Source organism: Danio rerio, chromosome 5, assembly GCF_052040795.2.
Source record: "Danio rerio strain M-AB ecotype USA chromosome 5, GRCz13ab, whole genome shotgun sequence".
NCBI lineage: Eukaryota > Metazoa > Chordata > Actinopteri > Cypriniformes > Danionidae > Danio > Danio rerio.
In genome coordinates, this window is record NC_141025.1 from 57,311,529 (window position 1) to 57,455,707 (window position 144,179).

Genomic DNA, 144,179 nt, shown 5'->3' on the forward strand with positions numbered 1-144,179 from the left:
TCTTTGTCAACTGTGCCAAGACGCGCGGCCAAAGGCCTTTGGGAAACGGTTGCTCTCGCTCGGGTATACAGCCTGGCCAAAGACCCCCTGGTTCGTTGGACCGCACTTTCGCCAAAAACTAAGTCCACGAATTCACGCCTTCCCCGAAATTCCGATGGCAGGTCAGAGGGCATTGACATCGGGCTTGTACCTCCAGGCCCAGAACATCCTGACTAGTAAGCTGGGAAGGGTGGTCTCCCTTCAGCAATGGCCTGGTGGGCAAACTCACCTGACCTAGAACTCAAATAATCTATAATAAACAGAAAGATGAGACACCAGACCCAACAACACAGAAGAGCTGAAGATCAACCTGGGATTCATAAAGCCTCAGCAGTGCCATAAACAGACTTCATCCATGTCATGTCATGTCATATTACTGAAGTAAATCATAAAAACAACAAGAACTGATTGCTGTACATGTTCATACCTTTCAGTAGTCCAACATTTGTGTTAGAAATCCTTTTTTATTGGTCTTAGGTAATATTGAAAGTTTCACTTTTTTAATTTAATTACTGAGAGTAATCATCTTTTCAATGTCATTCTAATTTATTGAGATGCACCTGTATATTACCTGTGATCAAATGTTCTAAAGAGATGTCTAGATTTGCAGTGTAGAGTACCATTACAACTAAACTAACACTAGAAATGACTAAGTATTAAGACAAGTGACATTTTATGTTTATGTGAAAACAACTTTTAAAACAGTTTACCTAGTTCATTAGTTAATTGACTCACTCTCAGACCATCCAAGGTGTAGTTGATTGATTTGGCTTTGACTTTCCAAGAAATACTGACCATCAATTTGTATCGTATGAATCCCGAAGAACCATAGGTACATATATTTTTTACTGTCCCACTGGAGTACAAGGTAAACTACAGCTTGTGGCCTAAGGATGAATAAATTAACAGCACATTTTCATTGTTGGATGAACTGTCAATTTCATCTGAAATTAGCCAAAACAGCTACACAACTTGGATTTAATTTTAAAGCAAAACAATTATTCATTCTCTTTTTGGCTTAGTCCCTTTATTAATCTGGGGTCGCCATAAGTGGAATGAACCACCAACTTATCAAGCACATGTTTTATGTAGCGGATGCCATTCTAGCCACAACCCAACACTGGGGAGCACCCATACATGCTCTTGCACACAATCACATACACTACGGCCAATGTAGTTCAACTTAGTTGATTTTAGTTTATTCAATTCCCTTAAAGCAAATGTCTTTGGACTGTGGGGGAAACCGGAGCAGCTGGAGGAAACCTTGCTGTAAGATGATTGTGCTACCCACTGCGCCACCGTGCTGCCCTAAAGTAAAAAAAAAAAAATGTAAAAGTTTAATTGTGCGTGGTTTTATCAAATATTTGGCAACTAACCATTCGCATGAAAACACAACACAATTGGTAACTTTTTGATTTAGTGGCTAATTCGTATGAATTCATTTGTCTAATTTGTACAATTTAGTACGATTTGCTCATCCCCTAATGACGGTTGGGTTTATGGGTGGGGTTAGGTGCCACGCCTCCTTTTTAAAATCGTACAATTTCGTACAACTCAACTCGTACGAGTTCATACGAATTAGCCACTAAACTGGCAAAACGTAAAATACTTACTTTTTCTCATGAGATCAGGCTGGAAAAACACCATACCTTGACTCAGTAGTTTGTAGCGTGACATAAATTGAACTTGATGTCCAGCTCTCCTGGATTTTTATTTACAAACAAACAAGCGTTTATTTGTGAAATTGCTGTTAGAAAGATAACGAGTCACTGTACACCACTATAGTAAAAGGACAACAATTAAGAATCACACACACACAAAAAGGCCAACTACTCAAAAAAGGATTCAAGCTGTACATTTATTTTGCATAAATAATTAAAAAAAGAAAACTTATGTACTGCATACATGTTATGTGTTCACATCTGACAACAAATGAAGCAAGAAAGGAGCTGCAAACCGTCTCAGGCCTGATTGAAAACCCAATACAGAACCAACATACACTATACTTGAACATACTATAGCATATAATACATACCACCAATAGAACAGGAATCCACGCTGCTTTGCTGAACTTTTGGGTGAATTAGGTAGAAAGACTTTATGCTCTGGAATGTTGAAAGCAACTTAGAATCGGTGACTGAACCTGCACACTGGTAGTAAAGCCCAAATAGAAAATCATGAAATTGCACCTGTGCTAAAAAGATCTAGTTATTAAAACAAGATTTGTATATCTAAAATGATTATAAAGGGAAAAGACAAAAAACAATATTAATTATTTTCCTTTCCTTAAATCTATATTTTATGGTTCCTTTCCTCCAAAACTGCCCAAGGAAACACTGAAAGAGAAACACTTTAGTCTTGAGGCCAGGATGTGCAGATTAGCCAAAACCAAGGTCAATAGTTATTAAAGTACAATCAGTACACAATTTTATTCAGTATTAAATTATGAAATTATTAACTTAATATTGAATAAAAGGTGACAACGCAGTGGTGCTAGGTAGTGCTGTTGTTGTCTCACAGCAAGAAGGTTGCTGGGTCACTGGTTCGAACCTTGGCTCAGCTTTGTTGGCGTTTCTGTGTAGAGTTTGCATGTTCTCCCTGTGTTCGTGTGGGTTTCCTCCGGGTGCTCTTTCCCCTACAGTCCAAAGACATGTGGTACAGGTGAATTGGGTAGGCTAAACTGTCCATAGTGTATGAGTGTGTGAATGTTTTCCAGAGATGGGTTGCAGCTGGAAGGGCATCCGCTGCGTAGAAACATGCTTGATAAGTTGGCGGTTCATTCCGCTGTGGCGACCCCGGATTAATAAAAGGACTAAGCCGACAAGAGAATGAATGAATGAATAAAAGGTAGTACAGATATGAAATTAAAATCCCCCAGTTGGTGGCGGTATGACATTATCTTAAAGGTGCAGTAGGTGATCTGACAAAATGCTAAACGCTTAGCATATTATATCTTTGGACGACGATGTTTAGTCAGCGCGATGCAGGAATTACATTCATTACCTAGCCACACTTACATGCTATATCAGAGCAAATATTCAGAGTAGCATGGTAAAAAGTATAGGAAGGCTGTCATTGTTCAAAAATGACCCAATGTGAATATAAAAGCAACTTTAGCTCAATAAAGCAGGTTAGGTATTATCAATGCTGTAAAAGGACCCTATAAATCTGAAAATAATCACATCAATCTTTCACCGGGAGATTTCAGTGGCTGAACAACATGTCTGTGCATATAAGTCGACTCATCATTCATAACAGAACACAATCTAACATAAGCTTAGCCTGACTAAAATAGTTTTAAAACAGAACATTACCTGTCAAACAGTAATACTTCAGCCATGGTGTTGTCCTTCCTCCAGCGTGCTAAAGTAACTCTAATTTTAATTCAGTTTTTTAAAAGTTTCAATTCAGCATTTGATTTCTCTCGGTCTGTCTCGTGACCGTGCGGTGCTTCTGCACAAGGGCACACGCGAATAGCGGATCTGCGTGAACAGATGCGCAGAAGTCTGAATCTACATTTGCTGACAGACAGTCTGAGCTGCTTATCGGAAGGGAGATGTCGGTCCGACAATATTTAATTTAATGAACATTATTTAGTTTTATGCTTTACCCAGAATATAAAAATACATATAAACACATTTAGATCATGTAATCGTTACTATTGTATTGGACTGTGAAGAGACTTTCAACCAGCACAACAAAAAATGATTCTGACATTTTTTGTTGAGATGGGATGCGGCTGGAAGGGCATACGCTGCGTGAAAAAAAAACTTGCATGATAAGTTGGCGGTTCATTCTGCTGTGGCAACCCCAGATTAATAAAAGGACTAAGCCGACAAGAAAATGAATTAATAAACTGAATCAATAAGTGAAAAGGCTGAAAATATTTATGTAATTGATAAACAATAGTTTACTCATATTCCACTTAAACAATATTTTTCAAACTCAGAAATCAGTTCGGTATTAAAAAAAATATTTGGACACATGCCCAATAATTTAATAGTCTTAAAATCACAATATGCAACATTCATATTTTCAGTTGTAAAATTTCCCAAGTATCCCATTCATTCAAAGGTAAACTGGAACTAATACACTGACACTTACCAGTATATTCTTCCTTTAGAAGGAGTTAGTGTAAATAGCCTCTGCTCTGCCAACAAGGCGGGCTATTTACACTTATGGCAAATAGCCACTCGGTTTCAGTTGCCAATCCAATTATGCAAATATGAATCTAAGGGTATGTGTGTGTGCAACATTTTACTTAAAATAAACGTCACTCGCTTAGTTAAATTATATATTGCTGGTCACAAATTAGACTTAATTTTAATCTATTACATTTATCATTGTTCACTAACTTAATACAAATTATTGTAAATTGGTATCCTTTTGTGTCAAACAGTACAGCTTTAGTGTTTTAACTTGAGTAATGCAACGCTGCCTCCTGGTGGCAGTAAAGTGACACTTACTTGGCTAATGTTGACACTCCACAGACATTACTGTTTAAATATAGAACTACTTACTTTGGTTGGACAACGAAACTGAAACGCCTGGTTTTAGAGCACAATAATTCGTTAGTATGGTGTAGGGCCTCCTTTTGCGGCCAATAAAGCATTAAGTGGGATTAAGAGGGATTTAGGTCATTCTTCTTGCAGAATAGTGGCCAGGTCACTACATGATGGTGGTGGAGAAAAATGTTTCCTGACTTGCTACTTCAAAGTGATATGCCACAGCCATATCACCCTGCACATTCATAGGATACTGTCATGAGTTGTTTTTGTTCTCTAGTTATGGCCACAGCCATATCACCCTGCCTGCAGCCTAAGACCAGTTACTCACTGAAGCTTAGCAGCGCTGAGCCTGGTCAGTACCTGGATGGGAGACCACATGGGAAAAACTAGGTTGCTGTTGGAAGTGGTGTTAGAGAGTCCAGCAGGGGGTCCTCAACCTGTGGTCTGTGTGAGTCCTAATGCCCCAGTAAAAGTGAAGGGGACGCTATAATGTCAGTGGCCGCCATCTTTCAGATGAGATGTTAAGAGGTCTTGATCATTAAAAATCCCATGGCTAAAGAGTAGTTTAGTCCTGGCCAATCGGCCATTGCGATCAGGGCCTCCCAATCATCCTCATCCATTAAATTGGCTCTATCACTGTCTCTCCACTACACCAATAGCTGGTGTGTGGTGAGCGCATTGACACTGTTGTCCTGTGGCTGCCGTCGCATCATCCAAGTGGATGCTGCAGACTGGTGGTGGTGTGGAGAGACCCCCCATATGATTGTGAAGCGCTTTGGGTGTATGGCCATACACAATATATGCGCTATATAAATACGCATTAAATTACAATACAATACAAAAACACCTCAAAAGGGCTCAATATTTGTTACTGGTGACTGCGCAGGCGCAAGGGAGATTAACAGCTACACTTTCATGTTTAATAAACCACTCTGTCACCAGTTTTTTTGTGTGTATTGGTGCATTATCATCCTGATACATGGCACCACCTTCAGGAGACAATGTTTAAACCATTGGGTGCACATGCTCCTCCTGAATGGTTCTGTAGTCCTTGGCAGTGGTGTGCCCATCTAGCACAAGTATTGGGCCTATAACTTGAATGGGCATATAAGACCAAAAAGAACACTATGGCATAGCATAAAGTGAGGACTCGGCAAAATAAAGTGCTATTCGAACTATTAGGTATTTTCAAATCAAATTACTTTAGCTAATAAATTACTGTTTGCAGTTTAAGGAAGCAATTTTGACACTAACAAGCCTATAGCAAAGACTAAGTGAAAAATCTGTCAAGTGTATGTCTATATGCAAATTAAAATTAAAATAGCCCTTAACAAATTTGTAAAAATTTCATAACACTTTTTCATTTCCATCTGTTATGTAAAACATTTTTTTATTATTTTATTCCAAACATTATTCAGTGTAATAATATTCAGAGTCTTCAAGTATGATTTCATAATCATAAAGAATGATTATGATTTTGATATTGCAGTAATTAATAAGCAGTCTCCTTTTAACATTAGTTCTGAATGTGGCAAAGCTAGAGGCAAAGAAAAACACAAACGCAAAACCCTGTAAATTTTGGAACTGCATTGCTGTTGCTGAAACTCATTATCCAAGTTAACCCCCCAAAAAGCAAACACATCATGCATTATACCAGCCGCTACCCAGTTCAATTAAAACATAATCAAAAAAATGCAAAACAATAGAAAATTTGAAAAGTCTTGTGGAGTTTCTGTTGGTCTTATTTGAATATTTTAGTTGAGTCTTCACTGCAACCAAGTCCTCAAAGTCTCTAGATTTCTTTTGAGCCACACAATGTTCTTCTCCACATTTTCTGTGGCCACCTGTATGATACGCAGCTGAGATACCTGCTCTTGGATTGACTTGAAGAAACTCTCAACCTTACAACAAAAAAGTAAACACTGTAAAGGCACAGTCAAAACATAATGATATTTCCATGTAAATGGGAAAAAATCAACCCACCTCTCTCAGCTCCTCTGCGGATGAAAACTGAGTAACAGTGCCAACAATTATGTTTCTGATTCCGAAAGATCCCATTGGAAACCTTTTATAATGAGACATGAGTATATAGTCCTATGTAATTTCAGCATCTATGCTAAATAAAAAGCAGCAGATTACTTACTTTTCTACTAGTTCATTCCAGTGTTTCTTCACAAAATCCCAAGCTAGAAAGTGACCCACTGGATTTCTGGCCACCATGTATATAAGACTGGGTAAATTCTGTGTTTTTATTACAGTTCCTTCCATTCCAAGCTGCAATAGTCTACAGTAAAAACAGAGACATATACATATATATATGTCATCGCATGACATATTTTGATTTAAAATCACATAAACTGACCACATTTTGCATAACAATAGGACTGTTTACACTCTCAGATTCTCAGCTGTATTTAATAAAACATACTGTAAAACAGTACTCTGAATTACAATGAACTGTTTTCTATTTCGGAGGTTCATCCCGCTGTGGCGACCCCTGATAAATCAGGGACTTAGCTGATATTGTCTATTTATTTAAATTTATGTGATGCAAAAGCTGAATTTTGAGCCGTCATTACACACACTCTTTCAGAAATAATTATAACATTCTGACTTGGTGCTCGATGATAATTTTGTCATATTTAAAATGATTTTTCTTTTGTAAGATTATATCTTTACTGCTTGTTGATGCAAGTATCTCATGAGGCAATCACATGGCGGCAACTTGATTCATCTAGGCATTAAATTCATTTTAAAACCAAGCTTCAGAATGGGGATGAAAGGTGATTTTAAACATGGCATGGTTGTTGATTAAACCTTGAAGCAGATGAGCTACAGCGGCAAAAGAAGAGCACCCTGGTGACACTCCAGTCAGACATTGTTGGGTGCAAGTAGTTACAGAGAAAATAATTACTGATACTAAATAACTATTTTGCTGAAAAAGTAATGTAAGAGATTACTTTTCATTTTTAGGCCATTTAATTACAGTTACTTGTAATATACTTGTCTTAAATACTGTACATACAGTATATTCAACAGTTTTGTAGAAATCATTTAAGCAAAAAAAGAAAAAAAAATTGCTATTTATTATATTCTTCAGCTAAAAGATTGTGTTTTTCAAGATTGTTGCATAAGCATAATAAAAATAAGAACTGAGAAATTAGTTCATAACAAAATAAGATATTCAGAGAAGTATCATGATTGTACTGTACATAGTACATGTGTTTATCTTTTTTTATGCAAAGGTTAGATTGTCATGCTCAAAAAATAGACTAATTCACACAGACTTAACAAAACAGACCATGACAACAAAATAATGGATAAATGTTGACTGGTCCGACCACCATGCCATGTTCAAAGTCAATTAAATCACCTTTCTTCCCCATTCAACTGCAGTTGACCATGTCTATATGCCTTAATGCATTGAGTTGCTAGCCCACCTGAATATTAAGCCCCCTGTTTATTTTTTTCCCCAATTTCTGTTTAACAGAGAGACGTTTTTTTTAACACATTTCAAGTTTTAATAACTCTTCTTTAATAACTGATTTATTTTATCTTTGCCATGATGACAATAAATAATATTTGACTAGATATTTTTCAAGATACTTCTCAGCTTAAAGTGACATTTAAAGGCTAAACTAGGTTAGTTAGGTTAACTAGGCAGGTTAGGCTAATTAGGCAAGTTATAGTATAACGATGGTTTGTTCTGTAGAATATCGAAAAAATATTATCAGAAATACTGTGAAAATGTCCTTGCCCTGTTAAAGATCATTTAGAAAATATTTAAAAAAGAAAAAGAAATTTAAAGCTCCCTTGAATTATTAGCCCCCGTTTTCATTTTTTTTTTCTAATTTCTGTTTAATGGAGAGAAGATTTTTCCAACAGATTTCTAAACATAATAGTTTTAATAACTCATCTCCAATAACTCATTTATTTTAACTAGGTTAATTAGGTTAACTAGGCAGGTTAGGGTAATTAAACAAAAATTCAAAGGTGGGCTAATAATTTTGACTTCAACTATGTATATATATATGCTGTCAATCGATAAAAAAAAAATTTACTAATTAATCGCACCTTTTAAAAACAATTAATCGCAATTAATCGCGATTAATCGCATTTAAAATATTGAAACTTGTAATTTTGGCTATTTAAATGTAAAATTAAGTAAACGCAAGACAAAACATATTTAAATTAAAAATATAATTGTTTATTAGAATTTTTGTTTAACTTGTAAAGCAGATTTCTTCATGTAAACAACATACCCACAATAAACCATCAAGATCCTGGCTTGACAGCCATATTTATTACAGAAATTAAAACACAGGCATGTTAATGACATTTAAATTTTAAAACAATCAATGCCAATAAAGAAAACACTGATTTCCATGTTGGATTCTAAGTGGACTGCAAAAAAATACCAAAATACAGGAATTGCAGATATGGAAAATTAAAAATTATAATAATAAACTATTGAATACAAACTGTTGCACTCATTATAAAGTTTTTTTTTTGCTGTGAGTTGAGAACATTAGTTATAGAGCAGAAACAATTTTGCTTTATCCTCCCTTACATTCATCCAGTTGCTAAGACTAGGAGTATCCCGCAAGTGCACAGAGACTCCCAAATGCCCGCAAATGAATGATAATTTCTTGCAAACCGGTCGTTAAATACATTGCACACCCCTCTCGCCCCTACTCAGATACGTCGCTCACTCCACCCTGACACAAACACACAGACAGACACACACAAAACGCGCTGCAGACGTTTTGGCCCCAACGGCCTTCCATACTGGAGCGACTCCCCTCAGATTCAACACGCATGATCACGTTCATCAAATTTGCATAAACTAAGCGTCCTAAAGTATTACTGTATTTCACAAGGATTCTGACAAAACAACGGGAAGCATACGCTTTCGTTGCGTTTAATGAGGAAACACGCTAAACTTGGAGGGCTCATGCTGAAAGGCAGAGTAATGCCCTGTCTTTGACAGCTCGCGACTTCACCAGAGACGTTCTGAGTACATTCACATAAGACACCAATACTCAGATTTTAATATGATTAAGATTATACTCCTATAAAAATTCTACCGTGTGGCCCAGGGGTCACCAATCCTGGTCCTGGAGGGCCGGTGTCCCTGCCGGATTTAGCTCCAACTTGCCTCAACACACCTGCCAGGCTGTTTCAAGTATTCCAAGTAAGACCTTGATTAGCTTGTTCAGGTGTGTTTGATTAGGGTTGGAGCTAAAATCTGCAGGACACCGGCCCTCAAGGAACAAGTTTGGTGACCACTGGTGTAGCCTTAAAAGGAACCTTACCTTAAAGGAACACCGAGTCACGAAATGCGGAGGATTTTCTTTCTGTTCGCCATGCGGTATCAACTTACAACAGAAGTCGAAAGTTAAAAATGAAACACCCGAAATTGCATGAAACTCTGGAGAGCCTGGTGATGCGACTAATTGTTTTATACTGAAGCTTGCCTTCAAAAAGTGCTTCCTTGGTCTTATCCACATTTATTGCATGTTGAACACACGTTCACCCCAACAGGAAGTAAAAAAACCTGCAACTGCGTTAATTTTTTTAACGCGTTAATTATTTAAAATTAATCGCATGCGTTAACACGTTAATTTTGACATATATATATATATATATATATATATATATATATATATATATATATATATATATATATATACACACACACAGTTGAATTATTCATTTTTTTGTATATATTTCCCAAATGATGTTTAACAGAGCAACCCAACCCATTGTAACCCAATTTAGCCTACCCAATTCACCTGTACCGTATGTCTTTGGACTGTGGGGGAAACCGGAGCAACCGGAGGAAACCCACACGAATGGAGGGAGAACATGCAAACTACACACAGAAACGTCAACTGACCCTGCCGAGGCTCGAACCAGCAACTTTCTTGCTGTGAGGTGACAGCACTACCGACGGCGCCACTGCATCGCCTCATTGTTATATAATAATTTGCCTACTTACCCTATCCTGCCTAGTTAACCTAGTTAAACCTTTAAATGTCTCTTTAAGCTGTATAGAAGTGTCTTGAAAAATATCTAGTGAAATATTATTTACTGTCATCATGGCAAAGATAAAATTAATCTTGTTGTTGTTAGAAATGAGTTATTAAAACTATCATGTTTAGAAATGTGTTGTAAAAATCGTCTCTCCGTTTTAATAGAAATTGGGGAAAAAAACATGGGGGCTAATAATTCAGGGGGGCTAATAATTCTGTCTTCAACTGTATGCTGTCAAAATTTGTGCGTCAACGCATGTGATTAATTAGAAATTTTTTAATGCGTAAAAAAAATGTATGCAATTAACGCAGTTGCAGGTTTTTTTACTTCCTGTACAGCATTACGTTAGAAGCTTAGTTAAAGCAAATTTGATGAACGTGATCATGCATGTTAAATCTTAAGGGAGTTGCTCCAGTGCGTTGTGTGTGTCTGTCTGTGCGTGTGTCTGTGTCAGGCCAGTTGAGGGGTGTCAGGGGTTGAGTGAGGGACGTATCAGAGTAGGGTCATGTGCGTGCGAGACTTACCTGAAGAGCGGTGGGGGTGAGTTGCGCGCGACATACCTGAAGAGCTAGGAGGGATGCGGTGGAGATGGGTGTGCAACGTATTTGAGGACCGAGCGGGAGACGCGTGATTTCCGGGAGATTATCATTCATTTGCGTCTCTGTGCATTTGCGGGATACTCCTACTCTTAGCAACTGGATGAATGTAAAGAAGGACTGAGCAAAATTGTTTCTACTTTATAATTATTGTTCTCAACTCACAGCAATACAACTTAACAATGAGCATCTGTTTGTATTCAATAGTTTATTATTATAATAATAATAATAATAATTATTATTATTTTTATTTTCCAATTTCCATATCTGCAATGCCTTTATTTTGGCATTTTTTTGCAGTCCACTTAGAATCCAACTTGGAAATAATTTTTTTTCTTTATTGGTATCGATTATTTTTAAATTCAAATGGCATTAACATGCCTGTGTTTTAATTTCTGTAATAAATATGGCTGTCAAGCCAGGATCTTGATGGTTTATTGTGGGTATGTTGTTTACATGAAGAAATCTGTTTTACAAGTTTCAAAATTCTGTTACAAAAATTCTAATAAACAATTATATTTTGAATTTAAATAGTTTTTGTCTTGCGTTTACATTAATTTTACATTTGGATATATATATATATATATATATATATATATATATATATATATATATATAGAGAGAGAGAGAGAGAGAGAGAGAGAGTTTTATCTTCTATATTCTCTATATCTAAAGTTTAAAATATTTTTTATCTATTTTCTAAAGCTATAACTTTTATTTCTACATCTAAAAATCCTTTATGTTTACTTCTTATTACATTCCTAATTTAGATTCTTATTGATATTAATTTAGTTTTTTCAGGGGCAGTTGTATAAGCATTTCACTGCATATCTTACTGTGTATTTGGCAAATTAAATTTGAGTTTGACTTTCTAACCCCAAACTTCTGAATGGCAGTATAATTATATTCAATGTACCTTGACAGTTTTTCGGAATCCTTGCTGCTTGTTAAAGCTGAAAGAAATTTGCTCTTCTCTGTCTCACACATGGAGACGCCATACTGTCTGAGAAGGTAGACCCAACCGCTGTCATCCTGAGCTCCGACCATGTAAACTGTCTCAGACACATCAGTGGGTAGGCTGTGAGAACCAATGATCAAATGTTAAGAAATCATTTCAAGTTAGAATAATATAGGAAGTAGTGATTTGCACTAATTTGTATAATTTTGTTTTGATGTTTTATTCTACATTAGTCAGGAAACAGACTTTTCAGCGTTTCATTCGTCAGGAAACAGCGTTTCAGCTCAAAGCCTTCCTTGGTGTGTAGAGTAATTAACTCCCACCATCCTTTTTTTAAGATCACTCTCTTTTCGAATTCCATATTATTACTGTATAAAATAAATCTTGAGTTTACAGCGTGAAAAACAATGACTATATAAAGTGCTTTGCACAAATGCTCCCACTTAATATAGACAACACATTTTAGTTGATTTGAACAACGGTTTTATAAATGTTTTATTTATTAAACTAATAGTTTGGTCATATCTAGTTTAACATCCTAATGAATAGAAAGATAATTAATTTAAAATCAAATGGAGTTTTGCAAAATAAAAATAAATAAATAAATAAATAAAAAACAAAAATATACAAACTTCAAGATTTCAACAAAACTTTTTATTTATATTTATTTTTTTCCCTCTTTATTTCCTCTTTTCTAACTTGTTAATTTGGGTGTACTAATTTTTGGACCATGATCTTAATTTTTTTTAGATTAGTTCCAGTTTTGTCTTTGATACTGACCTGATCTAATGTATATGCACACACATATTTCTGCATATTTTTCCTATATAAAATATTTATTTAAATGGATGTATTATTCCATACAACAAAAAAAGTAAATTTTTGTCCAGTAATAATGTGGAAATTGTCCTGTAATATAATTGGAAGCAAAATAAGTATGTTTTTAATCATCGGAAATTGGCTAATTAATGATGACATTAGTATAATTAGTAATTTTATAAGAGGGTGAAGGGTGTAAATTACCCTACATACTGGGGAAGGCTTTGAGTCGTAGGGCCCTATTTTAACAATCTAAGCGCAAAGTCTAAGAGGCCTATCATACACGCCACGTTATAATACACCTATCATTTAGTTCTTCAAACTAGAAACATGCCAACAATGCACCCCAACACACCTACTCTTTAGACCAGCACGCCCATGAGTTCACAAAGTGGCGTAAATGGATTTGCTATTTAAACAACGTGGCACAAAAAAAGTTGTGCTGGTCTGAAAATAGCAACAAATCTAGCCATACGCAGGTGTATGATAGGGCCTGTAATGTTTATGTCTGTTTTCTGACAAAAGTCAAGAAAAATGTAAAACAAGAATATCTGTATGAGTGCGAAACACTACTTTCTGTATTAGTACGCACACCAAGTAAAAAACAGTAACGCAAGAGCAAAGTGCAAACTAACATTGAAGAAAAATATGACATGAAATGAAAGGGTATCAAAATTGTGATGTGTAATATAAGTCACCTGATTGTACCATTGGATTTCACCCAACTAACAAAGAGCCGTTCAGCCTTTTCCAAACAGGGTGGATAATCTAAATCACAAGCGAGAGAAAGAACGTCTTCACGCAATCTCCGGTCTGACACCATCCCGTCATCGCTCCACGACTGCTTGTCAATCACGTCTTTGAAATATTGCAAGATGTACGTCTGTAGGACAAAACCAGACATGAAGTGGCCTATATATGCACATAAAAGACAAAAAAATCCCAGACAAGAATGCTCAGAGGATCTCATTTGGGTGAGTCTTAACAAAAATGACTCTTTGTCAGATATGTGGAGGAATGAGGACAGCAAATTCAATTAGGCTCCAGGAAATGTTTGTGTCATACCTTCAGATTATGAGTAACATCAGCTATCTTTCTCTTCTCAATGAGTTTGTAAAATGATTGCAGATAGCCAAGGCCTTGCAGGAGAGGAACGTTGTGGGTCTCAGACTTCAGGTAAGCAATAAGATCTAAAGCTCTGTCTAGAGACAGTCGTCCAGCACTGAATCACAAAACACAGGAAATATCAAATAAATAGCAATAAAAATGAGCTCAGGTTAATACAATTATGCCCCTTTTGCTAGTTATGATAGAATTTCCTGTTTTGCATGTGAAAGAAGACTCACGTGACAAGCTGGAAGGCATTGTGAATGAGACTGGCTCTGTCCTTGAAGCTCAGGGCGGTGTGGTTCACTTTAAGCAGCTCTGTCAGTGCATTCCAGCCCTCCTCATCATAATGAACAATGTAATATCCATTCATGTCAGTGTTGAGCTTCACCCAGTCAACGTGTTCATCCAGCAGCAACACATCTGGGTTTGGGAGATTGGAAATAGAAAATGTATATCTTGTTTTAGAGTAACTTTTTTGTTTTGTTTTAGAATATCTTGCGCTTGTACTGTAAGTTAGTATAGTTTTTCTATAGTGCTATAGTGCTTTTACAATGTAGATTGTGACGATGCAGCTTGACATAGTTCTAGTATATTGAAATTGTGTCAGTCCAGTTTTCAGAGACGAAGTTCGGTTCAGTTTAGTTCAGTTCAGTGTGGTTTAATTTTCACTGCTGAAAGCCTAAACACTGAAGAGCAAACCCAATGATGCACAGCTCCACAAGTCCCAACCAAGCAAGGCAATTCAGCTAGCAGTCATGCTAACACTATTTTGATGGTTCCCCAACAGTTCTACTGATAATAACTAACTTTGCAAGTACATGCAAGTAGGATAATGAAATTAAATAAAGTGATTTAAAATAATGTCTAAATCTGCATTTTGAAAAAAAAAAAACATACATCGGTATGTTAAATAAACAAATGGAAACAGAACAAAGGAAACTAAATTAGTAACAATATGTCAGCTAGCAGTCATGCTAACACTTTATTTTGATGGTTCACCAACAATTCTGATATAAAGTAACTTTGCAAGTGCATGCAAGTTGGATAATGAAATTAAATAAAGTAATTTAAAATAATGTCTAAATCTGCATTTTGAAAAAAAAAAAAAAAACATACAACGTTACATTAAATACCCAGATGGAAACAGAACAAAGGAAACTAAATTATTAACAATAAGCCAGTTAGTAGTCATGCTAACACTTTATTTTAAAGGTTGCCCAACATTCTTACTGGCCATAAGTAACTTTGCAAGTACATGTAAGTTTGAACTTAATGGAAATGAAAATCTAAATAATTAAAAACAAAACTGAACTAAAGCTCATTAAAATGAATTTTAGCAAAAATAAAAAAGATAATTTTAAAATCCCAAGTCATTATTAAACATATTAATATGATAAAAGGCTAAACTAACAAAATTGACAAAATTCAGCTAAATGGTTTTGAAACACAAAGCACAAATGTAAATTGTAACATACAACTGTATCATACCGTTTTTATGTTTAAACGTTTACCCTGACAATGTTTAAAAAATTGTCGAAATCCTGCATTTTAAAAGCAACATACATAATTATGTTACATAATAAACAGAACAAAGGAAACTAAGTCAAGCTGAACATAGTAGGAACATAAGGAGCAGAACAAAAAGTCTATGACCGATATCTACAGTATGCATATGATCAATCTCATACCTGATTTTTTGTCCAATATGTGCTTGACTTCATGTTCAGAATGGCTTGTTTTATATGTCAAAGGGATGTGCCACAGGTAGCTATGACAATAATATATAAATAATATTAGTAGGGATGCTATTTCTGATATTAGGTTCCAAATCAAACACGTGTTAAGTAGTGTAGTTACCCGTCCTGAAGCGAATGCCATGAGGGATCATCAGGCAGCACTATCTTCAAGAAACGCTCTTGTCCGATATGAAGTTTCTTTCCCTGCCGCTTTACCGTGACCAGCGGTATGCCCTTTTGTAGAGTCCACGTATTCATCATTTTCTTCAGGTCGACATGCTCCCCAGCAAAACGATACTACAATGTAAACATTTATCCAGACTGTGAGGTATGACCTTAAAGTTATCATTCTGAAGACTGATATTCAAGTGAGAATTCTGTGATGTTACTCTAATCTAATAATCATTTATGATTTGGCATCTTTACCGCATTTTTAGTGGCTTGAGCACTGCTGTAACAGTATTCTCCTGCTGCAAAATCCTCCTCAGAACAGGTCTGTATACACAGCGCAAAAAGAGCATGAGTTATTGTTTTGTTAGTACTGAATTATAATGGTATAAGAAAATGCAGTACATTAAGAAATGTCATACTTTAATAAGGCTGTCCCACAGATCTTCATTTCTGGCATTGCAGTAGCTAAACCTCCGAAGATATCGAATTATTCCACTCTGAAAGCCTTCATCTGTCAGGAAATGCCTCAGCATATGGAGAATACATGCTCCCTAAAATATTCAGCAATAGTGTAAAATAACAGTTATTATTTTTTTGAAAAATAAACAATAATAATAATTCAGCAATGCCATTCACCTTCACCTGCAAATGTGAAAATGTTTTAAAGGGCAGCTATTTTACCCCTTTTTTCTAAATTTAAGTTAAGTAAACGGCAAATGTGACAGGATGCAGGTTAATATCCACTTCTGTATGGATATCCGTTTTGTAATGTACAAAATAACCTGATTTAACGTCTACAAACCAAAATTGAAGCATCCTCTTTTATAATTGTACTGGCATGCGGCTGTGGTGATGAATTATGTGCCAATTTAACTGCCTTTATTACAAACATTCACTGTTTTAAAAACAATTTAAACTTTTAAAACTCTTTCGTGCTCACATTTGATGATGATTAATGATCACAGAGAGCTGAACAGATCTTTTAATCCCAGTTGTTTTGCACACGTCCTGGCTTGTTGACTTGACTATGATCGTTACTACATAGGCATGTTAATATGTGGCTGTCTATTCGTTGGACGGGGAAAACCGCACTCCTACATCACATTGCGGTAAGCCTCAAAATGGGAGGGATTTGGATCCTATTTTAACATCAGAAAAATTTAAAAAAAGAGCCTTATTTTTTTCTTATCACTATACCTATACAAACAGTTCTTTCCAATCAGCTTCCAAAAGATGATTTTTAGGGTTCGTGGGAGTTTGGATTTTTGTGCTTTCGCCCTTTCTGCTTCTCCTTGTCTCCTCTCACTCTCTTTCTCCTTGTCTGTCATTGGCTCTTTGTCTCGCCCTATCACCTTTTGTTCTGCTATTTTTCTCTCTCTTAGGTACCTGCTGATTGGATCTCGAGCCTGTTACTCCTCATTAGGGCGTTTCCTCGTGGACCAATAGGGCTTCATTCCGCGGACTTTAAATTTGACGGGCTAAGTTGCGAGACAAACATTTTGCTCGTAGTTATTTAAATTGTTCAGAAACACTAGGTAAATGGGTGAGCACCGCTTTTTGTATTTTTGTTCACAATTTCAGGGAGTTTATGTTTTTGGCATCGCATACGCTGAAGATTTTTGTTTCTTTTTCACATTTTGATTTTCATTATTAAGTTTAGAGGGGATCTTGTGTTGTAGTTTAGGTGGTTTTGGTTTTGTTTAGTTCTTTCCTTTGGCGCCACTCTTGTTTCTTTTCCCTTGAAACTTTTGGTTAGATTATATTTCTGTTTGCTTTTTTTATGTTTATTTAATGCGTAATACAATGTGCACACATGTCTCTCTTTTGTTTGCTTTATCACTTTTTTTCCTCATAGAGGAATAAACTAATTAATTGTTAAGATTTTGTTCTTGTTTATTTCCAATTATTTACTGAAGTAATAAACTAATATTCTAAATGTGTTTTAAACTTATTAAATCGTATCAATGATTTTTATCATGCCCTTTTAAAGTACCCCTCTAATTATTCGTGTATACTAAATATTGCATATTTTTAATGTACAGTAATATGTGAATTTAAAAGAAGGGTTTCTGAACAGTCTGAAAGAGCCATCGCTAATTAGAGTCTTCTTGTCGAATGTATGTAAATTTGAAAAATGGAAGTTTATGATGTCATTGGCAGCCTGCAAACAGCTTTTGTCCCTTAAAGAAAGATTATATCCTTAAGCCAAAATTTCAAACACTAAAAGAAAAGAGCTGATAATTCTGTATTTTATTTAAAACATAATTTTTATGGCCTAGGGTTGGTGTAAACAAAATAAAGAACCTCAAAAAATGATAATATAAAGACATACCTTTTCATATGAAACAGTATCAAACATTTCCTTGATCTGAGTTGGATTCTCAGCTAAACTGGAAATTGGCCTGGATGAATTTAGAGAATCCCGCCCAATAGCTCCAAAGCAGGTGTCTAGAAAGTGATCCTCCTAATACACAAAAGACCTTATGAGACCTTTGTTAAAATCTATACTAGAATTATTGTCATATTTATCTATTGGATATTTTACGTAGATATCAAGTTATTTCTTAGGTTATCATTTTGTTTTTCATTGCAGGCAGTTTTGTGTTTTATTTTACCTCACAGTATGTTTTTTATGCATTCTATAAAGAAAGACATTTGAAGGTTGGACATACAACTTTAAGCTCTGGATAAACTGCCTCCACCGACACAGATTCCATATAGCGGGCAAAGCCTTCATTCAGCCATATGTCATTCCACCAATCCATCGTCACCAGGTTCCCGAACCACTGGAGAAATATCAATTTTAAATGTTACTGGACTATAAACCACTGGACTGGCTCAAGCATGATAATAACAAATGAGGCTTTTAAGAGTATGTTTTCAAAGTAACCTGATGTGCCAGTTCATGTCCTATCACCATTGTAACCCAGAGTTTATCGGAGGCCGATGAGATGTCAGGATCATACAGGAGTGACGTCTCTCTGTAAGTTGTCAAACCCCAGTTCTCCATCGCGCCTGACTCGAAATCTGGGATAGCTATCAGATCTGGCATACATCATGAAATAAACAACAAAGGCAAAACCCAGAGGTGCGTCCTATAACTTATGCATGGAAACATCAGACGGAAAGGTAAGGAAAACGCTAGCTGCACTCACCCAGTTTTGGCAGCGGATAAAGTATGTTGAAATATTGTTCATAAAACTCCAAAAGCCTCAAAGCAGCCTCCAGAGCATAGTGTGTCTGGTGCCATTTCTCTGGAACTGCGTAAATAGAAATCTTTGGGAAAAGACAAAATAGCTTTTTTCAAGAAGCATTTTTCATACAAAGCAAAAGAGGGTTTTTGGGTTCACATGCTTCTGCTTCATGTTGTTTAATCCTCTATAGTTATACTTACATTAATTCCGGTCGCAGTTAATCCACTAACAGATTTGAAGTCGCAGACGATGAAAGCCAACAGGTATGAACTCATTTTCACACTCGCTTCAAAGTGGTCTTCAAACAGACCGTTGCTGATTTCTACAGTTTGTTCCTGTAAAATAGTGAACATATTCAACATTCAACTAAATTTATGTGTTTGTTCAAAATTTAGAGAATATATTTTTTTTTCACATGATACACTTTCATTAACATTTTTGGTAACACTTTACTTGACGGGGTGTTCATAAGACTCTCGTGACACCTTTATAATCATGATATGCCACTTGCATGTTATGAATATGAATGAAATTCTATGCATGCATATGCAGTCATGCAATTTTAAATAGAAATATGACATTGTTTAAGATGTCTTTGTTATGACAACTTGACATATAACAAACATCATAAAAAAACTTTACATTACTTAGACAACATACCTGTAACTAGTCATAAATCTGTCATAAACATTATTGTCATGTGGCCATTATGTGTCATGAACATTCTTATTACTTTTTTGAGTGGAACATAATTGTAGCCATTAGCCAAATTTGCCACTAAGATTATCAGTAAATATGTCAACACTAGGCATGGGATGATAAACGTTTTCAAGGTATACTACGGTTTGGAAAATCACTGTTCCTAAGGTATGTGTCTCTTTTTTTAATGTTTTTTGTTTGTTTCGTTTTTAAGACAGCAGTATCTTTAGCGACAATATATATATATATATATATATATATATATATATATATATATATATATATATATATATATATATATATATATATATATATAAATGTCATTTTAAATTGTAAAAATATCTGTTTTTGAAACAAATTAAGACAGCAGAAGTCAATAATTCATTTAGCCTGACATGTTTATTGTAAGAATAAAATATTTTGGGTTTTAAAAACATTTAAAATCCAAAATATATTATTATTATATAGTTTAAAAGTATATATTTTAAATGTAATATTATATTTTAAATGTTTTTCAAATATTTTCAATGTTTCTCAAAATAAAATATATTGTGTTCAAAAGGGAAACACCAGACATTTAGAATAACTTATTTTAGAGCAGTAATCATAATACAGAAATACCATGAAACCATGATATGTTTATCCAAGGTTATGATACCGTCAGAATCTTAATCAGCCCATGCTTAATCAATACATAATTTTATAACAGCATCAATGATATTTATGACATTTTAATAAAATTTGTACCACTGTTATAAAATATTATAAAAATAACTACAATAGAACAAATTTTAACAACGCTGTTATAAAATTCATAACACAATTATAACGACTTTATGACAATCCTGTTTATGACAGATTTATGACAAGTTACATTGTCTTGATGTCATATTGTTATGACAAAAGCTATGTCATGTTCCATCCACCTATTTTTATGTGCAATTAGGATATAGGCATAAAAAAATGGTCGATGGAAATGCCAAGATGATCATTTATTTTGAAAATGTGCATAAAAAACATAATTGAGTAGGATAAACTTTTTTTGGACAATTGTTTTGGTCATTCTAAAACGCCTATGCGTTTCAGTTTAGTGTTGTCATATTATTAAATACCTCAAGACCTGTCAAAAGCATCTGTGCTCTGCATCCCACATCTACAAATGCCACCACGTGTTCATTTCTAGTTGGCATTGTCTTTTGAGGTGCAATAATTTATTAATTAAAGAGAAGATCCACAGCTTCTCCTACTGCAGCAAATCTCGTTTTTACTTCTGACATTTGCCGGGAGTTAATCAAGAAGTGATGATTTTGTTCTCTTTGACTCATTAGATGGAAATGTTGCTTTATTTGCACGTCTTTTATGGAATGTTTCAGTTTTGCATATAAATTTAATTTCCATCTTTGGATGGAAACATAGCTATAGACATTTCAATCTCAAACAATGGCACCTTTGCATTTAAAAAGACCCAAAACATGCATAATACCTCATTCATATTCATGTGTCTTATGAACATAATCTTATGCACACCACTTTAAAGAAAAGTGTTGCCACATTTTATTATTATTAAAAAATTCTGCAGTTGAATAAATGAAAAGAAATGCAATTATTATTATTATTATTATTAATAATAATAATAATAAAATGCTCAGCAATTTAATTATTTTTTTACCAATTATTATTATTACTACTATTATTATTATTATTATTCACAGTTAATTTTATTAATAATAAAAAAAGGTATTTTTGTTCATTTTTAATATAATGTATTCAGTTGAGCCCGAAAATGGCTAAATAAACTAAACAAGCTTACTAAAGGCATGTTCGACAGAGCAATGTGTGATGGGCCTCTTCTTATTCTGACAGTGTAATTAGCTTTGAAAACGGGCTCATCAAAACACGGCAGCGCCATCCGGGCAGATGTGGGTTCAAAATGGGTGGATGCCAAGACTCTTTAGTGAAGGAAAATAAATCAGATTGATTATTTAGCATTCATTTACAATTCATTTATGCATTTCTTGCATATTATTGCTTTCTACAATGCTACATTAAGCAGTTTAACCACACAGTACCTTGTCTCTCCTGATTTGGTCCTGTATGTGCTCTTATAAAAGCCATGGAAGCCATCACTCAACGGTGCGCCAAACTCCAGATACAAGAAATATTTTTCCCCGGAAGTGAGGATCTTTGGGGAGAAGATGGCGATCTGCTCGTGTAGAGGATACTCAAGAACAGACAGTGTTTTTTCTGACAGATGGGCTTCATGCTCGTCTAAAACAGTGGCGGTGTAGATCTTCAGGTTCTTGCTGTGCAGCACCACCCAGTTTGTGTTGTTTTTCACATCGATTTCAATCTTGACGGATCCAGTGAAGCTCAGTGTGGTCAGATTGGGATGGATGAGAAGATGATAGTGTACTGGCACTATGTAGTTTGGCAGACGCACTTTACTCCATGGGAAAGGAAGGCCGTCTGTGGCTAGGTTATCACCAGTTGGACTGTTGCTTTCAGAGGACTGGACATAACAGAGTGACTCCAAAAACAGCAAGATTAAAAACAGCAGATGCATCATGAAAAATAATTTGTAGTCAATGTTTGGTTTAGATACTTATGGTTGGATGGCTGTCACTGTAACCTGTGGAGACAAAGGTGAAGCTGATGATCACATAATGTGTAAATAATTAAAGTGTTCATTTCATTTGTTTAACTAGATAATAACTATAAGGCCAGCCAGAATCTTTGAATATATATATATATATATATATATATATATATATATATATATATATATATATACATTTTCCTGCACAAACTCCACAAAAAGCCTGCATGAGTTAATGTTAGTAATGCTTTTTTTGACAAAAACAATATGTTTATTACAGTACTTATTCTTCATTGTTCATTGATGTAAGTAAATGAATTGTTAGTTAATGAAAATAAATGTGTTTATTGCTGGTCCTTGTTAACCTGCAGGTACTAACTGTTGAAATTAACAATAAATATAAATTATAAATGCTGTACAGATATTGGTCATTTATGTATTTACTAACAAGAACTAGAGACTAACAATACAACTGTGAGTTTATTGCATTCCAATATTTATTTATTCATCTGGGGTCACCACCGTATAATAAACCAACTTAACATTTGTTTTACCCAGTGGATGCCTTTAAAATCTGTACTAATTGACTAGTTTAATGGCAAAGTAGCATAACACATAACAAAACAATTAGCCTACCTAGCCTAAAAAAAATAAATTATCCATAGGCTAGACTGATACTAGCACATTAATTAGAAAGTAAACACATTACATTATACACTAATTTAACAAATTCTGCCTCTGGTTTGCTAAATGAGAACGTTCAAATACACATTTTATCATAACATTAGTTGAGAATATGAAAATGTGTCATATAAAGCACTGTAAACATCCTAGCAAATGTTAGAATGACAACATCTCTACTTAAAACAAAGACAACAACACGCATGGTAGTGCTGCGCTCTCTGTTGACCTCAGCAATGTGAGAGAGCATGTTCACGGTGTACATCGACATCTACTGTATACAGATTACAGTGCAAGCTAGCTGTACGTTTGTGACACTATGATGTGGTGTCTATGCAATAGAACAACAAGTATCTACTAACAGCGTCAGTGAATAACAATGTTCATTTTAACCGCTGTTTTAACCGTGTTAATGTCTTTACCTGAATTTCAGCTGGATCATTGAGTCGATGCTTTCATTTTCCCTTTCACTTGTCCTGCCCACAGTTCCTGGTTCGCAGCACCAGCGGCAGTGGATGGCATATACATACACTGTCAGACTCAGACTGAGTGTCTGCATTCAGCGTACAATACGAGCCAGAGAACACAGGACTGACCTCCAGCCATCAACGCGGACAAACAGACAGGTCATGCTCGAGAAGTAAACACGCCAGCTCACTGCTGCCACACTAAAACACTGCGGATTCTTTTGACATTTTGTTTTAAAAACAGTAAGCTACACAGTACTGTATACTGTAGCCTTTTTATATGACAACAACGATTATTATTATTATTATCACTCACTACCCCTCTGTCCCTGATTTAATATTATTATTATTATTATTATTATTATTATTATTATTATTATTAGGCTATTATTAGTAGTAGCAGTATTTGTTGTTGTCTGTGTCTTAACCTCGTTTTACTGAAATTAAAATTAATAAAATAAATGTTATAATGCACGTTCCAAGTATAGTTATTCTTGCAATTCTTGCTTTATTATGCAAAAGAAACACCTAGATGTACATTATGGCACTGTAGATGGCTACTTTTCACAAAACTAAACAATAAGACACAAAACATTGTAACCCAGGCTTATTCTGATTACGTACTGCTGGAGAGAGCAGAATACGTCCAGAAGACCTAAGTTTTTTTTTTTTTTTTTTTTTTTTTTTTGCAGTTTTTGTTTTCATGAATCCACCAGAGGCCACTGTGTGCGCTTTTTTTAGATCCCAATTTTTTCTCATGAGGGCCATTCGCTCTTGCTGTTCTCACATAAATCCACCAGAGGCTGCTGTTGACTGACTGACTTACTGACTCACCAACTGACCGATCTTTTCTGGAACCGTTCTTCACCAGACTCGAACCCCGTCATCGCGGTCAACTCCAATCTGTGTCTCAAATCCACCAATGAACTACATGTGGAGCTACCAGACAAACTGGTAAAAGTAGGCAAAGCCATCTATACGGAGGTAAACGGTTAGCTGGTAATCGGGAAAAGAAACGATGTCATACCGCCTTGTAGCATTCGTTTTAAAGATGTAATGCAGCCATACATAGCTCTGGCTACATATTTCACGATAATCAGAAATGTATATATAGGGCTACATTTTCAGAATTTGCCTATGTTGAAACATTAAATTGAGTAGTAATAATTTATTAACTATTTATTTAAATTTAAGACTGACAAAAACAGTAAAGGCTGAATTTATTAATGTAAGGATTATTCAGTTGCAAAAACAGTGGCTTTAAATATAAACATAAAAGTATGTGTATGAATAAATTCACATGGTCAACATGATTTGAAGTAAACCCTACGTTTTTTTTTTTCCCTTTTTTTGACAGTTTGGTTTCATCTTGTAAATGAATAATACGTAGGTTAGTATGCTTTAAGGTACGCTAGGCTGTCTGAACCATGCCAAGGTATGTTTGACCCCTATTTCCCAGTTTGTTTGACAAATGCAAGTGCTCCGAATTGTGCCCAGGTGTGGTTCAGTTGGCCGGCCTTGGCCCAGTTGGTCTGAAGTGTGGTTCGGTTGGGCTCGGGTGCGGTACGCTTGTAGTGTGAGTGCAAAGTGCGTCTGAACGCGAAACTGAAGTCATTACATCCCATTTAAGGGACAGTTTCACATGGATTTATTAATTCTTACATTACAATGAATTTGATCTGTCATAGTTTATCAAAGACGCAACCCGTAACCCTGTTATGCAACCCGACTGAATAAATAATGTACAAGTTAGTGTATGACCCATTTGCTGTTTTGTTTCTGTCAACTTTCATTTGGATAAAATAATTAACCATTATGACTCAGAACAATATTTTGTGTCTAATTTTTACGTTTTGTGGCAAGTAGCAATGTAATAATAGGGATTAAGTATAAATATGAACATAATATATATATAAAATCCTAAAATATTACCATATATTTATCTAAATAATAACATGACTACTAAATAAAGTTAAATAATAATGCTAAATACTTATGAAACAAAGTTACTGATCTGCCATAGCCAAACTAGCGAACATTGCATTTATCACATAATGGGTGATTATTGTTAAAATTAATAATAAAACTGTAAATGACTGTGTCATTAATAATAATTGTTTTGTATAATTTTAGGGTAGGATGTAAGGCTTAGTGGTAAACTTGACTCAAGCTATTTTTCATCATAAGAATCAAATGACTTGCAAAAAAAATGTCCAATTAATGCTGCAACTTTTGTTTTATGTCAAAGACACTTCAAATTCATCCAGATGTACAAAGCAGAAGGTAGAGCCGTTGGTGTTGATATTATCTGTCTTTCTCTAACCACAGACAAAACCAACAAAGAACAGGTGTGAATTTTTGGAAACACACTCTCACATTCTCATTTATAGTAATTAGAATGTTTCAGATTAGAAAGAACATCTTGTTTTATAAAACTTCACCATTTGTCGAACAAATATTCTGAAACTGAAATAATGATGCAACTCAGGAGGAGACAGTGAGCAAACTGCATACTCCTTCAAAAGGCTTTATGCTGCAAGTGAGTTATTTTACCCCATGAATGAAACCTGATGCCAAAATAAGTGTATAAGCGTGTTGAGCAGCAGCAGTACAGGTCTTTGTGCTCTCGTTTTAGCACAGACATACAGTGTTTTGGCACAGCTCCCCTGAGAGCAACACAGCTATGGAAAGATTCCATGGCGGGTGTGAAATCACATGACTGAAACTTGATAATCCCTTTCATTGCCCGTCTGAACTCATACAGTCAAACAACATCACCATGCTGCCTACCCTCCTCATCACCATGATTTTCACAAGTAAGTTGCAGAGTTTATAAGGAAGCTAGCATAATTGCTAAAGACACTTGAATCATGTTCAGTTCAGTTTATCTTTATTCCATAGCACTTTTCACAATACAGATTGTGTCAAAGCAAGTTAACATAGATGAAAAACATACTGAATTGCTAATAACAGAGCATTTTTTGCTATTTTTGTATTTATATACAAGCTATTTTACCATTCACAAATATGGTGCTTGGGATTTCTTTCATGTTTTGAAAAAGAGTTTCTATGTATATTTAATCAAAAACATAATAGAAATTGCAATATTGTGACATTTTATTTAATTTAAGTGATGTTTAATTGTTCATGTGATGAAAGGTTTCATTTTCAGCATCATTACTCCAGGCTTCAGTGCCACGTGATTCCTCAAAAATCATTCTAATATGCTGAAATGATGCTCAAGAAACATTTATAATTATTATTATAGGTAGGGGGAGGTAGGGGGAATATGGGGTAAATGGGAAGTCCCCAAAACAGCAAACAAAGCACAAGTGTGTGTTGTGTTTAAAATTTCCCATCCTTTTCTAATGTCAGTCATTTTTCTGACCATGGAGGTGCTAAGCTTTACTTTTTTACCACTGAGAGCAGTGTTTTTCAACCACGTTCCTGGAGGACCACCAACACTGCATGTTTTGAATATTTCTCTGTCTCCTCTAATGAGCTGATGATCCAAATTAGGTGTGTTTGGTTAAAGAGACACAGAAAATGTGCAGAGTTGGTGGTCCTTCAGAAATGTAGTTGAGAAACACTGCTTTAAGGTAACTTAAAATCTAAAAATGTAGACACTAAGTAATGCGACACCAAGCGTCATCCTATTTTGAAGAAGCTACAGTATTTTTTAACTGAAGACGTGTAGGCTTATTGTGCATACTGATCCTAAAACTCCACATGACTAACTAATCTGTTTTGTACCCACTGTAAATCTTGCTGTGTGAAGTGGGATCAGCCGCTGTCCCGTTTGCCCTCCTGTCTCCTCCATTTCTCCTGAACACTGGTCCCACTGGTCTGACTGTCCTGGTTTGTGTGGTTCATGACATTCATCAAGGAGAGTTGGAGCTCGCCTGGATTTCGAGCGGCTCCAAAGACACTAATCCAGCAGTCTCTAACCTACTGCAAGGACATTTCAGCATCCAGAACGCTCTGTCCGTCATTTCTGTGGCCTCGTCTGAATGGACGTCATACAGCTGCTTCATGAGTCACAGAGGCTCCGATCAGCTCATGCATAGACATTATGCTGGATTTCCAATGCAGACAAACCGTAAGCTCTTCTTTTTTTCTTGTCTTGTCCTGCCAAAGTATATACACTGCAAAAAATGCTTTTCTTACTTAGATTTTTTGTCTTGTTTCTAGTCCAAATATCTAAAAGTTCTTAAATTAAGAAGCATTTTCTAGATAAGCAAAACATATTGTCTTGTTTTAAGAAATAATATGCCAAAATGAAGTGAGTTTTTCCCTAAATCAAGCAAAATAATCTGCCAATGGGGTAAGCAAAATAATCTTATCACAAATCGAAAAACAAGATTATTTTGCTTACCCCATTGGCAGATTATTTTGATTATTGTTCTGTACCATTGTTTTCGGTCTTTTATACCTTCTTTTTACATTTTTGGGTTTCTCAGCAGCAAAAATCATAGTTGGGTAAACTTAGAGCACAATGAGTGTGAGAGTACAACAAAACATTTTTTTTTTTGCATTCCTATTTGCTCAAATAATGAATGAAAAACTCAATGATAGTGCTATCAAGACTTTCTGAAAAGGTGTGTGACTGCAAATGGCAGCCAGAAAGGGGAACAACATCAAATTTACAGTCCCACTCATAGAAACTGCATTAGAAACATCCCGCATAAGAGCCAATTATTTTATTGCTTATTTATTTATTTTTTGTTTGTAATTTAATGCATAGATGTTATAATGCAAATTGTAGCTTTACAAATGTACATATGCTTTTTTAATCAAAATATAGAAAAAAACGTTCAAGGATTTAGGATGCTGATCATTGTTAAATGTAACCATCTTGTAAAAATGACTCATACAAGTAATAACTTCATTATTATTATTGTTCTCTCCAATTCAGTTCAACAAGTTGGTCTCAGTCATAAACTGAAAACTTTATGCACTCAATTTTGATCTAGTAAAAATTGATGAACAAATTTCACCACTTTTGTCTGCATTTTCACCCAATGCAAAGCATACACACGCATACACTTACACACATACACATACACACACGCACACAGGGTTGCTTTTGTGAATTGTGGGGACATTCAATACAGTAGGTTTCCATTGTTTATACTGTATTTTGTATTGCCCAACCCCTACAAATAACTCTACCCCTTCTGGTTTGTGTGGAGTCTCATGATCAGAAAAGAACTCATTCTATGATTAATCAGTCTTTTGAAGAATGGGAGGAATGTCAGCAATGTCTTTATAATTCATTATCTCCTTGTAACACCCGTGTCATAACTATGTTATTATACACATTTGTGTCCTGAAACAGTATGTCACACACACATAAACGTATCAGGGAAGCATTTAAAACAGGCCCCTAGTCAGGGGGGTTCGAGTGGTTTGAAAGACCCAGGTCCAAAATTTGTTCATACATGAGCTAATTTGTCCTATTTTTAATGTTTTGCCATCATAAATAGTGAAAATAACGCATCAAAAAAGGCTTTAAGACCAAGCAGAATCCTCTGTTGGCTCTAGGGTGACTTCAGCTAATCAGTTTTGCACAATGCAAACCATTTTTTTTCATGAGTCCATTATCCAGCTGTGCAAGACAGCATACAATCTGATGAAGTGAAGTGGCAATAAACTACAGTCCTTAATTTAAAACGTAACAGATTCCTATTTTTTCCTAATGTTATATGCTGTAGTTTGTATTAAAATGTTCTTCCATATTTCTTTATTCTGAATGTTTAGGAAATATTTTATATAAAAAAGTGGGGTTATGAAGACAAGCTAATCCAGCTACAAATAGTGCAGTATCATTAAAAACCAATATGTTCCTTCATTCATTTTCCTTTAGCTTAGTCCCTTTATTCATCAGGGGTCGCCACAGCAGACTGAACTGTCAATTTATCCAGCATATGTTTTACACAGCGAATGCCTTCCAGCTGCAACCCAGTATTGGAAACACCCATACACACTCATTCACTCAAATACTGTACAGTATACGGCCAATTTAGCTTATTCAATTCACCATTAGCGCATGTCTTTGGACTGTGAGGGAAACGGGAGCACACAGAGGAAACCCTTGCCAACATGAGGAAAACATGCAAACTGCACACAGAAACGTCAGCTAACCTAGCCGGGACTCAAACCTGGGACCTTTATGCTGTGAGGCGACAGTGCTAACCACTGAGCCACCATGTCGCCTAAAGCAGTTTGTAAATTTTACGATTAAATATAAAATGAAGTGAATAACTCCAAAAGAACCAACCCTTTCACCAGGCTGGGTATGGGCCTGTAAAATAATATATAAAATCAGCCTGTCATTTCTGTAAATATTAATGCAGATCTGTAAATCATTACCTTAAAATTTACTAGTAATATGGCTTTCACTTCAGAAATGGCTGAAGATGAAGAAACATTTGATACATGTTTGGACCACAACAGCAGCTTATTACAAGGTACAGTAACAGAACACTTGTTATTTCTAAAAGATTCCCGTCTGTATTTGTTTTGCACTCATTTCACTCACTCTTGCAGATGTTCGAGCAAACAAGGATCTGTTATTTATTCAAGCTCTCAGAATTCTCCTTCTGAAAATCACCATTTTCAACGTTTTAACGACAGCACAAGCTGTCATAAAGTGGTGAGCATTCATAACACTGCAAATGCAATGTCCAAATGCTTTCGAATATACTGCTAATTTTCATAATTAAACTGAAAGCTGTCATATTTGTCTTCTGGAAAATTGCAGAGTTTCAGAAACAACTGTCATGGCTGTCAGAGTTAATTGGCTGCGCTGCTGGAGGGGATTTTACAGCAGACGGAGGAGCTTGGTTGATGCAAATGAGAGTCTGAGATGTTGATGAGTTACAGACCAACATCATGCCGCAGACGCAGGTGCATCGATGTGTGGCCAGATCAGAGTGATAGCTGCTCCAAACCACATCATATGCACAATACAGCTAATGCACTGCACTACAAGGTGCTTTTCTAGGCCATTGCCAAAATCGAGAAAAGCTTCAAGTGGCTTTGTAAAGTCAACTTTCACTAAAATTGTACTGTTAAACTGCCTGGCAGTGAGTGATATTTGAAAAAAACTTTGCTGCATGACTAGGAGTTTGCTGTGCATAACACTCTAAAGTAAGCTGTTCATATGTAGAGATGTTGAGTGAATGTGACTTTTTTTGGTATGGAATGTTTACTATTGTTTGTAAATACACTACCATTCAAAGATTTGGAGCTGATAAGTCTAAAAAACTTTTAAAGGTGGTATTTATTTGATCAAAAATACAGTAAAAACTTATATTGTGACCTATCATGAAGTTAACTGTTTTTTTTAAATATAATACATTACAGTTTTCAGTCACAGGTTTCAGAAATCATTCTCCAATATTTATTTGGTATTTGGTGTTCATGAAACATTTTGTGTTTGTGTGTGTGTGTGTACACCTTGTATTCCATACATTGTGGGTACCAACAGTGTTGGGGAAAGCTACTTTTGGAAGTAATGAATTGCAATATTGAATTACTCTCCAAAAAAGTAATTAGTTTTATTACATAGTTATTTTTATGATATTATATTAATAACATCAGCACCTGGCTGAGGCTTGAACTCTTTCAAATCTTTGCTTGTTTTAATAGAAGAGCTCTGCAATTGACAACTCACTGTATAACACACACCTACATTAAACTTTATTATAATATAAACCTCGGCGTTTATACTGTTTGAAGCAGTGTGTTTGGTACTTTTGTACTATTTGTTTTAAGTAAAAGCACTGTCCATTTAGATAATCCTCTTCTCCTTTTCTTCGATGTGTTTAAAATATTGAACACATTCTCTTATTGACTGCGTGATTTGTTGTGATTACATTCATTTTAATTCAGCAATTTGTTGTTAAAAGCTAATTAATTAACTAAAAAGTAACTCGTGTTACATTAAAAAAAAACTAAAATCTTATTACTTAATTTTAAAAGTAAAGGGTTACATTACTTATTACTTAGAAAAGTAATATTATTTCATAATTTACATTACTAGTAATGCGTTACCCCTAAATGTTCCCACAAGTTTAGAAATATGAGTTAACCTTGTGGGGACATTTGTTGAGTCTCCATGAGAAAAATGGCTCATACATCACTGAATAAATTATGCTAAAAATGTAAAAATGCTGATTGTTTTCCTCTAAGTGATGGGTTTGCAGTTAGAGGGATAGAACATACAGTTTGTAGATTATAAAGTCATTGGAAAGACTGTTTTAAAAATTTTTCAATTTTTTTGACGGCTGTTTTTATTTGATTAAAAATACAGTAAATGTAAATACCGTAAAAATACAGTCAAGTTATATTGTGACCCATTATTGCAATTGAAGTTAACAGATTAATTTATAATGTAATTTATTATAAGTAATTTATCTAGTTACATTTTACATGATTGTTATCAGCACCTTTTTTTTTTTACACAGCGAATGCCCTTCCAGCCGCAGCCCATCTTTGGGAAACATACACACACAAACAACGGACAATTTAGCCTACCCAACTCACCTTTACCACATGTCTTTGGACTGTGAGACAAACTGGAGCACCCGGAGGAAACCCACGCGAATGCAGAGAGAACATGCAAACTCCATACAGAAATGCCAACTGAGCCAAGGTTCGAACAAGCGACCTTCTTACTGTAAGGCGACAGCACTACCTACTGTGCCACTGCATCACCCATTCATTCTAAACTACTGATTTGTTTATCAAACATTGTATTATTTATGTATTTTGGATTTTGAAAAAAAAAATATATATGTGAAATAGAAGTCTGTGTCATGGTAGCACGATCGCCTCACATCAAGAAGGTTGCTGGTTCGAGCCCCGGCTGGGTCAGTTGGCATTTCTGTGTTGAGTTTGCATGTTCTGCCCGTGTTGGGTTACGGTTGGAGGGGCATCTGCTATGTAAAACATGCTAGAAAAGTTGGTGGTTCATTCCACTGTGGTGACCCCTGATTAATAAAGGGCCTAAGCCAAGAATAAAATAAATGAATGAAATAGTAATCTTTGATAATGCAATAATCCCCCTATCATTTATAATCTATTTAATAGGTATTTTCATAAAATATAGTATAAAACTATTTACAAATATTTACCTATTAGGCTTAATTTTGTAATATTATTAATTCTAATTTGAAGTAGTTCCTGACCAGTTTAATTGGTCCTAATTGCCCAATAAAATTGTCAATTTCTTGTATTTGACTCTTGAAATACAATTGTATCTTTAATGTCATTTTTAAAATCAGTTTAATAGGCTCATGAAAAATAAAATAAATCTCACTGATTAAATCTTATTTTTAAAACATTTAAAATGATTTTACTGTTATTTTTGATCAATGTAATGTATTCTTTATTCTTTTTTAAATAATACTAAATAACTAAATAAAAGTTTTTCTGACCCTAGGATTTGGAATGAATATGATGGATATGGATGTTTACATATCTGATTTACTGTTGTGCTATGGTACTTTTTGTAGGGCTAAATGTGCTGTAATGTTTATAGATGATTAATGATCTAATCACAACAGGAATTGTCAATACAAAAGTCAGAGTTTTGATGTATTTTTCATTTATTGTTTTAAATAACACGTTTTTTCATTTTTTCTTGTTTTTTTTTTAAACAGCATCCGTACAATACTAAAACACTGATGTAACAATGGTGACCCTCTAGATGGCAGTACAATCACATCTTAAACGTTTTTCAACAGCAAGAGTATGGAGCTTAACTTCTCTAACAAGACACTATATTTCATAAATAATTTAGGTATAAACACTGAGCAGTCACTCTTCACAAAAAAAGTTCACAAAAGTAAGACAGTTCACAAGATCAAATGCGAAATGCAAAAACACAGGATGAAGGCTTTCCTTTGCAGTTACTCAATTGCACTCTGATGCCTTGTTCTGTTTTTTTAAGAGGATCAAACAAACAAACAAACAAAAATCCAACTGTACACTGATTTAGTAAAATGATCCGTTTCGGACGCGGCCGATCACTGCCTACGAAAGTCCCAGTGTTCCAGATACAATCGATTACTCTTGTCACAGTATTGTAGCAGCTCTTCAGCACTGGCAGTAGTTAAACAATGGCCTCTCTACAGTAGCAAGTCTTGGTTTTAGAAACGTTCGGATCAGGAGTGCTGGCATGGCTTCCTCAGCAGTAAGGCCCAGAAGGTATACAATTCAATTTCATTGAATGAATTTAGCGTCCATCAGGCCAAATGCCACACACTCAAAAGCAAATAGAGTCAAACGTAAGTGTTTCTGCATATCCTTCATTTGCTTTGAAGCTCTCTGAATGAAATCACTGCTGATGTGCATTCAGCTAAAGAACTGCGGCTCAAGTTGCACTTCTGGCAGATGAAATAACCGCTAAAACGCTTACAGGGCAAACAAACGTTCCACTGAACATATCTCAGACTTTAATTCATGAATTGAGTTGTTTTATGGCACTGGCTTTGCTAAACATGACTTTGGCAAAACCAAATCTATAGGGAAGCTCACAGTTCATCTGGCAAAAGTTTTGATATGTGTGTGTGTGTGTGTGTGTGTTTTCTGCATCATATCTTTGGTTAAGGATAAAACTAGAATGAGAGGAACTTAAGACTTTTGAGCAGATAGTCAATGTTTGACAAAGGGAATAAATGTTATCTTGCCGCATCTTCTTGCGTGTCACTATATGAAACGTGGCCCACTTACGCAATGTCCATTTTCTAGTCCACTCAATGAGAGACGCTCACTATGAAATTAGTTTGAAAGCGGATAAAGCTTTTAGCATATTATTGTGGTGTTTTTTTAATGCCAGGTTCAGACTAAACAATGTTTTTGTCTGTTGTGTTGGTTCATTTTAGTTGTGATTTTGACTATTTAAAAGGCATGTATGATGTCACAGCGAAGGCAGAACTTGTTACTGACTAATGTAAATGTTAACAAACAAAGGCATCTGAACTCAAACCTTTCCTTCATTGCTCCTATGGTTCAAAGTCAGACATTGTGGAGAAAAAATGTCTACCCCATGCCTATAGCCAACCACCAAAGGGCACTGAAAATATTTTGAATGTCTCTTTAGAATGTCTAAGGAACACTAAACATAATGGCTGAAAGTTGTTTGTGAATCACAGTTGTTACTAGAAGGGATAGGTTGGATGAGTGGATGGTGGATGAGGAGTGGTGCCTACTCCATACATCACTCTCTTTGTCAATTTTATCAGGGAGAAATCATGTAATCTGAACCTGGCATTAAAAATTCTTTAGGACTGGTGATTTTTTTTTGTTAGTTTTTACATAAAATAGGTAGTTTTTACCAAGCAAAAATAATTTTGATTGTCACTTTTTTAATAAAAGAACCTAACTGCCAATACAGAATTCAAATGGTTGATGATTTCTGAATTAAGTGCACTTCAACCTTCCTGTGCGTTTGCTTGAATTCTTCAAATTGCTGATCAACACTACTCAACAGTACTGAGTAGTAGATTAAAAAGAAATACAGACAAAGTGAAAGTCTAGTCAACGTAATCCTTCTGTAAACCTCTATCACACAATCACTACGCCAGCCACATTATTAAAAATATTTATCACGGTTCTACAGAGCAAAATGGTTAGGTATGTACCTTTTTTCTGTAGAGACTCATAGAAATGTATGAAAGAAAAAGCTCAGATTGTAGCACAAAACATGAGCACTGGTTCCGTTGAACACTGTTTCCTAGTTGCAAACAAAAAAAGAAAACAAAATAAAAATAAAGTGCTTCCAATAAGATCTCCTCACCTGAGGACAAACACATGACAAAAAATTCACCTCACAAAAATCTACAATCTTGAAAAATTGATTTACACAAAATGTACAGTCTAACGAAGGTTTGTTTGCAAACATTCATTCTCCACACACACACACAGTATATACAAAGTACTCTTTATCCAGAGTACTGACTATTTACACTGTCTGCCATTTTTTTCTTCTTCGAAACAGTTATCAAAACACGATACGCATTATAAAAGCACAGCGATAAGGAAGCTGCTCAGCAGTGCAGTGAGAAGCAATGAAAAAGGACTCAGCCTGGAAGCCGAGTTGGGGAAAATCTGCCAGCGCTCCTTTTTGGGATGCAGTGTCTCCATGTCTTTCAGGGCATTGTAGGCGGCAGTGGTGAAGTTGGCATCTCCTGTAGTGAGCAGGTCAAACACACAGGAGTGGAAATAGATGTCCTTCACCTCCAGTTGGTCCCTGCACCTCCTGGAGGCACTTTCAAGAGTGAAGACGCCTCTCTGGGCTTCCACCCTGGGCTGCTGCTGCTGCTGAAAGCCAGCCTGCTGGAGGCCAAGCACGGGCAGCTGGAGGTGTCCCTCCTGGTCAATGCGCTCTGATGTGGGGCAGCCGTTCATGCACAGCTGCAGGTCCTGCGTTTCATCAAAGGCCATGGCCAGTTCCTCAGGCATCCGCACAGCTAGTGTCAGGTAACGGCCCTGCTGGCGTATGATGATGGTGACCCCGATGTACGCAGCGTGGATTTCTACATGCCGACCGGGAGATTTCTCCAGGATCCAGATGCTGCGGGTCTCACTGTCACCTCCGCTGATGGTGCCGTCTACGAAGGCGGCTGGAAGGTCGTCTGTCACGGCCTGGTAGACCTTCTGGTCTGTGCATTCTTGGTATGGTTTGAAGATTATTGTGATCTTAAAAGAAGCACAAAGAGCATAGTTAGACTACAGAGTCTATTTACTATCTAGAGCGTTTTACTGATCTTACTGTGACAATTCATTTAGGGGTATAACGTCATGGCTTTTTGGTTTGGTAAGCAGGAGTGCAGAACAAATACTGTACATGTGCAGAATTTACTTTTAATACTTTATAAAGTATAAAAAATATCAAGCTATATTCATTTCCATTTTAAAAATTCACTACTAATTCTTTAACCCCATGACCAAACTGTTTGCTGTACTATAAAATAAATAGGTTTGGTCCATTTTATTAGAAAATGTTAGGTCTGCTGCTGCTTTTTCTATGACCTTTATGATATCAGTAGAATTGATTCATTTTGATTGACATAATTGTCTCCACATACATGCAAGCATTTTGATTTCTGTGGACATATTCTGAATGAACACTTATTTACAATTATCAAACTTTTTTTAAAATTACAATTGTTTTTTGATGATGTTAATGAATTATTATTAGTTCTGTATTATAGTAAGTATTATAGCATTTATTGCAAAATTTGAAATAGTATTTGTTTTTTAAAATAATATCTTTTATTTCAGATTAGTTTTATTAATTTTAGAACTTTTAGCAATTTTTAACTTAAATAGGTCTCGCTACTCGCTGTCTTGTCACCACAGCTGATTCCGACTGATTAGCCGGAATTATTTCCTGCAATTATCAGATAAAATAGCATGCTGTGTGCACATAATCGTGCTCACAAATTGTTCAAGTTGCCTCCACTTCCCAGGTAAGTAAAATCATATGCTTATATACCATGTTTGTAAATGTATTTGTTTTCCTTAAGATTACTTATCATTTATAATTTTCTTTAGACCTGTTAAGCACTCCAGAATCAGACAGATTGATTGACTCTTGGCTATAAAAGAGTAATCTGAAACGTTGTCATCGAGTGTTATGTCTTGCTCCACTTCTTTGCCGTTATTTGACATCCCGCGGTCCGTGTGATGACGCGTGAACAAAATTATGACAGTTGGCCACACCTACTTGTAGCTTCTTTTGCATTGTTTAGAAACGTACAGTCTATGCTTTAAACATGGTTTAAGTTGACAAAAAAATTTTATCTCATTTTTTTTCAAAACTATTCATTATTATATGGCAGCTATTCAGATTGTTGGATAATATTCCCGCAAAATAAAACATACAGCTACTGTGTTTGTAAATAACTTTTGAGACCCAATAACAAATCAAAACAAAGATTAACCTGAAAAGCATAAATATTAAATGACAACAAAAACACCAGTCCATTTAAAACATAGTCACTTTAAATCTGTTTCCCCAAACAATTCCCATTTTCCTATTGGCGGAACAAAATATCTATTATTAGTTGAGCAGACGATACAATATTGGTCCAGTCAGGATTTATAAACAAACTGAGAAATATTTTTTAACATCACACACAACAAAAAGCATATTTCCAGTGTATCTGTACATTACAATGCACTTCTTAATATAATTTGTGTTGATATAATAACACAAATCACGTGAAAAAAATGAGAATTAAACAAGAAAATCTGGATTTGTACAGTTCTTTAGACTTTCACACATATTTACAGACACGCAAACCCTTTCTGCAAGTGTGAACCATAAAATGCAGTCAGCTTACAGTTGCTGTGAAACTCTAAGACTTGTGGGAAGCAAAAGCACTGGCTAATAGGAAGTGTGGCGTTACATTAGTGGTGGATGAATAGTAGCTTTGTACACAGGATGAGGATGAAAAATGATGACTAGTTGGCCATAAGGTGAGGCAGCTGAAAAGGCCTCAGTTAAGCACTGTGTGTTAATAATTACTTGCAAATGTTTAATGATGGCTCCCCCACCTTTAAGGTCAAGGGGTCAAATGAGCAGTAATTAGCATTGGCAGCCAGACTTAGCATTGAAGCCACATCTGTCCTATGATGAGCTCAACAAAAATAGCAAATATCTTGCATACGCAGGCTGTATCATTTACGGCTATTTCATATTACAGAAATGCTTCTGATTTAGCACTTATGGCTTTGTGTTTGTTGTAAACGGCTCTGCTTCGAGTGTTTGTCTGTAAGTGCCACACTTGGGGAAAAAAAAAACCCCAAAAAAAAAACAGAGGCTTCTTTCAAAATCACCTTTAATGGGTCATGCTGTGTTGCAGGCCACAGCCAGCCATTAATGATGTTACAATTTCACAGACATGTTGGTCACAAGTGTTAGTCACAAGATGATGGCTGTTTGCTTTGTTTAACTTGCACCTGTGACTGCTTGGTCAAAGTTGAATGTTATTGGTCTTATCTGCCGCCTGCGGCTCTTTCTGATAATCTTATCCACATAAGCATGTATAGAGACATCATACACTTTAAATAAAGATTAAAACAACACAGAACGCTGTGATTTTAGAACAATGTTTTCAGCAGAAAATTGAAGATTTTCATGAATTTTTTTAGGTTTGTTTTTGCTATTCATTTACACGCAGTTGACAACTTTATGAGAAATTTTTACAAAATGTGAAGTAAAGCCTCTCCTTTTTCCCTACATTGTTGTCAGGTAAAGTCAGGTTTAATAAATTTTTACATTTCGTATTATGCAACATTGTATACTATATTCATAAACCAAGATAATCCTTGAAAAGTTTTACAGTTGATTCTGTTTAATATACAGTTAAAGTCAGAATTATTAGCTCTCCTTTGCATTTCTTTTCTTTTTAAATATTTCCTAAATGATGTTTGACAGAGCAAGGAAATTTTCAAAGTATGTCTGATAATATTTTTTCTTCTATAGAAAATCTTATTTGTTTTATTTTGGATAGAATAAAAGCAGTTTTTTTATTTTTTTAAAACCTATTTTCATTTATATATACACTAGGCATCCTGAGCATGCGTCAATAGCACCACCACATTTTTACAGTGCTCCCAGGACAAGTGTCATTCAACTGCACTAGTCAAGACAGTGTTACTACGTGAAGATGCTGGACTTAAGCGCTGTCTACTGGTGTAGTAACAAACAAACAAGGAAAACATAGCACAAAGGCAAAACATTTCATAGGTAAGATTTTGTTTTTTACGTTTTTGTATGTTATTAACTTTTGTGCTAAACAGGTGACGTTACTGATGATAATACCGTCTCTTACTGCATGAGGCAAAGTAGTAACAACTCGCACTAAACACTCGGCTCATACTAATATTGTTGAATAAAATCAGCAAACAATGCAAAAGAAATATGACAAAGAAATGCTGCGGTGCCAGAAACTTGTATTATTGTTGGCTAAGAGAACGAGTCGTTCATAATGGAGATTCATTCACAAACGAATCGCTCCCTTCGTCAGTATGAGAAGTGAAAGCAGCAGAGGAGGTGCATTTTAGGACACAGATTAGATCAAATCTAACAGGGAGGGTGGATAGTAAATTTTCATGCACACAAACACATCTTTTTGTCAGGAATGCCCCTGCGGTCATTCATCCGTCACTGTGGAAAAGTGATGTAAAATTATAATTTTTCGTTATTTAAAAAAAAAAAATTGCATACCGACCTCCGGGAAAACTCCCGATCATAGATATATGTGTATATTTATATATATATCTGGCTTTGGATGGCCACAGTTCTCCACTGCAGCTTGGTCCCGCATTCATTTCAAAGTAGCCTTACCCTGTACTAAAATGGCGGCTCTATTGACGCATTCCTTCCAATAGACATCAACAGGGTAGGCAACATCTAATGTCTATGACCCATTTTAAGGTCAAATTTATTAGCTCCTTTAAGCTATATTTTTTTTTTTGATAGTCTACAGAACAAACCATCGACATGCATTGACTTGTCTAATTACCCTAACCTGCCTTGTTAAGCTAATTAACCTAGTTAAGCCTTTAAATGTTACTTTAAGCTGTACAGAAGTGTTTTGAAAAACATCTAATGAAATACTATTTAATGTCATCATGGCAAAGATAAAAGAAATCAGTTATTAGAAATGAGTTATCTTTACATTAATTCCAATTTCATTTAAACTATTTTATAGTTTTAGACAACAGCCAGAATGCTTTGCAATAACTTAACATTTTAAAGGAACAGTAAACTATTTCAGTATAAAATTTCATGATGTTCCAAACCTTAATGACTTTCCTTTATCTATTAACATATCTTGTGTGTCAAAAATGTCTAAAAAAAGTGTGTCAGTATAGATTTTAATATTTATTTTTTTTTAATCAACTGAATTACAAATCCTGCAAACCTTATAGCTATGTCACACGTCCAGACCATCTGATCAACTTTTTCCAACAAAACAAAAAGACTATAAAAAACGACTCACCTTATTGGTAGCTGTGGCACTGGATCCATAAACCACTGGAACATTAGTGACCTGCACTGACAGGTAGTTGTTATCAATGAGAGGCCAAGCCCCTTCAACTTTACATGTTTGAAACTGGTCTTTAAAAGTCCTAAGATGAGGGTCCCCGAACAGGCCACAGAACAGGTACATCAGACGAGGGTGTTCGGGCACCCCCGTCCCGAACCGCGACACGTGGTGGTGATGCCGGCTGTGATAGTTGCAAGGCTCGATAGGGATGACGGGATGGGTGGAGGACGTGGGCCCGTCTTTGGAGCAGTTCCTCTGGCTCATAAGGTCAGTGATGCCCAGCATGGCGGAGTGGAAGACCAGGTTCCCCCTGCAGCTCTTGGCAGTACGCTGCGTACAGGCCGAATAGGCTCGCAGCGCCTTGCAGAACTCCGTATCAAAGCCATCCAGTGATGGGTTCAGATGGGACGTCAGAGAAACGAAGTCGGTAGTGCACTTCTGGATGCGGCACTGAGGAGTCTGAACCTGACTCTCACCTGACAAAAAAAAAAAGAAGCTTTTTTTAAAATGCAGCTTAATGCGACTCAAATACATAAAAGCAGTTTTTAATATTGAACATCAGGGGTACCAAATATCGATGCATGTTAATGTTGCGATATATTATTTTACATTTAATCATTGATTAATTACTAATAATACTGTCCATGTCAAGACTGAAAACAGATCACACTATTATCAGATCATTTTAATCATTTTATTCTTTGTTGTTTGTACTTTCTTGTTTCTTTTATTCTAGTTTATGTAAAGCACTTTGTCCACGTGATATCAAAATTTGCAGTGTTTGTTTTGCAAGCAGAGATTAATCCGTTTCAAGTACATCAACATACTGAGATAAAAGTCTCTGCAATTTTTAATGGTGCTTGATATTTATATTAATTGGGCTACACATTTTGAAATGTATATCAATAGCTAGTCTTGAAGTTTGTACACTTGTGTAAGCGTTTTTATTTAATGAATGGAAAGGAAATGTTTTTCATAGCTTGTGACCATAGTATGGTGTTTTTTATTGTTTTGGTTGATCGATTAACTGATATGTATAGAAACAACTCTTCTTAAGGTGAACATATAAGGTTGAAGTCAGAATTATTAACCCTCTTTGAATGTTTTTTGTTTCCTTTTTTTTAATATTTCCTAAACTACGTTTAACAGAGCAAACAATTTTCACATTATGTCTAATATGTTTTTTCTTCTGGAGAAAGACTTATGTTTCATTTTGGCTAGAATAAAAACAGCTTTTACATTTTTAAAAGCGATTTTATGGTCAAAATTATAAGCCCCTTTAAGCAATTTTTTTTCTCAATAGTCTACAAAACAAACCATCATTGTACAATAACTTGCCTAATTACCCTAACCTGCCTAGTTAACCTAATTAACATAGTTAAGCCTTTAAATGTCACTTTAAGCTGTATAGAAGTGTCTTGAAAATTATTTACTGCCATCATGAAAAAGATAAAATAAACCAGTTATTAGAAATGAGTTAATAAAACTATTGTGTTTAGAAGTGTGTTGAAAAAAATTTCCGCTCCCTTCAACAGAAATTGGGGAAAAAAACAGGGGGGATAATTCTGACTAAGTGTTTACATAAATATAACAACATACACACAAACAATCAAACAAATAAACAAATAAACAAATAAAATGAACCACACAAACTACAAATAAGACTTTTGGTTCTAATGACTGATACAGTGTCAATAATTACCTGATAATCTGATATTTGTTAATTAGTTTGGATTGCTTATACATCCACAACATTTTAATTATAATTTTTATATATGTATTTTTAGAGACCTGTTTTTTTTTATTTTTGAAGAAATGTTTAATATATGAATACAAAAAAGACTATAAATAATAATGTAAAAATAATATTTACAAAGGTGTACAAAGTAAGAATGTTTCATAAAAATGATAAATCTACTAGAGATATAGCTAAAATAAAGAATTGATTGAATGAGTCTGCATTAATTCTGATATTTTCAGTAGGCATCACAATTTTCTATGAAACCGAGTCTGAGTTTAGGCTATTTTTGTTACCTGTATACGCTTAAATTCTCATGAAAAGCGCTTGTGTGTTTGGCTCAGTCAAGTAAGTGGTCAAATGTTCTTGCACCGCAGCTTTTATGCCACAAGTTTAATGTAAACACAAGTCAGAAGTATGAAGCTCACTATAAAGAATTACTCTTGTTTAAGTGGTATGTTTACAAAAAGTAGGAGAAAAGCAGAGCATACAGTGCCATTAAAATGATTAATAAATATGTTACTGTAAATATTAATTTGTTTAGTTTGTACATAAGCAATTACATTTTAAAAGAAAAATACCATTTGTTTTTATTCAAACTGAAATGTTCAATGTGTTACAATCTCTTTGTATTGGTTTTCAATGTTCTAAATAGCAAATGTTTTGCTCATTTCTGTTTTCAGTGCACTTCTCTGTTATTATGTTTCACTTGATGATAACATTACACACAATTTTTAGTTATTGCATTTAAGATATGTGTGTATTCTAAAGTGTTTGCTTTGATGTTTAATTTAAATGGTATACAAAATGTTTCAAAACCTTGTGAAATCAGCACACATGCATTTTTATGAACTGGGCACCTGTTTTACTTAAACTTTTTTTTTTTTAAAGAATCCTGTCTTAACCAGTCGAGCTTATAAACTATGAACAAAGGCGCACAAATGCAAGCCAGAATCTTCTACCACCTATTGTTGTGACTCGAGTAATAAACCAGTTTAAACTGCTTAAACATTATAAGGTGTGCTAGCATGAACTCCATGTGTGTTTTACATTATGCTCAAGAAACATTAACAGTCGGCTCAACAAGTGTGTGAAATCTCCTGTTATCTACAAAGGAGAATGCTTATGGCCACAATAAACTCAAATAAAACGGCACTTCAAATGAGAAAAACACAGGAGGGCTTGTCTGCTGATCGCACATGTGTTTGTAAGCAAAAAAAGAAAAGAAAAATTGTGTTGTGGCAGTCTAAGACTACACGCAACTATTTATCTCCTCAAGTGTCATTAGGGTGTGGACTCAGGGTAACAATTAAAAGTGTTTTCTTTGAATGCTACATGCTTCACTTGTACACGTTCCAATAAAACTTGTATGGTTTTGTTCTAGGGATGGGTACTGGAACAAATTTCCTCTTTCAGTTTTAGTTTGATGCACAAGCTTGTGATTTAAGTCCCTTGTAATCTCGATTCAGATTTAGTTGCTATTAATTGGCTTGGTTATACTTCATATCTGGTGCAGAACATGTTAATTTTTCTCAAGAACCAAAAAATCTTTAACCTTTTGTTGTAAACTTCTATAAATGGAAATGCTATTATGTTAACGCTTCAAATGAATGATCTGTGTTTGAACTATTTATGTTTTAATCATTGGAATGTTAATGTTTCTACCCAAATTAGTTCTTTACAAAAACATTATGCATCTAATTAACATTTATAAAGAGTTTAACTGTGGCTTAAAAACAAGCTTTAAAATCTATTTACACACAAGCTTTACATTTTGAAATGTAGGTTAAGTACGATTATAATTAATATGCAGTACACTTCCTGTTTTAGCATCTATAGTTTTTAAAAACAGTGTTAGGAATCCTACACTCTAGAAAAAAATAACTGTTAATCAACAGTTTCCATTTTTTGTGATACACAAGTGTTTTACAGTTTGTGAATTGCATTATGGGATGTTCATCACTGCTGTCGAAATTTCATCTTAAAAATCCACCTCTGTAGTTCAGTGGCGGTTCTAGTTTTAATGACACCCTGGGCAAAACCACTCCAAACCCTTCCCCCGTCCACCAAGAAATGAAGACAATATGTGGGTGATTTTTTTATATATTTAGATACGTATTTTAAATATAAACATTTGAAATAAATATTGTACATACATTTAACTATATATATATATATATATATATATATATATATATATATATATATATATATATATATATATAGGGGGTGTTTTTTAGCCTAACTGTCCAAATGTATCTTTCTTCGTTTCTGTCTCCCCTGAAAAGTTGTTTGTGATGTTTTGTGTATGGTCTGGGGGGTCCAATCTCGCTATACGAAAGTGTAGTGACAAATAAATTGAATCTGAATCTGAATATATATATATATATATATATATATATATATATATATATATATATATATATATATATATATATATATATATATATATATATATATATAACTATTTGTTGATTATTTGCTGCAATTATTATTATTATTATTATGAAACAGCTATTATTCTAAAAAAATAACGTGAATTAACCCTAAATGTAACTGAAAAACAATGTAAAGACACAGCTATAGTAATATTCTAAAACTTTTGCATAAATATTAATTATGACCGTTATAAAGAATACAAAAAATACATGTTTTATAGAATTATTTGTTGTCTTAGACCTGACTCATGGCGGAGAATTAATATTATGATGTCTTAGTTACCTCCCGGACTCATTATTCCTCCTTTCTGCCTCACAGCTATGCTTAGTCAAAGTATCATCACCATCATCATCATCATCATCATCATCATCATCATATTATTATTATTATTTAAACTTTAGTTTTTTCGACTTGCATGTTGACGCATATCGGCGTGCATGTAAACAACCGGGATCAAGGGGCAGCATGTGTGAGGTGCGGGGGAATAGCTTTCTGCGCACATGCGTCAATTTGTTTTCACCAGTGTTGTTTCGGTTGCACATAGAGAATAACAAACTTGCACGTGCAAAAGATGCCAAATGTGAATGGCCCCTAGCGTCTTTAGCTATTTTTTTTTTTCTTTTTTTGTCTTTCCGTGTCGCCGCCAGCAAGATGCCGCCCTGGGCGATCGCCCATTTTGCCCATGCATCCGCCACTGCTACAGTTTAACAAAGTGACTTTTATTTATTTATATTTTAGCGGTTTGAAATAATATAACATACAGAAAAATAAGCCTGTTGAACAGAAAATGTACTGGCAGTAAGCATGGCACGATTACTGTTTTTTCAAGGTATACCACAGCTTGGAAAAGTCAAGGTTTTCTCTTACAAGTCAAATTTTCTCTTACAATGTTCCTGTGATATATGTAAGTTTTTTATTTTTTTTTTTTATTTAATTTTTGTTTAGTTTTTTAGGACAACAGTATCTCCAGCAGAAGAAAATGCCATTTTAAATAAAAAAGAAAACAGCAGAAGTCAATGATTTATTTGAATTATTATTGCATATAATTTCAAAGTATTTTAAATGTATCTCTAAGTCAAATATATTACGTTCAAAGGGGAATAGTTATTGTTTTTTATCCAGATATTTAAAAAGAACATATTTTAGATCAGTGTTCACAATACCGTAAAAACCCTGACATTTTTATCCAATGCCATCATAATCATACAATCAGAATTTTATACCGGCCCATGCTAACTGGCAGTTTATTACAAGAATTTTGTACCGCAATATACAAAAACATCCCAGCTAATATTCCATTTTACATATCAAGTTATTTTTTCAGATTAAACATTTTTAGAAGAAAGCTCAAGGTCCCATAATGCAATTCAAAAGCATAAATAAACAGGGAAAATTAAAATCAAGAACCACAAAACATGAAAAACTTACAGTGCATGACTGTTATTTACTACAGTGAATGAAATCTTTTCTGTTTTTCCTTAATTGAACTGAAAAAAAAATGAAGCCTAACATTTATTTTGATGAGTTGTTGTGAATATGCTGTGAGTTATGTGGGTCTGTGATCATGTAGTTATAGCTTTTTGCAAATTAAAAAGTTAAATGATGGGTGCTTCAGTGCATTGAATACATGAAGGCAATTGTCATGCACATTTTGTCAAGAAAGCCACTGTAAATCTCCAGCATGATTGTTTTCTAAAGCATTTTCTACACAGAAAAATGCAAACAATTTAATCACTCAATAATAAAATCGAAGACATCATTCTAAAATAACAACAGCTTGTTATTCATTAGCTTCTTAGTTAAAGAGATAGTTCACCCAAAAATCAAATGCTGAATTCGACAAATGCACACTTGGATCATGCAATTTGTTGATATATATTGGTGATTGGTCTTGCTATTATCAAAAGCAACCAGATGATATCTGGTTTCAAGGTTTATTGTGGTTTGGAAAAGTCAAGGTATTAAAACATGTTTTTAGAACTATTTTATTTAGTTTTTTTGGTCAACAGTATCTACAGCAGAAAAGAACCCTCTGGAGCAAAAGATGCTGGTTAGCCCACTATTCAGGAAACATCTAATCAGCAATCGCTTATAAACCAACATAAAAACATGCTATAGACCTGAACAGTGCAGTGGCTTTCTGTATATCCAAAGAAAAGAATAATATCTAAAAATGCATTTTCAAGTTGTTTTTTACATTATTGAAGACAATTATTTAGCCTGACATGTTTATTTTTCCAAAATACTCCAAATTTTTTTTTAATAAAATATACTGTATTCAATGAGAAAAAAAAGAGTAGTTTTTTTATCCAGACATTTAAAAAAAAACATTTTAGAGTAGTAATCACAAAACAGTGACACCATGGTATGTTTATCCAAGGCTTCTACACCATCAGAATCTTAGGGTGCTTTCTTATTAGCACTTTTGGTCAGAGCAAACACAGTGATACATAGTGATGTCTGGTTGTGTCCTCCAAAAACAGCTCCTGCAGACACTGTGTGATGTTCTGAATGTTTCTAACATTTTTGTGGCAGATAGACGTGAGTCGCTTTCTGTATGTTCAAAACCAAAAGCTTCAGTAAAAGCAGAATGACCGCGATGTGCAGGTATCTTTCAATTTCGGCGCTTGCTTTCGTAACCGTCACCTAGCAACGGTCGTAAAAAAAGGCAGCTCCATGACGCAAGCGTACCGGGGTTCAAAAAGAATAATGGGTGCTTTCACACTAGCACTTTTGGTCCGCACCTGGGTTTATTTAAGGTCATAGTACAGAACATTTAGCTAGTGTGAACGTGTCTTCTATACTCGGGTGTGAACCCGTTAATCGTACCTGAGTCCGCCTGAAAGAGGTGATCTGGGGTACGGTTCATTCGAACTCTGGTACAGTTCACTTCTGATGTGAATGCAATGGTACCAAATAACGGAAGTGAACCGCCAACTGTACAACAAACTATGGTTTTCAAAACATTTGTTCGTGAGTGTGTGTGTCTGTGTCATGTTCCAAAACCAAAAGCTTCAGTTAAAGCAGAATGACTGCGATGTGCGGACGTCTTTCAATTTCGGCGCTTGCTTTCGTGACCATCACCTAGCAACGGCCGTAAACAAAACAGCAGCTCGATGACGCAAGCGTACCAGAGTTCAGAAGGAAAAAAGACAGTGTGAACACAAACCAACCGAGGAGGTGGCAAGGGGGAACAATCGAACTTGGGTACGGTCCAGGCAAAAGAACCAAGTGTAAAAGCACCCAAAGACAATATAAACACAAACCAACTGAGGCGGTGGCAAGGGGAGACAATTGAACTTGGGTACAGTCCAGGCAAATGAACCAAGTGTGAAAGCACCCTTAAACCGGCCCCTGCCTAACCAGACTACCATTAGACTACAGTCGCACATGCGCTGAGAAACCGTTTGACCAGGCTGTAGATTACAAATAAAATTGTAAATAAACGTCCAATTTCTTACATGGACAGATCGTTGTACTTAACAAGACCTTTTTTTATTTCCTCTTGGCTAGTGATTTGGACTCTGTGTTTATTTTTAATCTAAAAAGCCTATAACCATTCACTGCAATTATAAGACTCATTTAGCAAAAAAATCTTTGTTAATGTTCTACAGAAGAAAAAACAAATGTGATCTACATCTTGGATGACTTGACCTTTGGGTGAACTACCCCTGTAAGCATGGCTCTGAGTAGTAAATGCTACATTTACATCTATAGAAAAGTATGTAATGATAATAGATGCACCTTACTTAAAAACATGTTTTACTTCAAACTGTAGTTGAGTGTTTGAAATATAGAGAGCCCCCTCTGGCCTTCAGAGGAGATTTACTACTGATTATAGAATCGTGCTTCAATGACAGAATGCACAAGACAATCACAGTTTTGGCTTAATTCCCATTTGGCTTTCATTTCAACTCATTGTGCTAGAGTGTGTGAAATTTTATCACATTACAACATTAGGCACATTCACATCAAGACTTAAAACTGTCTAGCTGTCCTTTTACTGAATGAGCACTGTGCTATATCCGATAGCAATTTTGACCTTAAAATGTTTTTTTAAAAATAAAACATTGCTTTTATTCTAGCTGAAATAAAACAAATGGGACTTTCTCCGGAAGAAAACATATCAGACATACTGTGAAAATTTTCTGTTAAACTCTGTTAAACATCATTTGCAAAATATAAAAAAAAAATAAACAAATAATAGGAGGGCTAATAATTCTGACTACAACTGTGTATATACATACATGCACACACACACACACACACACACACACACACACACACACACACACACACACACACACACACACACACACAAATATACTTGGCTTAATTTAACACATTATTTAAAATCTGTGGCTAACATAACTATTTTAAATTTGGTATTAGTATTTCATGATTTAATATACCGTGATGTATATATTGTTATTGGAATATGATAATTTTGTCATACCAGCCCTATTTACATTCTTAGTGTGAACCAGCCAAGAACTATTCATTCTTAGGATTTGAAGATGAACATCAGTTCATCAAAACAGGAAATCAACCAAGCCCCAGCCCTATTACACAAACACACACACACACGCACGCGCACACACACACACACACACACACACACACACACACACACACACACACACACACACACACACACACACACACACACACACACACACACACACACACACACACACACACACATACACATACACATACACATAAGTAAAATACACCCAGGATCTGGTCATGTCATGCGCCGCCTCCAATTAGCCACCAATGGCACGGACCGAGCTGAACAACATCTCCCAGAAAAGGACAACAGTCTCCACACTGCATCACTTAGAGTCTTAATGCCTCACTTTTGAGTGCGGCCCAATTGCATTAGCTTAGAGAGAGGCCGTCCTAATCTGATATCAGCTGCAGCCTCTCCATTAACACGCTTGTGATGACTCTATCTTACACAGTCAGGGCCACCCATTTCTGCCTGCCACGCCAATAACTCCGACCGCAGCGGATTCAAATGCATCTGATTTGATTATCAGATGACGCGCTGCCGCACAGAGTGCTGTAGCGGATCAGCCGATCCACGAGGAGAAGGAGGCATGACAAAGCACGGCCTAGATTGTGTTTCAGTAACAGGCTGTAAGACAATACGGTAGCCGGGCTGAAGCCATGTTGATGTTGTGCTACAAAGACATTGGCTGGAGGAGAGAGGAAAAGAGGCAGTCCCCGCTCACATCCATCCACCTCCCGCTGTGTTTTATCAGGCAAGGCTCCAGTGACATCTGTACCAGAACACAAAACTCAAATACTTGGCAAGGCATGCAAGACAAAGCCATCTCCGGCACATTCCCATTTATAGTCTGAGCGGATGCTCAACGCAGATGCACAGCAAGTAATATTGCAGGATGAACAAACAGCGGCTTGCTTCAAAACTGACCCGGGTAAACGGGCAAAGGTATGAAACGACAAAGGCTGTGCTGCAAATTTAACCACATTAGGTAGGTATGTCCTACATATCGCAGAGAAACAGAGAGGCTTTTCATGGAGGCCCACTGGCCATATGTGACCCCGTCGCCCATCAAACGCATGTGCCTCTATTGTTCCTCTCAGACGCTTGCTGTGAGGTGTTAGGTTTGTCTGTTTTTTAACCCGTGATATTTTGCTAGGAATTATGTGTCATTTGAATGTAAAGGGCACAGCACATGTGTAAACATTTAGACTTAAGCGGTAAATCTGCCACCCCAACGTAATCCAATTCACAGCAGTGCTGCATGTGAGTTGATTTTGCTGGTCGCTTTTTGAAATGCAATTATCTCGTCACCTGACATCTCCCTTAAAACTTGCTGTAAGTGACCCATTGCAATTGAATGCCCAGTAATAACCTCAAAAAGAGGGATTTAGAAGAACCAATGACATGGAAAAGAACCAATAGACTGATTTTTCGTTTATACTGAAGTCGGTGTTAGAATGCTACAGTAGTAATAGAAAGTTTTTAAAAGAAACATTAGGTAAAAAGTTCTTAAAATAACCATTGTTAATAAACATTTTAATATTCTATAACCTATTACTTTCCCATATTTAAAAAATGCTTAATGGAAACATTAATACCAATGAAAGCCCTCAGTTCTAAGTCTTTGCAAAAAAACATTTCATTCAAACTGCAGTTTGGCGAGATGGGACTGCTAAAGGAATGCTAAGCATTCAATGTAAAGATATGAAAATAAGAAAAAAAAGTAAAAATATAATAAATACAAAGACAAATATAAAAAATATTAAAAATCTAATACACAAATAATAATAATAATAATAATAATGATAATAATAATAATAATAATAATAATAATAATAATAATAATAATAATAATACACAGATTAACAATTCAAATAATTAGTCAATAAATGAAAAGAAAAGCTTATTGGATTAATAACACCACTTTGATTAAATCTAGTAGTACTACAATGGTCAGAAACCTTTCTTGGACATTTTTTTACCAAACATTATTATAATACTATTTTTGACAGTCCTAATTGGGTCTTTGTGCAAAAAACACATATGTATTTTATATGTATAGTTATTATCATATCTGGGGATCTGTAAAATCTATAAAAAAAAAATGTAAACCCCTGTCTTGGGGACCCCAGTTGGGGGCAGCAGATCCTATGCTAGCCCTAGCAGACAAATGGGGGGTGGGAGGGACGGGAATCACACTTTGTGTTAGAATGTCTCAGTGTCCTGACAAATGTTAAGCCTAAAATCTGAATTGTCTCACATTCCGGGTCTACAGCTAATGTGGAAAGAAAAAAAAAAAAAGCACATAACTGAAATCTACGGAACTAATCATTTACTCAATCTTAATGGAAAATATCCATATTTTAAAAGATCTATAAACCTTAATAAATTAATCTCTAATTAAAAAAAATGCAATTCACCTTTACTTTAAAAAAAAAATAGCTTAATAGATATAGAAATCAAAATTCAAACCAAAGTCATTATAGATGAAAAACAAAAACAAAAAACAAACAAAAAAAAGGGATGGAAAAAGCAGTGTTTGTTTCACTGGCTCAGTTCAGTTCTGCAATCCTGCTGTTGGGGTGATCCGTCTCCTTTTCTAGCACAGTGCACACCCTTGTTGCTATTAAGTCGTTGGAAATATTTTCTCAGGGTGGCCAGCCATTCTCAGCTGAAGAGGGGCCCAAAGAGTGTGTGCGGAGTGAAATTTCAAGATGTGGAATTTGGCCAGGGCAGAGAGGTCAACAGACCCACGCCTTCTCCAGGAGTCAACGTGAAGATATGGAGAAAGCAGACTCAATGACATCTCCAGCCTCAAATTCAGGGCTCAGACTCTGTAATCTGCTTTAATACGCTAGTTGGACTGCTCCTTTTGTTCCATTTTTGTGACTTCATATCCATAACAAAATAAAAAAGAAGCAGTAAGTAATTTAGCAGTAAGATTTATCAAAGCTGAAATAAAAGTGTCTATTAAACAAGTTTAAAAAGCAGCTTTTTACAGGTCGTCTGTAAAGTCTGACAATCTCTTAACGATAAAGCACCATTGCAGACATGAGAAAAGGCAGAGAGAGAAAGGACAAAAAAAGAAAGAAACTGAACAGCTGCAACCTTCTCTCGCTTCTGCCAAGATTATAATCCAATCAAATATCACCAAGGGGTAGATGTATATTTGGGACTAAACTAAGCAATTGAGAGACGACACAGCCAGATTTAATAGCCAGAGATAAAATCAAAGAACAGCAAGCATGCAGTTATTTAAAAATGACTCTATGCATCTTACATTTCATATTATTTCCTCACCAAATTAGATTACCTAACATAAGATGTGGAAATAAAAACATCAGATATCTTACATTAAATTAAAACTTTAATGTACTGACAAAAATGCACAGCTGTAAAAGACGTAAGCGTTACTCATTTTTAAAAAAGCACAAAAGGCACAATGGCTTACAAACTTTTTCAAATAATATCACAAATCGTTTACTTTATTTTAAATCTCTTCTCAGATTAAGTTTGATACTAATATGCAGATTTAAGTGGAGTCATTTAATATTTTGCCCACAAGAATAATAAAGTGCGTAATATCGGACTGCCCGGGGTCCATGGTAAATTAATTATGAAGGTGTGACTGCTCAATGGACACCCAGCAGCATTCCATATCCTCTTAATTCACAATGGCACTAACACAGTCTACGGCCAGGACACCCAAAGTGGAGCACTTGACAAGGTGCCAAATGAAAACAGGGCACCAAATGTGTAGAATTCACAGTCTCCCGATCAGAAGCCAACACATTTTCCCACAAAAGCAATTAACACCAGTTTAAACTGCTCAAAAACAGCAAACTAACTAAATTTTGATAGATAGATAGATAGATAGATAGATAGATAGATAGATAGATAGATAGATAGATAGATAGATAGATAGATAGATAGATAGATAGATAGATATTGGAACATTTGTTAACGCATGAAAAACCTAAATGAATAAATAACTAAAGTAAAATGGATGAAAATAAATATAATCACACCAATCTCAATCAAACAGTCTGTCATTATTAAAACAACAAAAAAATTAATTCAGAATAAAACAACCACGAAGGAATAAAAGGTAAAATTAATTCATAATATGATCACTCATAAATATTTAATTTCCATTGAAAAAGCAACCAATCCAGTGAAGCCCAATAAGGATGCGTAGATCAATACACTACATTTATTGGAGATAAAGGTACAATAAGTGTGCAATAAGAGACACGGATGAAGAAAACTGTAAAACACAAAGAACTAAAAAACGACATTCTTCTTTTTATATAAAAGAATCTTAACCAGCACTGCCATAACTCAAAACACAAACAGTATTTTATACTGTATATATATATATATATATATATATATATATATATATATATATATATATATATATATATATATATATATATATATATATATTATATATATATATATATTTATATATATATATATATATATATATATATATATATATATATATACACACACACACACACAAACGAGACATAAACACCTCCTAAATGCGTATTTTAAATGTTTAATCCACTAGTTTCCATTAAACGAAGCTTGTGCTCAGTCTTAAAAGTGTAAGAGCGTGTTTACCTATGGGAGTGAGGGAGGAGAGGGTGCACAGCACTAGTAGATGTAGTACCGGAGAGATGAGGCGCTCAGCCCCGGGGTAGTAAGATCCTGCTCTCCCCATACCCATCCATCCATTCAGAGAGACTCAAGAGTACTCCACGGGTCAACAGATCGGGCCTCGCTTCTCGCAACTTCGCGTACCGGAGGGATGCGTAACTCTGTTAAGACGCGGCTACTTTAAGGTAACGCGCACCGTCCATGAGAGAAACAAAGTAGCGATTTTGGCAAGTCCGATCCAGAACACTTCTTCCTGGAAAAAAAAGAACTTAACTTGTATTCGTCTGCCGCCGAAGAGATCCAGTACAAAATAAATCAGTTAACGTGCTAGAATTAATCTGCGCCCCGCGATCGCCCGATTTATGTAGCCTACACATCAGATTTCTCCGCCACAAGGAAATCTAGCCCCGTCTTTCCCCAGTGATCGATAGGGAATCAACCTAACCCAGAGTTTAGCGGAAACCCCGCCCACGCCGACGCACAAGCTCCGCCCTTAACCATACACCCCCAGCCGCAGATTGACAGAGCTCTCACTTTCAGCAGAGAGAAAAATAGATGCAGTGTTTTGTTTCCTTTATGGATTTGAGGATAACAATAATAATAAACCAAAAAGACAGGGTTTGAGGGCTAGATGTTGTTATACCAACATCTCAGTACATTGCTAAATCATTAAACATAATTAAAAAAATATTTATAATGCATTCTTTGTTTTTCTTTATAATTTAAACTTATAAATAGATGAATGAAATCAACCACAAAATCTTGATTATTTGCAATTATAAGAATTAGAAGAAAAAAATAATAATTAATACAAAATAAAAAATTTTCATTAGATAAGTGAAATGAACTGAAAACTCGAGGATTGTTTATAAGAGCTAATAAAGCATTTCTCTAAATAAACGCCAATGAGGCCACTTCAGATAACAGACATGTTGGATTTTGTCAGTCGATGTGTTACTCCTGCCAGGTTTGTTGCCATCTGTCAGAGCTTGTTTTCATCAATGAAACATGCTGAATCAGTGCTTGTCTGATTGTGGAATGCACAAGAAACTATACACTGTAATCTGGTGATTGTCTGCATTTGTTTTGAATTGGTATTCACTTTATAAAGCCCAGTTGTTTATTTAACATGAGCTGTCATAAAGCCTTCTTCCAGTAGGTGAGGAAAAAGTCTCCATGTACTGTGTGAGAAGAAGCAGTTCAATGGGATCTAGCACATCTTTCTTTTCTTTTTTTTTCTTGCTTGAAATTTAACCCATTACTGCACATACTATGATAAATTTATTAAAAAAAATGTTTATAGACATTCTAAAAAAAAAAATTCTTAGCTTGAAGTGCTGTAAAAAAAAATAAAATTGACTTTTAAAGGTACTTTATAATATGTTGCCACATGGCAACAACGCCCAATAGTGGATCTAAATTAGAAATGTCAAATTTAGCACTTTCCTTATAATTAATACTTTTGTTGTTTGAAAGGATTCAATTGATGTTGTAGTGTTATAAGAACTTATAAATGGCACCTTATACATATACTTTCCAACAACTGATATTTCAACAGCTTTCATTTATTCCATTCTTTTTTGCTGAATATTATTGAAAACAAACATAATATTGTATTATCATGTATACAACAGGGTGAATATAAATATTTTCTCCATTAAATATTATAACAAATAAAAACAAGTCTACTATATCCAGATGCATCAGAATAATATATCTACTAGCTAACAATGTTTATATATTATTCTAAATACTATAATACGCCTCTCTTATATGCCTCTTAACTAACTTACCTGAAATGTCTGCATCATTGCTCTTATCAAATGTCCATTCTACATTATTTCCATGGTCACTAAAACCCATCACATCTTCAGTTTCATCTTCAGGAAAAGCCAGTTCTGTCCTTTTCTTCTTTCACTTAGCATAGAACATGGTGGTCCTCGCTGATAAACTGTTCTCTTTATTTATTTCTGATCAAAGGTATTGCTATTATGTTATGTATATTTATTATATTATATTATGTTATATTATGATATTATCCATATTTCAAATTCCATTACCATATGACTTATCAGAAATAAATTAATAGCATTCATGTTGTTATTGGTACAACTTAAATGTTCAAAGCTGACCTTGATAGCTACACTGTAAAAAAATGCTGTTAAAAAACGGTCAGATTCTACGGTAAAATAATGTTTTTTCACTAAAACAGTAATATTCTGTTAAAAACAATGCTTTCTGGGTAACATTTTTGTTTTCGAGAAAGTAACCAACTGCAGAAAACTGTGAGCTAACAGAGTTCAGATTCGATGTTTTAAAGTCTGTGTTTGAAATCACACTTTGTGTCCTTGTTCACTATTTCATACACTAGTTAACTAATATAGTTCACCTGACAGTTTTAATGAACACTAATGAGTGAATTCAGATACTGATGAACACCTGCTGTTAATAATTACAATTACTGAAGAAAATAAACAAGAAACACAAACAGTGACTTGAGTTACAACATTAAATAAAATCAAATAAAATAAAACAGCTTCAGTCTCAGCAGAGGATCATTAAACAACTCCACAAACAACAGCAGACACACTTATTACTGACTGATTTGACTTCCATACTATTCACATTAAGATCCAACAGAAATTAAGGTGTTTTTTGTGTCACCGTAATGGAGTGAGGGGCTGGTTTAGTTGGGCTCTTCACCCTTGAACTGATTAATTCAGACTCTCCAATCACTATAATAAAGAGTTAACAAAATGCTTTTATTATAGCAGTCAAGTTGGAAAGTCAATAAATAGAGAAATATATTTGTCTGAAATTAGTTCTGATAAATGTTTTGGTATAAATCTGGAAGAAGGGCCTCATGCAATAGATTTTATGTTTAGTTACAGGTATTAATTAAATTAATGAGAAGTGAAAACAGAAAGATACCTCAGTAATTACTTAACAGTTAAGAAATGACATACAAAAACAGTTCAGTTATGACAAATACACACTCAGACCTCATGAATCTGACCTTGGGGCTGTTCCAGAAAGCAGGTTATGTGACATACCCGGGTAAGTTTGAGAGTAAGTAGGTGGATAGCCTCAACTTTGGTTCCAAAATCGGAGGTAACTTCTGGGTATGTTAAGTAGCCATAGCAACTTACTCTCTGAAGATAACCTGCTCCGGAGCAGGTTATGTTCAGAGAGTAAGTTGCTATGTTTTAGAGTTTGTCTGTTTTAGAGAGTTTACTGAGCATTGCGTGCTCTTTTGATGAGAATATTTATGGATGTGGACACACAGATACAAGTTTTTTCGTTGTGAGAGGGTTATAAGTGCATAGTTTTTTTCATAACCAAATTCATAATGTTAATGTATTTAACAAACCTTTTTGAAATCAAATGTGACAAACCCCGGGTCTGCGCTTACCATAAAAAAACATTCAGTGCAGCTCTTTGTATTCGCGTCAGGGCATTTTAGGCAACTGTACAATGTGGCAGTATGACCACCTGTACAGTATGCCTGGCACTGAACTGTTTTTTACACTTTCGTACAGTTCCTTGGTCATACATTACTGCGTACCATTACACAGAAGATTCAGAGCACGGCAATAGTGTAGTGGACAGTGCGTTGATAAAGAACAACGGAGCTCACAACGTAGCGAGTTCGAATCTTACTTACAGATCTTGTGTTTTTTCTCTTCTTCTGCACCCTCACATTTTTCTGTATAATATTATAAGTGGCAGCTTTATCTTTTGTAGGAAAATATATCTATAATTTAAGATGTAGGACGTCGTTCTTATATATATACATTCACGCACACACACCTACATTTTTTAATATAATATTTTTTTCAGGGTTTCTAAATGCTATTGTGTGCATTAATTGCAGCCGATTTTAAAGCTCCATCAGTCACTAAAGGACACTGATAATATAAAATTTGTCCAAAGTATAAGTGTGCAGGTACAACTTAATTTTCTATCCTTAATCTTTTGGTGTTTCAACTATTAAACTCATTACTGCTTCCACTTACCAGCTCATTACACACCCCACCTCATCACTATGTTGAGGCTAAATGGCTGATTTTCAGGAAGTAATGATTCAAGTGTATAACACAAATATAGTAAAAAAAAAACTATAAAGCAAATGTTGCTTTACACAATGTTTATTTTTATTATATTTGTATTATAAAATAGAATCATTACTGGGCACTACATTGTTACTTGCTGGAGGACAAAAGATACCCTTTTCTGCCTTATACGATGACACGTACCTGCAGCCTGACCCAGAGGAAATCTCAGTGACCCAAGCAGACAAAACAGATGGAAGAGTGCTAAAAATATATAATTAGTCAAAAAACTATGTTTAATCAAATAGTTTGGTCTGTTCATTTCTTCATTTCCTGAAATAAAATGAATGATTTTGTACACTGCTTTATACACACACCTTTCAACGTGTAACATATTTTTCATATACATTTCTCACCTTAAGTTGATGCTCATGTGACTTTCTCTTTGAAGATGGACCTTATACAGCTACTTTAGAATTTAAATATGTAGATAAAAGATTTTGTGATCCAAGAGTAATATTCAAATATGGAAAAGTGCAGAAAATTCTTACACTGCTTGTTAGTTGAGGCAGAAGGAACTTCGTCTGCATGCAAAATAAAAAGAACCTAAAGCTATCTGACAACAATCACTTAGAACAGTGACAGATTGTGTGGTTTAAGTAAAAAACTCAACCACTGAAAAGCCTTTATTATAGGACACAGCAGTTAGACAGGCCTCTTTCTATTAGCTGCATGTCAGAAAGAATATTCTAGAGTGTTAAATAAAGAGCTCCAGTAATTAAATTTTACCTTTTATGATAATGTTTCTGTGTTTAATGACTTTGGACAGAGTTCTAGCTCCAGAAAGATTACAATTTCTATAAGCCTTATTAGTCAATACACATATTGTGGCTTTAAGAAATTAATGGCAAGAAAAATAAATGCATGAATGGTTACACAACATACTCAAAAAGGATGTTAAAGAGTAGTTTAATTTATCATTGCAATAAAATGGAGGCATGTGTAATTTAATGAACTAATAGGCCTAAAATTTCTTATTATTTATTTTTTATTTTCTTATCTATTTCTTATTCTATATTTCTTTCCTTCGTTGAAGCAGATGTGTAATCTCTGTTTTTAAAACCTCCAGCTCTGTTAAGTGCGTTGCCCTTTTTTTCTCACCGTGACTTTCTATGGTGATTCGTGAATACGGCGATCTACTGAAAATGCCTTCAGATGTGTGCCGTGCACGCGCATTAACCCGCGGTTATCTTCAGGGGGTTGATTTAACTAACACTTGTCACCTGTTTTGGAACTAACATACTCGCGGTAAGCAGGTGTTGGGTAAATCAACCGAAAGTTCAGGGTTTAGCAGATAGTAAGTTAACCCAGCTTTCTGGAATACCCCCCTTGTATCTCAACAATGGTAACATCTCAAATGTTTCATGCTGCAATGCATGCTGGGAGTGGCACGGTACAAATATCCCAGCATGCATTGCGGTATAAAAAAATGTTGTATAATGGTCTAAGAGTTTTCTTTACTTGTGTTTGATTCTGCTGTTGTTTATGTTTAGACTTTCAGTTGCCTGTTTGTGAGTTAAACTGTTAATTTTGTTAGTCGTCACCATTATTGAGGTTCATATGCTGATTATTGATGTCTCTTTGAGTGCTATATACATCATAGAGCAGTGTTATTGTCCAAGATATTCTTAAAAACTTCCAGAAATCGTTGCCATATATATACATAATGTAAAACAATAGATTTAACATTGAATGGGAGCAGTAAATTTTATTATACTAAATGAGAACAGACTCTGCCATTTAATAACAACTTGAACATCACCAGATCTTATTTTTTCAGATTTAGGTTTTTGGCTGGCTTGCCACAACAAAGGAGCTTTTTAAGCAAAGTTCTTAATAATTGCAGCAGCTAAGATATATAAATGTCAGGGCTAAGAGCCCAACTAAAGCAAACTCTGTTCTCCATGATGGTGACATAAAACTTTAACTTTTTCTCAAGAAGAACTTTAGTAGATGTTATACAAAAATACATGTATTAAGTAATAAGTGTAGCTGGTGATGATGTTTGTAGAGTTGTTTAATTATCCGCTGATCATTTAAATGATTTAATCATTTGTTGTTTTTCAGGTTATTTCATTATAAAGCTGTGACTAAAGTTTTGCATGTTCTGTTTTTGTTTTTTCCCTTCAGTATTTCTTCATTTGTTCATTGTTAATTCTCAATTATCATTTAATTAGTCAGTTAATTAATGAATTTACTTCAGCTTTGCTACATGTTTCTTGAACACTCAGTAGTGTGGACACTTCAATAAAAACTGAAGTATATGCTCTGGGGTTTAAAGGGTTAAAGGTGTGAGAGGTAAAAACACAGTGTAAAAATGTATTTTAACAGTAATGTACAGTTAATTTACACAACGGAAGTAGACTGTTAAAAAACAGTATATTGCTGGCAACCACAGCTGCCAGTAGATTACTGTTAAATCAAGGAAAAAACAGTATTTTACTGTAAAACCTGAAGCTAATTTCTTCTGTGTGTCACCGTTGTGGAGGAGAGTAGAGCCAGTGTATGAGTTAAAGATGAACAATGAACTGCTGATGTTATTCTGCATGTTTCTTTATTTAAAAACAACAGCTGTTTAGTTGCTGATGCAGTCAGAATCTCTCTGGTGATTCCAGATTTACATGCATGTGTGCTGTTGTGAAAAATAAGACATTAGAGTTAAACCGAACTTTTTTAATTAACTAAAATAAGTTATCATTATAAGTATGCTTCTAAGCATATATAGCACATTACTTCATAAACTCATTCAGCAGTTGACCAAGTTGAGGCAGTTGCTTTCAGTGAGCAAAATGAGTTCACTTGAGTATTGTGTAAATCAATGTAGTCCATGTATTTTTACAGCAACATACTGTAAAATAACAGTACATTGCTGGCAACTGCAGCTGCCAGTATTTTCCTGTTTTTTAACGGGACAATTTTTAACAGTGTACAGTAGTGGGTTGGTTTAAAGAGAGATTAAAAACTCTGAGTTTTCACTGAATAAATGTTTTCACAGAATAAAGCATTTCAGTTTTATGTCAATAAAAACCTTATTCTGCAAAAAACAACCTTCTAGATGTGCTTCATCCCTAATTTAAAATCTTATTTCATTCCATAAAAGCTTCTTCATAATGGAAACATTTTCTTTACTTTGTTAAAAGGTTTTTCACATCAAGAAAACCCGATGAAAATCTCTTGAACCACATATGGTTCTTTAAAATACACTGCTAAAATATATAGGCAAAACTGAATTTTAAATGATTTGGATTGGCACAAATACACATGAAACCTAAAAGTAAACTAAAACAATAAACAAAGCAGGTTAAACACTTAAAAGTAAAAGTTTGAAGGCTAACAAAACTGAACTGCACAAGCACAAATTCAAATATAAATATTAACCTTGTTATACAGAGATGGAGGTGAGGAATATTTCTGGTAAATTATTTACTTCTTTATCACTGCAAAACTGTTACTTACTAAGACTTTTTTTAAATCTTGTTTCTAGTCTAAACATCTAAAAATAAATAAAGAAGCGTTCCTAGACAAGCAAGACATATTGTCTTGTTTTAGGAAATAATATATCAAAATTAAAATATGCAAAAGTCTGCAATGGGGTAAGCAAAATAATCTTGTGTGAAAAGGAAAAAAAGGGCAACGCAGTGGCACATAGGTAGTGCTGTCTCCTCACAGCAAGAAGGTCGGTGGTTCGAGTCTTGGCTGGGGTAAGTTGGCATTTCTGTGTGGCGTTTGCAGGGTTTCCTCCCCACGTGAATGCAGACATGCGGTACAGGTGAACATGTGGTACAGGTGAATTGGGTAGGCTAAATTGTCTGTAGTGTATGAGTGTGTATGGATGTTACCAAGAGATGGGTTGCAGCTGGAAAGGCATCCGCTGCGTAAAACATGTGCTGGATAAGTTGGGGGTGAGTTGCGACCCCGGATTAATAAAGGGACTAAGCCAAAAAAATAAATAATAAATATGAATAAATGAAAGAAAAAAACAAGATTATTTGGCTCACCCCATTATTTTGCTTGTTTTAAGGAAACACTTATTTAATTTTGAAAGTATTCTTTGCTTGTCTACAAACTGATCCTTAATTTAAGGACTTTTAGATAATTGAACTAGAAACAAAACAACCCATCATCACAGGAAGAAAAGCTTTTATTTCAGTCTATCACACAGGTTAGTGATGAAATATGAGTGTAATCAAATGCTGCATAGTTTATGGGAAAAACTGTACTAAGATTTAGCCTTGAGCCAATTATAGGATGACATCACCAGCTGCTTTATGGCAATAACATACTAAGACCACAAGACTTTACTAGACAATAATACAGACCTTCTTCCTGTGTTGGACAGCTCAAGTCAAAGTGATATTTATAGGGCAGCAGACTCACTCTCACTACAGCTGTCCAGCAGGGGAGCAGCAGTTTTAGAAATCAGATGACAAGTACAAACTGACAACACAATACATTATCAATTCAAGAGAATACTCGTTAACTCAATTTTACATAAATATATTAAACTGGTTTATAGTGCACTATGTGTTTTGCAGGAATCTTTTTAAAAGTATAACCACCGAATTCTTTAATGATTCATAGTTTTGGTCGACTCCAAAGCAGTCCCTTTTGAAGGTGATATTAAACAGCAGTTTAACAGGACAGCAATGTGTGAAGTGTGTAGTATCATAGGTGGTCAAATTTGCCCATATTGGAATGTGGATATATTTATGTAGTTGCTCTGGACTAAATAACTCATTGACTAGCATGAAGCTGCACGTTTCCAATGACCTTATCAAATAAATATTAGCTGCACTATTACTACTCTTATCTTAACAGAAAATGTCAAATGAATTAATGATTGTTTTTGAAATTTGCTGACATTGAGGACGTTTTGGGGAATAAAATGAACAACACATTTCTGGTGTGGTGAAGCCAGAGACAATGGTAATTTTGTCCACATTAGCAGTACAGGATGTTAACAAGCACAATTTAAAAAAGCAAATTTGTTAAAATTCTCAAAATATGAAGTGGTATACTTATTTTGGATATAAAGTTTAAGCATAGCAGCACAGTGGCTCGCCGTTTGCCACACAGCAAGAAGGTTCCTGTTTTGAGTCCTGGCTGGGCCAGTTGGCATTTCTGTTTGCATGCTCTCCCAGTGTTGGCATGGGATTCTTTCAGGTCTTCTGGTTTCCCCTAGTCCAAAGATATGCAATTTAGGTAAATTGGGTAAACAAAATTGGCCTTAGCATATGAGTGCATGTGTAAATGACTGTGTATGGATGTTTTCCAGTACTGGGTTGCAGCTGGAGGAGCATCCATTGCGTAAAACATATCCTGGAATAGCTGGCGGTTCATTCATATCTGTGGTGACCCCTGATAAACAAGCTACTAAGCTGATGGAAAATGAATCAATGAATAAAGTTAAAGCATGACGTGATGGTAGTGACACATCCTTCAAAAACATTAGTGAAGCAGTTATGGTGTAGAATACATTTTGTATAAATATGTAATGTTTTATCTCTTTCACTGCTATTGACAAGATATCCCCACCAATCCTGAGTTTTTCTCAGAATCTGTGCTCTAAGTGTATTATGATAAGGGAAGCCCTAGTGGAGGGCCGGTGTCCTGCATATTTTAGTTGAAAACCCCAAATAAACACCTGAAGCAGCTAATAAAGCTCTTTCTAGATACACAGCAAAATCATCTAGGCAAAATTTACCTAGTTTAAATAGTATTTGTTCCCTCTCTAAATTGAGTTAAAGTTACTCAATTAATGAGACAATGAACAAATAACTTAGGTGATGATTGAGCACTGATGATGAAGACCTGCTGTTAAAAAACTGAAACACAGAAGAGAACCACAAAACTACACCTGACTTCAGTCATATTAAATCAGCTGAATTTAATACATTGAATCTCTCAAAACCTCAGCAAAGGATCGCTAAGTAGCTCCACAAACAGCAGCTTAACTTATTACCTGCCTGTTTGCCCTTATTTAAAAATGAATCAAATGCTCTCTGAACTGAGTATATTTTACTCTGAAGATTTTGCTGTGCATACTAGAAACGTTCAGGCATGTGTGTTGAAGGAAGTTAGAGCTAAACTATGCAGAACACCGGCCCTCCAGGATCGAGTTTGGACCACCTTGCCTAGTGCATGTACAGAATGTACAGGATTTCTGGGTGTTTCAGGTACAAAATACAAAGATGATCAGAGAAAGAAATGATTTGCCCACATTGACCTGGAATATTTTAAATATGTGTATTTGTTTCAAACACACAAACACATCAAATCATCAAAAATGTGGGTGGGGGCTGACAAAAAAAATGCTGGTTGGGAAAGAGTTAATGACATTCAATGGCAGAGAAATTAATTTCAACGTAATTGTCCTTAGGGCCTTGGATGTCCTTAGAGAGTCTTACTATATTTTTGTTCGCTATATCCAACAGCAGAATATTTTTAGTTTTTTTGTTCTGGTGCAGATATTGTAAATCTCTAAATGCTGCAAACAGAAACAGAAATAATAGACAGAAATCCTGAAATGCTGCAGTGGCACCATGGGTAAAAACTTGCAGATTAAGGAATGATAATAGATAATAAAGAAAACAAAGATTAAGACTTAATGAAATGTCCCCTTTAAAGTTTGTTGCCTTTAACCCAATTCCTTTTCTCCCACTGCTTAGGTGGTCAGTCAAAAATCAGGCGAGGTGTAAGAAGTAATTTGCCAGCCTTGGTATTAGAGGGATTTGGGATTCCTTTTGGACATAATAGTGACCTGGTTTTTACGTTAGTGTGACACTGCTTGAAAACCGGATTATAGAATTATTAGCAAAAAGCTCAAAAAGGGTTTTTTAGGTGAGGAAAATATCCAAGTTGGCTGAAATCACTAGCATGAGCGTGATATTGGAGTCAAATGCTGGTGTCCCATAAGCCTAAACGCTACACAGAGTGTGTATTGTCTTAGAGTGCAGTGATAATGGCTTATTGATTGGTGATGGAGAGCATGCATTCAGATGTGTCAGGGCCTCGGCTCGGTCCCCTCTGGCACATCTGAATATGGGTCAATGGCCAGTCACTATTATAAGTGCCCCTGCAAACCACAAAGTAATTCTGTGAGGTCTCACGTTGACATTGGAATACTGTCATTAGCTAATTTGATCAATTGATCTTTTCTTAAAAAAAAAAAAAAAAAAAAAAACTCTGATGCAACTGTGATGCATTTATTTTTCTCTTTCTCTTATCATGTTCCTTCATATTTTATGCACAAACAGTGCTCAACATTGAGTACACCCCATTTTGAAAATGATTATTTATATCCATATTTGAGTAAATATAGGCAATGTATTTTGGTGCAATTAAACAAAACAGATTTATTAAACAGATCTATTTATTAAAATAATATTTTAGTCACCAAACATATTTAGAAATGGACAGATAATACAATGAAATTCAAGCAAAATGTTGCAAAAAATTACAACCTACAACATTTTTGCTTTTTTTGCTTCTCTTGATTTTCCTCTTTTTTAAATTTGTATTGAATATTTTTCTATAACATAAATTTTAATGCACAGGTTTTTGGACCGTTATCGTAAGTTCCCCTTCATATGGGAACTTCTATGTGTGTCAGTATAAACAGACTTTGGGAGTGCTTTAGACGACCAATCATTTCTGAAGATATAAAAGCGGGCCCATGAAATGCCAATTGAATTGGCGGAGCTTAGCTCCACAGCTGAAACTGATGAGCCAATTAGGGCTATAATAGTCGGCTGTGTGAGTTAGCTCATCAGAATTGTTGCTTCAGACCCGATCTGAGACTGAAGAACCCTTCTGCTGAGCTGACTTCCAACGTTGAAGACAGCATTTCCTTCACCAGTGTGGGAGAAGACGTTTTAGGGCGGTTAGGCTGGGTTTCACGTCCCCTTGGCGTTAAAAGAGCAGTTTTCTACAAAAAGCAGAATTCCCTAAGAGAGCACACGGTCGTGCAGCGGATCTTTTTAAAGATGTCGTTTCGACCGTGCGTTTCTGGATGCTATGGTTTCCTTGCCCCGGATGACAGGCACGAGTATGGCGTCACATGCTTGGGGGTCCAACATGTTGATGCGGTGCTCGCGGACAGTTCTTGCCCGCATTGCGATGGCTTGATTGTTACGCAACTGAGGTCGCGCAAAGAGAAAAGAGCAAAGAGCACTGAGCTCCTATATTAGGGAAAGTCACCCCTGCTGCTCCCCGCCAAGCGGTTAGCACTCGGGCAGGCCTGAGGGTTACAGTGGGGGATAATCCGTCGCCTGCGGACCCCTCGCTCCTCGTCAGTGCGGTGTGTTTCTGCTTCGAGTGTGAGCGCTGGTCCATCCTCCGGGTTGGCCTTGCTTTTATTAGATGACACCGGGGGCGTGACGTCCATCGCTGCATCGAAGGGTGGGTTGACATGCTCTGAGGAAATCCGGACCCCCTGTCACCCTCCGGGGTTGTCAGTATGGTTATGGATCTGGAATTGGACATGTTAGCTGTGTTAACCCGGTCTGCTTCGGCCGTGGGGCTGGAGATGGCTTGTCCCCCAGAACCGCGGCCAGATCGCTTAGACGGGTGCTACGTGGGGGTGAAGAAAAGGCGAAGCCTTCTAGACCCCCTGTCCCCTTCTTCCTGGAGGTACACAGAGAGCTCATGCAGGCATGGAGGGCACCTTTTTCTGCCCGGTCCTCGTACGCTCCCGCTCTCACCTCCCTCTATGATGGAGTGGCCAGGGGATATAAGGAGGTTCCCCAGGTGGAGCGTGCTAGCCGCTCCACTCGTGGAGATTCGCCCAAACTCCCTTCCAAGGCATGCAGATTATCTGAGTCTCTCATGGCCAGAGCCTACACTGCTGCAGGTCAGGCTGCCTCCGCTCTGCACGCTACAGCCACCTATCAACGCTACCAAGCCGAGAAAGTGGCCAAGATGCAGGAGGGAGGTTCTCCCCTAGGCTTGCTGCATGAGCTCTGCCCGGCAACCAATTATGCTCTTATGACTACCAAATTGGCTGCTCCGCCTTCTAGCTCGCAGCGCTGGGACCCCTCGCCTCAGGTCCTCAGAGTGCAGCAGAACAGACTCCTTTCTCTCACTCCACCCCATTTAGAGACCAGGTGGTGAACCTGCAAGCGCTGCCTTGGGAGGATTAATAATTAAGTTCGTTTTCACAAACGCTTGCTGCGCCATGCTCCCTAACCCAGAAATGCGTGCGCTTTATCCTACTCTGCTAGTAAGTTTCCCTTCTCAGGCGAACCCTAGAGAGTTTCTCCGAGGCCCCCATCATCGACTCAGCGGAGGAGTCGAATGCATGGCTCAGTGTACGGTTGGTGCGCCCATTTGGTCTCCACGCATATTGAGGATCGGTGCCAGCTAGGTGCATCCAAATTTGGTGATGCCATATGCATTATTACTATGGTGTGTTCCCCCTTATCAGGCGGTCCCGACTCACACAGCCGACTGATATAGCCCTAATTGGCTCATCAGTTTCAGCTGTGCCAATGAAATGCCAATGAAACTTGGCATTTCATGGGCCCATTTTTATATCTTCAGAAATGATTGGTCGTCAAAAGCACTCCCAAAGTCTGTTTATACAGACACATGTCTCCGATACCTATTCGGGGAACGTAAGTTACGTACATAACCTGGACGTTATTTTGTTAGATAAGCTCCGAATTTGACTTTAGTACTGACTAATCTAATGTATATGAACAAATAAAATATTGTGTAACTTCCAATCAAAAATATGAATTAAATGCAAAAATGGAGTGACATGGTAGCTTAGTGGTTAGCAACGTACAGTGTAACTAGTTACACTGTCTTGTTTCAATAGGTGGATTTAGAAGTTTTTGCAAAAGAAGCACTGGTGAATTTAGCTGGTTTTGACTCCTTTTTAAAAACCAAAGAAATGTCCAAAGTTACATTGGTAACACCTTACAATAAGGTTCATTAGTTAATGCATTTACTAACATGAACTAATTATGAACAACACTTGTACAGCATTAATTAATCATAATTGAACATTTACTAATGCATTATTAACATCCAAGTCCGTGCGTGTTAACATCAGTTAATGCACTGTGAGTTAACATGAACTAACAATGAACAACTGTATTTTCGTTAACTAACGCTTACTAACATGAATAAATACTATAGTAAATGTTTTGTTGATGGTTTGTTCATGTTAATAAATGCATTAATTAACATTGACAAATAAACCTTATTGTAAAGTGTGACCGTTACATCTAAAAAAAAAAGGTATTTTAGGTTAAAAAAAAAAAAAAGGTATTTTACTAATAACTAAAAACCTTATCATTACCTATAAAATGAAACTTTTGAACCGAAGCAGAGAAGCCTGGTAGAAAATACTCATTTACAAAAAAGAGGTCTGATGGATTTAGAGGATTTTGCATCTGAATTCTTCATATTGTGTTTGTCAGCTTCTCATAGGGTATTTTACTCATCTAGACCCATCTTATTTACCACTCTTTGTCTGTCCAGCTGGCCAATCTTCATTTCTCCTAATACGTCAATTGAGAGCATACCAGCTCTGGACAACAACCCTCCACACAGCTGCAAGAGGAAGGGCCGGGGCCTGAACCCAACTCCCACAAAGAGCTGACCCTAACATTTTAGATCACTGACAACATCAAGGCTACATGGCTGAACTTGCCTGAGACTTTCATGTCAGTCAGAGAAAAAGACGAGCCCTGTGCCATTCGCCTTCACGGTAAGAGGACAACGGGATAGTCTTACAGCGCCTCCATGTCCCAGCAGTCACCCTGGATCTGCAGCTGGACATGTTTAATGTATAATATGTCTTAATGTCAGACTCAGTCTCAAAGCTGAGCTACAAAATCTGCAACTACAGTCCTTCAGAAATTGGAGATTTTGATTTAAAGCAAACATCAGACTCACTGACTTGATGCTAATTTGACAGGTATCACCTATGGCGCTCATTTTTCCTCCATTAGTAATAACTGCACCTCGTTTTGTAAAAGCTCTTGGTGTTGTGTTTAACACACAGTGTGAAAAGAAGCACATTAAATGAAGCACGCTAAATTAACCGTTGTACTGAGTTTTCATTATTTTGACTGACATGCATTGAATCGCACCCAACAAATCACCCACTAAAGGACCAGGAGAGCGTTTGATTACCACAGATACACATAAGAGACTTTACATGCATTGTGGTGAGCATAATCACACCGATGGGACCACCCGAAGGTCATGTTACCACCAGTTATCAAACCTCCATGTAGATAAATGTCAGTGAACCAACGCTGTAGCTCTTATCATACGAACACAGGTTATCTTTGATTGGTCTTGTTCCGAACAGTCAACACAGTGCTTCCTTTCATTCGCCGGCCAGACACAAAGCTGCTCTTTTATCTTTACTTCCCCCCTTAAGCACCTTTGGAGGGGGACAATGAAGCTCCTATTCCAAAGCATCCATTTTAATTAAAACGAGAGGCAAACATCAGATGATGCTCAATCGTATCGAATGCGGTGAGGAGAAAGAAGCGGAGAGAGTGTGTTGGGTGTTCTTTGACCTTGTTTCCCCATTCCCAGCCATCTGTTTTGGCCACTGTCAATAGCCTCTTTGGTGGCTCCCTGGCACGGCCTCACCCCTCGTCAGACTTCCTCTATGCGTAGGGGACATTTAATATGGTGTCTGATACATACTGTTCTGTGACACCTCAAGACAAGGCTCTCTTTGTGCTGCTGTAGGGTCCTTCTGGAAGGTAGCATTGGGCTAGTCATGCCACAGCCAGGCACAAGGCGGACACACACACGCAAACATTAAAACACGAGCTCACATCCGTCTGCTTGGAGTACTCACAACACACAAGCCCTCTCTTTAGCACACACGTAGAAAAAAAAATGCAGCTTGAAGAAAAAGCTAATGAGGCACATCTCTTACATTCCTGCTTGGTTTTTGGCAGTAGAGGCATTTACCACAGTCGCACAAGAAGGCCTTACACAACATCACAGGTGTTGCTTTGCAACAGCACCTGGCAAAAATGAAATCAGTCTATGCTGTGGACAGTGAACACCAGCTCAGCCAAAGCAATTACTGGAAATATGCAATGCATCCTGTTATATTCAGCACAGAAGTGATTTTCCAAATGTGATTGAATGTTCTTAAAATTTACACTGCATGCAGTTAAAATACCCAAACAATTAAGGACTTGTTTACTTCTGGTATTACAACACAATCTCACGGCAATTCGTAACTTTTTCATTTAGTGGCTAATTCGTATGAATTCGTACGATCTAATTCGTACAATTTAGTACGATTTGCTTATCCCCCAATGACGGTTGGGGTTAGGGGTGGGGTCAGGTGCCACGCCTCCTTTTAAAAATCGTACCATTTCGTACGACTGAACTCGTACGAATTCGTACGAATTAGCCACTAAACTGGCAAAACGTAAAATACTTACGTTTTCTCGTGAGATCAGGCTGGGTATTAAGAAACGTTTTTGTCAATCCAACCATGATTGGCTCAAAAACATTGTAGGCTTGTCCACCTTCAGAAAAACTTACTTGAAAACATATTTATTCCAGGTGGAAACAGAGCATGACACCAGCCTGCAAGACCCAAGATGGCTGATCTTAAGCATCAACAGTTTTGTAAACAAGTTTTCAGATTTTGAGATTCAGAAGTGGAGTAATAAAAGAGCAATATCTTCTTCCAGGATCATTTATAGTGGAATTTCTGTCACCATGACCATGAAAACCCAGATCAAAGTTACCTCTATTTTGACCAAAAAAAGTTGACATTTTTAGTATTTTGGAAATAGTATATTGCTCATGAAATATAGTTAATATATTTAATATATATCTATAAATATATTACTTCTTATACACAATATTTAATACTTTGCTATTTTGATGTAAAATGTCAGTAAAACTCAAAACTAATACTAAAACTGCTTCATGGGTAATTAATGTGTTGCTGCTCTTTGGGTAAGAGATTCGTGAAGATAAACAATAAAATTATTAGTACAAGGTACTCAAAAAATAAGAGAAAAAATATATATAAAAAACGTACTTAATAATGGCATGGCTATTCTATAAAACAGCACCTATGCTTTTTGCAACACTTGCATGTTCTTCCTGCGTTCGTGTGGGCTTTCTCTGGGTACTTCGGTTTCCCCCAGACTAAAGACATGCGGTACAGGTGAATTGGCTAAATTGTCCAGAAGTAAAAGGAGCTTCGTGCAGTGTGAAGTAAAGCGTGGGACCAAATTGATGAAATTGGCCACAAATGATCTCAGAATGGTAATGTTCAGGTAAACTATTAATTTGACACATGCTATTAGCTGTAACTTGAATAAATTGCAATAAAATATGCCGCTCACAACATAAAACCCATTATGACTGAGTTCTGATTACATTATCATCATCAGATTCATTTAATCACAGCAGTTTGGCTAAACACCTGGCTCTGTTACCATCTCATTCCTTTGTATGTCTGTTCTCTTTTTGCTCAATGCTATGCAGAAGCCAGCAAACACTCATATATAACAAATAACCAGTGCATCATCTTAACCAAACAAGGATATCTGCTAGTGATTTCAGACCATGGCCCATAACACTAATTCGTCTGTATTTGTTTTGTGTCAGTGCTCAGTTGAGTAAAATCACAGTCGGAACAAAAACAAACCCCTGACTCTGTTGATATGCAAATTTAGCACAACTGACAACTTCAATCCTTGTTTTTTTTTTTTCCTCCAGTGCGTCAATAGAAACCCCGTTATGCACCCCCAGCCTCAGCACATCTTCCAGCGTGGCCTCTTGGGAGAGCCGTCTCCACAACCCAACATATGGGTTTCATGTTTAATGCATAAGTTCAGTACTATGAGCCAAGCGTCTATTCTTAAAGCACTGTATGGAGGTTTGTCCTCAAAAGACAGGTCTCTATTGTAATTATAATATTAAATACCTCTTTTAGAAGCAACACTGGATTGCTTTCATTTGGCATGCATGCACCAAATGTGCGTGCGTTTTACAGTCACCCAGGTAATGACAGCAACATAAAGACATCTGTCAATGTGGATCGGCACAGGTCTAAGCTCATCGTTTTTTTATTTAATGAAGCAGAACACTTGAGAAATTGCAGACTGTTTGCTTTTGGCTAGAGAGATAATGTTAGAGAATCTCATTCCTCAATAAGAGCATTTCAAGGTTGACTATACAAGATGTAGCACGCAAGATTAGGTTTCAGCAGTGGAGTATCAGATACTGCTAATACTCAGTGTTTGACTGTGACCACAATCGTGCTGATGGTGATGTTGATTTACAGTTTGTGATGCGAAGCCATAAGACGATCAGCCTGTCTTTTGGGCCTCTGGTGATAATTTACTCTCATCAGCATCTGGCGCCACAAACATTTTCATCACATATGCAATATTCTTGAACTCACTATAACTTGAGGAACTTCTATTGTTTAATAGATGTATTGGGTATAATTGTCATTTATATTCACATTGCTGACTAATTCCCAAATATGATTTGACAGATTAATTATTATTCTGAAAAATTTGATTGTACCTTTGGGGTTGCCTGAGCTGCAGCTTTCCTGCAGAGCTGGTCAACTTTTAAACCATTGCTGGGGGTGCATTTTCACACAGGTTAACAGTTTCACATGTTGCATAAATTATGCTTGACAGTAACCCTTGTGTTCAAATGTTTTACTTTACCCTTCACCCTATTTTTAAATACCCAAATCTTTCATTGATTTTCTTTGCAGCTTAGTCCCTTATTTAATCCACAGCATAATGAGCCGCCAACTTATCCAGCATATGTTTTACACAGTGTATGCCCTTTCAGCCACAACCCAACACTAGAAACCAACCATACATTCTTACATTCACACTCATACACTATGGCCAGTTTAGCTTATTTAATTCAACTATACTGCATGTCTTTGTACTGTGGAGTAAACTGGAGCATCAGGAGAAAACCCATGTGGACACAGGGAGAACATGCAAAGTCCACACAGAAATGCCAGTTGACCCAGCTGCGGCTCGAACCAGAGACCTTTTGCTGTGAGGCGATTGTGCTACTGACTGCGCCAGCATAACGCCAAAATCACAAATCAACATTTGCAAATTGGACAGAGCTAAAGATCTCTTTTGGCACTCTGTTGTTGAATTAATTTGAATTCAACAAACTGTGGGTTCAACAAATGCATATGAGATATGCTGTACATTCAGCCTGATAGTGTTGGGGGTATAAAGATGGCATCAAATCAATCCGCCCTTGCGGCCCACCGCAATAATCTTTGGTAATGTAAAATACGATTTGATGTTAAATTTTACTTGTGATAACCACTTACTTTGATTTTATGAGCAGCCTTTTTAACATTTGGTTTCCCTCATTGTTGTAAAGTTGCATTAAGCCATTCCTTATTGTAGACTTCAATGGGGAGAAAATGCTTAACATGATATTGTTCAATTTATCTCTGGAATTAGTGCCCGTTCTTTTGACAATACTGTAGTTTGTGTTAATCCCAAGTAAAGTTTGACAGAAATTTGAGTTTCCCTGGTCGTTGTTAAGGTACGTAAAGCCATGTTAAGCTGTTTCCTTATAACGGACTTAAAACGCATAACGTGAAAAATTTCACTCATTCTTCTGACATCAGAAAGTGTTGTTCATAAGTAAAATTTTGATAGAAATGTAATTTTTCTTGCTTGTTGTTAAGGTACATTAAGCCACGTTAAGTTTTTCCTTATAACAGACTTTAATGGGGAGAAAACGCTTAATGTGCTGCTTTTCACTTTATCTATGGAATTGGGACTTGTTCTTTTTACTGAAGTTGAGGTTAATTACAAGTACAATTTGACAGAAATTCGAGTTTCTCTAGTTTTTGTTTAGGTACATAAGGCCACGTTAAGCTTTTCACATTAAGCGTTTTAGAATGTCCCCAGAAAACACACCCGTTCTCAGTTGTAAACATGCATGCCGAAAAACGCGCCGCTTATGGATTGTGCAACAGGTGTTGTACCAAGAAACGCACTTTATTTAGGATTCTCAGTCTATATAAAAATGAAAGGCCATAATTGATTAAAACGTAACATGGTTATTATTTTGATGGATAAATCAAAAACAATAAGTGAAATGCTTTAAAATGCACTTGGTTTAGGAAAAAAAAAAAACTGACTGTATGTAGAAGACTGATGTAATGAGCCTGTTTCTAAAATTAGGCTTTTTGGTTGGTTTTAACCAAACATATACATTCTAAACCTAAAATTGAGGTGGATTTCAAACCACACGTTAAACAATTTATTTTACTTAATCGCATCGCTATTGTATGTACAAGTCAATAAATGTAGGCTATAAATATATCTTCTGTAAGGGAAGGGTTCACTCTCATTAGTATCATAATTCTGTTCTTAAAAAAATTATCAATTTATGTTAATAGATGCACATTTAAGAGAGGGTGCATTTTATGGCAGGGGTAACATTTATGTACAGGTGTCAGCATGCAGTGAGTTTTGCAAGTCTAAAGTTTACATAATAATGATATGATGATGATCATATTTTGACTAATGGCTCCTGATAGATTTTTTTATTTATTTATTTATTTATTTATTTATTTATTTATTTATTTATTTATTTATTTATTTATTTATTTTTTGATAAAGCAGAAAGGAGGAATGGGAATGAAGTCAGGGATGTTAGACTAAATAAACCTAATTCTCAGCCATTACTAAGACAGCACAAAACAGATTATTCTATGAAGCATATTTTTTTGCAGCCTGATCTCACGAGAAAACAAGTATTTTTATGTTTTGCCAGTTTAGTGGCTAATTCGTACAAATTCATACAAGTTCAGTCATACAAAATTATCAGATTTTAAAAAGGAGGCGTTGCACCTAACCTTGCCCCTATACCCAACCGTCATTGGGGGATAAGCAAATTGTACTAAAATGTATGAATTAGATTGTAAAAATTTATACGAATTAGCCACTAAATCAAAAAGTTACGAATTGTCGTGGCTGTGTTCATTGGTTAGACTGACGTAGGGGCGGGGCATATGTTCTCACTTCAAAAGTTGGCAGCCTTACATTACAGTAACTCTGGATATATATTTTGCCACTATTTTACACAATTTTATTGTAAAAACTCAAAAGCAAACATGTCCTCTAAAATATTTATGTAGTCAAAACTTGTAAATATGATTCTGACTCCATGTGAAGGACAGCATACAAACAAGGACATGCAAATAAACAGCGCTTCCAATTAATGAGCCAAAGAGAACAATATCGTCACTTGCTGATTAATTGGTGCCAAATATCAACAGTAAAAACAAGATTTGATGTGGTAGAAGAAGCTGCGTGAATCTTTTCTTCATTTAATAAAATTACTTGCACCTCAGAAGACAAATGCCAACATGCAATGAAGGCGTGACGAAGTTTGAAGGAGTGAGACACTCTTGATTATTCTAATTAATAATATAATAACACTAATACTAAAATGGTCAAGGCATTTTAGAATGACCAAAACAAATTTTCAGATGTTTTACAATGTGCTCAGCCTAAAAAATGGTCTGCTGGTTGATAAACCAGCACACTGAGCACATCGTAAAACTTCGTAAAACATCTGAAATTTTGTTTTGGTCATTCTAAAATGCTTTAACCATTTTAGTATTAGTTTTTTTTTTATTATTATTATTATTATTATTATTATTATTATTATTATTATTATTATTATTATTATACCATAAGCACACATTTTTATCATCACATGATCTCTCATAACAAAGTCACATGACTTTTTTAGTGCACATACTGGAATTTGCTCGGCAAAAGTGTTTGCATCATAGTTTATGCACATCTTTTCTTATTTAATAAAAAGTTTATCCTACTCAGTTATGTGCATATTTTTATGTGTATCTATATGTGCATCTTGGTGTTTCAATGTCTAAAATGTGCATAAAAATAGGTGGATGGAAACATAGCTAATGACAAAAATAAACACGTGTATTTTATCAGCGCAGATTCATTCAGTTTTAAGTTTAACTAACCTGCACTAGCAAGCTAAGAGCCCCATTCTCAGTTTGTGCACGTCTTCTGGGATTGTAACCTCTTTTCCAGAACTCCAATCACCAATGCAAATACCCTTGTTACTGTAAAACACAGGAAATGTGGGATTTGTTGTTCAGGAGTTCTCCACACATCTGTGCTCCCATGTGTGCCGGGGCAGATGTCAAAATTCCACCGACCCTTTGGGAATAGTTTGCACTCTGATGAAAATAACCAGTCTGCGCCGGTTTACTCTGCTCTCGTTTCAAAAGCAAACGCACTGAGCGAATCCGCTGTCAAGTTTATACAGAATCAGTCAGGCAAGCTTTTGAGGTGGATGTTTATAATGTATCTTGATATTCAGCAGGCGGTGTGTGTATGTGTGTCTGCATGTGTGTGTGAGACAAGTGTGCTTCCCAAAAGAGCCGCTGAGCACAGCTTTGCCCTCCCACTTCCTCAACACTTGCCACATTGTCACTGGCTCTGTGAAAGGGTGATGAGCCAACAAATGAGTGGAGCAGATCTCCTCCTCACAGCTGCTGCTTTTGAGAGCTCTCAGCCAAGAGACCTCAGCAGTTTGTTGCGGGATTAGACACCTTGTGTGTGTGTGTCTGGGTTGTGGTTGTGATTAAATTCAGTAAGGTGAAGATCAGCATTATTTTTATTATGTATATTTTCCTTAATTTATTTAAAATGTATCTTTCAGTTCTATTTGATTTTTGTCTAAATTATTTTAGTTAATGTTTAATTTAGTTCTAATTTGTTTATTCATTTAGTTATGAAATTATTTATAATGCCAGGCTTGGTCCTAACCAGTTTAACGCCTTAGGCAAGACTTCAGATAGTGCTCTGACGCATCGCAGTAAATTTCACTGCTTGTGTACATGGACTCATAAGAAAAGTATTAGCATTGTCTTGGACATTCTTTTATTTAAATAAAGCAATTGCACATTCAAAATACTTAGAAATAAGGATTTGCAAAAGTGGGACTAAGAAGAGGAGTATGTGACACCAGTCTAGTTACAGTTGAAGTCAGAATTATTAGCCCCCTTGAATTATAAGCCCCCCCCACCCCTTTTATTTTTTCCCCAATTTCTGTTTAATGGAGAGAAGATTTCTTCAGCACATTTTTAATCATAATAGTTTTAATAACTCATTTCTAAAAACTAATTTACTTTATCTTTGCCATGATGAGAGTAAATAATATTTTACTAGATATTTTTCAAAACAGCTTAAAGTGACATGTTAAGGCTTAAGTCGGTTAATTAAGCTAACCTAACAAGGCATGTTCGGGTAATTAGGCAAGTCATTGTATAATAATGGTTTTATCTGTAGACAATTGAAAAAAAAAAAAAAAAAAAAAAAAAAAAAAAAAATATATATATATATATATATATATATATATATATATATATATATATATATATATATATATATATATATATATATATATATATAGCTTAAAGGGGCTAATATTTTTTACTCTAAAATGGCTTTTAAAGATTAAAGCTGTTTTTATTCTAGCTGAAATTAAACAATTAACACTTTCTCCAGAGGAAAAAAATATTATCAGACATACTGTGAAAATTTCCTTGCTCTGTTAAATATAATTTTGGAAATTAAAAAAAAAGAAAAAAAAATCAAAAGGGGGCTAATAATTCTGACTTCAACTGTATAAACAAATGATTTCAAGAATAAAATAAAATAAATAATATAAATGCAAGCCAAGAGATACATGCATGATGTAGACTATAATGTATAGTATACAATGTACCTTTTCTGCTAAATGCTAATTAGCAGAATGCAAAGAATGAGTAAACTGCAGTATAATATAACATGTGGGAATGCTAAGCTATGTTCTAACATTAATGATGTGCAGTTTTACACTGATGTAAAGTTTTGCAACTCTAAAACGTCAAACAGCTAGGCTTACAACTATGGAAAATGAAGTGCAATTTGATCAACTATAGCAAGCAGGGAAAATGTCTGATAGCCATGTCAATGCAATTAACGTTAAAAGACCTGCTGAAATGCTACCTACAATTATTTGATAAATATTACCATATTAATTATATGAAATTAACATCTGCACTGGACAAAATATTTAGCACAGCATTCTATGCTTAATTTTAACAAGAAATAAAATTCATCTATACCATTAAATAAAGGAAATAGAAAACAATAATGTAACTTTCTTAAACCTCACCATATTGTTACAACACCAATTTAATTTTTTAAAATGTAATTAATAAACAGACTGTATTTCTTGAAAAGTAATGCTTTAATTAACTATCTGACAAATAGAACCTTCTAATTCCAAGTGGAAAATGACTTTTAGAATTAGAACTGTCTGCATTTGCCCGGGGGATTTTTATTTTACCCCGATTTGCAAATTTAAGAGAATTTTCATAATTTACATTTAGTGTCTCTGTCATGTTAATGTATGAAAGAGAATTGTTACACACATACTGTTTGCTCTATAGATTGCAAAACCTTTGAAGCTCAATATCTCAAAATATTTTAGAACACAGATAGAACCTTATAATTTTAAGATGACAAAATGTGACTGCATGATTCTGTAGTAGCCAAGAACACTTCCCAAAAGACATATAATTTGAATGTCATCTATGCTTGGTTGTCTGTTTTCCCTTAGTCTCCATAATCCTGGACCTTCCCATATCCTGAGCAGATGCTGTGGTGGTCATGGAGGAGTGGAGAGCGTAAGACTGATTCCTGAAAGATCCCAGTGACAGACGAGTCTCCACATTGATACTCAGACCTGCAGCTTCTTCATAGCACATGTCTAGTGTTCTGCAGCCTCAACTGCAGCTCTGCACAAGAAGTTTGGCCAGAGGAAAAATGGTCATGCCCAGCTGAGCCTGTGTTTTTCTCAAGGTTTTTTTCCTTCACTTTTGTCAATTGGTAAAGTTTGTTCCTCGCCGCTGTCACCATTGGCTTGGTTGCCACTGCTTGGTTTGGGACTTGTGGAGCTGGCATAGATGGGTTTGTTCTTCAGTGTTGTGACTTTCAGCAATGAAAATTAAACTACACTGAACCGAACTAAACTGAACTTAAACTTTGAAAACTGGATTGACACAGTTTCAATTTACTAGAACTTCTATGTTAAGCTGCTTTGACACAATCTACATTGTAAAAGCGCTAAAGAAATAAACTTGAGTTGAATTGAATTGTCATTCATTCATTCATTTTCTTTTCGGCTAAGTCTCTTTATTAATCTGAAGTCACCACGGCGTAATGAACCGCCAACTTATCTAGCATATGTTTTAACGCAGCAGATGCCCTTCCAGCTACTACCCATCTCTGAGTAAAAACCATATACACTCATACACTACGGACAATTTAGCCTACCCAATTTACCTGTACAACATGTCTTTGGCAAACGCAGGGAGAACATGCAACTCCAAACAGAAATGCCAACTGACCCAGCCGAGGCTCTAACCAGCGACCTTCTTGCTGTGAGGCGACAGCACTACCTACTGCACCACTGCGTCGCCTGAATTGAATAGTATTATAGTTTAAATTTTAATCATGAATTTTATTATCTTTCAGTTTATTTTTAATTTTAGATAAATTTATTTTATATTTAAGGCTTAATTTAGTTGTAATATATAAATTAATTTTTTATGACATTATATATCACTCATATTGTAATGGAATTGATAATACAGTACATTGTAGACTGGTATTCATTTGTACTATTGTAGTTTGTAATAATTCTCTCTCTCTCTCTCTCTCTCTCTTTCTCTCTCTCTCATCATCATCATCATTATCTTCATCGTCTGGCCTCGGCCAGACATGATGACTGGGTCCTCCACCCCAGGGCTTGTCCCAAGGACGATCAGGATGTCCGTCCTTCCTAGCAAGAACCCCGATGTTAGCTGGGTATTCTGCCACCAAAGCCACCATCGCAGCGCGGTGATTCACTTCTTCCTCCGTCATGGGGTGTTCGACGTCCGTGCCTTCATGTCTTCAGGCACTCACATACAGTATGCGTCAATCAATCAACGCCAAATAACAGCCCTCAGCCGGTCCTCCACAAAGCCCTGGTACCTCTCTAGGGTTCTGTCGCCGAGGGCGATGAGCAGCCTTTTACAAAAAGCAGCAAGGTGATGGAACTGCGTCGATCACACATCTGTGAGATCTCGGCAATACCCGTAGTAGGGGTTATTGCCAACCCACGTCATCCCATTCCTTAGGACACATCCAACGTATGAGAACCCATGGAAAGTGGGAGTGCTCATAAATAGCCCTTGTGTTAACATTAAGCGACGTCAGTCCAGATCCAGCGGCTTGTGCTAGGACTACGCGGAGGTGAATCGCGTGTGCTGGAATAAAGCATAGCCATCTTCTCATAATTCGTGGCATTGACTCATGATCCACGAGATGACCGTATTCAGCCAGATGAGCTGGAGGTCAGAAACCCCCAGAACATCGCCAATGAACGGAATTGTGGGCATGAGGTCTGCAATAATTCGAGTCAGTTTGGCGGTGGAGATTGTCCCTCGCATAGCAAAAGAACGGAATAGTCAAAATTATATTTCGTTCAACAAGAGCCCAGCAATAATGTGAAGAAGTCTAACCTGCTCTTTGAGAGTCACGTTCTGAATCCACCGATTATTGGCCAAGTCTCAAACATCGGCTCCGTGGGGTGTATTAGGGTCTGCGTGGTGGATCTGATCTAGCCCATCCGTGAACCAGAATGCATCCCTCAGAGTAACACAAAAAGTTCTAGCCATGTGACTGCATGGAGAATTTGATCATCAGGAAGTCTCAGTATGAACACTTCTAAGATCAGTTGCTGCTTCCTCAGGCTGGCCTGACCAAACCTGAGGTAACAGATAAAACTTGCAGCGGTCAGCCCGTGCACTGTGAGTCCATGGTTATCAGTGATATGCCTAGCGAAAGGCTCGATATCGACTGTTCATAAGATAGACCGCAACACCCTCTGATATCCCCCAACTGATTCAAATACCTCTTGATTATCGACAGGTCCCAATTCTTGATGATTCCTCTGTCTGGCGGTAATCCTATCCGGGTCCAGCCTAGCCTAAGCAGTTGGTATTGGCAGGGCGTGATGTAATGCCTCTCAGCCTGCGAATGATGTCCATCATCTGATCTGCCAGGTAATTCTCAGGCCGGCCCCATCCAGGACGGGGTCCAGGCTGGTCTGGTCCGCCTGGACCCTAGGCATCGCCCTGTCTGCTGTGTGCCCTACCCCACCCTACCCTACCCTATGCTCCATCCATGTCGAACAATGTTTTTAAAACAATTCTAACATTTAGTGTGTGGTTTCTCTTTCTCTCTCCTTAACTAAATGACAAAGACAAAAATCCAGCAACTAGCAGAAATTAAATTAGGATTAGTGTAGATATGACTTCTATAACATTTTTGGTTTGTTGTTCTGTTCTCCACACTCTCAGAAATAAAGGTAAGTGAGCTGTCAGTGACGTGGCACCTTTTCAAAACTCACAAATTTGTACCTAAATGGTCCATATTAATACCTTAACAGTACATATTAGAACCTAAAAAGTACCAAAGTGTTCTTTTTTTTAGGTACTAATACAGTATATACTTTTGAGGTACCAATACAGACCCTTTAGGTACAAATTTGTACTTTTTGAAAAGGTACCACCCCAGTGACAGTTCTTGCATCTTTATTTCTAAGAGTGCAGGGCTTTTTCTATAAATCATGTGAACAAATAAAAACAAACCATTTCATTGTGTGTTCTTGTTCATGAAAGAAAAAAAAGATAATTTCTTGTAAATATTTCTGAGTTGATTAACGTATTGGATTTAGAAAATTCCCCAAGATTTAGCTGAGCTACCATCATTTATTTATCATACATTTGTTGCTGAGAAACAGATGAGCAATAGAAAATCTGAATTGTGTGAGTTCACACTGACTCATGCAGCAAAAAATAAATAAATAAATAAATAAATAAAATAAACCTGTAGAATGATTAGTTTAAAGCAAGGTTGTTAGCTTAACTTTGCTGATTATAACAAGCTGACATTGTCTCATCAGAGTCTCTGATCTGATAGCTGAAAAAAACATCCTTAATAATTAATAAGTTCAAATTTTTAATCAGTCTGTCATTTCAAATCCATGATTCTTGAAAAATAATGGAAACTAAAGACCTTGTCTCTTTGAGTCAGCATTACAATGGTAGCTTCAGCTTTGTCAACAATGTGCAAAATGTAAAGAAAGCTGCAGTTCAGTTTAGTTTCCTGCATGAATGTAAAGGTAGGTTTTAGAAACAATAACAGCTTTGGCATTATCTTGAGTTCATTTTACTTTGTAATCACTGTAAAGTGTGCTGTTTTAAAGCAAAGAACCCTGAACTTTACCTCACTCTGTCTCTTTTGCACATGTGTATATTATTTGTTTCTGGCAACAGCTTAAATCCAAATGCACAGCAGCCGTTACTACACAACTTATGCTTTATGGTTTAAGTAAAAGATTAGATAAAAAAAATAACAGAATGGCCAGGTTTACAAACAGCTTGCAAACAGTTTGCCAGTGCAAATCTTTTGCTGGCATTAAAACAACTACTGTCATTATTTATTAAAGGCATACTGTGAAAGATTAGCAGTGTTTTTTGTGGCTGATCTTGTAACTTATGCTTTTGCAGGAGTTTTGCTTTCAGATGCAAAATTTATGAGGCAAATTTTTTAAATGAGTCTCGTAAAGTTGCTGTAGTTAATTTTAAACAGTTGAATTTATTTAATGATTTTTTAAATGTTTAATCTGTGTTGCATTTGCATTGGCTATTTTGATAATGAACTGTCACTCTGCTTATTATTTTTTGAATTGTCATATGACTAACTCTTAGATTAGGTGCTTTTATGAAATTGCATTGTCATGTTATTTTGTATTTAGGAAATCTAAACATAACAGTGCATTTAGAATTTAGATGCTCGAATTTGAATTTATGAATATTTAAAAAGAGCATGCCCTATGAATATGAGTCGTATAAGTCAGCATTATATACAGTATATTGTTACTATTGTGATTTACTAACAATATTACACTTGGCATTCATAAGTCCTCTCCTGTTGCCTAAAAGAAATAATGCAACATAATAAATGATACATTTTGTTGTTGTTGTTGATGGATTAGGTATACAAATATTTACAAAATTATTATTATTACTATGATTGGTTTTATTTTTAATTTTTGCAAGGTTTTTATATAATTTAGCTCTCCTGAATTATTAGCCCACTGGTTTATTTTTTTTTTCTGTTTAACAGAGAGAAGTCTTTTTTCAACACATTTCTTAACATAATAGTTTTACTTACTCATCTCTAATAACTGATTAATTTTATCTTTGCCATGAGTAAATAATATTTGCCACAGTAAATAATATGTTACTAGATATTTTTCAAGACACTTCTATACAGCTTAAAGTGACATTTAAAGGCTTAACTATGTTAATTAGGTTAACTAGGCAAGTTAGGGTAATTAGGCAAGTTATTGTATAATGATGGCTTGTTCTGTAGACTATCGAAGAAATAAATAGCATAAAAGGGCTAATAATTTTGACCTTAAAATGTAAAAAAAAAAAAAATGCTTTTATTCTAGCCAAAATAAAACAAATAAGACTTTCTCCAGAAGAAAAAAATATTATCAGACATACTGTGAAAGTTTCCTTGCTTTGTTAAACATCATTTGGGAAATATTTAAAAAAAGAAACAAAAATTTAAAGGGAGGCTAACAATTCTGACTTCAACTACTCCCTTAGACATGCTCTGCAGGCCCACAAAGATGCACCTTGGGACATTTTGGGCATTTTCATTTGCTGTACATATTATGTCAATCTATTACAAAGGCTATTTCATGTACATATCCAAAATGCTTTGTTATTCAAGTTTGCTTTGAACTTCAAAGAGAGAGAAACTAATTTTACCGGTCAGTGGGTGCACATGGCTCCTGAATAGTAAAAATAAGAGAAATATTTCAATAGTCTATTTTTACTTTAACCACAGACAAGAAACGGTGTATAACAGTGTCACAATAAACAAAATTATTGTTAAAAATTAAATTATGTTTTGTTTGTTGCTTTTAGTTAACTATTTCTGTAATGTGGGTAACATTTTTCAATAGTTTTTTAATGATTTCCTGTCAGCTCTATAAGAGGAATATTGGATTTCACATGCAGCATTAGTTCGTTTTATGACTGCACACTGATAGAATTCATTACAAAAGCAAAAATGACAATAGTGTAAAGAAGAAGAAGAAGAGGGCTGGAAAGCTATAGTGGTGAGAGTTAAGGAATGAAAGCCAGGCAGATTTATAATGCTTTTCATTTGACCCCAGGCCTGTGAAATGTGCATTGACAGGACTGTTTCTTTGTTGTTTTTCTAGACAATGGGGCCTTCCAGCAGTGTCTGAACGCTCCAGAACACCTTGTGCTTTCTTGGGGACCAGTGCAGATAAACAAACACGCATTGGTGTTAATGATGTGCTGAAATGATCATAACACTGTGTGCTCATGTCAGAGACCAGCTCGTGATATTTGGCACTTGATGCAGCCTAGTCTGTAGCCAGTTATGAGGTCACCAAGGTCCAGACCTCTGTCACTTTTTTCAGGTTCAAATAATATTAATAATAATAACAAAAATAAAAAGTCAAGTTCTATGAATGAAAAAAGAATTAAAATTCATGTTGCTGGAGTTTTTAAAGGCGCGGGGTGCATCCTCTGCACCACCATGTTGCCAAATCTAATTATTATAAGCCACTGGGCTTATTTTTACACATAATGTAACTGTATAAATAAAGTAATGAAGACATCAGTAATGCTGTAAGAAGGTTATGGTTAATGATTCTGTATCATGTAAAGATTTTAACTTCCCTTGGGGCATTTTTCAAGGGATTGCTTTTGTTTGTTTCTCAAGGTAATATCTGGCAACACTACATTGATGGCACTTAAACTGTCAGGCACCATTCAAAATAAGATGATTTTAGATAATTTATAGCTGAGAACACCACAATCAGTAACCCCTCCCCCCAATGATCATCATGATATTATATTTACAAAACATGTTGAACACTATTAAACCAGCATTTTAAACTGGTAATTATGGTAATACATGTCAAAAAAGGACTGCGACGAGGATGGTAAATATAGACAACAGTTTACTGCAGAATGGCAGTTAAACAGAAACAAATGCAATGGATGTTGGTGTAACCAGAAGTACAGGCGGATAACTGGGAACACAGAGGACCAGACATAGTGACCACATGACAACCAGATGGGAAACCAGGAGAGAACTGACACAGGACACAGACACTGGAGATCACAAAAGGAGAGATAAGCATCTTTCTGAATTGAATGAACACTGGCCGTAGAGATTGCATTCTTTTGTGTGTAGAGAGGTCAGACCCTGAGTGTAGATCGGAGTGAGGCTTTTTTTCGTGGGCTTGCTTCCATGGCGTGGGGGTCTTCCTTGGCCGAGTGGAGCAGGACATTCAGGGTGAGCTGTATGTATCTCATCTAACAGAACCAGATCCAGAATGTCATCCTTGGAAACCCATGATCTTTCTTCGAGACCGTATCCTTCCAAATCAACCAAGTATTTAAACTTTTCCCCACTTCGTCTAAAATCAGTCACTTCTCTGACCTGGTAGATGGAGCATTCAGAGGGGTTTCTTCTGCATGGCCAGGTTATGTGGAAACAGGTGCATGGATTGGTTTTATGAGTAAGATGTGAAACACGAGATGAATTTTGATACGCGACAGAGTTGATAGGGAAGGAAGCATTTAGGGAAGATAGAGAAGGGTCCAACGAAGCGAGGACTTTTGACAGTGCTGATAGAGACCCATGTCTTGGCTAGATGGCCAAACATATTGTCTTACCTGGTTTGAGTGGCAGAGATCTGGGTAAGGGGTCAATCTACAAAATATTAAGAATTTATCCATAATAAAATCAAGTCCTAGGTGTGACCAGGGGCGATTTGGGATAAGCAGGGGCACGAGGGGAATGGGGAACCCCATTCTGGTAGTGGATGCATCTACTTCAACGTTAAATGGCAATTCAGGATTGGGATGCACCAGAAGGGGGCTCGAGTAAAGACGTTCTTCAGAGCATGAAATGCTTCAACAGCTTTTTCTGTTGAAAAGATGAGGCACTTGGGTTTTCTATGGGTTTTCCTCTGGGCCGACAAGAAATGGGACTGTAATTCTTCATAAATGACCTATAGAAATGAGCAAACCCTAATAATCATTGCTGTTCCCTGATGGACCTTGGTTGATGATGGCTTCCACCTTCCCCATGCCATCTTCAATCAGTGTTTGAAATTGTTGCCGCTCATCCTGACTGTATTGGTCTGACCTTCTGTCACAGAAGGACCGCGACAACGATGGTGGGCATAAAAAACAGTTTATTAACAGAAAGGCAGATACACAAAAACAAAAGCAATGGATGGTAGATGGATGTTGAGATGACCAGACGTAGCAGACGTATAACCAGGAACACAGAGGACCAGACACGGAGACCATGTGACAACTTGGAGAACACTGGAGAGCACAAGAAGAGATAAGTAACATTCTGAATTGAATAAACATTGACCATAAAAAGAGTGCAGTCCTTCATGTGTAAATAGGTCTGAATCTGAGTGCAGATTGGAGTAAAGCTTTAGGTGCGGTGGTAATGGGCATGATGACATGCAAGTGCAGGACTAATCAATATGCAGATGACATCGATCAGGATGATTGAGGTGACTAAGGAAGGGGAGAACCTGGCATGTTTGTGACAGTACACCGACCAATATAAAGATAATGCTACTCATCAAGATTAGTAGTTAGCTAACCATTTACATAGTCTTGCTAAAAACTCAACTTTGTTTAAATCTTTCATATGGAGATCTTATAGAGCAACAGTATCCTAAAATGTTGTTTGTAAACATCAAGCTGACTGTCTCTATTAAAGAATATGCATAGTGCATATAATTTACTTTTCATTTACATTTGGAAGAATTATTATTAAATTTTTTTTTAACAACCCCCCCACTTCAATCATATTCAAATTCTGTCTATAGTCATAAGAGCAGATACCTAACCAGAAACTGCTAGTGTTCAGTTTTAAAGTGGGTCGCTCATCTGATCTGCAGACAGTGTCAGTAAGATGTCAAAACAAATGTTGGCGCAACAGGGGCTTGGTGCTGGAATTTACAAAACTCCACCCTTCAGGCTGCCTGAACCTTTGCAGTGAAAGTTGAGCCTGACACAAACTTCAGGCTATGTTTTATGAGCCTCTGTAATCAAACAAAGGCTTATGACTGTTTACAAGGCAGTGCTTTCTCTGGTCATTTTGTGGAAATTGATTGCATTGCAGCAGCAGTTGTGATGTAATGTGTTTGAAATAGATTTATAGATGTTTTTTATTACATTATATGTTGTAATATTTGTGATATGATTTTTTTTAATTACATACACACCCACCCACACACACACACACAAACATACACATACACACACACACACACGCACACACACACACACACACACACACGCACGCACACACACACACACACACACACACACACACACACACACACACACACACACACACACACACTTTTAAGGGGCTGTTTCATATGGATTTATTAATCATTCTTACTGTTCAGTGAACGCAAAAGCTACGGCAAAATATTTTGCGTAATATTTGACTGCATGTCACTGCATATCAAACGACTGAAGCAATATAACTAGAGAAATCTCCACTGTGCTGCTGAGTGACAGCGCTTCTCACTGAACAGCGCAGCATCGATGATGTAAGCATGCCCAGGCCCGATTGTGGTGTGAGTGCAGGCCGTCGGGGGAGACGGGAGGGGGGACAAGCGTGCTTTGGCCCGGTTCGAGGCAACTGTACCTAGTGTGAGTATGGCCTAACCCTAACCCCAATTTAACAGTCTACTGATAATCTAATGACAATTAGTTGGCATGTAGATGCAGTTTAACTTAAATTCAACAAACAGACCATCAAAGTAAAGTGTGACCGAATGCACTGCTGCACTACTCTATATTACATTTTTTACATAGTATGGGGCCTAAATAAATTAAAAATTATGATATTCCAGGAACAGTTTAAAGCTCCTTTTTCAAAACTAGACCCTAGGAATTTGAATTTGAGAGTCATGAATATTATTGAGCACAGGCACACACACAAACACACACACAAGCACGCACGCACGCACGCATGCACGCACGCACACACACACACACACACACACACAAACACATACACACAAAAAAAAAAAAAAACATAACTTGAGTAAAAATCATTTTGTATTTTTAATAGATCTGAACAGAATCTAATAATATTGCATATTAGACCTGTAAGCTTAGTACAGTTCAGTATGCTTAACATTTAAATTTTACTGCACAAAACCATGTATTTACAGTAAAAAAAAAACAGCTTGTACAACAATTACTCACCCCCGCAAAAAACAAAAAAAAACAAAAAAAAAACAAGCCTTGTAAAGCTCAACACTTCAGTCTTCCACAAAGTTTGTAAGACATGATAGTTACAATGCCATCTGCAAAAGGGCCTTGTGCAACTACACAAAATTAGACTTCATTGACTGCAGTCTTAAAAGAGCAGGTGTCATAATACTTTCTAATTTACTTTAAAAGTACATTTGAGTTCCCCTTCGGGGGAACAGAAGCACTATAAGTGGATTGATGTACTAATTCACGTATGGGAAGATTCGGTTCAGAAGCCGCTCGTCTGAAAGAGTATTGAACGGGCCAATTAAAAATGAATTGGCAGCGCAAGCCTGCGCAGGTGTGCTGCATAGCCAATTAACTGAGCATATCAGCACACCTGGCGCCAGCAGACGCTATCCTTTTCGCTTCAGACACTTTTCTGATCGAGTTCATGAGGGCTCCTCCTGCTGATCTACAGCCACTTCGAGCGAACGAGTGTCTCCCGGTCCAGAGCGAGTCCACGCAGCGGCAGATGGTCGAGCTCGGTTTCTCCCTTGCCTGGTGTCCCTTTGGGTCCGGTCCTCCAGAGCGGTGCGTATTGTTGCAGCTAAAAGAGCAACACAGTCGTGCAGCACGTCCTTTTCAGGACGGCGCTTCGACTGTGCGTTTCTGGTTGCGGGGGTTTCCTGGCTCCGGATGATGGGCACGTTCACTGCATTATATGTTTGGGGGTCCAGCATGTTAATGTGGTGCTCGGGGGCGGTTCATGTCGTCACTGCGATGCCATGACCGTCGCGCGGTTGAGATCGCGGCTAGCTTTCATAAGAGAGCGAGCCACCCTAGTCGCCTCCTGCTCTGCAGCGGGCGCTCGGGCAGATCTGAGGGTTCCAGCGAGAGATAATCCGCTGCCTAAGGGCTCGCGGACCTCTCGCTCCTCCAAGCGCTCCATCCAAGCTTCGGGTACTGGGAGTGTTCCGTCTAATCAGATGGTAGCTCTCAAGCTCGCTGACACCGGAGATCAGATGTCCCCCGCGGCATCGGAGGGTGGGCTTTCATTGTCCGACGATGATCCGGACAGGCTCGCCCCCTTCGGGCAGGTGAGCGCTGTCAAAACCGATACTGAAACGGACGTGTTAGCCGTGCTTTCCCGGGCTGCTTCGGCCGTGGGGTGGAGATGGTTTATCCCCCAGCTCCGCGGCCGGACTGACTAGAGGGGCGTTCCCTTCTTCCCGTTGATGCACAGTAGGCTCACGCGGTCTTAAAGAGCACTTTTTTCTGCTCGTGCTGCGTGTCCCTCCACCCTCACCACTCTTGGTGGTGGAGCGGCCAGGGGGTATGTGCAGTGGCGTAGCGCAAAATGCGGAGGCCCCCCTGCAGGGATCACTGACGGGGCCCCCTGATGAAGGGGGGTTGGATACGTCATACGTCAATTTGCATATCACTGACGTCATCACGTTCTACCGTTTCTGTTTAACAGCCTATGGTTAATAAAGGGGTATTTATAATTGCACTACACTTTATATAAGCATGTTTATTAACTAAATTTATTGCTGTTTGAATACAGTTTAACATTATAGATGTGTAACGTTAGTGAATGTGCAGTAATCTCTCATATGAAATAAACTCAGACAAGTTCAGATACTGTCACTAAAATATCTGTGATTGTGAACAAGAAAAGAATAAACGGTCCAAATAAATTGTTAAAATAAAGTAGAAGTAGATCTGTTTGACTGTGTAAGGGAAATACCTTCACACTGCCTGTGCTAAATCATTTGTCGTCGGTACGCAGAGCTGCTCTCGGGCTGCAGGTGGGAGAGGCTGCTGTACGAGGACTGACTGGGCCGCCTGTCAGTGCTGTGAGGCGGGGGAGGGGCCGGCGGCATCACACGCAGCTCGTTGAGAAGAGTAGGGACGGTACAGTATGGAAAAATGACAGTCTAAAAACATCTCCAATAACACACAAAAAAAGTCGCTAGATTTGTTGCTAGGGGGGGTCTGAAAAGTCGCTAAATCTAGTGACAAAGTCGCTAAGTTGGCAACATTGGCGGCAAGCAATCAGAATGAAGTAGTCCACCGCTTGAGAGGTGTTCAGAGAACACAGACCTGTGAACTTTGGTTCCGACCACAGTTGTTCCCAACAGTTTATTGAAAATCGCGACGACGCGGGGCCCCCTGCGGGCCCGTCCGCTACGCCACTGGGTATGTGGCAATTCCTCAGGTTGAGTGCGCTATGGCGGTTAGTCCGCGCGGCGCCTCTTCTTGGTGTGGTCTGCCTCGTCTCCCATCCAAAGCCTGTAAGTTTCTGCTCCCCGGAGTCAGAGCTTGCAAAGCTACGGACCAGGCTGCTTCCGCCTTGCAAGTGATAGCCACCTACCAGCGCTACCAAGCGCAGGCGCTGGCCGAGCTGCACGAGGGTGGGTCCAACCCAGGCTTATGAGCTTCGCACCGCAGCCGACTAAGCTCTTCGGACTACTGAGTCCGATGCGTGTGCTTTGGGGAGGACGATGTCCACACTAGTGATCCAGGAGCGCCACCCCTGACTAGAACTTGGCTGGTATGCGCGAAGTCGACAAAGTCCGCTTTCTTGACTCGCCCATATCCCAAGCTGGTCGGCGTCACTGTCTGCGAATTCACCCAGGAATTCGAGGCAGTGAGAGAGCAGTCTGAAGGGTGATGTCTTATCGGTGGATCCGTAGCCCGCTTCGCCCGCCGTGCCATCCATACCTGCTCCTCGCCAAAGGCGCCCGCCTACAAGAGCTGCACCGCCCCCGCACACGCCTCTGGCGAAGCGAGCGCGTCGAGCACCTCGGAAGCAGGCAGCTCCCCCTGCCCAGAACACCGCTAAGTCCGGCAACGGACCGCGAAGTGTCCCTGGGACAGGTCATCTGCAGAAGAGGGAACATGCTCTTCCCCGCTGGAGGGCGGGGCGCCATTTCCAACGGCACCTTTTACTGCAATGAAATGAAAGGGCACTTTTTCACTACCCCGGATGTGACAGCCCGAAATCTGCCAGTCTGAGACACTGTGCTCTCTAGCTCGCAGGTTCGGTGCGCTCCGCCAGTGGCTCACGAGCACTGCAAGCCCTGCCAGTCTTGGATGCGCCGCCTCTCAGCTCGCAGGGTCTACATGCTCCGCCAGCAGCTCACGGGTGCTGGGGGGACGGTCTCCCTTCTCCCAGCCCCCAAGCCCCTTTTCCGGAGTCAGGGTGCGGAGCCAGAGCAATTCGCTCTCCTCCAGCTCTTCTGTGGGACCCTCACGCTCCCCGGATAAGCACACCCGCTCCGCGCTGCCCCTCCGCGGGTACGTCAGCGATTGCTGCGATGACGTCATTAGCGAGGGCTCTGCCTGCCTGGTTAGCGCGGCCCAGCCCCTCGCGGTGGCTCATACGCACGATCAGACTCGGCTACGAACTTCAGTTCTCGAAACGGCCTCCCAAGTTCCCGGGCGGGTATTTCACCAGGGTCAATAGCCCCTGTCCGCCCCTGTCTTGCGAGAGGAGATTGCTGCCCTCTTGGCGAAGGGTGCAATCGAGCCAGTACCTCCAGCCAAGATGAAGAGCGGGTTTACAGCCCGTACTTCATCGTACCCAAAAAGAGCGGTGGGTCACGGCCAATCCTAGATCTGCGCGTTTTGAATCGCTGCCTTCACAAGCTGTCGTTCAGAATGCTTACGCAGAGGCGCATCCTCCTATGCGTTCGTCCTCAGGATTGGTTTGCAGCCATAGACCTGAAGGACGCGTATTTTCATGTCTCCATTCTTCCACGCCACCGTCAGTTTCTGCGGTTTGCGTTCGAAGGTCGAGCATGGCAGTACAAGGTCCTCCCCTTCGGGCTCTTTCTGTCTTCGCGGGTCTTCACCAAACTCGCGGAGGGTGCCCTAGCGCCCCTGCGGCTCGCGGGCATCCGCGTACTCAATTATCTTGACGACTGGCTGATCTTAGCCCGCTCTCGGGAGTAATTGACTGCGCACAGAGACGAGGTGCTCTTGCAATCTTCGCCGATTGGGGTTGCAGGTCAACTGGGAAAAGAGCAAACTCGCCACGGTGCAGAGGATCTCTTTTCTCGGAATGGAGCTGGACTCGGTCACCATGGTAGCGCGCCTCTCCGGAGAGCGCGCTCGCCTGCTGCTGAACTGTCTGAGGGAGCTCAACAGCAAATTAGTGGTCCCACTGAAATATTTTCAGAGGCTCCTGGGGCATATGGCTTCCGCTGCGGCTGTCACGCCGCTCGGATTGCTCCATATGAGACCACTTCAGCACTGGCTTCAAGATCGAGTTTACAAGACGCGCATGGTATGCGGGCACACACCGAGTCTCTGTTACTGCGCTGTGGCGCCGCACCCTCAGCCCCTGGAACGACCCCTCGTTCCTGCAGGCCGGTGTGCCTCTGGGACAGGCGTCAAGTCATATTGTTGTCTCAACAGATGCTTCCAGCACAGGCTGGGGAGCCATGTGTCGCGGGCATGCAGCTGCGGGCCTGTGGGTAGGTGCCCAGCTGCGTTGGCATATCGATCGCCTAGAGCTGTTGGCAGTGTTCCTTGCTCTCCGCCGTTTTTCTCCGGTGCTGGAGCAGCAACACGTGCTGGTCAGGACGGACAGTATGGTGGCAGCAGCGTATATCAACCGTTTTGGGGGGTATGCGCTCTCGGAGCATTTCTCAGCTCGCCCGCCGTCTGCCCCTCTGGAGTCACCCGCGGCTGTAGTCACTGCGCGCCATTCACTTCCCAGGTATGCTCGACCGTGCAGCCGATGTGCTCTCACGGCAGCAGATTCACTCTGGAGAATGGAGACTCCACCCCGAGTCTGTCCAGCTGATATGGGTGCGGTTCGGGGAGACCCAGATCGATCTGTTGCTTCCCCCAAGTACGCTCATTGCCAGTTGTTTTATTTCCTGACCGAGGGCTCTCTCGGCACGGATGCACTGGCCCACAGCTGGCTTCGGGGCATACGCAAGTATGCGTTTCCCTCAGTGAGCCTGATCGCGCAGTTACTGTGCAAGGTCAGGGAGGACGAGGAGCAGGTTCTGCTAGTTGCGCCCCTTTGGCCCAACCGGACCTGGATATCAGAGCTCTCCCTCCTCGCGATGGCCCTCCCATGGCAGATCCCTTTGAGAGAGGACCTACTTTCTCAGGGTAAAGGCACCGTCTGGCACCCTCGCCCCGATCTCTGGAACCTCCACGTGTGGTCCATAGACGCGAGGAAGACTTGGGTAACCTGCCGCCCGCGGTGGTTGATACCATCACTCAGGCTAGAGCCCCCTCCACGAGGCGCGCCGACGCCCTTAAGTAGAGTCTATTCCCTGAATGGTGTGTCTCTCGCAGAGAAGACCCCCGATCTTGCCAGATCAGTGTTGTGCTCTCTTTCCTTCAAGAGAAGTTGGACAGCAGGCTGTCGCCCTCCACTCTCAAGGTATACGTTGCCGCCATCTCCACGGCAACATGACGCGGTGACTGGCGGCACCGTGGGAAAGCATAACCTCATCATCCGGTTCCTCAGAGGCGCTAGGCGAATTAATCCAACTCGCCCCCCTCTCACGCCCTCTTGGGATCTTGCCCTCGATTTCACGAGCCTGCGATTTGATCCCTTCGAGCCACTCGATACAGTATCTTCAAGATTTCTGTCCCAGAAGACAGATTTGCTGGTCGCGTTGGCCTCCATTAAGAGGGTCGGGGACCTGGAGGCATTTTCGGTCAGTGACTCGTGCCTTGAATTCGGGCCGGGATTTTCTCACGTTATCCTGAGACCCCGCCCGGGTTATGTGCCCAAAGTTCCTACCACTCCCTTTAGAGATCAGGTTGTAACCTTGCAAGCGCTGCCCCCGGAGGAGGCAGACCCAGCCCTGTCCTTACTTTGTCCAGTTCGCGCCCTGCGCATTTATGTGGACCGTACTCAGAACTTTAGATTTTCTGAGCAGCTCTTTGTCTGTTATGGCGAACGGGAGCAGGGAACTGCCGTGTCTAAACAACGTTTATCCCACTGGATTGTGGAGGCCATTTCATGTGCTTATTTGAGCAGAGGTCAGCCGCGCCCCCCCGGGAGTGCGTGCGCACTCCACTCGGAGCGTTGCATCCTCTTGGGCGTGTGCGCGCGGCGCTTCTTTAACAGACATTTGTAGAGCTGCGGGCTGGGCGACACCCAACACATTTGCAAGGTTTTATAATCTGCGAGTGGAGCCGGTTTCCTCAAGGGTGATAGGGACCTTTGGTGATTGAGGAAACAACTCGGTAGGTGTTGTAACACGCTTGCGGTGCCTTTTTTCCCTAACACGGAGAGATGTGCACCCTCCTGTCTGTCAGTAAAGTTCCCCATTCGGTGAGCCCTGCAGATTCCTCCGAGGCCCCCAGCACTGACTCAGCGGAGGAGTCACTTGCTGGCCCATTACGTTGTAGGTCTGCCCACTGGTCAGCCCGCGTTTTGGGTATAGGTGCCTGCTATGGCCGATCCCCGCTGGTGATCCCCATATGCTTTTCCGCCACGGTTAAGTCCCCCCCCCCTGGGTGGACCCGTGCTTTCCCTATCCACTAACCACCTTCTTATGCGCACTCCCCCTTCTCAGGGTTAGTCCATATGTAATTCCATTTGTTTCCCCTATTGGGTGCGGATGGTCTCCGCAGCGTCCTCCCTACTGGGATGGCACGCTTCCCAACGTACTGTCCTATATTTCTAGAATCATCTAGATGCTAGCGACTCCCAAAAAATATACCTATTCCGTAAAGCTTCTTTTGAAGTGGGATAAGTTAGGGCCAAGGGCACGTTGGAGGACCGCGCCTCTCATGATCTGGGTGCGTCACGCTTGCCTGACTGCCCTCTCATGTTGGGTGTTGGTAAGGTGCGGTCATTATGGCGCTTTCAATGGGCTCCCATACGTGGATTAGTACATCAATCCACTTATAGTGCTGAAGTTCCCCCCGAAGGGGAACGTTCGAGGTTACTAAAATAACCCTTCGTTCCCCGAGGAGGGGAACGGAAGCACTATACTCCGTCGCCATAATGACTGTCCCTTAGCTGTTAAAAGTCTCTTCAGCTTAAAAAGGATAGCGTCTGCTGGCGCCAGGTGTGCTTATATGCTCAGTTAATTGGCTATGCAGCACACCTGCGCAGGCTTGCGCTGCCAATTCATTCTTAAATGGCCCGTTCAATACTCTTTCAGATGAGCGGCTTCTGAACCGAATCCTCCCATACATGGATTAGTACATTAATCCACTTATAGTGCTTCTGTTCCCCTCCTCGGGGAACGAAGGGTTACTTTAGTAACCTCTAACGTTCTTTTTGGTATTTCCATATTCAGTGTATACAAAAGATTCAACAAGTAAGTGAAAGCTGCTGGCAGATCTGTAATATTCTGAAGAACAATGGCCTCTCCCACGTTGATGGAAAGGTTGATCAAACTGGGCAGTGATGCAAAAGTTTAATCTTCGACCACAGTGAGGATCTGATCCTTACATCTCTGGTGTTAGGGTCTTCAGAGTCTGTGTCCTTAAAATAGATTAAGTAACGAGAAAGGACATTAATTAATGTGTAAACTTAACTGCTAGTTTTTATGTGGAGAAAAAAAAACCCAAAACAAAACAGAAAACATTTAATTTGTTATGAATGCATGCTAATAAATATAGAAATAGGGTATGAAAAGGGGTTGTTTCTCAATTCAAAGAACACAGAAAATGGACTTGCGTTCTTGTGGACACCGGTCTTGCCAGGTGTCCTCGGAAGAATGGATTTGGGAGACCGTGAGGACAGAGAACTGTGAGAAATGAGATGCTGCGTTCCTCCTGAAGGTCAAATGACCTCCACATGTTTTAATGGAATATTATTTAAACATTACAGCATTAATACAGGGATTTATTGTTTTTCCCCCTTTTAAAATATGTACTATGCATAAAAGCATTATAAATACATGTTGTGTAATATAAATAGATTTTCCGAATTTCAGCAAACAAACACCCTTAATGTGTTTATTCGTTTATTAAGATGTCCATGGTGATGTTTTTATTCACCGTTTCATTTCGGAAAACTCCTGAGGAAAGTAAGTCATATCTCTGAACTTTTATAATAAATCTATACAAAATGCTGCGCTTTCCACCTCCAGTCGCAATGACTTCTGGGACTTCTAGAGCAAGATCGGTGCCAAGTCTGCATCGGTGTGTCCTCGATATCAAGAACACATCCAGGAAGTTTTACGCATCCTCTGTTCTTGTGGTCTTTAGTATTGGAACTGAACTTTGGCAGCTGATGATGACGTTACACGAGGACACGAGGACGCAAGACCTCTGAAGAACGCATATTGAGAAACAGCCAGGGTAATTTACCAGACTCATCTTGAGAATGCAAGCCAATTTTTTGCATAAAAAATTCTGCAACGCCTCAAAAGTTGCACTTTTTTTTGATGATGGATTACCGCATCAGTGACCTAAAAAGAAAGTTGTTTACAAAGGGTGTTTACAATCTTATTAAGTCTTGTAAATTCAAACAAGGAATTACAATTGCTTTAAAAGTAAACTTGCACTATGAGGATGGTTTACCCAAATTATTTCTTCTTGTATTCACTGCTCTTAAAAACCCATGTGACTTTATTTTATGAGTAAAACACATAACAAGAATCTTGCTGTTTATCTTATATACGATGCAATTTGATAACGGTTATGTTATAAAATATTGATAAATAAATACCTAAATAAAATTAGTTTTGTTTCATATGACAAATTCCTCGACTGGGTCAGTTGATGTTTCTTTGAGGAGTTTGCATGTTCTCCCCGTGTTTGCGTGGGTTTCCTCCAGGTGCTCTGATTTTCCCCACAGTCCAAAAACATGTGCTATATGAATTGGGTAAGCGAAATTGTCCGTAGTGTATGTGTGTGAATGAGTGTGGATGGATGTTTCCCAGTGATGGGTTGCAGCTGGTAGGGCATTCACCGCGTAAAACATATGCAGCATAAATTGGCCGTTCATTCCGCTGTGACGACCCCAGATTAATAAAGCGACTAAGCTGGAAAGAAAATGAATTCATAAATATGACAAATTCGTAACTTGCCAGTCTTATTAATTTTCAAGTTATTATATTCTTCTATATAACATTAGATTCTTTATGTCTTACTCTTTGCATGTATCAATTTGAAATGGTCACTCAAGACAAGTGAAACATATGTTTTTTATGTAACCTCTGTCAAACCATCCTTACACAACTTGACACATTTTGAGTGAATGCAAAAGAGCTTGATACAATAAAATAGTTGAAATTAAATGTTATCAAATGACCATGAAACTTTTCCAAATTTGTGCTCTTGTGTTCTACCAGAATAATGAAGTTGTTCAGGTAGAGAAAAGTACATGGATGAATAAAAAATAACAGAATCATGAAAGCATATAACAAGTAACACAGCTACATTTTGACACATCGAACAGATCACACAACAAAGATTACATTTGAAAGAATATAACCATAAATGACAATAAAAAATTAATTATGCATACATTTAATTTGGCAGAACTGCCTGACTGTTTAGAACCGCTCTATCACACTCTCACAACATTATACTGGTGAAATAATGTTAGATCAGACAGGTAGCTTGGTTGCACATCAATCACACACACACACACACACACAAACACACACACACACACGCACGCACGCACGCACGCACGCACAAACACGCACGCAAAATAAAGTACATAAAAAATAAGTACAAAATAACACTGTGCAAAAAATAATAAGCAAAGTATTTTCTTTAGTTTAGTTTAAGGAATTGCAGTACTAGGGCATATTTTGTCCATTTTAAATTATAAATAATTATGTGTAAATGATATCACCACAGGTTTTTATCCTTTTTTTTAAACTGCTAATACTGCTACTAAGAATTGACACATATTACCGCATATTTAACAATTTGATTAACACATAATGGTTTCTTGTTCTTTAGTAGGTGAATGATGGCCCATTTACATTAATATTTCCTGGTGAATTGCAAATGATGGAAGACCCTGTTCCTTCACCTCTTTCTAAATGCAGAGATCGTGGGTGTCTGATTAAACCATAATTGCAGCCATTTGGCTTAAGACTCACTTGTCTGGCTGAATGAGAAGTAATTAAGGTGGGTATGGATGCAGTGATTTGCCGGAGCGTCTGAGACTCCTGCTCTGATCACAGTCCTGTGTCTGGGTCGGATTATTACAGCCCTTAGAGACAGAGAAAAAATGACAGATTAAACCCTTTTTTCACAGATAAATTGGCTATAAAGCATTGGTCAGAGCTAAATCTGGCACAGGACGGTGCCAGCATTTCTTCCTGGTTTAGTGATGAAGGATTCCCTGGAGGATTCACTTAACACTCAATTAATAAACCTGCACCTGCGTGCAGAAGGACTGAGACTCACAACAAACAGATACTGAGGAATAACACTGCTAACCTAATAAATTAACCAGCAAATACCTGACAAAAGCACATCAGAGAGACAAACAGATAGAAAGATGGATGGATGGATGGATGGATGGATGGAAGACAGACAGACAGACAGACAGACAGATAGACAGACAGACAGACAGACAGACAGACAGACAGACAGACAGACAGAGACAGAGTGAAAGAAAAAAAAAGAAGCTAAATTAATTCCCATTTAATGTGTTTTCTTTTAAGCAAATTCATTCCCATTCCATGTGAAGTCAACCTGCCAAAACCTTTACTTATAACTTTTGCCAGTAGTTCTAAATGAACTATAAAAATGTTTCTCCATGGTCAAAGTTCCTAAGGTCTCATCATTGTTTTGAATTTTGAAAAGTGTCTTTTTGCACGTAACCTCTAAAAACCTTATGAAGGATTTATTGTGTGAACAAATTTAAAAACCCATTGCTGAGGTGTTGGACCCAAATATAAATTTTTGCTTTGACTGAGTGAAACATTGCAATGTTTCTTACTTCCTTTGCCAAACAGAGTGAAGCTCTCTTGTGTTTCAAAGGTTAAACCCTCTTATTCTGTTTATAATGCCTTGGACAGCCATTGTGACCAAACCATGACTATGAATATATCTCTATGGTCTATATGAATCATGCATTAATCAAATAATTGATCAACTGGACAAGATTCCAGTAAGCATGTGACCACAAGGAATTGGATTAATGTTTTTCCTGCTGTAAACAACAATATCTTGCGGTCAGAACACAGTTTTTATAACAATCCACAGTGAGGCTTTGAATGAGTAATATATCCATAAGACAATAATATGAGTTTATTACGCAACAGCGTTTCAAAGGCACATTATAAATCAGTTCTAAGAAACTGCATGGCATTCATTACTCAATACTCTTTAGTATGTTTCCAAAGCATGTATTAAAACATTTATGGCACTATTTTTCTGTGTTAAGATTTTATAGTTTATCTCCTAAGCAAGAAAGGCAATATGGCAAAGCACTATAATTTATCCTGCTATGCTTTATGCTATTCTAAAGTTTTCTGATTTTGTTTTTGGAGGTCTTCTACAACATGTTTAAATTTATGTAAGGTCAAAAAACACACATGTTCTCATAATACATATTGCAGCATCAGTTCTTTTACTGTGCTGGCTGAAACAATTTGTTTAATGATCTTGGGCTTCGGCGACGCAGTGGCGCAGTAGGTAGTGCTGTCGCCTCACAGCAAGAAGGTCGCTGGTTCGATCCTCTGCTCAGTTGACGTTTCTGTGTGGAGTTTGCATGTTCTCCATGAGTTTGCGTGGGTTTCCTCCGGGTGTTCCTGTTTCCCCCACAGTCCAAAGACATGCAGTACAGGTGAATTGGGTAGGCTAAATTGTCCATGGTGTTTGAGTGTGTGTGTGAATGTGTGTGTGGATGTTTTCCAGAGATGGGTTGAGGCTGAAAACTCATCCACTGTGTAAAAATGTGCTGGATGGGTTGGCGGTTCATTCCGCTGTGGCGACCCCGGATTAATAAAGGGACTAAGCCAACAAGAAAATGAATGAATGGATCCTGGGCTTCAAAGTTTGCAATGCATAATCTCATCTGCATAAAATCTCCATATGACCACATTGAAATGTACAATACTTAAATACTGTTAATTCTGGTAGATTATGACATGACATCTCAGATTGTCAGATTTAAGAACCAAAACTTGCTGTTCTTCATGTCATTTAAGCATAAAACTCAGCTTTCTTCAGTCATGCCAATGTGCATAAACATAGCAGCTGCACAAATATGTTATATGCGATATTGTTGGTGACTTATGCGATGAGTATATTTTAAAAAAATATAAATCTGTCTTATCAGCCAAAAAAAAATAAATAAATAAATTATATATATATATATATATATATATATATATATATATATATATATATATATATATATATATATACATATATATAGGCGCTTATTGTTAGGGTTAGCATATTGCACTGTTACTAATGTGATTTTGTATTTATACAGCAGTTCGATGTCATATTTGTGTGTATAACCTACTTTCTTCTGCCATTACTTCACATCTGCAGCTGGTCAGAACAGCAGAAACCAACATCACTTTAGAACTTCACCAATGTCCCCTTAGAACCAGTATTTGAATGATTTTGTAGTGCAATACATTGTAAATTCAATATACTTACACGATACTTTGTGTGTTGTTACACCTGATTACCCAAACATTACGGTTTGTTCTTTTGCAATTTATAAAAAAGTACACCGTAAGTTCAATATACTTACGTGGTACTTTTTCATGTTGAACATCTGGTTGTTACCCCCTTATTACCCAAGCATTACAGTTTGTTCCTTTATAGCTAAACATATGTTCTTTACAGTCATACTTTATGTACAAAAAAGTACACCGTTACTTCACAGTACTTACGCGGTACTTGGCGGGTTGTGAAAGAAAGCATTAACAGAGTACACTATGATGCCCAAACAGCTGCAACATTTGTCAAACTGTAGTGAGATTATGTCACTCTATGTGGGCAGAGCAGTACACAAGGGTGAATAGGCTGTATGAGCTCTGCTATTGCAGAATATTGCACAGCTATCAGCTAATCAGATTTGAGAACCAAACAGAACTGTTGTATAAATATATGATCATAAAAAAAGTTATATATATTTTTCAAAGCTACACAAACAAACAAACAAACAAACAAAAAATCATGTCAAGGTGCAAACATATAGACTTAAGACTTAAACAAATAATTGAAAACCTTAGGAGAAATTTTAATTGCTGTTGGCATCAGTATATTAATTATCAGCTGTAGGTTCACCTAAAATCACCTAATGGAGAGGTTGAGATAAAGAGAGTAAATGCTCATCAGATTGGTCAGATTTTAATAAATATTCTATACTGCACACAATACATTGAAGGGCACATATGATGAGAATCTTCTTTTGGAGGCTGTTTGGACAGAACTGTGTGTAGGTATAGTGTGTCCACAGTCATATTGGGGTGATATAAACACAATAGCCCCTTTCACAATGTGATACCGGTAAATATCCGGAAAATTTCCGGAATGACTTTACCAGTAAGTTGAAAAAATCGCTGTTTACACAGGCGAGGTTTTTACAGAATTTTTCTGGAAAAGACAGTTCACACATCTATTTCAAAATAGTGGTAAATTCTGACATAATTAACCAGAAATGACCTCTAAACGGCTGGGCTTGTATTTGTAAACATTCGGCTACATTACAAACTCTGTGGATGGATCAGTATTGTGAACAACTTCGATGAAAATATAGATGAACACTTTCGCATGTCAAGATGTACATGATATGTGTGTGTGTGTGTGCTGGCTCTCATGGGCTACTTCACAGGCACACGCGATGCATCAAGCAACTAAAGGAAGCAGAGGTCGAAGGTAAACAAACAACGGCTTATCATAAGCATCTTATCGATAATTATTTACACAGATGGCATTAAGAAGGAACATAGAAATGTTTTCTGACTAACATCTAGCAGCTAAATTTGTCTAGAATAATATTTTAAGGCTTTGATTTTCATAAACCATGCGGACGTGCATGAGACCGACTGTTCTGATTGGCTGAAGTAGACGTCTCATGCCAGCACATTCTAGACGTGCATGCGCACTTTCCGGCAATCTTCCTTCTGTGTTCACAAAGCGCAGCATTCCAGCAAATTACCAGTAATGTTACAACTTCTCTTTCCGGAAAATAGTCGGAACAAATTTACATGTATTTTAAAAAAGAGTCTGTTCACACATACAGATCAAGAATGAGTTTTAAAAGTTTCAAACATTTTTAAATCAGTGCATGTTTGCAACAAATTACAGCGATTTTACTGTCTTCACTTTATCACCACAGTCATGTTTCAGTACAATTATAAAAGAAGACGCTTCAATCCCAGTTTGTGGATGTTACATCAACTTTATTTTGTACATTAACATAACGGATATCTATACAGCAGTGGATATTAAGATATATCCTTTCACATTTGCATGCAAAAACAGTGTGTGTGTGTGTGTGTGTGTGTGTGTGTGTGTGTATGTGTGTGTGTGTGTGTGTGTGTGCGTGAACTTTGTAACGACATTGTGTGTGACTCATCATTGCAGAAAGGCTTAAGTTAATTCCAAAACAAACACATCAATCATTAGGAAGATTCTCACAGTAGAATTTCTCACAAACGTTATGTGAGATCTGCTGCCTTCATGTCTGTCACTGTGCTGTTTATCTGACACAGCCAAGGCAAAGATTGAGGTACATTCTGCATGTAGGAACATGGGTGGGGATAACTAGCATTAAAGGCTTGGCAACAAAACAACTACATTGTGTTCAAAGCAGAAAATGCCAATATTCTGAAAGGTATAATAAATAATCTGATGGGTGTTTTGAGCTGAAACTTTACAGACGCATTTCTGGAGACCCAAAAAATACTTATTTAAAATCTTGAAAAAGGGGTAAAAAAGGGTGCCCTTAAACATTAATGCACTTCTCTGTAAAATGAGTATTGGACATATTATTGCGATAATGATAATTTTTGGAAATATTGCACAATCCTAATAAACATACAAGTATGTTTAAATAGAAATCCAAATGTGCACATGGAAAATTGCATAAACATTTTTTTCAGTAGACATTAATGCAATGATTATACATATGGCCCTAGTCTCTCTTAACCTATCCTTTTTGAGAGCTAATTCTGTTTTGATTGGTAATACAGTATGGCCTTGTCAAAAGACTTGTTGACCACTGAGTTTTAAATTTCAGATTCATAGGTTTTCTCAGCACTTGGAGTTCTCATCCTTATTGTGCTCATGCAAAATAGATTTCTGTCATGACAACCCTCCAAAGATTAGTATGGATAAGATGTAAATGGAAAGTAGACGTATTTGGTCTTGGAAGAATAGATCTGCTATGCTGCTGCTGCTACTGCTCTACTGCTATTCACAGAACATGCTGTCTGAAACTATAACACTGTTGCTGTTAAATATATGAAACCTCCATAGCAGATTTTTCCACAGCTGCTGGGGGTAGAGATGGGTATTTGAAAAAGTGTGACACATTGCTAGCACAAATGTTAGTGAGGTATTTGAATGTTGAGAGGCAAGTTCATTGGCTTCTAAGGCAACAGCAACCAATCACCTGTGCAATAGATTATGATATGGTTTGGCAGAAGATTGAATAAGAACTTACCTGCATGTGTTCACACACAGTTTCTTAACAGAACTTAGTATTTGCTTTTGCAGCACAGACATTTGGAAAATAGAAACCAAACGTTTCCAGACCACAGATATACTGTAATTGCAGTGTTTGAAGATCAAAGAAGATTTGTTCAGTGCCAGTCTATAACGGGAAAGCAAAACTGACAAAAGAGGTGCAGATTTTAATGCAGGTTTATTAATGAGGTCAGGTAAGCAATGTTCAACACAGGGACAAACAGATATATACGGCCATAGTCCTAGTCAAAATAGCAGACAAATGGTCAGAAGGCAGGCAGCAAACAGAAAAACACAGATAAACAAGGCAAGTATCAAAACATGGCAAAGCAAGACAAAGGATACGGGTTGTAATGTCGCTTAAACAGATAACAAGACTCAGCAACATTGTGTCTGTGTTTGTGTTGCTTATATAGTCCATGAATCAGTCCTTGAAAAGCTTCAGCTGTGATAGTGGAATCAGTCAGGATGTGGAACCGGTTGTGTGTGTGTGTTGCTTGCCTGGGTGTTGTAGTCCATAACATGGCAGATTTGTAGTTCATGTGAATGTAAGTGTATTTATCAGCAATCTCTGTTTGTAGATCGCTGGTTATGTGACACAGCCAATGAACACCATTTTCTGACAATTTGCATATTTACATATGTTAACCAAGAAGTAAGACTGAAAATTATTAAAGGAATAGTTCACCTAAAAATTAAAATTCTCTCATCATTTACTCACACTTTACTTATCACAAACCACTTTGAGTTTCTTTGTTTTTTTTTGAGCACAAAAGAAATTTGTAGCCTTTGACTTGCATAGTATTTTCTTTTCCTACTATGGCAGTCATTGGTTACAGTTTTCCAAAATTTGTGCCAAACAAATCTTTTGTGCCCATCAAAAAAAATAAAAATAATAATAAAAATAAATAAATAAATAAATAAATAAATAAATAAAAAACTCAAGTTAATATGGAGGTGAAGGTCTAGTAAATGATTGCAGACCACATTTTTAGTGAATTATCCCTTTAACTGCATGTTTCAGGAAATTCAGAATCAGTTCTTTTTAGAGACGACTCTCTGACTGTGGACTCTGATCTTTGAAAAAACGTTTTACATTCACAAATAGGTCAATTACACCGTGAAAGGTATATAAATAAATAAAAAAACATTTTTAAAAATTAGGAAGAGCAGGACAAGCAGGGAAGAGTGAGATGTTGTTTTTCCACCATCTCCCTGATGTGTGCGAGTGGAACTCAAGCTGTGGATCCTCGGGCTGCTGTCAGTGTTGTATATTAGATTGTGTCTTCAGGCTCTGCACCTGGGTGCTCATCACACCGCCAGCAGCCATGTTGACAATATTTATGGTCACTTCAGGGTGACCACAGATGTTTGAACATCTTCTGCATTTGTCTGAGACACTTCTGGGCATTTGTCTGCTCTGACTTCCTGACTACAAAACTCATAGTACTGTGTGTTTTCTCCAACAGATACACGCATGCTCTCTCGCTCTTATATTTATACAGCAATTGATGATGATTCAGCTGTCTTCCAAAGGGCCATCAATCAAATACTGTATATAGTCCCCCTGACAGACATAAATGGCACAGTTCTACAGTCAAGGAAGCTTAAAGTTGAATTTAGTTGTTGGAAGGGAATTTTGGGAATTTACTATATTGCTGAATTAACTGTAATAGTTATCAGGAAAATATATTCAGGAAAATACTTTAACACAGAGGAACTTACATCACATTCAAGCTTGCATGCATGATAAAAATCAAATTTGTATGTATGTGAAAAATGTATAGTTTTTAGTAATGAAATAAACAGTTGAAGTCAGAATTGTTTTTTTTAATATTTCCCAAATGATGTTTAACAGAGCAAGGACATTCTCACAGTATGTCTAATAATAACCCTAACCTGCCTAGTTAACGTAATTAATCTAGTTAAAACTTTAAATGTCACTTTAAGCTGTAGAAGTGTCTTGAAAAATATCTAGTCAAATTTTATTTACTGTCATCATGGCAAAAACAAAATAAATCAGTTATTAATAATGAGTTATTAAAACTATTATGATTAGAAATGTGGGATATATATATATATATATATATATATATATATATATATATATATATATATATATATATATATATATATATATATATATATATATATATAAATTAAAATTTCCCTACATTTTTTTCAATTACATTTTACAATTTGTTAAACGGCCTTACCATTTCAAAATGAGTTTGGCTCATTTTATACCAGCAAATATTTAGTTATGTTAATGTCCAGAAACTACATATTTTAGCATTATTCTCATTCACAAATATATTTTTGACTAGATTTTGTTAATTAGCATTAATAGATGCGTTGATGAAGCACCAGTGTTGCCAACTAAGCAACTTTGTCGCTATATTAAGTGACTTTTCAGACCACCTTAGCAACAAATTTTCAAAAAAGTGAACAGCGACAAATCTAGCAACTTTTTTGGTGTTTTTGGTGTACTAGAGATTTTTATGTCATGTGTCCATACTGTACCGTCCCTACTCTTTCAACGAGCTGCTGGTGATGCCGTCTGCCCCTCCCCCACCTCAGAGCACTGACAGGCATCCCAGTCCTCGAACAGCAGTCTGTCCCACCTGCAGCCTCAGAGCAGATCACTCCTCTGCGTACCGACGGCAAATGATTTAGCATCGGGAGTTTGAGGCATTTCCATTGTGCAGTCAAAAATATGCATCTTTATCAATTTAATTTGACCTTGTTCACAATCATAGAGATTTTAGTGACAGTTTTGGAACTTGTCTGAGTTTAATACATCTGAGAGATTACTTCAAATTCACTTACACATCTATACTGATATACTGTATTCAAACAGCAATACATTTAGCTTAACTGACATGCATATATAAAGCATAGTGCTAATATAAATACCTCATTATTTATAGGCTGTTAAACATATAGAAACTGAATAATGTGATAACATCAGTAATATGCAAATTGACGTATGATGTAGTCTATCGACATTTAGCAACTTTTTCGGGCAGAGCTTAGCTCCTTTTTGTTGAAAATAGTTGGCAACATTGTGAAGCACTGTTTATTTGTGAAGCAAATAAAACTTTGTCACTTTGTTTTAAATCAGAAATAGTTAATGCAAGCAAACTTTGTTTTAAAATGTTTCAGAGTGATCTGTTTTTGAACAATCACAATTCCAAATGGGATTAATATAGTAATTCCCATGGTATGTTTTTTTTTAATTTTACACAGACGTGTATTCAAATAAGAGGAATGAAAATCAATAAAAGTGAGCTGAAATTGCACTTTGATGTGACATTTCTGCAGCACTTAACTGGAAGGAACAATAAAGAAGCACTATATAGACTGAAATATAGCCTTTAGTATTTGGGAAATGTTTTCATTTCATATTGACATGCTCTAGGTGTGCAAGTGTTCTTCCCAAGGTGACTTTTTCAGTAGTTTTGGCACACTAGTGTTTGTACGGCCTTATTGTAAACAGTAAGAGTGAAGACCTTGGTGCTTGTAAAAAACTATTAGAGCAGAAATAAAATGATTTTTTTAAATGATTGAGAGATTGTAAAAGGTTGCTGAGGTTGACACGTACCTTTAGCTCTGGGTGTGGAACAGGAAAGTTTTCCTGTTTCTGTCCAAATGAAGCCATGGCTGTGTGATTGAGGTTTATAGTGGGAGGTCAGCAGTCTGGGCTCAGGAGTCCTCCGGGCACCATAAATCACCACAGGCCAATAAACACAGACAGCAGAATTTCTCAGTATATAGACAGGTGTCAGAACTGCTCCGGCACAAGGTTCAAGGTCAAGTTGAGCCCTGGTACCTTGGAGGAAAAATACCTTCTGCAATACCCAACATGACACACAGGACTATCATCCATATTTAGAAAGATTTATGGAAGAAACACTAAAATGTTATTTAGGGTAACAGTATCACCTTATAACTTACATAAGGCATATAATATAACTCATATTATTTATAACTATAAGGCATTATTTAAAACAATAGTAATTTCATAACACATTAAAATAATTTTCTTTTGCAGACACAAAATGCTAATTAATTAGTTTCAGTATATGACTGCAGTATATATTGCTACAGTTGAAGTCAGAATTATTAACACCCCTGAATTATTAGCCCCCCTCCCCTGTTAATTTGTTTTCCTAATTTCTGTTAAACAGAGAGATTTTTTTCAACACTTTTCTAAACATTATAGTTTTAATAACCCATTCCTAATAACTTATTTATTTTATTTTCACCATGATGACAGTGAATAATATTTGACTAGATATGTTTCAAGACACTTCTATACAGCTTAAAGTGACATTTAAAGGCTTGACTTGGTTAATTAGGTTAATTAGGTAAGTTATGGTAATTATGCAAGTTATTGTATAATAATGGTTTGTTCTGTAGACTATGGAAAAAATATCCCTATATTTTAATAAGGTTAAAATATATTTAATAATATATTTTAATAAGGTTAAAATATATAATTTTAACCTTAAAAGGGCTTTTAAAAAATTATAAAAACTGCTTTTATTCTAGCTGAAATAAAAAAAAATAAGACTTTCAAAAGTTCTTCTTTTTTTCAAAAGAAAAAAAAATTATCAGACATATTGTGAAAATTTCCTTGCTCTGTTAAACATTATTTGGGAAATATTTAAAAAAGAAAACAAATTAAATAAATAAATATAATTTCACAAAAGATTACATAAATAACTGAACTAAAAATATATATTTTTACATTAATTGGGATTATTTTGTAGAGGATTGCATCTGCATAATACATAATAAACGATTTGCAAGCTGAATACATAAGAACAACAATATAAGTTAATAATTGTTTCAAGTTTTATGTTTGTTTTTTTATGTGGTCTAACAGTTGAAGAACAGAAACTCAATATTATTCTAAAGTAAAATAACACTGCATAGTCTTCATTGTATAAATAAATAAATAAAATTCAATATTAATTAAATATGTAAACTTTTAGAAATTCTTGGTTTAAAATGGCTTGATATTATTCAGAGGTCTTAAAAACATATCTAAATGAAAATATTTTACTCTATATGGGTTAAATTGTTCGATGAAACCATGAATCACGATTTGAAATGTGGTTTCTGATTATTATAACCCCAACTCAAGACTGCAGATCACGCGATGTCACTGTTGGATATTCCCATAGTGACATCTATGCTGCAATGATACATTGTGCAGTCTTAATAATTATTATGCTGAATAGTAATGGAACATTAATTCTTTATATTGTTCATTCATTCATTTTCTTTTCGGCTTAGTCCCTTTATAATCTAGGTAGGCCAGCGGAACGAACCGACAACTTATCTAGCATATGTTTTACGCAGCAGATGCCCTTCCAGCTGCAACCCATCACTAAGAAACATCCATACACACTTATTCACACACATACACTATGATCAATTTTTGCATACCCAATTCACCTAAACCACATGTCTTTGGACTTGTGGGGGAAACTGGAGCATCCGAAGGAAACCCACGCAAACACGGGAAGAACATGCAAACTCCACACAGAAATGCCAACTGACCCAGCTGGCACTTGAACCAGTGACCTTTTTGCTGTGAGGCAATTGTGCTACCAGATGTGTCACCTCTTTACATTGTTATATAGTTATTTGAAGTATATTATATTATAAATGTCAGATGCAGTGGCGAAGCAAGAATTTTATACATGGGCAGTCACTGCTATCATGATCACCAGCAATCTAGCATTTGCAGATCACTTGAGAACTACATATCTGTCACTATATGAATTACAATTCCCAGAAGTCTTTGCATAAACACACCAGCTCCCGATCCTCTCTTATTACACACACATACAGTAACTGGAAGCTCATGTTGGACTCATTACTTTGACTATAAATGCATCTTTCACACACAGAGACTTTGCTGAGTCTTGTATTTTATTTATATATTTATTTTTTTACTTTTGCTTTAATTTACTGTTAACAATGTTTTTTGCTAGTTGAATACAAAATCCTATACTTGAGACCAGCCAGATATGCACAATCACAGTGATCACCCTCACCTGAATATTACCCAGTCTCACACCTGCCCCTCATTACTGTTCACCATCTCAGCCCCATAAATACCCAGCTCACTCTCCACTCAGTGTCTGGCCTCATTGCATGTAGGAAGGGACAGCACGATCCTAACGGTTAGTTTCATTATGATATTCCTTGTAGCTTACATCTTCTTGTCTCCAGTGATCTTCAGTGTTTGCATCTCTCTCTTAGGCCCCATTTACACTGTCAAGTCTTGATGCCCAGTTCCGATTTGTTGCCTATGTCTGATTTATTTTTTTTGTCTGTCCGTTTACAAGTTCTTTTAATTGTGAACCATATCCAAATAATTTGTTTACACTAAATAACCATACAATTTACGATGTCGCGCATGCACAACGACAGGTACTAGCATCTGTGCCACACTAGCCACGATGGAAGAAATTGTCTTATTTTTGTTCTGTGAATTATGCGAAGTGTAGTGTAAGCAGTGAACAGTTTAGTCCAGATTTACCCCCACACAGTTTATGTAATGGTATGGCCCTGATGTGTGTGTGTAGTTGAAGATGTAGCCTTTGCCTGTGTGCGCACTGGTGTTGGAGAGAATAAAGTTGTTCTATGTGTAGCCCGCAGTGCATGTGTTAATAGCGACAAAAAGCAAAAGTTACAACACGAAGTTCGCCCAACTTTAAAAAGATTTTGAGGTGGAGGTGGGAAAAGGCCGTCATCGCAGCTTGCGCTTATGGTTTATATGGTGTATGATGTCCTCCACCATTCAGAGGAATTTGTGGGTACGAGAGAGATCTCAGGGGCCACATGTACGAAGACTTGCGTGGAAATCTTACTAAAACATTGCGTACGCACAAAGCTGGAAATGTGCGTACACAGAAAAAAATTCAGATGTATGAAACACTGCGTACACCGAATCTCACGCATATTCTTTTGTACATCCGAATGAACGTGAAACTGAGTGCAACATGCACGAGCACAAAACCCCTCCCTGCCTCCTCCCTCGTATGAATATGCTAATGACTATGCTAATGGAAAAACCCAGCGAAAAAGCAATGGCAAAAGCAAGCAAGAAGAGAAACTTTCAACAGAATGTGAATTGGAGGTGCTGCTTTCGGAGGTAGACCGGAGAAAAGCATTGTTATTTGCAAGTTTGTTCTCCGGAATTAACAACAAAAGAAAAAAAATAGAGTGGGAGAGTTTAGCTGATGCGCTTAACACAGTTGGGTCTGAACATCGCACTGAGTGCATTAAAAAAAAGAAATAGTGTGGTTTATATCTGTAAAATGTTGCAGTACCCATAACAGTCTCAGTGGCGCAGCTCGTAAGACGCATGTGATCATATATTGACACGTTCGAGCATGAACTTGGCTCGAATCCAGCATCTGATGAACTCTTTCTTTTTTTTCCCCCCGCTACATATCAGATTTTGCCAACTATTTATCACAAGAAAGACAAGTAGGAATCATCAATAAGTTTGTGCATCATATTTTATTTGCACATTTATTGAATGGAAATGTTTCTGATTCACGCATGCAAATTCATCTTCAGATAGTGTCTTTATAGCAATGTGGGTGCGGTAGATAGCTCAGATTACATTGGGAAAACAGGCGACTGCTGCAAATTTTGCTTTAATGTTTAGCTGCTCAAATGTATGGTATGGAAACCTTATATACCTGCTGAACCCGTCTCATACAGCTGCCATTGCAAGGCTCAGACACTTTGTAGAGAGGAATTTAACACAACTGCCTCTAGGAGTCGCCAACGGAAATAAAACAGACACACACAAAAAATGTGCGTTCGCCAGCCAGAAAGCTGCCGTGAAGCTGCGCACATTTCCACGTTCAGTTCATTTTTAGTAAATCCAAACGTGAGCGATTCTGAGCGTTAAACCTGGCGTACGCAAAGATTTTGTGCGTACGCAGCGTTGATACATGAGGCCCCTGGTCTGGTGGGAGCAAATTGTGGCGACTGACCACTTTCCGTTGTTGTTGTTGTTTACCGCGTCGGCATCTCCACACACGCTCTCCCTTCTACTTCATTAAACTGCTTCATTAAAGAAGCACCACATTGTTGCAAGTTTAATGAGGTACAGAACCGAATGCCTCAGTAAATCCGATCTGCCTGTTTACATGATAGTCGCATTGTCAAATATCCGATTTATATCTGATTTATCTCTTTTAATTTCTGCAATTTAACAGTGGGGGTAGATGTTAATAAAATACAATAAAAGGAAAATTTTATAATATAAATATTCCTCGTTAACTTCCAGTCGCAACCAAATGCGATCTAGCAACAACCAAGTTCACACTCTAGCTTACTCGCCAGATGTGTTTTAGCTGCCATAGCTGACATGTATAGTTGCAAAGTTTCTTCCTTCAAGTCATTTTGATGACAAAAAACTTGCTTTGATCAGTCTTTAAATGGAGACTCACTCTGACCAGATTATTTGAATTAGTGAGGCATTTACTAGCTCTGACTGAATCATTTGAATAAATGATCTGTTAAGTGGAAATTTGCTTTGGCTGTGTTATTTGAATCAGTGAGTAGTTAATTAAATGCTCAGTCATACTATATCTTTTGAATCAGTGAGTCGTTAAGTGGAGGCTTACATTGAATATATCATTGAAATCAAGTTATTGACTAAAGACTTGCTCTGACCAGACCATTTGAAAAGTAAAATTATTAAGTGAAGATTTACTCTGGCCTGATTATTTGAATTACTGAGTAGTTAACTAGAGACTCACTCTTACTACATTGTTTGAATTAGTGTCCTTAATTGAAAGCTCATTCTGAATATATCATTGAAATCAGTGGCTGCGTTAAACTGTATACTTCTCTAGGCAAAAAGCAGTAGGTGAGCGATTGAGTATTTTTCAATCCCTAATATTCAAAAAAGTAGGAGTTACCTCCTCGTGAGATTTAGCCATATGTATACTTAAGTTTTGTATTATGTGCCTACCTACCTAAATGTACAACAGTACATGAAGAAAGAAGTATACGTTTAAAACTTTAATGATTATAAAAGAGTAGCAAGAAATCCCTGGATGCTCTACTCCTTTTGCCCACATTCTGGAGTGTTCATCAGATGGGCACAACATCCTATCTATCCAAGGAGACCACAGAAAAGCATTCAGCCAGGAAGCCAGGAAAAAGAAGAAGAAGAAGAAGAAGAAGAAGAAGAAGAAGAAGAGGAAGATTTGTCATAACATTGTAGAAAAACAAGTGCAAGTTACTAGAAACCAAAAAGACAGTTCCATGAGTTAAATCACATTTGTTGAACTACAGTGAACGTTAGAATTGCAGAATGTGTAAATATGCTTCATAGTGTAGTACGTTTGTTTTATTTTGCTCTAAAACATAATTATGTGGGAACTTCAGTATGGGGAACTGTAAGCACATAACGTTACGTTTTAAAAGTGAAATAACATAAACAAAAAGATAATTATTAAACAACTGCCATAAATATAGTACTGTATATGAGAAGTGTTGCAGCAAAAGACAACATTAAAATCCAGAAAGATGGTGTCCTAATTACAGAGTTTGAGATCCCATCCCAAGCCGTAGCCTACTATTTGTTGGAGATGCTGTAGTGAAGTGGACGAGACCCTGCATCCCTCCATCTGCCCGTGTGTCCTTATCTGGGCCGGAGTTTACTGTAGTCACTACATCTTCAGTATGAAATGGTTTCACAGGCATGGACAGTGTTGTGTCCCTTTCCCGTTTCAGTCTGTCTGCAGCAGTGAGGGATGATGATGATAATAATGGTGATGATGGCAAACTGTGAAGATGCAGTCGGACAAACAGTTCTGTCGGTAACACTTTACAATAAGGTTCATTAGTTAATGCATTTACTAACATGAACTTATCATGAGCAACACTTGTACACCATTTATTAATCATAATTGAACATTTACTAATGCATTATTAACATTAAAGTCCATGCTTGTTAACTTTAGTTAATGCACCATGAACAACTATTTTATTATTAACTGTATTAAATGTATTTTCATTAACTAACGTTTATTAACATGAATAAATAGTGTAGTAAATGTATTGTTCATTGTTTGTTCATGTTAGTAAATGCATTGATTGACATTAACTAATAAACCTTATTGTAAAGTGTGACCGTTCTGTCTTTAATACATGATTGTTAGAACAAGTTTGAATACTGAATGTGTTGTTGACATATTTTATTTTTCATGGTTAATTTAGTCATTCTTTTAATCATATATATTCATGTTTCCATTTATTGTCAATAAATGAAATAATATTTTTTTAGTTATGTATTTATTATTTCATATTTTGACTGAAAATTAAATAATTATGTATTCATCTCGGCTACATTTGAATAGTCACTATTCATGCACAGCTGTCTTATATAAAACAAATTGCAATTTGTATTTTGTTTGTGTGTGTGTAAATGTATGTGATTATTTTGGCTAATGATTTATTATTCACGTTAATCCAAGGACATTGCCAAAAAATAAGTGAGCTACACTTTCAGTAGAACTTTTACATAAAGAGCAAGATATAGCAATGTTGCTTTTAAATTTCTGAATAAATGGCTTGACAGGATAAATTTATTATATTATTATTATTATGAATAATTATTTAACTTAAGAAACATTTATGGGGTGGCATGATCAATAATGACTATTACAAGTCTGTAACACTCATTTGAGTTCATTCATTCATTTGTTTTCTCTTCGGCTTAGTCCTTTTATTAATCTGGGGTCACCACAGCGGAATGAACCACCAACTTAGCCAGCATTTGTTTTACACAGCAGATGCTGTTTCAGCTGCAACCCATCACTGGGAAACATTCATACACACTCATTCACACACATACACTATGGACAATTTATCTTATAATTCATCTATACCACATTTTAAACCTGAGACCTTCTTGCTGTTCTTGCAATTGTGCTACCCACTGCACTGCTGTGCTGCCCACTTACTGTATTTGAATTGATATTTGGTTATTTACTAAAAATATATAATATAGATAATTTAAAGGAGCTAAATACGTTAAATGGTCTGTATGAAAAAAGTTAAACTTATGCAAACATTCTAGCTTTTGTAAACAAGTTATTTAACAAAGATTATTACAGCAGTAAAATGTTTGTTTAGAAATTTGTGAGACAGAAGTTGTCCAATTACAAACCTGCCCAAATTTTGTCATTCTGCTAATATATACGCGCCACGCCAAAACAAGGAGAACATGCAAACTTCACTAGTAAAATTAAATAAAATATATATATCTATTGGTTTTATTGGTTCTAGGTTGTAAGTTAAACAGTGTCGTCGACCTGATATATATATATATATATATATATATATATATATATATATATATATATATATATATATATATATATATATATATATATATATATATATATATATATATAGGTCAACGGCACTGTTTAACTTACAACCTAAAACCAACCAAATATCAATGTCTAATCACGTTACACTTTGACGTTGTGTGGCTGTACCACTACATCTAGCAGATGTTGGATTTTGATCCCTTTCCAGCACAACCTAAAATCAACCAAATATCAACGTGATTTGATGATGTTTTTGGACTTCAAAATAACGTTGTCCTTAGACGTTGACTAGATAATGGATTTTGGTCACTTGACATTATGTTCTAAATAAAACCTAATATTAACGTTTTATGATTTTATGTGGCTGCTGGGTATGTATAATAATAAAAAATTATAAATTAAGAGATTATTATAATAATTAATTAATTCATTTTCTTTTCGGCTTATTCCCTTTTATTAATCAGAGTTCACAACAGTGCTATGAACCGGCAACATATCCAGCATATGTTTTACACAGCAGATGCCCTTCCTGCCGCAACCCAATACTGGGAAACACCCATACACTCTTCCATTTACAAACATACACAACAGCCAATTTAGCTTATTCAATTTACTTATAGTGCATGTCTTTGGAAACTGGGGGAAACCAGAGCCTCTAGAGCAGAGGTATCCAAATTCGATCCTGGAGGGACGGTGTCCTGGAGACTTTAGCTCCAACCCTGATCAAACACACCAGAACCAGGCACTTAAGCTCTTACTAGATATACTAGAAACTTCCTGACAGGTGTGTTGAAGCAAGTTGGAGCTAAACTCAGCAGGAAACTGGCCCTCCAGGACCGATTTTGTACACCCCTGCTTTCTCCAACACGGGGAGAACATGCAAACTCAGAAACACAGAAATGCCAACTGACCCAGCTGGGGCTCGAACCAGCGACCTTCTTGCTGTGAGGCGATTGTGCTATCCACTGTGCCACCATGACACCCTTGTTTTTATATAAGTTCAGGAAATAATGGTTGCATCTTTAAAAGTAACAAAAACAACATAAATGTAATGGTTTAAATATGAGATGATATGGCCAAAAATGCACAATGAAAATTTTAAATTTGTGTTGAATAATCAAACAAGAAACGATTTAAGCAGGTTACTTGTGGATGAAAAATGCTATATAAAATGTAAATGTCAACATTTTTTGTCAATGAATCATTAATGGGGCTCCCATTCTGATCAGTCATTTGAATTAATCAATCATTGCCCAGATAATTGCTGTAACTCATAATTTAAATCAGTGAGCTCTTGACTGGAGACTTGCTCTGACTGGATCTTTTGAATCAATGTTGTTGATTCTAATACAGATGCAATAAGTACAGTCTATTTCTCTGTCATGAGTTCATTTACAAACCGCATACAATCACATCACACATGAATGGATGACAAGCTCAGTTGTTTTTAGATTACTCAGCTTCCATTGGCTTGTTGTTATTAAAATATTAAAATATAAACCCAAATCAGTTTTTTTTCTTTCTTTTTTTTTAAAGAAATAATGCACGTAATAAAAATATATATTAATTATATTTCTTTCAATTCATTGGCAAGAATGAACAGCATTTGTTTAAGCTCTGAATGGAAATAAAATAAATACTGTCTTCTAAATGCAGTGTGTCTAAATCTAATAATGCCTTTCAAGTTATTGTCACTTGGAGGCCTTTTTCATCAAATGCTAATTTCTGAAATTTATTTTGGTTAAAGAATTATTTAATCAGCATATCTGGTTATTAATTTGGTTGATTGTTTTCGGTGATTGACAGACCTAAATTCAAGATAAAAGAATAATGCTATGAAATATGTGGGATTTCTTTTTAACCCCATGTAAAGATGCCGCAGCGACCCACATTCAGCCTCATGTGCTGGTCCCCTTCTCTGGCCTTTGTCCTCGAATTCACCCAGACAAAATGGCGAGGAAATTAAATTCATGTCACAAGCGTTGTTTTTTTCTTTGAAAAAGCCCTCTGCGACAGGCCATCCTGGAGAGAGCACTGCTTCATTATTCACTATGAACTCTACAGGACCTCACACATACTCCCCGTGTGTGTGTTTGTGTGTGTGTGTGTAGCGTATGTCCTGCAGTAAGTGGCTGAATTATTCACTGCAGTGTGATGATGAAGCATTTAGACTACTATAGAGTCAGTTCTTCTCTCTCTCTCTCTCTCTCTCTCTCTCTCTCTCTCTCTCTCTCAGCTCGACTCCTGATACATTCATTAATTCTGCAGTACAGGATTCAGCCTGCAGCAGTTTAGAATTAGTTAAATATCTAGATGCTCACAAGAAAATTTCTAAAACAGTATCAGATAAAAGTTTCTCAGTTTCATAAACAACCATCCTTTTCGGTTGTTTGTTAAATTGTTTAATTATAATAGTTTATTATCTAAAAGGGACTAAGCCAAAAAGAAAATGAATGAATGAATGAATGAATGAATGAATGAATGAATGAATGAATGAATGAATAAATAAATTAATGAGTTGATTTTCTATAGTAGTATATCTATCGATCAAACCTGAACCCATTTTATATTGTGTCATCAACCAGTCTGACAACTACTAGATCAAGAACCTTTGACATCCAGATCAAAAATATTGATTGGATGGTAATTTTGTTTAGCAAAATTTACTATGGCATGAAAAAGTAAAATATGGAGCTAGTCATGATTTTGTTTATAATAAGCTGGGGGAACTTAATTGTTTAATGTTCAGTCCACTTAAATTTGGTTAAATTGGTTAAGTGGGTTAAGTTAACTTAATTGATTTGTCTTGGGACAACATGTAGGAATTGTGTGGAATCCAGAATTTTTTTTTACAACGTGGAGGAAGTAGAGTACAAAGTAAACGCAAGAAGCTAGTTTTAAGTGAAGCATCTTCACAATCCTTAAGCTCTTTGTAAAAAAAAAAAAGAACCTTTGTGTTGAGCAAAATCTATCCATTGCCTTATTTTTGACATTCTCTCAAGAGCTTTCTGCTAAGCTTGTTTACAGACAGATTACCATACGTTTAAGGCAGCAAAAAAGACAGCTTGTCATGAATAACCTGGATTTAAGGCATTTTTCAAATATTCCATATCCTGCTCAGGTTCTTTTGTTAAGCAAACATTGCCACATGACCACAGCAATTAATACGCTGAATAAATCTGCATTCATTTGCAGCTTTTCCAGAGGCAGGGCTTAAATTTAGGATCAGCACTGAGGCAGGACCATAATACCATATCATCCGCTCTGAGCTTTCCAAGGCCAGTTCTCCTTCACTTGTTTGTGCTGCATTAGCGCTGTTTCAATGATGCAAAGCTGCCTAAATGACATCTGTGAATGGCCAACACCTGAGCAGATCCTCCCCCTTCACTGGTAATTGGTCCATAGAGTATAACATAAGCCGTATCTGACAACCCCTGAGGTTAACAGCCAATCAGAGAGCAGTTTTTGAGCCATAGGATTATCTTTTCCTTTATTTCTCTCTGAGACACTGGCAGCAATTACCTTCGTGAATCTAGATGGCATCAGCTTTGTGTGTTGCTGAAGAGGAAATATTGAGGTGGTCATTGGTGATTCTTACTATAGGATTGCAACATAAGGAATATGTGTGGGGTTAGTGGGCTATTGTTCTACATAATTTACCCCCAGATTTACAGACAAGCCTTACAGACAAAGATACAAACAAACAAACAAACAAGCAAAAACCTGACTAATACTTTCACTGACTTAACCCTGGCTTATCTAAGCCCTGTCTGTGAAGCCAGGCTTTGGTGAAATTTGTAGAGTAAGTAACAGAAATGCTTAAATGATTATTAAAAATAAAACTGGAACTTGTACAGATTAAATCATATAGGTTTCCTATCACCACTGAGATACACACAAATAATAATTAATAATAAGAATAATTAACAGAGTAAGCACAACCCAGCTAGACCATGCACCAACAGAGTTGAACTTATTCTCTTAATGAGTTATAGGTGTATTTTGAGAATAAACAAATCAGAGTCTCATGATCTCCCATTCCCTTTAAGAGTCAGCTGCGTCGCGCCTTAACGCATTTGCTATTTACATGGCAGACTTTGTAAGAGGAAAAACTGAACGCTTCACTAGAGAAAAAACAGAGCATCTGCAGCGCAAGAATGAGAGATGAGCCTCCACATACTTTCACTTTCACTCTCTTGGACAGGGAAACGTGTTGTATGCACAGACATCCATTAGCCTGTACATAATTAATTTAGTTTGTTAAGCACAAAGATTTGTTTCAAAACTATTTCTAAATTCAGTTCTAATTTCGAGCAAACGAATAAATAAACAATATAACAAAGTGTGCTCAAAAAACGTATAGTTTTTTTTGCTATCTCCAAATACACATGTTACGCCCCATATAGTCTAAAACCTGACAAGTGGATAAATCTAAGCTTGTTTTTAATAAAACAAATATAAATTTGCATATAATAAGTATTACTACTAATAATAATAACATTATACAAAAGCAAATTGTAACGAATAAACTGAAAAAGCCCCCCGAGATGAAGAAGGCATGGAGGCGCTGGTATTTATATTTACGTATGCTAGGAAATAATTATTTTTTATAATATTTTAATCCTTTAATTCTTTTCATATGTAAAGACATTTGCGTATTGCTTTACATTCTGTGTGTATTAAGCTATGTACAACTAACCAATAACGCACTCTTCCCTGGAGACCTGCTTTGATCTGGTCTATTGAACAGTGTATTTTAGTTCCTCAAAATAGCAACACGCCAGCAATGCGCCATAATACACCTTTTTTTTTAGACCACAATGCCTATGGGCGCACAAATGGGCGCAAATGCATTTGCTATTTAAACAGCGTGCTGTAAAATGTCAAAACAACTCATGCGCCAAGCTGAACTAGCAAACAACAATTGCGTCGCGCCTTGCGCCACATTGCGCTGGATGTATGACATGGGCCCTTATACTTTGTGGCTAGATTGTTAAAATAAAGCCCTGAATTGCAGGGCGTAAAAGGTGTACAAATCTAAGGTTGTTTTTTAATAAAACAAATATAAATATGCATTTAATAAACACTACTAATAATAACATTATACAAAAGCGAGTTGTCGCGAATAAACTGAAAAAAGCCCCCCGAGATGAAGAAGGCATGCAGGCATTTTTATATTTTTGAAGAAAGTATACATTTTTTTGTAATATTTTATTCCTAATATTTTATTTTATTTTTAATTGCAAATATGTTTGTGTATTGCTGTACATCCTGCCTGTATTAAGCAATGTATAATAAGATAGGTGCACAACTAACGCGCTCTGCGCTGGACTTTAGATCTGCTTTCAGATGGTCAATTGTGCAGTCTATTTTAGTTCCTCAAAATAGCGAGGTGCCAGTGATGCGCTTTAACACACGTCTTTTCTAGTCTGGTACACCCATGAGTTCACAAAGTGGTGCAAATGGATTTGCTATTTAAACAATGTGGCTGAAGATGGAAAATTAAGGTTGCACTGCTCTGAAAATAGTAACACATCGGGGCAAACATATCTTGAGCCTTATTTCTCATAGTATATAATAGGGCCTTTTATGTGTTTTATTTGTCTATATATTTAAAAGCTATTGATTTTTATTTTTAAAGCTTTTTGATTTGTCTTTCTTTTTCTTTCTTTTTTTTTTTTTTTGTATTGCATGCCCATTACAAAAACAGTTCCCTTACAGTCAGTCACTACATATTATGTTGGTGATGAATTGGGGATTATAAGTGGGTCAAACACTGGACAAGAATCAAAGCACACTCTTTTAATTTCCCCCTAAGTATTTAATTAAGTGAAACTTAGCACAGCTAAAGCAACAATATGTGTGTCGAAAAAAAAATATATATATATAAAATAAAGTAGAAAAGTAGAACAAGCGATCCTTGCTGAATAATTTATTACATTAAATATAACATTTTAGTGTCTGTCTGATGAAGGTGGTGAGACTGAAACAGTACATTTATATAATCTATTATATAATAAATAATATTACAATATAAATGTCAAAAATGCATGTGTTAGCCTAATTCTTTGTTTCAGGTTTTAACTTTTACTATTTGTTCTCTCTTCAGTATGTATCATTGCTCCTTTCAATTCAAAGCCCCATGAAATTTAATCATGAACGCTTTCAAGTGAACAGAATAATCAAGTTAAACAAGTTAAACTATTGAAAGACACAAAAGAAAAAAAAACAGATTAATTATTACACTCAGATGGAAACAAAAGGGAAAAAGCTGTAGCAGAACAAAATCACTTCTTACGTTTGAATGCATATTAAACAAAAGCCTCTGTAAATCTCTCTAAATCCATACTCAAAACTATGCCAAATGGCTCTGTAAGAACTGCTCAAGCACAATATTTACTGAGGCAGCTCAACTCGAAAGTCAGATCAGCACATTTTGGCCAGTTTTCTCAAACTCAGACATGGGACCATAAGACTTTAAATGGATGATGGTGGTGGTGAGAATACGTCTGTGGCTCCAGATAACATACCTCATTAATCCAGACAAAAAATCACCACAATTTTAACTAAACATACAAGAATACACTTCTGTGCGTTCTCTATTTTAATAAAGTATTATTTTATATATGATGCTGTACAATATGTTGTTTGTGTATATTACATTAGTCAGAACCAAAGCCGAACTAAATAACTTACGGTCAAGGTGCAAAAATTTGTACACCCAATGAAACAATGTTCTGATTGACAACTCCAACAGGAGGAGAAGGAATTATTCTGTGCATCTGAATGGATGCATTTACAGTTTTTCTTGATTGCTTTTATGCACCCGTCAACTGAAACTCCAATTAACAGTTAACACACAGGCCTAAACAGCGCCACTCATGGTCAAAATGACACATTTTGCTTGGAAACCCATATACCGTTTCAAAACATTTAAAATATGCAACAAAAGCTAGTTTTACCTTCAAACAACACAACTTGCAAACAAGTAAATAAGCACTTTCAATTAATCATTACACAATAGATAACAAAATACAAAATACAGAACTCAGTGTGAATAGGTGCACCATTGCTTGACATTGTAGCCTATTGACCATGTCATTTGTTGTCTTTCTATTTATGCTGTCAAATTAGCCTTTTTGCAAAGATTTGAATCCAGAATAAGAAATGTTTTGATTAAATTTATATTGAATTTATGACATTTTTCAAACTGTGGCTGAAAACTGAAATACTGTAAAAATAAAAAAACAGGCAAAAGTAATAAAATACTGTAAATGTTAGAGAAAACATGTAAACCAATATACAGTCAAATCTATTTAGAGTATAAGACAGCCACTATTGACCTCCTCCATCCATGCTGGCACAGAACAACACAGACCTACCACCATTTTTAATGTTTGCAGACTGATTGCTAATTGAAGATTTGTGTGAAGGAGTGTCAAACCGGTGCTTCAGTGAATTCATACTGATCTAGGTAGTTTCTAATGGTTAGGAATAGATGGTTTCTGTTTGGTTACCATAGCTAAAACAATGTAGTTTGGACTGCTTAAAGGACATCCGTGTTAACTGTTTTAAAAAATGGTGGGTAAAATGTGTCAACTCAATAATAAAGGGTTTACACATTTGCAAGACCTGTCTTTTGCTCTGCTGAGATAGTGATAATGAAAATGAAGTAGAACCTAGTTTCTTTAACCAGGTCAAAGCAAACAAGAAATAATGTAAATGTAAAGTAAATGTTTATTTTTTTTTTTTTTTATGTTGTCTGGTGCAGACAGTCAAATTGCTTGTCGCTGGAGTCTTGTTCATCATGTGTTGTTAGGACTCCGAGCAGGTTACAATGTAATCTGCTTAGTTAATGTTTACTTTTTAATATCTATACTTTTTTTGCTAATTAAAGACCACCTCACGTGGATTTTTATAAATGTAGTCATTTCAGAGGCTGCTACTATCCTCCAGATTCCGCATTTATTGAGAAAGCCTTCATGACTGAAATGAAATATGGTGTGTTTTTCACCAAGGCAAACCCGGAGTGCTGAAATTTAACTGGGTAAACTGGGGAATGGGTGGATAATAGAGACCTAAACAAAGATGGGCATTTTCAAAGGAGAATAACTGACTTTAAAATGTTTTTTTTTTTTTAGATTGGGTGTTATTGGATATATATATATATATATATATATATATATATATATATATATATATATATATATATATATATATATATATATATATATATATATATATATATATATATATACTCTTTTCATGGTATATAAAGCACAATTTCATATGTGACATGAAATCCCATGAATTGCATTCATTATTCTCCTGTTCTACTGTCTGATGAGCATTTAAAATAAACAATGGACAAATGTGAAATTGTCTGTGGAAAACAAAAACATGTTAGGTTAATTAAGCATCACAAATACATTAAATTAACATTTTAAATGATGCAAATGCCTTTTGTTTCATCCGTCTCTCCCCAACGAGGTAGAGTAGTAGACTACTAATTAAAAAATGCTGTATCCTCAGTTTCAGCCATGGCAATTAAATGACACAAACGCTCGGTTAAGCGCCTCCTCATCTGGAGGGGAAAACCCCTGCAGTCACTCGCTTTTGTTTCTGTTCTTGATAGTGGAGGAGCCCAGATTAGCATAGCTCAATCATTACAGGACAGGATGGAGGGTTTTTGAGCTTGATGATATCTTTGATGAGCTACTGTGCAGAGAGCAGAAAGCCGCTTTGCATATTAACAAAGATTTTGGGCCCAGCTGAGCCGCTCTCATGTTAATTCTCACAGCAAAGACTGATATGCAAACAGAGTCTTTCCATTCGTAGATCATCCACGCCTCACTCTGAGTAAATACAGTGGTGATCAACCTTTTCTCCTCTCAGTAATTAAAAACAACCTCTCCTCCAATCTATATGGCTGTATAGGTCGTTTGTCATGTGCCTGAAATATGACTGTAGTGCTCCTATAGTGAGTTAGAAGTGCACTGTCCTCCCTTCATCTACACAAAAAATTGAGATTCATGGTTAGACTCTATTGTTAAAACATTCATTTATAGTACTGCAAAAGTCATGGGTTCAATTTAATTGGGACACATGCATTGTTAAATTGCATACCTTCAAAAGACTGTATGTCTTGTTCCAAAGCTTCTGTCAAATGTATAAATGTACATTTTGTTATTTAGAAATTGGGAAAATTATGGGTAAGGGACCTTAGGTCCATAGAATTAATTCATTCATTCATTTTCTTGTCGGCTTTTTCCCTTTATTAATCCAGGGTCGCCACAGCGGAATGAACCACCAACTTATCCAGCAAGTTTTTACGCAGTGGATGCCCTTCCAGCCACAACCCATCGCTGGGAAACTTCCACACACACATTCACACACACACTCTCATACACTAAGGACAATTTAGCCGACCCAAATCACCTGTACTGCATGTCTTTGGACTGTGGGGGAAACCGGAGCACCCAGAGGAAACCCACACGAAGGCAGGGAGAACATGCAAACTCCACACGGAAACACCAACTGAGCCGAGGTTTGAAACAGCGACCCAGCGACCTTCTTGCTGTGAGGCAACAGCACTACTGCTACTGCGCTAATAACTACTGCGCCATTGCCTCTCCCCAGAATTCATTCAAAAGCATATTAATACAGGAATGAAAACCCCCAATGTTGCTCTGCGACACACAAATGTTCTCCTTCAGCTTTGTCTGCAACTACGTTTGTTGATAAAAAAAAGGTCAATGCTATATTTAACTCATTTAATATTTCATTGTTATTGTTGTAAGTAAGTGTTGCACAAAATAAATCTCACGTTTTAAATTACAAGTTGGTATTCTGGAAACTACTGTAGCTATGTTTTAACTATATAAAATCTAATTAATAATAAGAAAACAATTATATAAGATATAATAATATATATTATAAATAATTTTTATTTAAAATCTTGATCAATAGACTCTCAAAACTAAAAGTGCAAAAGCTTTCACTGAAAGAGTTCCTTTTCAAAATGCACACTTTTGTACTTTGTATGTTCTAATATGAACTGTAATATGTATCTTTAAGGTACCAATATTGACCTTTTAGGTAGGCTATACACTTGAAACCTGTCATTTGTACCTTTATTTTTGAGTGTATTATCATTCCTAGAGCATAGATTATTTTGGATTCTTAATAATTGTTTTTCTTTTTCTTTTTTGCCAAGTGAGTTACATACAATACTAAATAATGTCATATTGCATTTGTTCAATACAATTTTGATATTAGTAGACACCTGCATGTTCAATGAATCCCTGTTGCTTCATGCTTTGGGTCGTGTTTTTTCCAAAGTAAAATAATGACCGCAGCTTTAAATTAAAATGAATCTGAAGCTCAGCACCATTATAAACTGGGCCAGCTGTCCACTTCAGTCCCACCACAGTGAGAAACAAGAATCACTTCAAATGATAAGGACTCGTGCAAGCTACTGCATATTAATTAACGACAAAGAATTTAAATAAGGAGTACTTTTCTCAAATGACACCTTTATTTCATTATGTATGCTAATAAAGTTCAGGCTGGTGTGACAGGTCACAGGATAGAAATTGTATGTAATTAAATAAAAGAGGGGCCAAACAAAAGATAATTTTGCTTAAAATTGCTGGCAAATTCAGCACTCAAATGTCAATTATGGATTATACAAAATAGTCTATTCAAGTAGGCAATTAAATGTTTCCCAAAAAACTGACTGGGTGAATTACTGTTTGGCATTTTCTTAAATGACTAAAAAAAGAAGAGAAGAAACAGAAAGAAAAAGTACAAGTATGTTTGTTTTCAAATTGTATTGCTATCATTAATGAAAAAAAAAAAACATTAGCTAAAACTAAAATGTAGATGAAAGATTTAAACTAAATATAATTGATAAACCGAAATAATGACAGACAGACAGACAGACAGACAGACAGACAGACAGACAGACAGACAGACAGACAGACAGACAGACAGACAGACAGACAGACAGACAGACAGACAGACAGACAGACAGATAGATAGATAGATAGATAGATAGATAGATAGATAGATAGATAGATAGATAGATAGATAGATAGATAGATAGATAGATAGATAGATAGATAGATAGATAGATTTTGATATTTAGAAATAACAGGATGTTATTGCATCTCCAAAAACTAATTGGTTACATCTTCAAAAATAACTTGAAAGTGAATTATCTTGTTTCTAAATGACATGAATGTCATAATAAGTCTTAATTTTTGGGTGCACTGCACCTTTATTTAATTTTATAAGGTTAACATGGAAATATGAAGTAATGAATAATGACCATAGCTTTGTACTTAGCCAAAAACACAATAAACTGAAACAAAAGTAATTGATTTATAAAACCAAACACTGTTAAACACCCAAAATGATTTTAAAGATTTCAAAGAAATGATTTGCCTGCTTCAAAGTAAAATATAGTTGTTCTACAAGATTATGCTGTGAAATCGCAGTAATTGACTCTACTGTCCTCTTTGAAGTTACACTATATGGCTGTAATTTCACAGTAATTTATTGTAACAAAAATCACAGTAAATTACTGTGAACTACCTTACGGTAATTTGCTGCAAATTTACATATAGTCTTTACTGTGAAAGTAATTAAATTATTATCTAGTAATTTACTGTGTAATTTATCTTTTTACAGTGTAAGCAAGACCATTCCCAGTTCCTGTGGTGTGAACATCCCAAAAACTTTGCCAGTAGTTCTAGAAACTATGAAAATGTTCCTTCATGGTCAAAGTCCCTAAACTCACATCAATGTTTGAGCCAGTGGTCAAGTATTCAACCTACAGATCATCTGATATTAGTTGTCAACAATTTAAGCTGGGAGAAAAAGTCCATTAACCAGAAACCTAAACCCTTTATGCTTAATATGTCATTGTTTTCTTGCCACATTTAAATTTTTCCAGACATTTTGTGTTATTGTACCTGTGTGAAAAAATGCTAACCTGTTCACTAGAGGTTACTGTAATATTCAGTGTCAGAATCAATTTTCAATGCTTAAACACAACAGTTTGAATATTGCCAAAGCTAATATCCCCAAAAAGGACATAACTCACAGTTGACCAGACCTATTGACTAGATGGAGGTCAGGAAAACACTTGGGCGTTCTTAGATAACTGCATGTGGCTGAGTGCATATTCTGGAATATAAGTGATGACAGGTTAATCCAGGCCTCGCTGGGAATGAAAGCCCTGGTATGACAGTAGTTCACACTCTGTAGCCCAACAACAGTATGGAAGTAAGCCTGCTTTCTGTGGGAGCACTGTGTTTATCTGAGCTCCAGCCACAGACACTGTGATTTGTTGAACCGTATGAAGGTTCACACTGACTCACGACACTGGGACTCAACCGAAAATGCCATACTTTGTGCTCATAAAGCAGGATTATTAAATCCAGAAGTGTGTGGTATCTGAATGGTTAACAACCAACTTATTTGGAAGAGTGGTGGATGAGACATGTCATATGAGTCATGATTGAAGAATCTTGGATGTGAATCTTAGAAAACTAAGTAAGAAAAGCTTTTGTTTGAACGGGGCATTGAGAAAGGAAAAATTGAGGTAAATGGAAATGGTTTTGAATCAACTACTAATTAGTCAATTAATTCTTTGGCTCGAAGGTAGGTTCAAGGACAATAAAACTGAGTGTTCATGATAAAGAAAGAATCTTTAAAAAAATGGTTCAAAATATCTGCCAAGTTCTCAAAAATGCACTCCAATGGATGTAAAAAAGCTTTCATTCAATTCTAAAGAAAAGAAATGTCATGTGAGGCAACATTCAAGTAACCTTGATTTCAAGTGTGTACACATCTGAGTCATATTCAGGTTAAAATACATCTTCCAAGTTCAATTAAATGTTTGTTTTTTTGTGAGTCACACTGAATTACAAGTTCATACATATTTTATAATTTATACAGTACAGTTTATAATCTAAAGCCTTAGCCCATCGCATATGTTCTCACAAATTCACTTTTTTTCAGTTAATTATGGTTAATTGCATTAAATGCAATCCTGGTGTGAAAAAAAATTATAATGTCCTATCGTGAAACTGCGAGTGTGCAGGATAATGGACCCTTTATATCACGCTGTTGTGATGCTTTTATCTCATGTGTGGATTTTTGTGTGTTTGCTAATGCAACTGTTGGTTTACATACTGAACCAAAGATTTATTGATTTGTTTTTACTTCATGTTCTCCTGCTTTTTCGGAGGATACATGTATGGTAGATTTGCAGCAGCAGCTTGTTATATTCTCAGGCAGCATGTCTGAATATACTGGCAGTAGAAAATCTCTGTACTTGCTCTGCACCAATAATCAAAGCAATAATCTGCCAAGACCAAACATATCAACATTGTTATATACATATTTATTTACATACCTCTCCTAAAGATGTCATGACAGAAACATAAACTTCTCTTATGTAACTCTATGGTCGACCAGGCTGAAAGGTACTATTCAATCTGCTACCACATGTTTTTTTTTATATATACCCTCCTCCACCCCTGTAAAGATTTGCTAGAGGGGGTTTCATCTTTGTTACTGTATGCTTTACAACAGCAATGTGTTATTCTTAGACAGCAAATTTGGAACTTGCTCTGCCCTAATAATCAAAGCAGAACCATATCAGATCGACCATCAAGACAAAACACAATAACAATGTAATTTACATATTCTTCATTCTACTAAATCTTTTAAAGAGTTGTGATGGCAAATGCAGAAAAAAGGTACTTTTAGGTTATAATAATAAAAATATAATGTCACTTATTGCCTCAGAGTGCTCAAAAATATGTCATTATTTGAAATCACTTGTGGCCAAGAGAGCTTAACATGCTGTAAAACATGAAATTACTTGTTTGTCAGCACATATGCTGCAATTGACACACATAAAAAATGCACTGCATTTTCCCACAACTCAAACATTAATAAAACGTGCTGCATGAACAGAAGAAAACAAAAACGTTTCACAGGGACCCAAAATCGTTACTGATGCCACTGTGCGTGTTATTTTGATATGCAGATTCCTGTGTATTTAGTATTAATTGGCCTAAATATCCATAACCTAAATACCCAGGTCCGTCATGTTTTAGGGTCTCCTTAGTATGGTCATAGTATGGACGCAGCCTTTATAATGCAAGCTCAGCACTCAGCGATACAATGTCAGAAACAATGCACTCAAGTGAGTGAAGTCACTGTGACAGGTAGGGTTAGGAATAGGGTTAGGTCAGCGCATTAAAAAGAAGATTACACTGCATCAGGTCTGCATCCAGACCGCTCTCTTGGACTGTGGGGCAACCTGGAGCAACTGGAGAAAACCAACAGGAACATAGGGAGAACATGCAAACTCCACATAAAAAGGCCTCTGTATGCAGCCTTTATAATACAAGCTAAGACTGCATATCTCAGTAATGCAATGTCAGACACAATGCACTCAATAGAGCTAGTGACGTCACAGTGAGGGGAAGGGTTAGGGGTGGGGTTAGGTGAGCGCATTAAAAAGCATTGGATGCAGCTTAGATTGCGCTGCACCAGGTAAGCATCCAGCACAATCCAGCAAATCATTTAATATTTTAATGTTTAAATTATTTTAAATGTACAAATTTATCTAAACTTGTATATAATGTATATATTTAATCATTCTTTTCTTTTTGACTTTTGAGTCCTTTTAATAATCAGGGGTTGCCACAGCGGAATGAACCGCCAACTTATCCAGCATATGTTTTACTCAGCAGATGCCTTTCCGGCAGCAACCCATCACTGGGAAACATCCATACACTCTCATTCACACACATACACTACAAACAATTTAGCTTGCCCAACTCACCTATACCACATGTCTTTGGATTTGTGGTTTTCCGGGGGACAAATATTTTGTTATTTTGGAGAATGGCTAATTTGTTTTACTTTGGCTAGAATAAAAGCAGTTTTAAATAATGATAATAATTCAGGGGGAGTTTACGGTGGCCGGGAAGTGCAAAACAACACTGCAAAGTGTGAAACACTTTTACAAAGCTCGAGACAAATTTACATTTTGAAAAACATTTTTACTTATCATCAGACACAATTACACAGGAAAAACTTTTTTATCAAGCAAGAAACAAATTTACATTTCAGAAAAAAACTAACAAGATGCAAAACACTTTTAAAAATCCCGAAACAAATTTACGTCACTTCTGGAGTGTGGTACATTTCCTTTCTGTAAGGAATCTGTAATTGTAAATTTGTTTCGGGATTTGTAAAAGTGTTTTGCGTCTTGTTAATTTTTATCTAAAATGTACATTTGTTTCGTCCTTGGTAAAATTGTTTTTCCAGTATAATTGTGTCTGATGATAGGTAAAATGTTTTTCAAAATGTAAATTTGTCTCGAGCTTTGTAAAAGTGTTTCACACTTTGTAATGTTGTTTTGCACTTCCCGGCCACCGTAGTGGCTAACAATTCTGACTTCAACTGAATATATATATATACAGTTATATATATATATATATATATATATATATATATATATATATATATATATATATATATATATATATATATATATATGCTGCATGTAAGCCACAATAGCATGTCATTGCAGGGTCAAAGGAGTCATTTAAACAGGTTAAAAATGATTTAAACGAGCCAATTATGTGATCCCCGCTGCGACATGATGGGTGACCTTCCAGTGAAATGAAAGAACCCAAGAGCATGTCTTTCTCACTTAAAGTTAAAGGATGTCCCATGTCAGTGCGGGAGAGTTTCCATGACCTTACAGTCTCTATTCATCTTAGACAGGGAGAAGATGCTCAGTTGCAGTATATGTGTAAGTCATCCCAAATGCAGACGCTCTTGCCAGTCAGTGGGATGATATCCGGAATAGTCTTAGGAAATATGATGAGACCAGGGTGTGTCAGAGGAGCCCTCATGCACGCATTATAAATCCTGACAAGTTCACCGCAGCATATCTGCAGATATAATACTCCCATAATGACATCCTCACCTTGACTCATTCCTTATTCCTGGCAGTGCAGAGCTTTCCATGGGCCTCAAGTACATTCAGCTGAATGAGATGAAACTAATGACATACAGTATTAGTCAAGTGAAGAGACAGATGATATGACTGTGTACAAACTACCTGCAAGTTTCACACATACTCAGCGTGATTTAGACTTTCCACAGGTCTATAGTTTGCTTGTTGCCATAAATTTGCTATGAAATGCTGGTGTGGTTCTGTACAGTGCTTTCAATAAATCTTGAGCAAACTATAGGAATTCATAATATAGTACAAGATTCTACTTCTAAATTCATGTTTGCTGCAAAAGGAACTCCCAGGTATTAAGGCATTATCACTTGTTGTTACGCTTGTAAAACATAATATTTCATTTTTAAGAAAATTCTCGGTTGAATGAGTCTTAAATATAGTGTCTGGTAAAAAAAGTAATAAGATATATATTCTTTTTTAGTATGGTTACTGTATAAGTAAGCGTTCATGTCTTAATCATTATTTTGTTTATAAATCTATATAAATAAAACTCAAATATACTGAAAATCAAAACTTTGTTTAATGATCTCATAGATGTTTGTATTTCCTGGTAAAGTACCATGATTATGTGTTGATCAGTCTCTAAAAATATCAGATGGTTAGAATTTTTACAGTTGAATTTAAATGTATTTTTGTAACAACCCAAACAATCCAAATATACAGTACAAATAAACCAAAACGTTTTCTAAACAATTGTGTTATGTGCAATATGGACTCTCACCTATGGTCATCAGCTATGGGTCATGACTGACATGACAAGATCCCAGATATAAGCAGGCAAAATTAATTTCCTTCGTAGAGTGGCAGAACGCCCCCTTATGGATAGGGTGAGGGGCTCTGTCACCCGGGAGGAGCTCGGAGTTGAGTCACTACTTCTCCACATCGAGAGAAGTCAGCTGAGGTGGCTCGGGCATCTGTTTCGGGTGCCTCCTGGACACCTACCTAGGGAGGTGTTCCAGGCATGTCCCACAGGGAGGAGGCCTTGGGAATGACCAAGGACACTCTGGAGGGACTATGTCTCTCGCAACCCAAGCTCATTCTGGAAACGTAGCCCCGCGGATGTTTCTGGAGATCGCGATTTATGTGGCCGGAGGTACGTAAAGGCCGCGTTCGGTTTTTTTCGAACGAACGCCGTGGGGCGGTGTGGCGCCGCTCCACCCCTCCTCTTCGTGTTGCCGGCCGACGGCTCGCCTCCGAGTGGAGGGCTTTCCCGACGCAATCAGTTTGTCCGCCTAGCTCACAGCGTTGCGTCGGCGGAGCGGAGGCCACGGAGGAGGATGAAGAGGACGAGCCGGAGCCGGCCGCGGTGGACGACGACCGGGATCGAGTCCGGGGAACGGCGGGTTCCAGAAATCAGGCAAGACGAAAAACAGAATCCGGAAAATAAGGGCGAGAACGCGGCGGGATCCGAAAACGCAGTCGAAATCGAAGACGGGGGCTTTTGCTTTTTTTTTTTTTTTCGATCCGGCGGCTATTCGCGCAAGAACGGCGCGGGCGCGAACGCCGCGCGCTCCCAAGAGGCGCCCGCCCGAGACGCGAAAAAGCGTGCACAGCGGCCTCTCACGGATCCGCGAAAACAAAAAAACGCTCGAATACGTACCTCCCGGGACGTAAATCACGGTCCGCAGAAACATCCTACGTTTCCACAATGAGCCCGGGTTGGTCTCTCGGCTGGCCTGGGAACGACTCAGAATCCCCCGGAGGAGCAGCAGGAAGTGTCTGGGTTGAGGGAAGTCAGGGAATCTCTCCTAAGACTGCCTCCCCTGCAACCCAGCCCAGGGAAAGCGGTAGAAAATTAATGAATGAATGCACAAATATACATTACTTAACTATGCAAATATATTTAATGCTTTGTTTATATATTTATAAATTCACTGGGGTTGTGCCCTTGTTTCTCTTGTCTGTCTTTGTATTGAACTTGCAGTATTTGGCTAGCCCAAGCTATGCATTCTTTCTTGTTTTTGTAACGGCCACACAATCTATCATCAATGGCATGGTATTTGGTCTCTTTAGTCAAGTTGGTCAAGTCTGGCTCCTTGGCTCTTGGTGATGCCCAAGCTCCAACAAAGGCTCATTGTGAAAATGTACCCCAGTATACATTTCTGGAGAGTGCAAATTATGTAGCAAGAGCTACGTATGGCTGCATTTCATCTGTAAAACAAATGATATGGGGCCGTATGACGCCGTAGATGGCTTCTGTTTCTTTTCACAGTACTAGCAGACTGCTTACCTCCATGTGGACAGCTTTTCCACTGTTACCAGTTTGCCCAGTAGCTTGCTATGTATGTCGGTGGATTTTAGACACAGAGAGTTGACCGTGACAATGGGGTCCAAGTCTGGTGAAGAACTATTCCAGAAAGCAGGTAAAACAAAAGGAAAAAAAAAAATAAGTAAATAACAGAGAGACAATGTGGTAAAATCAGGTGGGTGGGGGTATCGGACGGATGGTCGGTCGGTTAGTTAGTCAGTCAGTCAGTTGACAGCGGCCTGTAAAGTATTTACGCAAGATCAGCAGATGTGAATGCCACTCAAAAAAGTAATCTGAGATCTGAAAAACATACACAGCGGCCTCTGGTGAATTTACGAAAAGAAAAACTGCAAAACAACATACCTCCTAGGACATATTTCTCAATCTCCAAATATATATATAGGAATCTGTATCATTAATAAGTCTGGGTTACCAAGCACCTTACCCTGCCAGTGACGGCCAAGTTCCTTGTCCCGTTGGCCCTGTCAACTGTCAAGGCCCCAAGGCCTTCCTGTCCCCGACAGGACCTCTGCCTTGTCTGTTCAAGTGAATCCACCCTAGGCCATCCCTATAGCTCTACCCTGATCCTCTGCTAGGACCCTAAATCCTTCCTTCTTGTTTCCACCTGTTCCTCTGTGATCTGTTCCTCCAGCTCTCCTTAGCCTTCTGCTAGGACCCTTGACTCGCTAGACCAGGGGCTCCGCTTGGGGGGAAAAGTTAGGACAATTCTAATAGCCCATACATTTAGGGGGCCCCCAAAGACATTTTCAAGGGCCATCGTAACCCCTCATACCTCCCTCTCCCCCTCATTACTTTCTTCGGGGATCACCCCCCACTTTTCACTTACATCCGCAATCACCAAACCCCCCACCCCTGTTCTTCACTTTCCCCCCTACGCTCTTCACTTGTCAGAGGGCCCATGGCGGTCAGCGCCACCCCTGGGCTACACCCACCCTTGACTGTCCCTTCAGCTCCACCTTGGTCCCCTTTCAATAATCATGTCCCAGCTGTCCTGCCCTACCTATCTGCCAGCCCCCCTGTCCCACCAAATTCTCCCTCTCCTCCCTCTAGGACCCATAGAAAATGTTTCATTTTTATTTATTTTTTTGAGAAAAATTGTGACAATGAATACTTTTTTTTTTTACCTGTTTTGCCTATGTGAGTTTGTGTGTGTAGTTATATAAGTTAAGTGCAAAGCATTTATTTTTCAGTGTAGACAAAAGCATTTAATGCCTTGTTGAGAAATTATAGTAAAAAAAAATTCTCCATGACATCTTCATCAAAAACAATCAACAAACAACAACAAAAACTGCCACACACCAGTCTGAAATGCTGCTGAAACCTAGTTCAATGCAAACAATGGATGTGAAGGGGGTTGGGGAGAGGTCTAATAGACATGAGCTTAACTTGAAGGATTCACAAACAAGAGGTTGCACTTCAGCATGCCCTTTGACCAACACAAATTATTTGCCCAGGGCTTTCTGGCCCCTTCATACCACTATATTTATATATATTTATTATTATTATTATTATTTTTACTGAACCAGAGCCAATTTCACCATGTGATAAAGATCAATATAACTTTACTTTAATAATAAATAAAAAAACAGCAGAAAATGGTCAAGTAGGTCAGAAATAATAGCATCGGGGTTGAAATGAAGAAATTCCAAATGTTACACCTTACTGCCTTTTTTGTTCTCAGCTTAAGAATACTTTAGTAATTGCTGTCACAATCAACAGCCTTGTTTATCTTTGTGGTTTAGAAAAAGAAGAATGGGCAGGAGAGATAAAGCTTTCAGGTAAAAAAATGTAATTTACTAAAGAATGATGTGCTAAAAGGTGTAGCTGATGCAAGGTTTAGAGGTGTGACCATGAATTAGAGACAACAAAGAAGTCAATTCTGAAATCTAGCAAAGGGAGCCACGGAAGCTCAAGCAGAGATGTCAGTGTTATTGTGTGCTGTGTCTTTAGAAACACTGACAGCACTGGCGGGGGAGGAAACGCAGAAGGGCACAATATGACAGAGACAGTCGAAATGAAAAACTGCCTATTTCTCATCTAAAGGTCAATGCACCAAGGTCAAACTGTGAAATAAATGAACCTGACGGACGCTCTTAAAATCTGGTGCTGCTATCATTTAATTGAAACCCAGGTTTTAATTGAAACACTGCCGTGACAGCATGACAGATCCGCTGTGTGCTTGATGCCTCTAGTTGGCAATATGACAAGCAGGAGGGGGCCAAACACATCTGACGAAGAACAGAAACAAAAGACATACAGAAACAGAATGCACAGCGAGATGATCATCAAAATTCACTTCCAAATTTATCCCTCGCTAATCAAGATAACCCTTTTTGTCACTTCACTGCATAGAAGCAACTGTCAGAGTCAATATTTCTGTGCATTATTTATTTGTTAAATAAACATATACTGCAGTCTCTGTTCCTGTGGTAATGGTATGGCTCACTTGAAACCTCACCCATGTTGGTTCTACAGCATATATTTCTTGGGAATAATATTTCTAAATGAGCTGTTGACATATAATTGAACCAGATTTTAGTAAAAATTCAAAAAATATGAACAAAAATAAAATAAAACTAAATCTAAAAAATGGGTTATGTAACAGTGGAATGAAACAAAGAGAAAATACTGACCTATTGAAATGTGATTTATACTTTATATTCAAGTGAGGTGATTGGCTGGTGATTGGTATGTGAAAATTACATACAGCATGCAGTACTATATTTGATTACATTTTTCAGTTTATGTAAAAAAAACTGCTGTAAAAAAAAACCTGGAAAGAACTGTTTATTTAAGTTTAATTATGTTATCTTTGCTATATTATATTCATTTTGTATTGTATTGCTTGTTGAGTTTTTTTATTTTTTATTTTTACTTGACGGTGATTTTTTTTACTGAACATGTTATATATCAAACCATACTGACTTGTGACCTAAAACTCGAAAACTGAACCAAACTGTAAAAAGTCTGTATTATTGCACCTCTAATATATATATATATATATATATATATATATATATATATATATATATATATATATATATATATATATATATATATATATATATATATATATATATATATATATATATATATATATATATATATATATATATATATATATATATATATATATAAAATATATATATATATATATATATATATATATATATATATATATATATATATATATATATATATATATATATACACACACACACAATGGGCGAGGCAGTGGCGCAGTAGGTAGTGCTGTTGCCTCACAGCAAGACGGTTGCTGGGTCACTGGTTTGAACCTCGGCTCAGTTGGAGTTTCTGTGTGGAGTTAGCATGTTCTTTCTTGCTTAGCGTGGGTTTCCTCTGGGTCCTCCGGTTTCCCCCACAGTCCAAAGACATGCTGTTCAGGTGAATTTTATATTGCTGCATTTATACTACAGTAATCGAGTAATGTTTGCTTTGGCCTTTTAGAGGATGCTTTTGTAAGTACCCTTTTGTAACAGAAATAATGGGAGAAATTTGTAGATTAAGCTGTGAACAAGATTTCTGTTTTGTCATCACTTAGACAATACTCTACATTATGCTAGAGAATAATTAAAACACCAGTTCTAAAGCAATGTTTTTGAATTGGCAACTTTTCTGCCAGTCAGCTGCAGATGTGAATGCATAGTGGAATAAAGTTATTATTTACATAAAATATATATCAGCACTGCTGGGATGCTTGCATAGGCCTGAGGCTGCAGGTTTAATATCATGGGTTGCACAGTTATACATGTTAATAATATAATATAATATAATATAATATAATATAATATAATATAATATAATATAATATAATATAATATAATATAATATAATATAGGGCAGCATGCTGGCGCAGTGAGTAGCATAATCCACTCACAGCAAGAAGGTCGCTGGTTCGAGCCCCGCCTGGTTCAGTTAGATTTCTGTGTGGAATTTGCATGTTCTCCCCGTGTTTGCATGGGTTTCCTCCAGTTGCTCTGATTTACTCCACAAGTCCAAAGACATGTCATGACCCCGGTTTGTTAAGTCTTTCCCCTCTGTGTCCTGCTCTCAGCTGTTAGCTCTTGCAATCAGCAAGATTGCTGATCACTAGTCACCTGTTCTCGCTTTACCCTTTTTGGCATTCCTTTTCATCTTTCTACCTTTCATTCCCTTTGTTGTCAGTTTATTGTTGCTTCGTTACCCTAAGTACATCTAACTCAGAACTACCCTGCATCTTTCTATCAAGACCCATTCTGTCTTGTCCTGTCGTGTTCTTTGTTGAGTGTAGAAATTGGCTGAACTCAATTGAAGTGTGCTCTTATCTGTAACTGTGCTCTGACCATCAGAGCCTGGAGGTCAGACATTCTCTGCATCGCAGTGGTGGGCTGACGGAACCAAACAGCCTTCTTCTTTCTCTCTCTCGACCGAGCGGGTGGCCTTTTGAGTTTCCTTTTGAAGATCCAGCTCTGTGTGGCTTGACAAACTTGACAAACGACAAACTGCCTTGTTTTGACTCTCTTATGATTAATAAATTCTGTTGAACCACATTTTTGTTCTGCATTCTGTCCGTGACAGTATAGGTGAATTGGGTAAGCTAAATTGTCCGTAGTGTATGTATAAATGAGTGTACGGATGTTTCTTAGTGATGGGTTGCAGCTGCAAGGACATCCGCTGCATAAAACATATGCAGTGGCGACCCCAGATTAATAAAGGGACTAAGCTGAAAAGAAAATGTATGATTGAATAATATAATATAATATAATATAATATAATATAATATAATATAATATAATATAATATAATATAATATAATATAATATAATATAATATAATATAGCAGCGGGCGAGGCAGTGGCGCAGTAGGTAGTGCTGTTGCCACACAGCAAGAAGGTCGATGGGTTGCTGGTTCAAACCTCGGCTCAGTTGGCGTTTCTGTGTGGAGTTTGCATGTTCTCCCTGCCTTCGCGTGGGTTTCCTCTGGGTTCCCCCACAGTCCAAAGACATGTGGTACAGGTGAATTGGGTAAGCTAAATTGGCCGTAGTGTATGAGTGTGTGTGTGAATGTGTGTGTGAATGTTTCTCAGAGATGGGCTGCGGCTGGAAGGGCATCCGCTGCGTAAAAACTTGCTGGATAAGTTGGTGGTTCATTCCGCTGTGGCGACCCCGGATAAATAAAGGGACTAAGCCGACAAGAAAATGAATGAATCAATGAATAATGTAGCAGCACGATGGCGCAGTGGTTAGCACTGTTACCTCACAGCAAGAAAGTTTGAGTTTGAGTTCTGCCTGGGCCAGTTGGTATTTCTGTGTGTGCTTTGCATGTTCTTACCAATTTTGCACTGGTTTCTTCCGGGTGCTCCAGTTTCCCCCACAGTCCAAAGACATGCACTATAGGTGAATTGGTTGAACTAAATGGGCTTTAGTAGAGTGTTTGTGAATGTGAGATTGTATGGGTATTTTTTACAGTACTGGGTTGCAGCTGAAGGGCATCTACTGCGTAAAACATATGCTGGTATATTTAACTAAGCCAAAGGAAAATTAAAAAGTGATATAATCTGGGTATGTGTGTGCAACTCCTTTGCAGAGGTCTTTATTTTGTACTGATTAGTTAAACTACTAAAAAGCTAGGATGAGGTTGGTCTGTACATCTTCTATACAAGTCCTTGATTAATGACTTACAGGCGCACAAAAACCAAACTGTGGGTTTTTGAATAATCTGTAAGATAATTGCTAAGGATGGTCAGGGAGGATGATCAATAGCGTGTCCATAAAGTGCTGGGGGACATTGATTTTCTTTGACTTTAATTTTTGGAGAGCGCACAGAGAAACTGAGGGGAGGGTCAGAACGTACAGTAACAAAGACAGCCTTAATATATGATGGAGAAGCATTATGAGATGTTTAGAAGTTACAAATAAAATACATCTTAGTTAAATCAGACAGATCCAGTCTTTACTAATTATGATCCATCTTTTATACAAAGCAGATGGATTCTAGACTGACATATAGCAGATGCATGTAGTACTCTATAGTATTTATTTATTAGTTTTGGCAGCATTAATCAATGCACTATCAACCTTTCGGGATCACACTATTAACAAGAAGCATTCATTGTGGTCATTAAGGGATAAACATGTTTAGCAGCAATACTCGGGTATGCTGTGGTGTTCAAAAAGTGCTATATTTTCTGCTAAGGGAGTCAAAGTGTCTACAAAATCTCCACCAGGCTGAACTGCTGATAAAAGGTAGAATGGATCCATGCTTCCATGCTCTTTGTGCTAAATTTGGACCCTACCTTCAGAATATCACAGCAGAAATCATTACTCATCAGACCAAGCGATCCTTCATCTATTGTCTAGTTTTGTTGAGCCTGTGTGAAACATAGTCTAGTTTTGCTTTTATCAGCTGACAAGAGTGTCACCAGTGTGTTCTTTTTCTGCTGCTGTAGCTCTTATGTATCAGGGTTTGGATATCCAACGTACTGTGCTCAGGTGTGTTTGACCACATTTCCTGGCTCATTCACTAGTGTGAGTGCTCCGTGCTGTGCGGTTCACTTGGGCAGCCCTGGCCAGGTTGAAAGAGGTGGTCTGATGTGCAGTTCCATTGATCTCAAGCATGGTACACTTGTAGTGTGAGTGCAAAGCCTGAGCGCAAAACTGAAGATGTGACATCAGTTTTAGTTGTATGATGACTTTCATGAAAATTTATGAGCGTCAAAAGTGGTTAAGTCTCGTAAACGACTTAAAATAATACAAAACACTTTAACTTAAAAGCAGTTTCATTGTCCTGAGCGAGAGCACTTCTCTTCCTAACTGAACAGTTACATCATCTACATCAAGACGTAAGTGCGCTCAGGGTCGGAAGGTAACAAAACAGTATGAGTGTGCAACTGTGCCTAGCGTGAGTATCACCTGAGTTACTATTGTCTTTCTACCAGGTAAAACAGCCTGGTCCTTCCCCATGATCTCTAGCATCAACTAGGCATTTTCACCCACATAACCAGGGCTTTACATTAACACCCGTCAACCCGCCAAATGCGGGTAGATTTTAGCTGTGGCATGTTGAGCAGACACCACCACTAGCCACTTTGGCTGGTTGAAAGTAATTTTTAAATTGTTGAGTTCTTAAAAGCAGGGTTTGACAATAAGGATGGCCCAATATGGGTGCAAATGTGATCTTAGAATCAAGAAGCAGCATGACTGATAAAGAGCAAAAGAAAGGTGAATACCGAATGAGAGGATAATCACTTGCGCCAACAGCTGATGTGATGCGCGCGACTGTTTAAACACGTGCGTGCTCCCCGCTCCCCAGAGGATTCGAGAAATGAGTGGATCAAATCTTTTTCCGCTCTAAATGCATATATCTTATGTCTTTCATGTGATGAACGAATGACTTAAACCTGATAGAGGACTTAAAAAAAAAATTAATCTTTTTCTTCACCCGCACAAATGTGCACATATGTACAAATGAACAAATCACTCCCGGAGAGGACTCATTGGTCTCGAGTCATACAAAAGATTTATTCAAAATGAACGAATCACTAGTGTAAATACTCAGTTAGAGAAGCTGTTGGTGCTTGAATCTGACAAAAAATTAAGAGTACACAGTTAAAACTCACACTTGCTCTTTAAAATAAAATCTGACAAGTGTATTTTACATAGATTCAGAATAAGCATGTGTTATATGAAACAATCTCATCTCTTTTTTGAGTTGGTTATTCCAGCTGTAGAGCATAAGAAAATTATCCACATAGAGAGACACTGCAGTGCTGCTGAAGATAGTGGGTGTTTACAGCGATTTGACTGATAAATGGTTAGTGGTGCCAAACAGCATTTTCCTTTGTGTACATTTTTGTTCATGTGTTTGCTACAACATACTGTTAATGATAGAAACTGTATGTGTAATTGATAAATTTTAGCAAATAAAAATACTTACAGGTTGTAACACACAGCTTCATCGGTTGGAGTAGTTTTAAACGAATCCAGCACTGAACTGGGAAAGATTCTTTAAACCGCCTTTTGTCAAATGCAAGCTATATATTTGTTAATAATTCTCTTCAACATAATTAAAATTAAATTGTAAATACTTCTGTCTTTATGTCATGCCCTTTGGAAGCCAAACAACAGAAAGAGAAGAAGCTCTGTGGAAATAGCAGCGTTTGGATGGCATTTTAGATTTCTCTGCTATAGCATTACAGCGCCTCTGACCATGCACTGTTGCTGTGCACAGTGTGTGCGCATGGTAAATGCATGTAACTGAAAGCCCCATGTGATCTCACTACCCCGGATGTATTTTTTTGTAGTCCCCAAACTTTGTTCGCTATAGGCTTTGCTAAACTATCTTTGTAAAAGCCAAAGTCTCCCTTTGCATTGAACCTTGAGCATATTACATTCAGAGATGCTGTTCACTAAGCCACATCACACATCAACTAAAGTTTAAAAAATGATATTGTAGTGGACCACCCCTTTAATCGTAATAATCCTAAATCCTTAAACCCTTTCCATTATGTCACAAACATGAAAATAAAATAAAAAATATTGCATCTTTGAATATGTACAATGGAAGACCTTGAAAAAAAAACAATAAAATAAAACAATAAAATAAATGAAAAACCTTATTAGTATAAATCAATATAACAATATATTGAGCTGACAATCATTTTCTCTTATGATATTTCAGCAATAAATAAATACATGTAAGTAACTTATCTAACTGATCTAAAACCAGTTTGCAAAAAGGTTGTAAAATGTTTGCAGTTCAGTTATTATTCATTAGGACACTCATGCAGTCATGCACTGAAGTCATGCTCTGAATCATTTGTAGTTTCACACTGAAATAGTATAGACATATATCAGGTGGATGTTTATTGCACATATATTGATATATCCGAAATGGCGAAATGGCAAATGTCTTTTATTGTTTGCCATTGACAAAGCTGCACTTTATGCTCTATCCTTCAGTAAAGACAAATAATAACTATTTATTTTAAACAACTTAAAAAAACTATGATATAGACACACACAGTGTAAAAAACACTGTATTTTTAAAGACAGTAGAGGCTGGGTAATTTACATGATATCACCCAAGGCACTTTTGAGATGACATTTTAGGATTTTTCTTTTTCTATGGAGTGTGGAGACTTTTGATGGTTGTGCAAAAGGGCAGGGTTCAGCATGGCAGCTCTTTCTCTCTATTCCACAACTGTCAAAAAAGGATGCAGCCAGTGCTCCTCTGATCAAAGCCATCATGATCTGCTGTAAGTCTCTCTGTTGCACGCTCCAACAACCAGACTGCATTTAAACAGACACTAGTTTAACACCATCAAATCCCTGATCAAACACTTGGCTGAATAACAGCTCTCACAGCACCAGGGGAAACATTCAGACACCTGTTCCAAAACTTTGAAACACTAACTCATTTAAACACATTTTCAGCTGGAGTATTCTAGATTATCAAATTTACAGCTAAATTAAAATGATCAAGATATGGAAAATCAAAATTCCCTTGATCTATGTCATACTATAAGAGCATAAGAGGTTGTTTTTTGATATCTGGTAAATTTCAGAACTCAAAACTTTCTTGGTGGAGTCGATGAAGCCAATCTTCCAAAGTGACAGTTTTTGGAATCTCTTTTTAACATGATATAGTGTGTCTAAGCTCTGCCTCTTCAGAAGAAGATCAACAGCTACTTCTACATCAGTGTTTGTTTAGCTCAGTGCTCCGTCTACGATTTGTGCTGCAGTAGGTAAAAAAATAAGAGAGGCAAATGCAGGTCTACACAAAAACCAAATGATAAAGATGCTCCTTCTGGTGCCATCAAGACAATGTGCAATGAAAAACAGTCTTTGTATTGCCTTCCCTTACAAAAAATACCTGCAGTTAATTGAAGTAAAACTGTAGTACAACAGCAGTATACAGAAGTATAACTTAAGTAAAAATAAGTAAAATTGTAAAAATTGCTATATATGTATAAAGTACAAACAGTTCAAATACAGTACAATAAAGTTCAACACCTGTATACGTTGCAGTAAACTGGAGTAAAAACAAGTATACTGTACTGTACTTGTGCTGTTGTATATGCCAATAGTGTGGTAAGAACTGTACTGCACTTGTGTTGCAAGGGGTTTGCTCTTCAACATCTTCCAATAATATTTTGTATTTTGTAATATTTTGAACACAGTTTGACTACAATACAATAAAGTTCAACAGCA

General features: G+C 37.0%; 3 protein-coding genes across 4 annotated transcripts; 1 reads left to right on the forward strand and 2 right to left on the reverse strand.

Moving 5' to 3' along the window:
• Positions 1–5,918: 5,918 nt before the first annotated feature.
• erap2 (endoplasmic reticulum aminopeptidase 2) lies at positions 5,919–23,599 on the reverse strand. Its single transcript, NM_001123052.1, has 19 exons — positions 23,566–23,599; positions 21,936–22,495; positions 21,677–21,815; positions 19,368–19,502; positions 19,129–19,249; positions 18,864–19,018; positions 18,646–18,759; positions 18,306–18,437; positions 16,393–16,524; positions 16,229–16,297; positions 15,924–16,099; positions 15,755–15,834; positions 14,303–14,486; positions 14,022–14,178; positions 13,655–13,839; positions 12,096–12,257; positions 6,691–6,831; positions 6,531–6,612; positions 5,919–6,448 (listed from the first exon to the last, which is right to left on the reverse strand). The coding sequence occupies exons 2-19, from the start codon at positions 22,430–22,432 to the stop codon at positions 6,314–6,316; spliced, it is 2,796 nt and encodes a 931-aa protein (NP_001116524.1). The 5' UTR covers positions 22,433–22,495; positions 23,566–23,599; the 3' UTR covers positions 5,919–6,313.
• Positions 23,600–25,858: 2,259 nt separating this feature from the next.
• Positions 25,859–32,395, forward strand: LOC147844396 (uncharacterized). 2 transcript variants are annotated; one of them, XM_087254168.1, is made up of 7 exons: positions 25,859–25,958; positions 26,099–26,149; positions 26,246–26,426; positions 27,389–27,709; positions 30,018–30,080; positions 30,160–30,265; positions 30,374–32,395. In XM_087254168.1, coding segments are annotated over exons 3-7 (528 nt in total). In that variant the 5' UTR covers positions 25,859–25,958; positions 26,099–26,149; positions 26,246–26,389; the 3' UTR covers positions 30,375–32,395. The 2 variants fall into 2 exon arrangements, with proteins under 2 accessions (XP_087110294.1, XP_087110293.1); XM_087254167.1 differs by having other exon boundaries at positions 25,939–26,149.
• An 811-nt stretch (positions 32,396–33,206) lies between these two features.
• rgmb (repulsive guidance molecule BMP co-receptor b) lies at positions 33,207–54,480 on the reverse strand. The gene is made up of 3 exons (NM_001001727.3): positions 54,008–54,480; positions 40,635–41,158; positions 33,207–36,318 (listed from the first exon to the last, which is right to left on the reverse strand). Exons 1-3 carry the CDS (start codon positions 54,111–54,113, stop codon positions 35,638–35,640), a joined length of 1,311 nt encoding a protein of 436 aa, NP_001001727.1. The 5' UTR covers positions 54,114–54,480; the 3' UTR covers positions 33,207–35,637.
• Between the last annotated feature and the right edge of the window lie 89,699 nt (positions 54,481–144,179).

What these genes read in the sequence shown, in the direction of transcription:
- rgmb (NM_001001727.3), bottom strand. Translation starts at nt 54,113, where the DNA reads ATGGGTATGGGGAGAGCAGGATCTTACTACCCCGGGGCTGAGCGCCTC. An exon ending in CTCCTCCCTCACTCCCATAG is followed by an intron (nt 41,159 to 54,007) that starts GTAAACACGCTC and finishes TTTTTTTGTCAG; the next exon opens with GTGAGAGTCAGGTTCAGACT. An exon ending in GTGCCACAGCTACCAATAAG is followed by an intron (nt 36,319 to 40,634) that starts GTGAGTCGTTTT and finishes GCTTCTTTTAAG; the next exon opens with ATCACAATAATCTTCAAACC.
- LOC147844396 (XM_087254168.1), top strand. Translation starts at nt 26,390, where the DNA reads ATGCTGCCTACCCTCCTCATCACCATGATTTTCACAA. An exon ending in CATCACCATGATTTTCACAA is followed by an intron (nt 26,427 to 27,388) that starts GTAAGTTGCAGA and finishes TGCTGTGTGAAG; the next exon opens with TGGGATCAGCCGCTGTCCCG. An exon ending in ATTTCCAATGCAGACAAACC is followed by an intron (nt 27,710 to 30,017) that starts GTAAGCTCTTCT and finishes CTTTCACTTCAG; the next exon opens with AAATGGCTGAAGATGAAGAA.
- erap2 (NM_001123052.1), bottom strand. Translation starts at nt 22,432, where the DNA reads ATGATGCATCTGCTGTTTTTAATCTTGCTGTTTTTGGAGTCACTCTGT. An exon ending in TTATCCGCTGCCAAAACTGG is followed by an intron (nt 19,019 to 19,128) that starts GTGAGTGCAGCT and finishes GATGTATGCCAG; the next exon opens with ATCTGATAGCTATCCCAGAT. An exon ending in AAATCCAATGGTACAATCAG is followed by an intron (nt 12,258 to 13,654) that starts GTGACTTATATT and finishes TGGTTCTCACAG; the next exon opens with CCTACCCACTGATGTGTCTG.